Genomic DNA, 143,133 nt, shown 5'->3' on the forward strand with positions numbered 1-143,133 from the left:
AAGAGGCATATAGGGAGAGAAAGATAGAGAAAAACAAATAGGTACAAGTAGAAAGAAAGAAACAAAAAGAAGCAGAGAGAGAAAGAGTGAAATAAAAACACAGAGAGAAAACAATAGAGACAGAGAAAGAGAAGAGAAAAAAACTGAGCGAGAGAGATGGATAAAGGGAGAAAATAAAGAGAGAGAAAGAAATAAATAAAGTGAGAGCAATATAAACACAAAAAGAAAGAAGAAATAAAAAAAAAGAGAGTGAGAAAGAGAGATGAAGAGAATGCTAAAGAGGGAAAAAAAGATCAAGAGAAAAAAAAGAGAGAAAGGAATCAATTTCCAGCTGCATTGTAAGTGCCCCCTGGCTTTGGCCACCTCCGGCGAACATGGTTCAAACTGCAAGTCATTTTTCCTCTTGTGCTTCTCTCAGCGTTGTCTCACGGGCCAGATTATGACTCTTGGCGGGCCCGATCTGGCCCCTGTGCCGCACGATCGACACCCCTGTTCTGAGCTAAGATTATATACAAAAAGAGATCCCTAAATTCTCCATAAAAAAAAGAAAAAAAAATAATCAAAAAATGACACTTCAATTCAAAGTTTCTCCCTTTGTTTAAAACCAAAAGGAATCCTACGTCTATACATAAGTGCATTTTTTTCTTTTATATTTGCATTTTCTTTTATTCGTCAATTCTGTTGATTATTTTGGATTGGCCACTAGAGGGCATCTTCAGCTCCCCACAAATTGTGATTCTATGGCCAGGGGCCTCAAACTCAAGCTGGGGTCAAAATTGGATTTCTTTTACATAGTGGGATCCCAAACCTGAAATCGCCGCCATGTTTGTCCGGCGACATGCTGCTACGCTGTGCTCTGCGGCACTTGTTTTCATTCACGTCAGAAACAACGGTGGTTCAATATTACAGAGTGGTTAGGAATCAAGCCAAAACCTCAGCCCCAGAAGAAAGATTCAAAAGAAGCTGACCAAATTGATGACGCTACGAAACGTAAACGTACATGATTAAAAATATCGTGGAAAGAGGAGTGTGCCTTGTGACGTCACACCGACGCCCAAGCACAGTAATTGTTTGTGGCGGGAAACGATCCAATCGGTGTGCCTGTGCGGTCTAGCGACCTTTCATTCGGGTTTCCTTTTAACGGTGATGCAACAGCACCGCCCGGTGGTGTCCCGCGGGATTGTCCCAGCATATCAAGTACCCCATACTTTCCTAGAGCTTCAGTAGATGAACTCACCAGGAACCTCCTTCAAGACCCCGAACGGTTCCCCGAACTTGAACCGTTTGGAGTCGGCCTTCTTCTCGGCCACTAGGGCGTCCTTCTCCGAGACGGACGACTGGCGGCACTGACCCAAAGCGTAGGCGGGCACCAACACCGGCTCCTCGGTTCCCGGGACCCGGTTTTCCTCCTCCTCGGCCTCGGCGGAGTGAGGAGGAGCGGAACTTTCCAGGGCTGTGTCAGGAACGCTGCCCCTGCTGGATGTCTCCGGAAGTTCGTCCACGGGTTCCATCGGATCTTCCGGGCGAAGCCACGGGTGCTGGAGGCACTGCTCGGCTGTGGCTCGCATCCTAAAATCAAACATTATGTAAAGTCAAATATATGTCAAATATGTGTGAAACTGGAGTGTCATGCCCAATTTCGTTGTCACAATATGTTAACCCATTTTGTAACAATGACAATAAAGGTATATTCTATTCTATTCTATTCTCTACTAAATATACTTGTTCTAAAATCTGACTTCAGTGTTTGAGGGCAAACTATGAGAGAAGGTTTGTCGTGAACTGCACTTTGCCTTGGAATTCGCCTTTTCTTCCTTTTTGTGTAGATAACAATGACTTAACCACCTCACCTGGGGGCAAGGGCGATGACCTATCACCCTTCTCCCAATGCTTCAAAGGACGATTGGGAAAATTGTATCAACACGGCGCGGACCAATCAGCCAGAGGCTTGATCATGGGGCGTGGACAGTTCAGCCCTTGTGGCATAAAAGTGGGCAACCCGGAAGCCCCCGACGTCTCCTGCACACGATTGTAATTGGCACAGACAGAGACCTGATTTGTTCAACTCTTTGATTCAGCTAAATAAATTAATATGTGGACTATACTCGGCTCAAGAACTTCTCCAGCTTCTGGACATGCTCCAATTTTCAGAGTTAAACGGCAAACATTGGCTAGCACCGGCACTCGAATGAGTTAATCAAGTGTGTTATTGGTGATTTTGTCATTTTCATAGATTTAGAGAACGGAATTATTTTCATAACAGGCGATAAAACCAAAAAATGGTACTGACTGTGGCTGTTTACGGAGCAGAGTCTGGATAAAATCCACGGCCAGGTCGGAATCCCGCAGTTCCTCCTCCTCGTAGCTGACGTTCATCTGGGAGATGTTGAGGAAGGTCTCCTGCTTGTCCTTCCCCAGAAAAGGAGACGATCCCGTCACCATCACGTACGTCAGGACCCCGATGCTCCTGGAGAACACCGGCGAGATATCAAAGACGCCGTCCATTTTTCAGATCTTTCCTCGGACTTACCACATATCGGTTGCCGTGGAGATGGGCTCATAATTTAGGATCTCTGGAGCTGTCGACCGATAGAAAAGAGCATATATTGACATGAAGAAACATTTAAAACAAACCACCTGTAGAGGGCGACACCGCCTTACAAAAAGCAAAAAAATGATAACCGTGGAAACAAAGCTTGCTATTATCAAGGAATGCGAAAAAGGTAAACAAAAATGGATACCCTCACTATTATATATAATTAATATAGGCTCCAAGGCTTGCAGTGATGCTAAAGGGAGAAGCAAGAAACGATAACCAAAGAAACTAAGCTTGCTATTATCAAGAAATATGAAAAATCTACAAAAATGGATACCCTCACTATTATATATAATTACTATAGGCTCCAAGGCTTGCAGTGATGCTAAAGGGAGAAGCAAAAAACGATAACCAAAGAAACAAAGCTTGCTATTATCAAGAAATACGAAATATTTTACTTAGATATAAGTAATAGATATAAGTACTAGATAGATAGATATAAGTACTAGATATAAATACTAGATAGATATAAGTGCTAGATAGATAGATATAAGTACTAGATAACTATTAGATAGATAGATATAAGCACTAGATATAAGTACTAGATAGATAGATATAAGTAATAGATATAAGTACTAGATAGATATAAGTACTAGATATAAGTACTAGATATAAGTACTAGATAGATAAATATAAGTACTAGATATAAGTACTAGATAGATATAAGTACTAGATAAGTACTAGATAGATAGGTATAGGTACTAGATATAAGTACTAGATAAATATAAGTACTAGATAGATAGGTATAAGTACTAGATAAGTACTAGATAGATAGATATAAGTACTAAATATAAGTACTAGAGAGATAGATATAAGTACTAGATATAAGTACTAGATCTAAGTAATAGATATAAGTACTAGATATGTATATATAAGTACTAGATAAGTACTAGATAGATAGATAAAAGTACTAGATATAAGTACTAGATACATAGATATAAGTACTAGATAGATATAACTATTAGATATAAGTACTAGATATAAATACTAGGTAGATAGATATAAGTACTAGATAGATAGATATAAGTACTAGATATAAGTACTAGATACATAGATATAAGTACTAGATAGATATAACTATTAGATATAAGTACTAGATATAAGTACTAGATAGATAGATATAAGTACTAGATAGATAGATATAAGTACTAGACATAAGTACTAGATAGATAATTATAACTACTAGATATAAGTACTAGATATAAGTACTAGATGTAAGTACTAGATAGAGATAGATGGATAGAGAATTTATTCATCCCCGTCGGGAAATTCACACTTTCCAAAATAACGTTTTACTATAGAGTATTTAAGTAGTGCTACAGAAAATACACACTGTAATAAAAATAGGGTAATATAAAAATGTGTAGGTGGGGTTTCATGTGGGCTTTTACTCCCCCGGGTGGAGTTGAAGAGCCTCATGGCATGAGGACGAAACGATCTCCTCAGTCTGTCCTGCTCATGTTTGTCTCTAAAGCACTGGGGGTCCAAAGACATTCGCTAATCCCCTGCTGTATGAGAATTTCACATTGCGATCCCTTCCTCAAAAGGAATTAATGCCGTACCCCGGGGTGCTACTCGTTTTGATCATCGTTGACTCACCGACATACTCAGGAGTCCCCATAATCTCTCGAAGCTCCTGGTGGCTGCTGATGATCCGTGACAGACCAAAGTCCACGATCTTGATGTCACCCAGCGGGGAGTTGCTCGTCAGGAGGATGTTCTGAGGCTGAAGAAGGACGGGAACAGTCAGAAACACGGACTTTGGTTCCGGTAGAGATCTTAGGAACCTTGAGGTCCAGGTGGACCAGGTTCCTCCGATGTAAGAAGGCCACTCCTTGCAAGATCTGCCTCAAGAGCCGTTTCACGTCCTTCTCGCCGAAGGACTCGTCCTCTTGTTCCGACACGCACCGCTCGAAGATTTCGCCCCCGGCCGCGCTGAGGACAGGAACGGAACCACATTAGAAAACCAAGTAGGCGGTCCATCGGTATTGAAGGATTTTATACATTTGACTATAAAGGATTTTATACAATTTTATACAAATTACAGTTATTGAATGCAAAAAATGGTTGAGAATTGAAATGAGGACACATGAATCCAGAATAGAACCAAGAATCCCCTTAGGGCATACGTGTCAAACAGTCGGCCCGCGGGCCGAACTAGGCCCGCTGAGGATTTTAATCCGACCCGGTAGATAACACTGAGCAAAGTGCAAGAGAAAAATGAGCTGTAGTATGAATAGCAAAGCATCTGTAGTAGTATTTCTCTCTAATTTTTTTTTATTGTTTTTCTTTCTCTTTCTTGCCCTCTTTTTCTCTTCCTTGCTTTCTCTTTTTTTCTCTTTCCTTCTCACACTCTCTCACTCTTTTTCTTCTCTCTCTCGTTCTCTCATTTTTTTTCTCTATTGTTTTCCTTATCTGTCTTGCTGTCTTTTTCTCTTTCTCTCTAACTTTCTCTCTTTTTTTTCTTTCCTTCTCACACTCTCTTTTTCATTCTTTTTTTTCTCTCTCTCTCGTTCTCTCATTTTTTTCTCTATTGTGTTCCTTATCTGTCTTGCTGTCTTTTTTTTCTCTTTCTCTCTAACTTTCTCTCTTTTTCTCTCTTTTTTTTCTTTCCTTCTCACACTCTCTTTTTCATTCTTTTTCTTCTCTCTCTCTCGTTCTCTCATTTTTTTCTCTATTGTGTTCCTTATCTGTCTTGCTGTCTTTTTTTTCTCTTTCTCTCTAACTTTCTCTCTTTCTTTCTCTTTTTTTTCTTTCCTTCTCACACTCTCTTTTTCATTCTTTTTCTTCTCTCTCTCTCGTTCTCTCATTTTTTTCTCTATTGTGTTCCTTATCTGTCTTGCTGTCTTTTTTTTCTCTTTCTCTCTAACTTTCTCTCTTTCTTTCTCTTTTTTTCTCTTTCCATCTCACTCTGTCTCTCTCTTTTTCACATTTTTCATATTTCTCTGTTTTGCTCTTCCCTTCTTTTTTCTCACTTTGTCTAACTCTTCCTCACTCTTGTTCTTTCTTTTTCTGACTATCGTTTTCTCCTTTCTTATTCTTTTGATCTTTCTCTTTCTTTCTTTAATTTTCTTTTTCGGTCTCTTTTGACTCTTTTTTTCTCTCTGTTTCTCTCTATCGTGTTCTCTCTCTGTATTTCTCTCACTTTTTCTTCATGTTTCTGTCTCTCCCACCTTCTCTGTCTCTTACGCCGCCTCCCATGTTCTCTCTCTCTCTCTTTATCTTTCTCTCTTTCCTTTTCTCTCTTCTTTCCCTCTCTTCTTTCCCTCACTCTTTTTCTTAAACCTACTATTCTGGCACCAGTGGGATTTTTCTTTTTAGCATGTGGCCCTCAGCTCAATTGCCTTAGGGAGAGGCGGAAATAGGTTATATTTCAGACCTCATTAATTATCTCGCTGTCAGAACAGCCAAAACGTGCAAGGTGCTGACTTTTTTTCCGCAAAAACGCTGAACCCGGAATTTACAATGATTATGACGAGTGGACAATGAGTGAGCGACGGGAGAACAACAAAGGCAACGAAACGCTGAGTGGCCGGCTACCCCGGCGAGGTCACGTTCCATTATTCAGGGCGGCTTGTTTGCGACGGAAGAAGAAAAAACAAAAGCTGCAAAAAATTGGGTCATGTGGGCCTTCTAGTGACCTAGATCCTGCACCCTTCACCCTCCAGGGCATGCCCTTCCTTTTGTGACACGATACATTATTTGGACGCGTGCTAACTTAGCCAATCTGAAATATTTTTGGACTTGCAACCACTATCTATACCTAAATTGTTTTTCATTTATTCATTGCCTTCCGTCCCTTAAGACTGTATAAGTCCTAAAAGTGCTTATAAAGAAAAATAACACAACTTTTATACATATACATTGACATAACATTTCAAAGTGTATATTTATGCCTCTGTCACCTGTTGTCAGTCCGTATGTGAACCTCAGTTAACACTAGGCAAGCCTTTTTCGACCCTGACTCCCACCAGTTTTTTGCTCCCCTCTGTCCCCCGGCTTCGACCCGTTTTTTGATTCCGACCACGTCTACTCTCCCGTCCCGGGTTTCGACCTCTTTTGTCCCCGACCGCGTCTACTCTCCTTTCCTGGCTTTCGACTGGCTTCCGACCTCGACTCCTGTCCCGGCTATTGACCCATTTTTCCGTTCCCGACATCGCCATCGCTCGCCACAGAAGATCCACTACGATTAAATCTCAAAATTAAAAATCATTCGAATATAATCAATTCTGGATGTTTTGTAGGCTTTTTCTTATCTTGAATTCCTTGGTGTTAAGGTTTTTGGGTGCTTCTGGACACACCTTACTCCAGTTCTACAATTTCTAGAAATTTCGGGAACCTTTTTGAGCCAAGGAGCCATCAAAACAAACAAATACGAGAGAAAGAGCGAGAGAGAGAGGTAGAGAGAGAAAGAAAGAGAGAGAGAGAGAGAGAGAGAGAGAAAGAGAGAGCGAGAGAAAGAGAGAGACAAAGAGAGAGACAAAGAGAGAGAGAAAGAAAGAGAAAGAAAGATGGAAAGAGAGAGAGAAAGAAACAGAGAGCGAGAAAGAAAGAAAGAGAGAGAAAGAAAGAGAGAAAGAGAGAGCGAAAGAGAGAGAGAAAGAAAGAGAGAGAAAGAAACATGGAAAGAGAGAGAAAGAAACAGAGAGTGAGAAAGAAAGAGAGAGAGAGAGAAAGAAAGAGAGAGCGAGAGAGAAAGAGAGAGAGAAAGATAGCGAGAAAGAAAGAGAGAAAGAAAGAGAGAGAACGAGATAGAGAGAAAGAGAGAAAGAAAGATGGAAAGAGAGAGAAACAGAGCGTGAGAAAGAGAGAAAGAGAGAGAGAGAAAGAAAGAGAGAGCGAGAGAGAAAGAGAGAGAGAAAAAGAGCAAGAAAGAAAGAGAAAGAAAAAGAGAGAGAGAGAAGGAGACAAAGAGAGAGAGAAAGAGAGAGAAAGAGAGAGAGAGTGAAAGAGAAAAACACCATATATTTCAAGACAAAATTCAACAAAACCGGCACACCTGCTCTCCAGACAAAAGCAACGGTAATTCTTCAGTATATTTTATTTCACGTTCTGATGTTTAAAGATTCGATGAAACCTATGAAATAATAATAATAATAATGCCAGAGCCTGTTCCGGTTCTTGACACAAACCTTTTCGACGGACGGTCTGCCTCGGAACTTTTTTATAAATAAAAGTGTAAGGGTTGAAAAACACTGATCTAATGAGTTGCCGACGCTTTTAATCACCGATACGAATCGTTGTTATCGATGAGTTGTTGCAGCCCTCGAAAATATATCTAGGTCTCGGGACACGGCGTTCAACGGGATACAGTTGAACAGAGGTCAGTGGAAAACGTTATTGACGTGTGAAACTATGAGGTCGCCGTTTTCCCCCCTCACGTGCCCTCTTTCTTTCTTGTAGCGGGCAATGGGCCAAATTATTTGAGGGGCCACGTTTTTGCCCGTCACATGCACTCGTCTGCCTCAGCTGTTCTAATGAGCGGATCTCAACCTCACGCCTATGACATGCTGGATTGACGTCTTTCTTCAAGCCTGCCAAATAGTGTCATCGTTTTTTTTCACGAAAAAATCTCACGATTGGCTACACTGAAATCAAGAGTCATTTTTCTATTTATCCCCCGGGTCATCCCTGTTCCACCCTCCTCCTAAAATACCCGACAATTGCCCATGAGCGCCACACAAAGAATCAACACTACTTCCCCCACAAAGGGAAACACCAATGAAAAATAGGACATGAGATCATTCAGTGCTTGTCACAAGTGGTCTGTTGCGCTGATTGTGATGATATTAAAGGTAATCCCAAATTTTTAAACATGTAAAATGTGAGGAAATAGGATATAGTTTTTGCATAAAATCTATATTTCATTAATATTTTCCGAGATAATGCATTTTGAAGACAGCCAGTCTTTAAAATCCTGAGCTGTGACATCATAAGAGTAACACCAGGGACATACTAAATGGTCTGCATTTCTATAGCTTTTTCAAGTCAACGAAGACCTCCCGAAGCGCTTTACAATGTGCTTCACACTTACCCATTCACACACACACTCACACACCATAGGGAGTCCACCTCCAAACGTTTTGAGGATTATCAAGATGCTAAATGGTAAATGGTAAATGGTCTGCATTTCTATAGCGCTTTTTCAAGTCAACGAAGACCTCCCAAAGCGCTTTACAATGTGCTTCACACTTACCCATTCACACACACACACTCACACACCAATAGGGAGTCAGCCATGCAAGGCGCCGACCTGCTTTTTGGGGGCATTAGGGATTCAGTGTCTTGACCAAGGACACTTCTAAATATAACACGGAGGAGCCGGGAATCGAACCTGTGGCCTCTTGATCCCAAGGCGAGTGCTCTACCTCCTAAACACAAGTGGAGCGTACAACTTACAAAACAACCACTTTCTCCTCCCCAAATTTTTTTGTTTTTATTTTTTTCATTTATCTTTCAAATCATATAGCTGTAGCTATATTTTAATTTCAAAATCTTCGTTCGGTTTGGAAATTTCGGAATTTCCGTTCGCTTGGCATTTTGCATACTCGGCAGCCAATCAGAAGCCTGCATCGAATAACTTGCTTCTCTCCATAGTGTTATAAGGTTGTGCATTTGCATATCGTACCAATGTTGTCAGAAAGATTATTTTTAAAACATAAGAAATAGAAATTCTCCTGAGTAGAGGTTTTTGGAAAGAACGTCAATGGGCGTTGCCCCAAAAATACGCAGAGAGGAGATATGGCGAAAAGGGAACCTGCTTTATTGAAATTAGGGACCTGTTCAAAGTTCCAGACGTTCGACATTGGCTTTTATAGTCTATAAAGTTAAGCTATCTGGTGAAGGTCGTCTGCCCCGGCAACAACCTCATCCCAAGACCTTCACCAGATGCCTACATACGTATTTGTCACGAGGAGACCGGACCGGAACGGAGGCAGGAAGGGAGAACTCAATTGCGTTGACGATCAAAACTTTTATTTAGCAAAATAAAAGTCGTCCAAAACTCAGGGACAAGACCGAACAAACAGGCTTTAACTAAAAACGTGCAAACACAGGTTTCTTCCGACTCAAACGAAACAGGACAGAGCAAAACAGAACGGGAGATGCAGACAGAAAATGCAATGAGCCCGCACCCCCAAAACCCCCCTTAAGAAGCAAACGCGCAAATTAGGCGATCTGCTTCAGCTGTTGCCCAGGGGGCGGGGTCAGCCGGTTGCCACGGCGACCATGCCGGACACGACACTTATTAGTTATTATCCACATTCCACAACAAAGTTCTTGGATTAAAAGATACCACGGTATTGTGACCGTCACTAGTAAGCGCACGGAAAAAATGGTGTCGAAGCACTTGAGGGCTAATTAACCGCTCCCATCGACCTGAAATAGATCTTCTGTGACCTCGTTCGCATGACATTACCTCGTGGAAAGCTCTCGATGATATTCCCAAACAGGAACAGAACGTGTCAGGTTTCTCCACCCAATTATGAAAATATGTTGGAAAATATTCCACCTGCCAGAAATTTAGTTGACATGCCAGGCTGTTTATGTGAATGAAGGAACACAACAGCGTTCAAAATGGCGAATCCCATTAACACGACATGTGAGGCAAGCTCCGGAATGGACAGTGATTCTAGTGAACTTCAGTTCTTCTGACTTCAATTTTATGGTTGATGATGACGAAAGAATGTCCCTGAAAGATATGTCGAAAGCAAGGGTCTTCTATGTGGTGCGCACAGGCATCAGGGTGCCCCCTATGGACAACCTCGGGTGCCGACCTGTTCTGAAAATTACCCCCAGTCAGTGTTCCCTCTAAGCAATAATAATAATAATAATCGCGCACTGCTCGCACATTCTCGGCGCACAAGAAAATCTAGCCGGCGCACAAAAATCAGGGCTCCAAATTACTAATTAAGAAGCGACTTAAGTCAAAGTTACAGTGCATGAAGGTCAAAATACACAAGTTCCCCTGACGCGGTATTTTGAAGTCGAGTCGAAGTCGAACGAAGTTGAGTAAAGTTAGTAGAGTTTGTCGAGAACCGGCTTCTTCGGCTCGGCTCACTAACAGGAACCGGCTCTTTTGGGTCCTAAACGGCTCTTCAGGTTGTTTTTGCTTCTTTTATCCCAACATGACCAAATATGATGTAAAATTATGCACAGAATGACTTAAAGGAAGGGGGAAATAGAACAACAAAGAAAAAAAACACCAAAATGAAAAAGTAGTGAAAAGCTGAGAAAAAAAGAAACAAAAGGAAGAGAAAAAAAGGAGAAAATTTTTGAAAAAAGCCCGAAAAAAAGAAAAGAAAGAAATGTAGGAAAAAAGTAAATAGAGAACAAAAAGAATAAGTAACAGCTCGGAAAAAATAAGAATTAAGAAAAAAAAGAAGGAAAAATTTAGAAAAAAAAGCCCAAAAAAAAGAAAAATAAATGTAGGAAAAAAGTAAATAGAGAAAAGAAAAAAGTAACAGCTCGGAAAAAAAGAAACACAATGAGATTTTTTTAAAGGAATTTTTTAAAAAGTAGAAAAAAAAACACGTAAAAAAAGAAGAAAACGTTTGTTTTGCATTCAAATAATTTCCAATGATATCAAGTGAATCTTGTTGCCAACATTGTACTTCCACTAAAAAATGTGATTAAATACAGTTCTGTATCTTCTCATCTCATCTCATCTCATCAGCTGCACCGCGTATCCTCATTAGGGTCGCGGGGGTGCTGGAGCCCATCCCAGCCATCATCGGGCAGTAGGCAGGGGACACCCTGAACTGATTGCCAGCCAATCGCAGGGCCCACAGGGACAGACAACTCGCTCATTCACACCTAGGGACAATTTGGAGCGGCCAATTCACCTGAAATGCATGTTTTTGGAACGTGGGAGGAAACCGGAGTGCCCGGAGGAAACCCACGCAAGCACAGGGAGAACATACAAACTCCGCACAGGAAGTCCGGGAGCTGGATTTGAACCCACGCAGTAGTTGACTGAGTCATCTTAACCCAGTGCTACTCCATTATTTTCTGTTTCTGTAGATCAGGGGTGTCAAACTCATTTTACCTTGAGGGCCACACGATAGAACAAACATTCTCTCAGGGGCCGGTCTAGTCGATTGAGGACAAAGAAACAAGAGAGAAAGAAATAAGAGAAAGAGAGGGAGAGAAAAAGAGAGAGTGTGGGACAAGGAAAGAAAAAGGGAGAAAGAGAGAGAGAAAGAAAAAAAGACAGAGAGAGAACATAAGAAATAAACCAGATAAAAAGAGAACTAGTGAGAGTGGGGGCAAGAAAGAAAAGAAATCTAAAAAGAAATAGAAAGAGAGAAGGAGAGAAAAGAGAAGGAGAGAAATAGAGAAGAGGAAAACAAGAGAGAAAGAGAAAAAAGAGAGGGAAGAGGAAAAAAAGGAACGAGGATGAATAAAGTATCTATCTATCTATCCATCTATCTCTTCATATGAGAAGCAGGTCAGGCATGACGTTGCCATGTCCAGTGGGATGAGATCATTGACAACTGGTATGTTACTGGGCAAGAAGCAGATGCGGTGTGTGTGTGTGTGTGTTAATGGCTGGACACGGGCCAGTCGCATCGTTGGAATAGCTGGTGTTCGCTGGCCCATTCAAATTGAACCCTGGCGGCCATTGTTTCGATTTCTGAAAGCGAAACGAGTCTCTGTCTCAATTTCAATGATGGCGTCCTGTTTAAAAAGCATGTATTGTTTCTTAAGTAGGACAGATTTGTGTTGACTTTTGTGCTGATGAGACGGAGTTTACTCTCACTCTTCCTTTGTCAGTCCGTCAACGAACCTCTGCCCCGCAAGACGTGGGTTCTGACTCGGTCCTGTTTTCTGTCCGGTATTGTTCCCTTTTATTTTTGTCCTGTTTAATATCAGTTTCCAGTTTCGTTCCGGTCTGTTTTTGTGCTGTTTATTATTCTCTCCAGTTTTCGTTCCCGTCTAGTTTGTCCTGTTTATTTTCGATATCCTGTTTCATTATGATCCTGTCTGTCCCGTCATGTCCAGTATCGACCCCATCTGTCTGATATGAACTCAGGCAATTGTAATCGATCTCGTCGACCTATGGCTTCCTATCATTTCATGCCAGACTGCTGCAGAACGTGCAAGACTCCCCATTTCCCGTTAAATAAAAGGCTTGTGTGAGAAACGTCACACGTTTGGGTCCTGATCCTGTGCTCTCACTCTTCCTTTGTCAGGCCGTATTATTTTCTCCAGTTTTTGTTCCCGTCTAGTTTGTCCTGTTTAATTTTGATATCCTGTTTTTTGTTATCAATCCTGTCTGTCCCGTCCTGTCCTGTATCAACCCCATCTGTCCGATATCAACTCGGGCAATTGGTATCGATCTGCCTCTGGCTTCCAATCATTTCACGCCAGACTGCTGCCTAACGTGCATGACTCCCCATTTCCCGTAAAATAAAGGCTTGTGTGAGTAACGTCACGCGTTTGGGTCCTGATCCTGTTCTGGTTCATGACAGCTGACCATTGAAACTAAGCTTGCGATTTTCTCTTTCTTCCATCTCTCTCTTTCACTCTTTGTCCTTCTCTTTCTCCATCTCTCTCTTAAACTTTCCTTTTCTCTTTCTCCATTTTCACTCCATCTTTCTCTTTCTCTATATCTTTCGTAATCTTTCTCTCATTTTTTTCTTTCTCCATTTTCTCTCTATCTCTCTTTCACTCCCTCTATTACACTCTTTCTCTTTCTCAGAATCCCTCTCCCCTTTTCTTTTTCTCCATTTTCTCTATCTCTCTTTCACTCGGTCTTTTACTTTCTCTTTCTCTCTCTGTATCTTTCTCTCCTTTTCTCTTTCTCCATTTTCTCTCCATCTCTTTTCTTTCATTCTCTCTCTTTCACTCAGTCCTTCTCCTCTCCTTTTCTCTTTCTCCCTTTTATTTCTGTCACACTTTCTCTGCGTCTTTCTTTTTCTCATTCTTTTTTCTCTCATTTTTTTTCTTTTTCGATCTATTTTTCTATACATGAGTTGACTCTTCATTCTAGTTGCAGTAGTTAACTTGATAATAACATAGTAATAACATAGTAAGTGGTACAAGATAAGGCAAAGTGAAAAAGGGTTGGAGGCCCCCGTTTTAATGTTTTTATCCAGGGTACCAGGGGGCTCGGAACCCATTAGCCAATGACGCGATCCCCACCTGAGAGAAGGACGGGTACTGTACTTACTACTCGAGGACCAAGACCATCTCGGAGGCCATTTCGTAGACCTGGTGCAGGCCCACCACCCTGGGGCTCTGGGTGGCCAGCTCCAGGACGGCGATCTCGTGGATGATCTCGGAACGGCAGTCGCGTCCTTTCCGTCTTTTCCTCATGAACTTGGCGGCGTATTCCCGACCCGTCCGCGTCTTCACGCACTTCCGCACCACGGCAAATTTGCCCCTGAACAAACCGTAAAGACCAAATAGGACGTTTAGATTTGTCTTGTTTTTATACAGCACTTTGAGTGGCAATTATTGTGCTATACAGATTGGCTTTCCGTCTATTTAAGCTCAGTGCTCTCACTCTTTCTTTGTCAGTCCGTCAACGAACCTCTGCCCCGCAAGACGTGGGTTTTGACTCGGTCCTGTTCACTGTTGGTATTACCTGTTCCCCTTTATTTTTGCCCTGTTTAATATCAGTTTCCAGTTTCGTTCACGTCTAGTTTGTCCCGTTTAATTTCGATATCCTGTTTTTGTTCCCGTTTAAATTGTCCTGTTTAATATCGGTTTCCAGTTTCGCTCCCGTCTGGTTTGTCCTGTTTAATTTTGATATCCTGTTTTGATAACAATCCTGTCCCTCCCGTTGTTTAATATCGGTTTCCAGTTTTGTTCCTGTCTAGTTTGTCCTGTTTATCTTCAATATCCTGTTTTGATAACAATCCTGTCCGTCCCGTTGTTTAATATCAGTTTCCAGTTGCGTTCCCGTCCAGTTTTACTGTGTAATTTCGATATTCTGTTTTGATATCAATCCTGTCCGTCCCGTTGTTTAATATTGGTTTCCAGTTTTGTTCCCGTGTAGTTTGTCCTGTTTATTTTCGGTATCCTGTTTTAATATCAATCCCGCCTGTCCTGTTGTTTACTATCGGTTTCCAGTTTCGTCCCCGTCTAGTTTGTCCTGTTTAATTTCGATATTCTGTTTTGATATCAATCCTGTCCGTCCCGTTGTTTAATATTGGTTTCCAGTTTTGTTCCTGTGTAGTTTGTCCTGTTTATTTTCGGTATCCTGTTTTAATATCAATCCCGCCTGTCCTGTTGTTTACTATCGGTTTCCAGTTTCGTCCCCGTCTAGTTTGTCCTGTTTAATTTCGATATCCTGTTTTGATAACAATCCTGTCCGTCCCGTTGTTTAATATCAGTTTCCAGTTGCGTTCCCGTCTAGTTTGTCCTGTTTAATTCCGATATCCTGTTTCGATATCAATCCTGTCTGTCCCGTTGTTTAATATAGGTTTCCAGTTTTGTTCCCGTCTAGTTTGTCCTGTTTATTTTCGATATAATTTACACATGTATATAAGTACATCTATTCCAATCAGATGCAATCTGCATACTTGTTTCTCCATGGCTCTAGCTAACGCTAAAATAAAAGTCAAAAGCTTTGCCACAGCAATTTTTATGTTACGGTTACAAATAGAAGCATCGGATCCATCGCAACTGGGTGGTTTGGGACAGCGCCTGGGAAAGCGCACCACAACCCGAGTCATCACTTTTGCAAACCAGCTGCGAGCTGAAAAAACTGGCACTCGCACATCTGTTTTTGCCAAGCTGGTATAAAAAGATTAGTGGTGGATGCAGAGGTTGACATTTGTACTTCAGGGAGTGTATTTAAAACCCTATACAGTGGGCTTGCCAAACTATTTACCTTTCACACATCCAGCTTTAAAACACCTGCTTGGTATGTCACGCTGCCCCTTTAAAGGGGCGGGGCTTGGGCTGCACAGTGGCTCAGAAGGACTCAGAGAAATGTACGTACTTACGTGGAGGGGTTTTAAGTAACGGCTTCGATGTAGCCGAAAATAAGAGTATTGTTTCTTCTTCACAAATCTACCTAAGTAAAAGTGTAAAGTACAGTGGCTTGCGAAACTATTCGACCCCCTTGAATTTTGTGACCTTTTGCCACATTTCAGACTTCAAACATCAAGATGTAAAACGGTCATTTCTTGCAAAGCAGGACAACAATAAGTGGGACACAATCATGAAGTGGAACACACTATATAGGACAATTGAAACTTTTTTAACAAATAAAAAAAACGAAAAAGTGGGTGTGCAAAATCATTCAGCCCCTTCACTTACAGTGCAGCAAACTCTGTCCAGAAGTTCAGTGAGGATCTCTGAATGATTCAATGTTGATCTAAATGACTAATGATGATAAATGGAATCGACCTGTGCGTAATCAAGTCTCTGTATAAATGCACCTGCACTGTGAACGTCTCAGAGGTCTGTTTAAAGCGCTGTTTAAAGAGAGTATCATGGAGAACGAGGAACACACCAGGCAGGTCCGGGAGTTTCTCGATGTGCAAAACTGATAGAGACATACCCCGAGCGACTTGCAGCTGTCATTGTAGCAAAAGGTGGCGCTACAAAGTATGAACTCAAGAAGAAAAAGAAGAAACAATATTTTAGGCTACATCGAAGCCGTTACTTAAAACCCGTAAGTACGCACATTTCTCTGAGTCCTTCTCTTTTTTTTTTCCTCTGGTGAGTGTGCCCCCGTGTGAAAATGTCGGCTGTTCTTGTCGATCTTTTCCATCAAGAAACGAACGCGCATAAATTGTCGGGTGAATGTGGGTGGTGTTTGGTTAATGGAGTCAGATAACTCATTCGAACAATTTGGTAAACTTTACATTTTAATATTAATTCCTCACAATGGAATGACTACAAAACGGAAAATAGTTCCACTACTACTCTAGTTCTGTCTCTCACAGTTTCATTTCTCAATCTATCCAATCTTGTCACTCCTAACATACGCCTCAAATGGTCCATTTTGCAAAGCTGATTCTAGACGGGAGCAATCACTCAAAGGCTTAGAGCTAATACCAGCCCCCTCTTGTCACGGAGAGCTTTGTGTCCTCTTAACCATATGGAACTACGTTTGCGGACCCTGCGCGAGAGGCTTGGACGCCGGCCATCTGGGATGCCCCTTGCAGGGGCGTACGGTATTGAGAGCATTAGCTTAAACGACGTCCTCGGACCCCCCGAGCCATCTGGTTGCGGACGGAAAGATTTTCTCTTACTTGAGTCCAAAGTTTAGTTTGACTAATGGAAAAGCAGACTCGCCTTATCTGAATTGACATGACTGTGAGGCGCGCCGAAAAACCCCAATTTGGCCAGAAAACATAAAGTGCCCAATATACTAGGACTGAAAGACTAAAATGGTAAATGGTCTGCATTTCTATTGGGCTTTTCAAGTCAATGAAGACCTCCCAAAGCGCCTTACAATATGCTTCACACTTACCTATTCACACACACACACACACACACACACACACACACACACACACACACACACACACACACACACACACACACACACACACACACACACACCAATAGCGGCCATGCAAAATAATGTTTCTAATTGAGATTTTTACGATCTGAATTGAAATTTCAACAATGTTAAGAGTAGCTAACTTTCTATACTAGTTTTGTTTGTGGGGAGAGGTTAAATATGGTGACATGCATACTTACCTCGAAACAACAATGTGACCGACTGAGAGTATACAACTGCAACAAAATAATAACCATATATATCGACAAATAAAAACAGAATTGCACTTGAACAAGTGGTTTTGATTGTTATTATCCAAAAGTACAATGAAATTGGAGGGCTTCCGCTTTTATTGCCAGCAAGCGATTTAGAGAGCGGCTGGCTAGCTGCATGCTAGCATCAGGTGTTATCGAATTGAAGGCGCGACGCTACTTTGCGGATTTTTACTTTTCGCGGGTGGTTCTGGTCAGAGGTGGGTAGTAACAGAGTACATTTGCTCTGTTACTTTTACTTGAGTAAGTTTTGAAATCCTTTGTTCCCTATACTTTTACTCGAGTAAATTTGTATAGAAAAAAAAACGGTACTTTTACTCCGCTACGTCAGGCAACATTGAAGTCGTTACTTGGTTAGCTAATAAATCCCCTCCGCGTAAGTAGGTGTCTGTCTGTTTCCGCTAAGGCACATTCAATTTGACTGAGAACTCTGCCAGGCTCTACCATGTTTAACTAATCGAACGTAGCAGCCTCGTCACGTGACCATAATCAGCAATACAGATTATGAAAACACAGAAATGAATTTATTTTTCTTTCTTTCTTTCTTTCTGTTTCCTTTCTAACAATTTCTTTTTCTTTTTCCTTTCTATCAATTTCTTTTTCTTTTCATTTCTCTCTCCTTTTTCTTTCTATCAATTTATTTTTATTTTCTATCAATTTATTTTTCTTTCTCTCTCTCTCTCTCTCTTTTTCCTTTCTATCAATTTATCTTTCTTTCCTTCTCTCTTTCTTTTTCCTTTCTATCAGTTTCTTTTCCTTTCTTTCCTTCTCTCTTTCTTTTTCCTTTTTATCAATTTGTTTTTCTTTTTCTTTCCTTCTCTCTTTTTCCTTTCTATCAATTTGTTTTTCTTTTTCTCTCTTTCTTTTTCCTTTGCATCAATGTAGTTTTCTTTCTTTCTCTCTCTCTTTTTCCTTTCTATCAATTTATTTTTCTTCCTCTCTTTCTTTTTTCTTTCTATCAATTTCTTTTTCTATTTCTTTCTTTCCTTCTCTCTTTCTTTTTCCTTTCTATCAATTTATTTTTCTTTCTTTCTCTCTTTTGTTTTCCTTACTATCAATTTATTTATGTTTTTCTTCCTTCCGTTCTCTCTTTCTTTGTATCAATTTATTTTTCTTCCTTCCTTCCTTTCTTTCTATGAATTTATTGTTATTTTTTTCATTCCTTCCTTTCTTTCTTTCTCTCAATGTATTTTCCTTTTTCTTTCTTTCTCTCCCTTTATCCTTTTGATCAATTTCTTTTTCTTTCTTTCTTTCTCTCTTTTTCATTTCTATGAATGTATCATGCTTTTTCTTCCTTCCTTTCTTTCTTTCTCTCCCTTTCTCTTTACTTTTTCCTTTCTTTGTCTTTCTTTCCAGTGAACATATTCAGCAATACAGACTATGAAAACACAGAAGAGAAGGAGCATCCCTGGCCTCACCTCAAAAGCATGTTGCCCTTAAAAGGAGTGCCAAACACCCGCTACAATATCCATTGTCTCCTTTGTTCGAGTTGATGGGTTAGCTTGTTGTTCTGCTTGCAGAGCCTGTTAAGTTCTAAATGTTCTTCTAGGTGTTCTTCATTTATTTCTTTGATTTATATTATTTTTGTTCTTTTTTTTACTTTTACTCAAGTAAATATTTGGATGACGACTTTTACGTCTACTCGAGTCCTATTATTCTGAAGTAACAGTACTTTTACTCGAGTAACATTTTGGGATACCTCTGATTCTGGTCCCTGTCCACTGCAAAAACGGTCTGTAGTTCAAAAATGATCGGAATTTGTCCTTTTATCGGTTTAGGTTTGGGCCGCCTCAAATATGAACATGTGAACTGGCGTCAGATGACTTGCTACTACGCGGCATGCCACGCGGTATGGCGGCGCAGATGAATTTAACCTTCAGGGCTGAGTCACGACGTCGGGTTATAAAAGACGCATAGGTGCAAGTCAAGTCAAGTCCTGTTTATTTGTTTGGCCCTTAATCACAAAGAGTCTCAAAGGCCTGCACGGATCAAAGACTATTGCAAACCACAGACTATTATGACACCATCCCCTCATCTAAAACCTACATGAGGGCAAGGAAAAACTCAAAAACTTCAAGTCAAGTCATGTTTATTTGTTTGGCCCTTTATCCCAAGGAGTCTCAAAGGGCTGCACAGATCAAAGACTATTGCAAACAAAAGACTATCATGACACCATCCCCTGATCCAAAACCTACATGAGGACAAGGAAAAACTCAAAAACCTCAAGTCATATTTATTTGTGACACCCTTAATCACAAAGAGTCTCAAAGGGCTGCACAGACCACAGACTATTGCAAACTACAGACTATCATGACACCATCCGCTGATCCAAAACCTACATGAGGACAAGGAAAAACTCAAAAACCTCAAGTCACGTTTATTTGAGACGGCATTAATCACAATGAGTCTCAAAGGGCTGCACGGACCACAGATAATTCTAAAGACTACAGACTATTATTACACCATCATCTCATCATCAGCTACACCACTTATCCTCAGTAGGGTCGCGGGGTACTGGAGCCCATCCCAGCAATCATCGGGCAGTGGGCAGGGGACACCCTGAACTGGTTGCCAGCCAATCGCAGGGCATTATTACACCATCCACTGATCTAAAACATACATGAGCGAAAGGAAAAACTCAAAAACCTTAAGTCAAAGCAGTCATGTTTATCTGTGACGCCCTTAATCACAAAGAGTCTCAAAGGGCTGCACAGACTATTGCAAACCACAGACTATTATTATACCATCCCCCGATTTCAAACCTACATGAGGGCAAGGGAAAAACTCAAAAACATCAAGTCGAGTCCTGTTTATTTATGACGCCCTTAATCACAAGGAGTCTCAAAGGGCTGCACAGATCAAAGACGATTGCAAACTACAGACTATTATGACACTCACTCACCCTCCGTCAACAAACCTTTGTACCTGCAAGACGTGGGTTTTGACTCTGTCCTGTATTCCGTTTGTGGATCCTGTCCGATATCGATCCCGTCTATCTCATCCTGTTTGATATCTGACTCCAGTCTCCAGTGTCTGGTATCATATCCGTCATTTTCGTCCTGTCCGATATCAGTCTCCAGTCTCCTATATCTGTTATCAATCCTTTCAATCCGGTATCGACATCATCTGTCCGGTATCGGCTCGTGTCACAGGTATCGTTCTCGTTGTTCTCTTGCTTTCTGTTGTTCCACGTCAGACTTCTGTCTTTCTTCTTTTCGCCCGGCGATCGCCGAATCACTGGCGTTTTGTGTTCATGACCACCCCATTTCCCGTAAAATAAAACCTTGTGCGAGAAACGTCACGCATTTGGGTTCTCCTCCAGATCCGGTTCTTGACACAAACTTCCGGTGTGCCTCTGAATTTTGTATAAATAAAAGTGTACCTTGGTTCAAAAAGGCTTGAAAAACACTGCACTACAGTAAAGCTTACTTACACATTTTTGGAGAGAGAAGGAAACCGAAACCAAAAACCATGGAATCATACAGATCAGATAAAAATGTTTTGCTCACTAAGGGCTGACATGTCTTTTTCCAGTCCTGCTTGTACAGCTGTTGCGTTTGTGGGACTGAGGCATGAATGCGTCACAAAATGCTAGCTATAAAAAAAAGGAAATATAAATAACAAGACTCCGTATCACAGCTGTTATAAGGATCCAAACCTTGCACTTTGGTAGCATCTGTTTAAAATTCATAGCGTGTATAAAATATATTTTTAATGCAATGTAAGGTATCTCTGTCCCTATTTTAGCCCACTCCTATCTGTCCCCTTTTGTCAGTCCGTCTGTGAACCTCAGTGAACACTAGGCAAGCCTTTTTCGACCCTGACTCACACCTGTTTTTTGCTCCTGTCTGTTCCCCAGCATCGACCCGTTTTTTGATCCTGACCATGTCTACTCTCCCGTCCCGGCTTTCGACCTCTTTTGTTCTCAATCACGTCTACTCTCCTTTCCTGGCTTACGACTCGCTTCTGACCCTGACCACGTTTTTGCTCTCCCGTTCTGGCTTTCGACCTCTTTTTGTCCTCGACCACGTCTACTCTCCTTTCCTGGCTTACGACTCGCTTCCGACTACGTTTTTGCTCTCCTGTCCCGGCTACTGATCCGTTTTCCCGTTCCCGACACCGCTCGCGACGGAAGATCCACTTCCGCGTTCAGAGTGACCTGCTTTCCGCGCCTAGCGAACTCTTTCCTTTAATAAAACTTGTGAGAAACGTAACGCAATTGGGTCCTGTCTCCGTTCTGGTCCTGACAGTTTTAATTGACTATAGGAAAACGGCCATAATAGTTAAGGGATCCCCGGAATATGATGGCAGAAATACTACAAAATACAACTACAGTAATCTTACAAAAAACTACAGATATACTGCAAACATTTTACCATAGAAATATTATAAAATAATATAAAATACTACTGTGGAAATACTACAAGAATAAAACTACAGTAGACCGGGTGGCACCATTATCTGTGGTGTGTCTTGGGGGCACCCATCCCACTCCAGGCCAACATCAATATGACGACAGAAATACTACAAAATACAACTACAGTAATTTTACAAAAATACTTCAGATGTACTACGAAAAAATAAACAAAAATAATCCAGTACTGTGGAGTATTACTCTAAAGTAGACCGGGTGGCACAGTTTTCTGTGGTGCGTCTTGGGCCAGTACAGCCTGTCGGCGCCCATCCCTCTCCATGGCCAACACCAATATGATGACAGAAATACTACAAAATACAACTACAGTCATTTTACAAAAATACTACAGATGTACTACAAACATTCTACCAGGGAAATGTTAAAAAATAAACAAAAATAATCCAGTACTGTGGAGTATTACACTACAGTAGACCGGGTGGCACAGTTTCCTGTGGTACGTCTTGGGCCAGTACAGCCTGTCGGCGCCCATCCCTCTCCATGGCCAACACCAATATGACGACCGAAATACTACAAAATACAATTACAGTAATTTTACAAAAATATTTCAGATATACTACTAAGATTCTACCATGGAAATGTTAAAAAAATAAACAAAAATACTCCAGTACTGTGGATATACTACCAATATGACACTACAGTAGACCGGGTGGTGCGTCTTGGGCCAGTACAGCCTGTCGGCGCCCATCCCTCTCTATTGCCAACACCAATATGACAACAGAAATACTACAAAATACAACTACAGTAATTTTACAAAAATACTCCAGTACTGTGGAAATACTACAAATATGACACTACAGTAGACTGGGTGGTGCATCTTGGGCCAGTACAGCCTGTCTGCGCCCATCCCTCTCCATGGCCAACATCAATATGATGTTAGAAATACTCCAAAATACAACTACAGTCATTTTACAAAAATACTCCAGTACTGTGGAAATACTACATAGATTACGTACACTACAGTAGATCGGGTGAGTACAGCCTGTCGGCGCCCATCCCTCTCCATGGCCAACATCAATATGACGACAGAAACACTACAAAATACAACTACAGACATTTTACAAATATACTCCAGTACTGTGGAAATACTACAAATATGACACTACAGTAGACTGGGTGGTGCATCTTGGGCCAGTACAGCCTGTCGGCGCCCATCCCTCTCCATGGCCAACATCAATATGATGTCAGAAATACTCCAAAATACAATTACAGTCATTTTACAAAAATACTCCAGTACTGTGGAAATACTACAAAGATTACACTACAGTAGATCGGGTGAGTACAGCCTGTCGGCGCCCAGCCCTCTCCATGGCCAACATCAATATGACAACAGAAATACTCCAAAATACAACTACAGTCATTTTACAAAAATACTCCAGTACTGTGGAAATACTACAAATATGACACTACAGTAGACCGGGTGGTGAGTCCTGGGCCAGTACAGCCTGTCGGAGCCCATCCCTCTCCATAGCAAACATCAATATGACGACAGAAATACTACAAAATACAACTACAGTAATTTTACAAAAATACTCCAGTACTGTGGAAATACTACAAATATGACACTACAGTAGACCGGGTGGTGCGTCTTGGGCCAGTACAGCCTGTCGGAGCCCATCCCTCTCCATGGCCAACACCAATATGATGACAGAAATACGACAAAATACAACTACAGTCATTTTACAAAAATACTCCAGTACTGCGGAAATACTATAAAGATTACACTACAGTAGACCGGGTGGTGCGTCTTGGGCCAGTACAGCCTGTCGGCACCCATCCCTCTCCCCATGGTGCCCAGGGTCAGGGTCGCCTACCTTCCCAGCTCTTTCCCGGGGACGACGGTGTAATGGTCGGCAAAGGCTTCCTTCCGGATGACGGTGGTGATCTCGCTGAGCAAGCCGCCGACGACGCTCGTCTGCTGGGGTTCGGCGGGTGACCCGAGTCGGCATTTGCTCCGGTCCTCCGCCTCGACGGGACCGGGACTTGGAGGTATCATGGCGTCCCCCCTGTCTTTTTTTTCGAAAAGAAAGAAAGAAGTTTCCTTTTTAAGTCTTCTTGGACGAAAGTCGAGTTTAAATAATAAAGAATGAGTTTTAGAAAAGGAGTTAGAAAAGCGTGTGGTGAGTCGCTTGGGAGTCAGCAGTTTTGCTCGTGTCTGGCTGCAAATCATGGAGAGCTTGTGGTCACCATGGTAACAACGTGATTGACAGCTTGACCAACCAATCGGGCGAGGAAAGGACGCTTGTGAGCCATTGATCACTGAGTGTCTTTTTTTCTTCTTTTTTTCTCATTTTTTCTTCCTTTTGCTCGGTTTCTTTCTTTCTTTTTAGTTTTTCTTTCTTTCTTTTTCTCGCTTTGTTATTTTCTCTGTCTTTCTTTGCCTTTCTTTCTTTCTTTCTTTCTTTTTTCTTTCTCTTTCTCTCTTGTTTTCCTTTTCTTTCTTTCTTTCTTTGGCTTTATTTCTTTCTCCTTTCCGGGCCAACATCAATATTTATTTTTCTTTCTTTCTCTCTTTCTTATACCTTTCTATCAATTTCTTTTTCTTTCTTTCTCTCTTTCACTTTCCTTTCTATTAATTTATTTTTCTTTCTTTTTTCTCTTTCTTTTTCCTTTCTATTAGTTTATTTTTCTTTCTTTTTTTCCTTTCTATTAATTTATTTATCTTTCTTTTTTTCTTTTTCCTTTCTATCATTTTCTTTCTTTTTTTCTCTTTTTCCTTTCCATTCAAATTATTTTTCTTTCTTTTTTTCTCTTTTTCCTTTCTATCAATTTATTTTTCTTTCCCTCTTTCTTTTTCCTTTCTATCAATTTCTTTTTCTTTTTTTTCTCTTTCTTTTTCCTTTCTATCAATTTCTTTTTCTTATTTTCTCTCTTTTTCCTTTCTATCAATTTATTTTTGTTTCTTTCTCTTTTTCCTTTCTATCAATTTATTTTTCTTTCTTTCCCTCTTTCTTTTTCATTTCTATTAATATATTTTTCTTTCTTTCTTTCTTTTATCAATTTCTTTCTTTCTTGATATCAACTTATTTTTCTTTCTCTCTTTCTCGCGCTCTTTCTTTCTTTCTCTTTGATCTACACAAGAGTTTGACAACCCTGCGATAGACATCCCCGATAAGCAGGTGAGAAAATCATAATAGTTTGGAGGCTAGGAGGGGTGGTACCGTAAATATCTGCTAGTTGTTGGGGAGGTAACGTTTTCAGTGTCTGTTTGACACATTACCCAAAATGTATTAAACGCGTGTTGCTGTGCTAATAGCACCATCTTGTGGATTTACTTGTCATTGCATGCCAACGGTCCAAAATTAGATGAGAATAGTATTTATCGCTGTTGGTAACAACACAATTGCTTGAAACGAGATTGGACGCAGCACTCCAGGATAGACAATAAAACAAAAAAAGAAAAGAAAATATATTAAAGTAGACAATATTATAACTATCTATCTATATGGGTGTTTCTGTTTTTCTCCTTTTTTTCTTCCTTTTGCTCGGTTTTTTTTTCTGTCTTTCTCTCACTTTCTTTTTCTCACTTTTTTAACTTTGTCTTCATTTCTTTCTTTCCATCTTTCTTTCCTCCTCTGGCTTTCTTGTTTTCTTTCTCTTTCGCTTTCTTTCCTTCTTTCTTTATAAATAAATTATAGTAAAATAGACTATATTATAACTATCTATCTATATGGGTGTTTCCCTTAAGCACACGGGTCGTTGGGGCACAATTCCCTGCGGTTTGTTTTGGGCAAGTACAGCCTGGTGGTGCCCATCTCTCTCCAGGCCTTATGTGTTTCCACCCGGTCTCGAACCGGAGACCTTTCGCGTGTTAGGCGAGTGGCCAACCACTGCAATTTCGAGCGTGTCTAAGAAACGAAGGCAAAACATGTGGTACTCTGCTGCCATCTACTGGCTTTAAGTCATGATTGCAGGTTTAAATTTTCAATTCATGCATCCTATATTTAGGTACCGTATTTTCACGAATATAAGACGCACATAGAATTCTCTGACTGTCTTCAAATTGTGCAGCGCACCCAATGTGAGATAGTACACATTTCCGACTAAAGATGACTTCTATGCATCTCCTGTGTGAACGCCATCATACCCCTTTGTGCATAATAATAATAATAATAATAATAATTTCCTTGTATTGTCATTCTGTGTAACAATGTACACAGAACGAAATGTCGATTGCACCTGACCCGTTGTAGCGAGCCGATGCAGCCGCAGCCAACAGAGGGCGCCGCCGACCACTTTTTAAGTCTTAGGAATGACTCGGCCGGGGCGCGAACCACCGACCTCCCAGTCTCAAAGCGGGCGCCTTACCATCTAGGCTACTGAGCTGGTATGCATAAGAGAACGAGTGACACCACACACAATGCCTTGTTTGCGGAATCACTCATGGATGCTAACATAGCAGCGGGTCAGGCTATTTAAAATCTATTGTGCTAACGGAGGCTGAACAGAGTTGTCTCCCCAAATATTAATGAAATCCAAAAATTTAACTTTCCTCTGGTTTCTGTGTTTTCGTCCGCCATGGTAAAAATATGGTAAGTACTTGTCTTCTTTTCTTAGTGTTGGAATATGACCAAAGTATAAAACTTAAAAGTCACCTTTCCCCAGAAGACGCACCTGAGTCCAATCTCGAGACACCTAAACCTATTTAGACACAGACTTTATGTTGACTGCTGCAGGATTTTATACATTTGACTATAAAGGATTTTGTACGATCAAATACAAATTACATTTAAATGCAAAAGATATTCACTGGCTGAGCTGTGGGGCGAGGTCAATGCAACCTAGTGAAGAATGATGATAAGATAATCAGCACTTCTCGACGCAGACGGCCCTGGTGCAAAGAAACGCTCTGGGATGTTTTGATCATTTCAGACATCGAGGCGAGGGGGCTTTCCTGGCACGCCCATGGGAGGAGCCGGCACACCAGCTTGTGGAAAAAACGTGGGCAGAGGAAGAAAGGCAGAAGATAGAGAGAGAGAAGGCTTGACGGAGACTCAAGCGACACGAATTCGGCTAATTCGATGGAGTTCACTTAGTTCAATTATTTAAGAAATTAAATCTGCCCCCGTGTGGAAATGCCGGTCTCTTGTCCATCTTTTCCCATCAAGAAATGAGCGCGCATTGTTAGGAGAATGTAGGTTGTGTTTGGTTAATGGAGTCAGATAACTCATTCGAACAATTTGGTGAACGCTACATTTTAATTTAATTCCTAACACTGCACAGACAGCACCCTGCGTCAGGTCACTGCTTTTCCATTTCGGTCTCTGTTCCTGTTATGGATATTGTGGAGTTTTATTTTGTTCGGACATGTTATTAGTTTTGTGAGCAGTTGTTTCTTACTTTGTTCCTTGCGTCTCCATTTCCATTTTGGTGGTAGTATTTGGTTGGAAATGCAAATTTAACAGAAGAGCGCTAATAAAGAAATTCAAATTTATTTCTTGAAAACAAATCTGAGTTTTACTAAACATGACACACAAGTAGAACTGTTTAGAACTGTTCACTTTATTTAAATAGATTTAAAGGGGCAGTGTGAGTTTGTGATCTCTAGATGCCGCAGTATCGTGTAGTGCAACAGAATACGAGTGGTAAAAAGAACAAAGAATACAAACTACGGAGACTCAACTTGACCCGACAGCATCATTTGCATGTTTGTATGATAGTTTATGTCGTTTTTTTCTTCATTTTTAATAGTATTTTGTTTTTTTATCAGTGGGAGATGCTAAATAATACACACTGTCCCTTTAAATAAACAACTGGCACTGGCAACATTTGGAATAGGCATGTCAAACATACGGCCCAAGGGCCTGCTACAGCCCGGTTCGTCATCAATTTCTTAGTATTTCGCAATAGAAAGCGGGTCTCTAGGTCATTTCTATCAAAAGTTGTGATTCTTTTTAAATAAATGCAAACCAAATTTCTGTCACTCTCCCTCCTAGTCTCTCTCTCTCTCTCTCTCTCTCCTAGTATCTCTGTCTCTCTGCTAGTCTCTCTCTCTCTCACCTAGCCTCTCTCTCTACAACTCTCTCTCACCTAGCCTCTCTCCTTCTCTCTCTCACCTAACCTCTCTCCCTTTCTCACATAGCCTCTCTCTCTCTCTCTCCTATCCTCTCTCGCCTATTATCTCTCACTCTCTCACCTAGTCTCTCTCTCTCTTACCTAATCTCTCTGTCTCTTTCACCTAGCCTATCCCCCTCTCACCTAGCCTCTCTCTCTCTCTCTCTCTCTCTCTCGCCTAGCCTCTTTTTCTCTCACCTAATCTCTCTCTCTCTCTCACCTAGCCTCTCTCTCTCTCATCTAACCTCTCTCTAACCTAGCCTCTCCCTCTCACCTAGCCTCTCTCCTTCTCTCTCTCACCTAACCTCTCTCTCTTTCTTTCTCTCTCCTGGTGTTTCTCTCTCTCTCTCTTACCTAATCTCTCTCTCTCTCTCTCTCACCTAGCCTCTCCCCCTCTCACCTAGCCTCTCTCTCTCTCTCTCTCGCCTAGCCTCTCTTTCTCTCACCTAATCTCTCTCTCTTTCACCTAGCCTCTTTCTCTCTCTCACTTAGCCTCTCCCTCTCTCACCTAGACTCACTCTCTCTCTCTTGCCTAGCCGCTCTCTCTCACCTATTATCTCTCTCTCTCTTCGTCTCTCTCTCTCTCTCTCTCACCTAGCCTCTCTCCCTCTCACCTGGCCTCTCTCCCTCTCACCTAGCCTCTCATTCTCTCTCTCTCACCTAGACTCTCTCTCACAAAGCCTCTCTCTCTCTCTCACCTAGCCTCCCTCTCTCTCACCTAGCCTCTCTCTCTCTCTTTCTCTCATCTAGTCTCTCCCTCTCTCATCTAGTGTCTCTCGCTCTCTCACTCTCTCAAGGGCAGTGTTGAGTTTGTCTAGCACGGTGACTTGGTTTAGGTGTCAAACGACATTTAATCAACTGTCAAAATAAAGTAGTGACCACATTCAGAAGGGATCCCTTGTCATCCATGATTAGATTATGTAGGGTTACTAACATAGGCTGAATGCTAAAAGCATAACACTCAAAAACAAAGCTTAAACATTTAACATCCTTTCGTTGATCTGACCTGCATAAACACAGAATGTCTGTCAGCTTTTGGTCTCCAGAAGTCGTCTATAAAATGTGTTGAGCCAGTAGTCTTGCATAGTGCTCCGGGTAGTGCTTCTGAAGGTACACCGACATTTTGCCTTCTGCTGCCTTATCCCCGCTTAAGCCTGCGAAGGAAGACGCCAAGAAGAACCGATGGTAGACATTTTTGAAGACAATTGAGCAAGAAGAAGAAGAATATAGAAGGGAGAAAGAGAAAGAAGGGAGGATAAAAAAGAGGGATTGAAAGAAATAGAAAGAAAGGTAGATAGAGAAAAAAAGAAATAAAAAGAATAAGAACAAAAGAGAAAGAAAGAGAGAGAGAGAGAGAGAAATAAATAAATAAAAAGAATAAGAACAAGGGAAAGAGAAAGAGAGAAAGAAAAAGAATAAGAACAAGATAGAGAGAGAGAGAGGCAGAGAGAAAGAGAAAGAAAAAGAATAAGAACAAGAGAAAGAGAGAGAGAGAGAAAGAGAAAAAGAATAAGAATAAGAGAAAGAGCAAGAGAGAGAGAAAAAGAGAAAGAGATAGAAGGAGAGAAAGAAAGAGAGGAACAAGTATTGAAGACCGTTAAGCAAATACAAAAATTCGGGGCGGAAACGTGTATAAGGGAGCAAGAGAAGAAGAGAGAGAGAAGAGAAAGCAAAATATGACAGTGAGAAAGACAAAAAAAGGAGAAATAGAAAGAGAGACACAAAAAGTGAGAGAGCAAAAAAGAGAGAATAAAATTAGAGAGAAGAGAGAGAAAATAGAGAGAGTAAAAGACAGAAAAAAAAGAGAGAAAGAGAAAAGGTAGTAGTTGGCAACACCTCCAATTGACCATAACATATGAACAAATTCATCCTGCAGAGAGCAACAAGCTGCAACCAAAAATGGAAACATCTTACTGTTCCTGAACAAAATCTGAAAATCCATTCCATCCAGAGCCAATGAGAGACAACTGACACTTAAGTTGCATTACTGACATTTTCAGGATGAGAATGAACATATTTAAAGACGACATCGACGTAAAATATGAACTGTTTATGGACAAAAACGGTTTTGGAGTCTTGCTCTCTCAGTTCTCCATATATTGTTAACTGTTTTTCACCACGAACAGACGTTTTGACAATCAAAACTAATAAAGTAATGTTCAATGGATTCAATTGTTTTTTTGTTTTAATTGGTTACAGATGAACAAAAAATGCTTTAAAAATGCATTACTTATAATGCCTCATGTGTATCATTTCTTGCCTGTGATTGGTCCTTTGCCACACGTGGATGCCATTATGGGAAGCTGCTGCCACCTTGTGGGTGTTGTGCAGTATTTCTGAAATTTGTTTTTTGTTTGTTTGTAATAATTGTCCCGCAGTTACGGTAATTTAAATAGAGCTTGTCAAATATTCCCTTTTTCATCATTTTTTCCCCCTTTTGTTTCTATTTTCCTAGCTTTTTAATTATTTTTTTATCATTTGTTCTTTAGTAATTTATTTTTCTTTAGGCGTTTCTTCCTTTACCTTTTTTTCAGCCTTTTACTTCTTTTCTTGCTTTTTCCTAGTTTTCTTGATTTTTTTTCACCCCTATTTTTTTTCTTTTCCGTTTTTTCTTTTCTTTTTGTTTCTTCTTTCTTGCTTTTTTTATTCTTTTGTTCTCTAGTTTCTTTTTTTTTCTTCATTTCTCTAACCCGAGCCCTGTTTTTTAGCATTTTACTTCTTTTCTTGCTTTTTCCTCACTTCTTGATTTTCTTCCTACTTTTTTCTTTTCCCGTTTTTCTTCTCCTTTTGGTTATTTTTTCCTAGCTTTTTTGTTTGTTTTTTTCTCTTTAGTTTGTTTTCTCTTTTTTTCTTTTTTCTCTTTTTTTTAGAATTTAACTTGTTTTCTTGCTATTTCCTCTTTTTCTTATTTTTTCCCACTTTTTTATTTCTCTCTTACCATTTTTTTCCTTCTATTGTTTCTCTATTTTTTTAGCATTTTACTTCTTTATCATTTGAGCTTTTTTTTGCTTTGTTTTCTCCTCTCTTTTTTGTTGTAAAGTAATTTTGTGCATAATGATACATAATAATTCTTAACGGACGAACCCAGCAAAACCGATCTGAAGAGCTGTTTGGGAGCCGAAAGTGCCCTTTTTTAAGTGAGCCGAGCTGAAAGAGCCGCTTCTCAAAAAACTTAACTGACTTGACACAACTTTGACATTGAGTTGAAAATAGAATATTGAAAACACGCCGTTGCCAAGGCAACCCGTATCTTGGCCCAAATTTGCTACTGAATTCCCAATTGGAAGCCCTGATTTTGATGCGCCGGATAGATTTTCTTCCAGTTTTCAAAGTTTAGAGGGAACAACGCCCGTTAACAGCCATCTTAGATATCACCTCTCTTCTCACCAAGCTTCTCTGCGGTTCTTTCAATCTTCTCCAGGGCATCCCGGGGATCTCCTCCCTCGGGAATGAGGACCTCGATCTCTCCCACGGCGTATCCGAAGTCGGCTTGGTCCAGATCTACACGGACGCCCTCCTCCTCTAAAGCGAATGTGCGCCTCACTGTGGTAAACTCGGCGTAGCACACCAAATTCATTGCGCCGGTCCACTGGTCTGGCAGACTGTCGACTTCTGGATCAGGTAATGCCAGAGAGCACAGCTCAGAACGGCCGTCTTTGAGGACATCCTTCAGTTTCAGGTGAATGTCGGCCATGTTGGTGATCTCGCGGTAACAAGAAGACAGCGCGGCTCCTTTCGAGGCCCCCTGGACTTTGGTTGTCGGGCACTTGAGTTCCCAGCATCCTTGGCGTTGCCGCAGCCATAAGTCTTTTAAAGTCAGGTTGAATTGAGGCGTGTCATAGTACCGGTCTTGGAACTGGTACTGACCGGTAAGAACTGAAAAATTAAAGGAATATACATAAAAATAGAATAAATTGTCCCGTTTTTGTCCTACATTATAGAAGGATTGTTGAATACACATCAAACATTTTTCTGTTTACAGCAATTTCTTAAATATTTTTTGTAGGAGAGATTCTTCTTCAAATGTAATCTTTATATTACTTGTTTTAGTGTTCTTAATAACAGAAGTTCACCGTTCGTTTTTCATGGCCAAAATCAAGCACTTTTTAACAACTTTCATAGCCAAAGTACCATGAGAAAAAGACATCAAGCGCTGATCAAAAAAAACAAGGCCTAAAGTTTAGTGTCAAACCCCAAATCAAGCCCAAACCTTATTTTGGAACCCTAAAATTCGTTTATAACCAATGTCCCCTGTAGTTTTCCAGGGGTCTGAGCGTTCACACAAAGTGGGTGAGCAACGCTTGAAACAACAGTGAGCAACAGCAATCCCAAGTGTGGCAACTAAATCATTATCAAACATGTCCAAAACTTGACATCAAGTTACATTTTGCTGAGTTTCCGGCAATGCAAAAACATTTTTCACTTTTGAATGAATTGACTCATGTACGATTGCCTACAAACGTCCTTTGTTTTTACAATTCTTTCACAAGATATCCATTTCTTTTTATTTCCTGATATATTTTGTCGCATAATATTATCATTTTTGGGGGCTTATTGAGTCGGTTGTTAGATACAAAACTGTACTTAATCACATTTTTGAGTGGAAGTACAATGTTGGCAACAAGATTGACTTGATATAATTGGAAACTATTTGAATGCAACACAAACTTTTTATTCTTTTTCACGTGTTTTTTTTCTACTTTTTAAAAAAATTCCTTTAAAAAAAAATCTCATTGTGTTTATTTTTTCCGAGCTGTTACTTTTTTCTTTTTGTTCTCTGTTTACTTTTTTCCTACATTTCTTTCTTTTCTTTTTTTCTGTCTTTTTTTCAAAAATTTTCCTTCTTTTTTTCTCTTCCTTTTGTTTCTTTTTTTCTCAGCTTTTCACTACTTTTTCATTTTGGTATTTTTTTCTTTTTTGTTTAATTCCCCCCTTCTTTTAAGTCATTTTGTGCATAGTTTTACATCATATTTGGTCATGTTGTGATGAAAGAAGCAAAAACAACTTGAAGAGCCGTTTAGGACCCGAAAGAGCCGGTTCCTTTTAGTGAGCCGAGCCGAAGAAGCCGGTTCTCGACCAACTCTACTAACTTTACTCAACTTTGTTGTACTCTGACTCGACTTCAAAATACCGCATTTAGGACACAACGTCAGGGGAACCCGTGTATTTGTACCTTCATGCACTGTAACTTTGACTTAAGTCGCTTCTTAATTAGTCATTTTGAGCCCTCATTTTTGTGCGCCGGCTAGATTTTCTCGTGCGCACAGAATGTGCGAGCAGTTCGCAATTGCGCACGTGCGCAACTTAGAGGGAACACTGTTTGTAACCCTAACTTGCAGCCTAAACCCTAGCTCTAAATCTAACCCTAGCTGTAACCCTAGCCCTAAGCCTGTTATAAATTGTAACCCTAGCTCTCAACCTATTTTGGAACCCTCCATTCAGTTTAGAACATGAAGCTCAAACCCAAGTTCCTAATCCTAGTCCTACACCTAACCCTAGCTGTGACCCTAGTTTTAAACCTATTCTGAAAGCCTACATTCAGTTTAGAACTGTATCATGGAGCTCAAACCCTTGTTCCTAACCCTAGTCCTACACATTAACCTAGCATTAGCTGTAACCAGGGTTGGGTAGGGTTACTTTAACTTGATTACTTTCAATGACTTTTGGATGACTCCAATACCAAATATGCTAATAAAAGACAAAAGAAACTCAATAGGAATAAAATGATGACTCACAACACGTGGTAAGCTTTCTCTCCTGGCTTTGATCTCTTTGATCTCCGGCAAAACGAACATAAAATGCGACAGAAACAAAATGAAAATAAATCCAAACAGCTTTTTGCCGTTCCATGTATTCCGTTACTCCCTAAGCCTGCACAAAATTGAGTCATTTTATTCCTATTTACTTTCTTTTGTCTTTTATGAGCATATTTGGTATTGGAGTCATCCAAAAGTCATTGAAAGTAATCCAGTTAAAGTAACCCTAACCAACTCTGGCTGTAACCCTAGGCCTAAGCCGCTTTCAAATTGTAACCCTAGTCCGATGCAGGCTTCTGATTGGCTGCAGAGTATGCAGATTGCCAAACGAACCGAAATTCCGAAATTTCCAAACCGAACGAAGATTTCAAAATCGGAATAAAGCAAACGCTTGATTTGAAAAAAAAAAAAGTTTTTTAGTATTTGCTGCAGCCAATAATACGTAGATCTGCAGTAGGTCAGGCACCCTAGAATGTGAATACAGTACTATATATCAGAAAATCCCGGTATAACTAAACAAGCTTTAAAAAAAAAAGAAAATGTTTGTTTCTTTTAAGTAAAGAAAACGACAAAAAAAACACATACCTCCAATTTGTTCCAAGGTTTTCAAACACTTGGCATCGCACACAAATTTTCTCTCCACTTCGATACTCATCTGAAATGAAATAGATTCACATTAAAAATAATTGCATGAGTTATCAATATTAATGTAAATATTGTCTTCTTCTTGTCCTACTCCTTAGTATTCACCTACAGTACGTCCCAAAACAACCATAGACTGGTGTTAAACTGTAGGGCTGCAACTCATGATTATTCTAATCATCAATTAAAACAGCTTCCAGTTTCTTCACCTTTTCACAGCGTTTGTTTCCAGTTAGCTTTTTGTAGTCGGCGTGTTTTCTCGTCTCAATAAACTGGCGAGGAAAACGAGCTCTGTTGTGGGCACAGAGCTCGACAGCCTGACAACAGTAGCTGAGAGACGGGCACTGAAAAAGCTGTGGTCAATTATGGACAATTCATCACATCCACTACACAGCATTATATCCAGACAGAAGAGCAGCTTCATTGACAGACTGCTGTCACTGTCTTGTACCACGGACAGACTAAAGAGATCTTTTCTTTCTCATGCCATGAGGCTCTTTAACTCCACCCGGCGGAGTAAAGGCCCACACTAAACCACACCTCCTACATTGCATATTACCGTACTTTTATTGCAGTGTGTATTTTATGTAGCACTATTTAAATACTCTATACAACACGTCACATTGGGTATTTGTACATTGTATTCCTTTTGCTTTATTATTGTATTGTTCTCAGCGAAGGGATGCTGCTGGAAATGTGAATTTCCCTGCGGGGATGAATAAAGTATCTATCTATCTTGATATGATATTCTTTGAAAACAGCCACAGTCTCTTTGAAAATTGGGCGGACACAGAAGCGGCAGCCCTCACAGTCAACTTTCCTTTTTTTAATTTACAGCGGCCATGTCGGAAAGGGGGTGGGATAAAATTCACACAGAAAGCCAAAGGGCTACTGCGGGCCACATATTAAAAAAATGTTGAAAAATGCCGGTGGTCGTGCATGACATAGCGGAATCACGACTTAGAGGTCGCTGCCATGTCTGTCCGGGATCTTGCTTGTTTGCATTAGGTCAAATATTCCACACGGGAGCTTTAACTACAGGATTATATAAACTGGAAGTTATATAATGTCAGCTTCACCACCGATCCTTTTCAGTCAACTATCTCTTATTTGTTGCTGGGCCTCATTCCATCACGCCTGAGCTGGAGCCTATCCCATTTGTTTTTAGGTGTAAGGCAGGGGTGGCATACTCGTTTTAGCACAGGGGCCACACGGTGGATTAAAGAAGGAAAGAAAGGAGAGAGGAAGAAAAAGCAGGAGAGGGAGAGAGACAGAAAGAGGGAAAGAAGTTGGGGGAGAAAAAAAAAAGAGAGTGAGAAAGAGAGAAGGAAGGGGAAAGGGAGACAAACAGGAGAGTGAGAGAAAATGAGATGGAGAGACAAAGAGAAAGTGAAGAAGAAAAAAGAGAGAAAGAGCAAAAAAGAGAAGAGAGAGAGAGAAGGAGAAAAAAATAAAGAAACACGGAAATAGAAATATCAACTCTGATAAGAGTAAGATATAGGCATGTTGGATTTTTAATTCACAAAGGCTCTTTGAACTCAGTTGGGCTTTGTTGCCATATACTTAATAGAGAAAGTATTCTGATCCTCTTGAAGTTTGTGATTTCTATATCTATCATGATTATTTTGGTTTCTCTCTGTGCACAATTCAGACATGGAACTCAGAAGGCTATCGAACCTGCAACATCTCTGTCCCAAGACGAGGGCTCTACCTCCTAAAGGAACTGCCGCCCTCTATTGATTATAATACGTAGCAGTGTATTATTTTTTTTAATCCCTGGACAAAAATTCTTACATAATTTAAATGATCTTTATCATCTCTTTATCCTGAAACACCAGTTTAAATAGGACACAATTTATTATAGGTGTCACACCTACAGACACCATTGTGGCTGAAAATATTCCTGTATAGGTAAGCTCATTAAAAAATGTTGATTGATTAAACACTTCATGATGAAAAGCCACAGAACAAACTGTAACCCAAAACAAATGTTTTACGCAGAAGCTCTAGCAAAGCACCTGAAGCAATTTGATTGGGTGAGCAGTAGGGACATGGGGAGCAATACACAGGCGCACTCTCTCCTTTGCCCAGTGCCGTCTGCACTGAAGGCAAGTATCCTCGTTTGTAATATGTTGTGACATTTTCACAAAAGAACTTTGCTTGCCCCTTGTTAGACATGGACAAAGCCTTTATAGAGAAAAAGAGAAAACAACTTTTTTGATAAATAGGTAAACCTGCTTACAAAGTAGTGCCTGGAGACTGACCTGCAATAAAAAAAGAAGTGCAATAACATATAGCAGCAACAAAAATCACCAAATAGGTCGCAGGTCATATATATTTTCAGTTTTGTGTGCACGTTTAGGGTTGTGATGGCCCTGGGGAAGAGGTTGACTCTAAGCTTATGTAACCGCGGGTACCTGTCCCACCAAAGATCCACATTCACGCTGGACTGGATGATGAGGTTTTTATTACAGTTGCTGCAAATGAATGAGTCACAACACAACACGTGGTAAGCTTCTCTGCTGGCTTTGATCTTGTTGGCAGCTCGTTGTAGACTGCCCAAAACATATCAAAGAGCTTTCTTTTCAGTTTACATAAAATACATTTTAGAATATCAACCATCACGATACATTTTTACATCCATTTAACAAGATACTTTTAACAAGAGATCGTATAGTGGTTTTTTTTAACGTTTACAATGAATTCAACATATTTTTATTTAGTCTGAATTTCAACCAACATCATCCTTTTTATATATATGAAAGAATAGAAATAATAACAATAACGAGTAAAAAAACGGGTACAATTTACCTGCAAATGAATGAGTCACACACAACACGTGGTTAGCTCCTCTGCTGGCTTTCAACACTATAAGGGGAATTAGCATTTTAGCACAACATGCAACGTCCGGCAAAACTAACATAAAAGGCGACGGAAACAAAACGAAAATAAATCCAAACAGCTTGACACTTTTAATCACATTACTGTGCATGTTGAGAGATTTGTCAGCTGTGGTTTTAATGTTTAAAATTAGCACCAAAAGATCGTGTCTTACCGTTGGCAGCTCGTTTGTACACTGCCAAAAAACCCCACCTTCCTGTCGCAAAGTCAAAAGCCAAACCAAACCTTACCCCATACCAGCAGGTGGCACTGTTGGACTCATCATTGCAGGACACTTACACAGAAACTATACAAAATATTTCAGCAGGAATTTCAATAAAACAAAAGTTATTATTACACCCGTTACACTTATTTATCCTATGTTCAATGGTCAAATCTTACATTTCTCCCCGTATTTTATACATTTTTCCCCATTTCAAATTGTGCACGCCATAAAAACTTTTTAGTACGGTATTTCTTTTTTTTCTATAAAAACACCGCTACGTCTTAAAAACAACACTGAATTGACTGCAAGTGAGGAAAGAACTAAGAAATATCATGAAATAATTGTTTCTGTTGTTAATTTGGTCAATAAAATAAATGTTTTTAACGATTTTACAGTCTGTCTTGCTGTGAGTAAATAGGTGCCTCGTTGTGTTTGTAAGGTACGCTTAATAAGGGAATTGACAATATTTAATAACGGGAGCATTTGACTGAGCTCGACTGGTATTTCATCCCCATTATGATAGTTTAAATAGAAATTCGCACACACCTTGTCAAAGTGTAAAAACCTTCAATCTCCTCAGAAAATCGTCATCAAAACAGAGTGACTCCATTTCCGGATGTCCTCCCTACGTCACCGGGACAATTGTGTACAGGCGCTAATACGGACACCTATAACAGCTTTCAGGACCATCACTTCCTGTCCCAGTACAGCTGCAGTAATCAGACTGCAAGTTTTTTTTAATATAGGTGATCGGTGTCATTTATTCTATTTAAATACATGTTTACTGTGTACAAATATACGTTTTTAAAACATACGATAACTCAACACCTACGTGGCATGATTATAGGTGTGTACTATATAATTAATTAACTTTCCTTGGAACTATTTGAACTGGCAGAATGAGGGCATCTCTTTTTTATTTTTTTTAAATCCATTTTTTAAAAGCCATGATTGTAACACTATTGCTTAACTGAGATATGTAAAACGGCTATAACATCAATAGTCACCACTGCAGTTTTGTTTTTCGTATGAAAATAGTTGTACAGTATATTCTATTCTATCGTCATATCTAAGGTATTCCTAATGGAGTTGATAGCTGCGCGCCCCCGTGTGCGCTTAACGTGGGCGGACCGATACGACTATCGATATAATCGATACCACTCAGGACTTGTATTGGACTAATACTATGCTTTTGGGATCAACACTTTTTCCAATTTTACTGTAGTTTTGTTAGTGGGTAGTGAGATTATACATGCATTATAATGATCAAATTGTGTTTATACTTATTTGCAGGACTGACTTTTATTTTGAAAATATTGTGCAATTGAATCTATTTCAGTTGTATTGTTGATTTTGTGGTACTTTTATTTGTTTTTTCAGATTTTTTTTGTTTCTCTCTATTGACCTGTGTTATGAAACAGTTGTTGTAGTATATGTATTTTATTATCGATAGTGTTTTTAATGTATTTGTAGAGCAATTTTTTTTTTGCCGTTCAAAATGCTGTATAAAAATAAAATAAAATAAAAAATAATCTCCTTTTCTCCACCCGCATCAACCCCAAAGTACAAAGAAACCCACGAAGGTTCAAATGAATTGAACAAATAATAAAACAAACACAATTATGAAATAAATACTGCCACGGTTGCCATGGCGCCCAATTGGTCCCGCTCGTGTGGCGCCAGCTGCGGCTCGTTGACAGATTGGCTTTCCGTCTATCTAAGCTCAGTGCTCTCACTCCTCCTTTGTCAGTCCTTCAACAAACCTCTGCCCCGAAAGACGTGGGTTTTGACTCGGTCCTCTTTCCTGTTGGTATTTCCTGTCCGATATTGTTCTTGTGTATTTTGTCCTGTTTAATATCGGTTTCCAGTTTCGTTCCTGTCTAGTTTGTTTAATTTCGATATCCTGTTTTGATATCAATCTGCTCAGTCCCGTTGTTTAATACCGGTTCCAGTTTCGTTCCCGTCTAATTTGTCCTGTTAATTTTCAATATCCTGTTTTGATATCAATCCTGTCTGTCCCGTCCTGTCCGGTATTGACCCCATCTGTCCGATATCTGCTCGGGCAATTGGTATCGACCTCGTCGGCCTCTGGTTTTCCATTATTCCACTCCAGACTGCTGCCTAACGTGCATGATTCCCCATTTCCTGTAAAATAAAAGGCTTGCGTGAGAAACGTCACGCATTTGGGTCCTGATCCTGTTCTGGTTCATGACAAAATACACTTTTGACAAGACACTCACTTAACCACGTGAGGAAGGGACTTGTTGGCTTCATAGTTATTTTGTAAAAGATCAACCTTTGATTTTTTAGTGCGTTGTGTTTCTGGTAAATACACTTCCTCTGAGAAGGTTTTGTCATATTGACACATTTCAGGCTTCGAACGCTCGAAAGCTGAAAATATTTTCCAAGAATCAACATCATGTGAGACACGATCACAAAGAGGAACCGAATTATCATGACATTTAATATCATATTGACAACGACGAAATATTACCCCCCTGTTCGCTCAGCTGAGCCAACTGGGCTTTGAAATTCCCTTTTGACTTCTAAATGATCCAATGTTGACCTAAATGACTTACAATGACAAAAAGAGTGTGCATGTGTGTCAATAATTTTTAGTTGGAATGCACCTGCTCTGTGATGGGTGCTGAAGTCTGTGAAAGAAGACACTGGAGAGCAGACAAAATTATGGAGACCAAAGCGAACAACCAACTGAGCTCTGAAATTCCCTGGTGACTTATAAATGATCCAATGTTGACCTAAATGACTAACAATGACAAAAATATTGTGCATGTGTGTCAATAAGTCTTAGTTGGAATGCACCTGCTCTGTGATGGGCGCTGAAGTCTGTGAAAGAAGACACTGGAGAGCAGACAATATTATGGAGACCAAAGCGAACACACCAGGCAGTTCTGGGATGAAGTTGTGGAAAATTTTATAACCGGAATGGTTGAAAAGGGAGAATATTAGAAAGAAAGACCAAAATTGAAAAAAAAAATGTTTTTAAACAAAAACATCCAATTGATAGAAACGTTTTAAAGCCTTTAAAATAAAAAGCCTTTAGCAAAATATTTTAATTAATATGTTATCATTATTGAATTGCACATACGATATCACTTTAAGTGAAATTTAAAAAAAAATGTTTTTTACCAGCCAGACACTCTAGGTCAGGTGTTTCAAACGTGTGGCCCGGGGGCTGGTTATGGGTCTTGGGGTGATAGTTTGAGGCCCCGGCATTAATAAGAGACTTTAAAGGGACAGTGGGTGTTAATAGTCGCCTCCTAGTGGTAAAAATAAGTATTATTTCAATTGGGTCCAATCCAGTACTTGTGTCAAATTTCACCCAATTTTTTGAGGTATTTCATACAAAGTCACACCCAATTGTTTTAAACCAGGTATCTAAAACTTGCGGTCTGAGGGCCGATTGCAACCCACGAAATGATCATTTGAGGCCCTGCCTCAATATGAAAGATAAAAGGGGCAGTGTGTATGATTAGGCAGCGCCTAGCAGTATAAAACAATAATAATAATTGACCCAATTTTCTGGTTTGTTTACACAAAACAACTCAAATGTTTTTAACTGGGTGTCAGGACCAGAACAGGAAACAGGACCCACTCGCGTAACGTTACTCACAGTTTTATTGGGGAGAAGGGAGAGGAGCGCACACACGATCCGGAGATCGCTAGTTGCGGGGTGTGGGTGCTCAGATGCGGACTTCCGTAGCGAACAATGGCGGTGTCGGGAACGGGAAAAAGTCGAAAACCAGAAGCGGAGAGTAGACGTGGTTGAGGTAAAAAACGGATCGTTGTTCGGGGCGGGAGAACAGACGTGGTCGAGATCAAAACAGGTCGTCATTCAGGACGGGACAGCAGATGTGGTTGGGATCAAACAGATCGTAGCGGGAGAAAAACAGGAGCAAAAAAACGGGACAGGTGAAAAAGGGCTTGCCGTGTAAAAACGGAGATTCGCAGACGGACCGACAAAAGGGGACTGACTGGACAGAATTTAAATACTTACAGGGAGCCAATCTGTCTACAAGCTCCAGCTGGCGCCACCCGGGCTGGGCCGATTGGGCGCCATGGCAACTGTGACACCAGGTATCTTAAAGTCACGGCTCAGAGGCTGATGAGGCCAGTGTTTTGTTTTATTGATGTTTTTTTCATATCTAGATATTATTTCATGTATCAAATTTTTAAAAATATATATTTAAGGACACGAATATTTAAGCACGGCAGATGAGTGGTTAGCGCGTGTGCGGGGGTCATGAGATCGAACCTCCTGTGTGGAGTTTGCATGTTCTCCCCGTGCTTGCGTAGGTTTCCTCCGGGCACTCCGGTTTCCTCCCACATTTCAAAAACATGTATTTCAGGTTAATTGGCCGGTCCAAATTGTCCCTAGGTGTGAATAAGCGAGTGTGTTGTCTGTCCCTGTGTCCCCTGCCCACTGACCGAAGATAGCTGGGATGGGCTCCAGCACCCCTGCGGACCTACTGAGGATAAGTGGTGCAGATAATGGATGGATGGATATATTTTAGAACGGGCAGCACGGTGGTGCAGTGGTTAGCGCGTGTGCAGCATAGTTTTGATGTCATGAGATCGAACCTCCTGTGTGGAGTTTGCATGTTCTCCCTGTGCTTGCATGGGTTTCCTTCGGGCACCTCCCACGTTCCAAAAACATGCATGTCAGGTTAATTGGCCGAAACAAAGTGTACCTAGGTGTGACTGAGCGAGCAAAATGTCTGTTCCTGTGTGCCCTGCAATTGGCTGGCAACCAGTTGAGGGTGTCCCCTGCCCACTGCCCGAGGATAGCTGGAATGGGCTCCAGCACCCAAGCGACCCTACTGAGGATAAGCGGTGCAGATAATGGATGGATGGATATATTTTAGAACAGGCAGCACAATGGCGCAGTGGTTAGCGCATGTGCGGCACAGTTCTGAGGTCATGAGATCGAACCTCCTGTGTGGAGTTTGCATGTTCTCCCCGTGCTTGCGTGGGTTTCCTCCCGTTGGTTCTGTGCTAGGCCGGTTTCCTCTAAAATCATACATGTTAGGTTAATTGGCCTAACCTAATTAATAATAATAATTGTACCTAGGTGTGAATGCGCGGGCAAATTATCTGTCCCTGTGTGCCCTGCGATTGGCTGGCAACCAGTTCAGGGTGTCCCCTGCCCACTGCCCGAAGTAAGTTGGGATGGGCTCCAGCACCCCTGCAACCCTACTGAGGATAAGCAGTGCAGATAATGGATGGATATTTTAGAACAGTGGAAAGTTTTTGTTTTATCAGAGCCTTTCATGTGGCAAACCTGATCCACCCCCCCAATTAAATTGAGTTTGAGACCCCTCCTCTAGGTCGTCAGCACCCCCTGCTCCACTCGATCGACCGATATCGAACCGATACCAAAACGCCAAGTATCCTCTTCTCCTCGCGTGCGCTCGCCCATTCCGAATGTCAGCAATCAGCCTTGGGGGGAGCTGTGGTGTGTTTACTAGGGGAAAGAGAAGAGGACGAATGGAGGGAGGGGGGAGACCCACACACCGCAAGAGAGAAGTCAAGAAGGATACGCCAGCGAGAAAACTTTTCACTTGTGAGTGTCGGAGCTGCGACCATGCAGGTAAAAACAAACAAGCATGAGCTCATGGCTGCAGCCAACTTCATTAAAACCCCTCTTGCGATCGCTGGGTGGGGGGTTGCTTAGTATCTGGCCTCCTTCGGAGAAAACATCCAGCCACACTTACTCACCCCAACTCCCCTTTTTTCAAACATTAAACCCCAAACTTTTTTCCTCCTCTTTTATCTCCTCGATCGCTTTTCGCTTAGCACCACCCCCCATCGTCGACGATCGGGACTCACTCTCTCCAAGTCTTCTTTTTTTTCTTCTTCTTTTCCAATCTCGTCAAACGTTTGATTTCTCCTACCGTGGATCGGAAATGTCACCCTAGGACGAGCACGCGTTGAGGGATTAACGCGAAGAGAGAGGGGGGTTTCGTCGAAAGGTAGGAGGGGAAGCACATCTGTTAACCGAGAACGTTTTCGTTAATTAAATGGCGTTGGTTCGGTGCTAGGCCGCAATTTGCGCTCATGAGCAAGGCGCAGGAGGTGCTCGGGGGTTGCCTGGTAGATCGCGACGAATAGGGAGAGGGTCTTCATGAAGTATCTGCAGTTTTGGGACACCTGGATCATCCGGAGATCGTAAAAAAGAAGGGAGGTAGAGAGAGCTTGAAAAAGGAGAGAGAGAAAGAGAGAGAGAGATAGAGAGACTCGCCCTGTAAGCTTAATTATCTCGCCTTGCTAACAGCTAGCTTAGCCGAGTGACACCATTCGAACCACCCGTGTGTTTATCTCCATTCCCCCGCACACTTCAATTGGACTCTCCCCGAAGCCCCGCGTCTCCCTCGCGGAACAACTTTATCGCCTGTTACGTTGGAATTCGTGAGTAAAGTCAACCGAGTTGAGACGGTAAGCGAGGGGAGGCTGCTAGCTTGCTAGCTAATTGGTTTGCTTCTCCGGTTAATTAGCCGTCTTTATGGATAGTCAACTGTCAACGTGGAATTCTCCGTTAAAGTCTGCTTTTTGAGATTTCGTAACAAACTAAACCATTTGTGTTGGATGGTATTTCAAGTCTCCGAGTGTTTTCTGGTTTTATACCCTTGCTAGCTTGCTAATTGGCATGAGGAGGAAGTGGGGGATTGTAGGCAGCAGTTGTCGCATGGGTCCATTTTTCGCTTGCATTTTCTTCCTATGTTTGCTTAAATCTCGGAAAACTTTCTCCAAAAATCGATCCAAACCACTTCGTTTGGATTTGAGGGTCTACTGCAAATTGGATGGACATTAAACAGCACTGGGGACATTCCTGGCAGTTAGACGTTTGACACATCAAAGTCAGTACAAATGCTAATTTGTACTCAAATATTTAGTCTTTTCAACATGCAGCAAAAAGGTTGAAATAATCAAACGTGTGGTCTGCTACTATGCATTTTTTACATGGATCCACAAAGAAATATTCCTAAGAAACGGTTTTAGTTGTATGGTACGGTCTGCATATAGCGCTTTTCAAGCCAATAATCCATTGCCAGTAGGAGATCATTTCTTACCTTGATCAGAGCTGTCTCAGTAGAGTGGTTAGCCCTGAATCCTGATTGCATAGATTCAAAAAGGTTATTCCTGGATATGAAATCATTCATGCTGCTTTGCCACTACTTTTTCAAGTACTTTAGAAAGGAAAGGTAGGTTTGACACAGATTCAGATTCAGATCTACTTTCTTGTCATTCTAGTACACGTGTATACAGAACGAAATGTCGATACATCTGACCCGCACAGTTTCCTTGAATGTACAGATATAAATAAAATGTTGTATTGAGTTGGAGTATTGAGTACTAATAATATACTAAATAATTATGGCTATGTATAATATTTTACAGTAGCGCAAATAGTGCAAGAGGAGCAGCTAACCAGATGTGCAAAATGGGCAGTCAGGTAAACAGTAACAATAACACTGTAACAATAACGCTGTAAGTACAATAGTGCAGAGAAACAGATGTGCAAGGAGTGGCTAGCTCTAAAGAACTGCCAGTAGTGCAAAAAGTCAAACAAAACCAACAGATGTACAGATTAGCAGCAGTTAGATTTACTATGTGTTTGATTGACCGTTTAACAGTCTAATGGCCAGGGGGACAAGACTAATGTGGAACCTGGTGGTACTGCACCGCACACTGCAGTACCTCTTCCGAGAGGCTAGCAGAGTGAACAGTCCATGATGGGGGTGAGAGGGGTCCCTGATAATGTTCTTAGCTTGGGATAGGCAGCGCTTCTGGCCAATGTCCTGAATGGAGGGGAGAGAAGTTCCGATGATTTTCTCTGCTGTCCTCGTCACCCTCCTCACACTATAATTACTTAAGATTTCTGGATCAAGGTTGGGTCGTTTCAGTGTGGGTTTAATAACGGCAGACTTAAAAGCTGCTGGAACTACACCTGGGGAGAGTGATATGTTTATAATATTTAGAACTGAAGGTCCAAGGACGCCAAAAAGACTTTTAATAAGTGAACCTGGGAGCGGGTCGAACTGGCAAGTTGTCGGTTTGGCCGCATTCACCACCTGTTTGAGATCATCAAGTGACAGTTCACTAAAACTGGACAATTTCCCTGGACAGCCACCCTGTAGTGCATCTGTAGATAATAATCTGTGAAGCCCTTTGAGACTCTTCGTGATTTTAGGGCTATACAAATAAAAATGACTTGACTAATAAAGACCTCTCAAAGCGCTTTACAATGTGCCCATTCACTCACACTCGCATGCCGATAGCAGCGTCAGACGATTAAATAAATAAATGTGGTTATTTTATTGAGTTCCTTTAGTAATTTGAGGGTGATCTTTAAGGTCGCCTGTCATGTTGACGGGTTCTCTTCAGGTTGAAATTCAATTGCTCCCCTAACCACAGCAGCAATATTTGCTTAATGAAATAAAATGAAATGATCTGCATTTATAAAGCGCTTTTCAAGTCAAGACTTCCCAAAGCGCTTTACAGTGCGCTTCACATTTCCCAATAGCGGCCGTGCAGCCGTGTAAGGATACGAGAGATTGGAAATACTGTGTTTACAACTATTGTTAACCTCGTTGTTATTGTTACTGTTACTATCTCATAACTTACTATTGCTATTGTCATTATCATTGGTGTCACAATATTTAGTGACTAGTAGCATTATAACTTTAAAAGATGGGTACTACGATGATTAGTGTATAAAATATGTGACTGTTGTTATTATAATTATTGATATCTGACCTATGTAATATGTATATCCGTGAGATTTGTTATATTGGATATTAAATGTATTTAATATGGAAGATGAAGGGGTGGAGAAAATAAGCCATTTTCTTCATCTCTGTATTCTGCCAGTAATGCTTTTTTTTGTATTTATATTTGAACACGTGAATAGTTGGACATTTTTTGATCTGGTCTTGTAAATTGTTCCAAAGTTTGACTCCACACACAGACACACACATACTTTTCATGGTAGTTCTCGCCTTTGGGATTTTGAATTTACTACAGCCCCTTAAGTTATAACTTCCCTCTTTCCGAGGGAATCTTTTTGGATGTTTTCTGGCACGGTGTTTTTGTTGATCTTCAATAAGTTGTGAAGAAAAATATAAATCGTCCAATTTTAATAATTTGGACTGCAGGAATAAAATATTGTACTAGTGGTAATGAAGTTTACTCAAGGTTTAGGTATCAGTATTTGCATGACCTAATCTCCATTTTTTTTTGTTGCATCAAATCATTATTTTGAAAAGCTAAAAAAAGGAATGAAGAGTACCTGAATAGAAATGCTCATCTCTAGTGCCGGGGTTGCCCAACGTGGGGCCCTCTGATGACAGCTGAGGTGCCTGCAGACCTGTTCTGAAAATAGCTCACCGGTGCTAGGTTATTGTGATTTCCCGGTGAACCATAGTAGAAAATTATTAATAAAAAGTTGTTATTTTAGAAATGAACACCAAAGTGTGCCTTTCGCGCCAATAAGTAACAAAAAGTAGCTCTCTGCTTGAAAAAGGTAGGAAACGCCTGCTCTAGTGGCTACATTTTACTGCTAATGTATGGCACTTTTCAAGCAATGCTGTCAAGTGCAAAAAAATAAATTAAATGGGACAAACCGCTTTATGTAAATTAGTCTTTGAAAGTGCAAATAAAATCAAGTTCTTCCACTGGTGGACAATGGTGCCATTGCAGTGCCCGTAAAACGTGTGTTTTTATAAGACTAACAAATTGATGGGTAACACTTTTTTTAAAGAGCATGTTCTTGCCTTATGCTATTTCAGGCCAAAACGTTTATAATTTGCAAAAACAAAAAAACAAAAGTGGAGATAATTTGCAGTTAGCGTAATACAGGCAAAAACTCATTGGGTGTTCTCACAAAAATCCTGCAGCTAGACAAATCTAACCCTTGAGTCTTAAATTTTGACAGATGTATTCTCAACAATTTAGCTATCTTGAGGCATGTTGCAGTCAGACATGATGGCGTATCATCATTAACTGGGGGGTGCTCATTTCAGCGTATTGTGTCAATTGGTGCTGGAATGTCCCACAACAGTCTTCAGGGAGTGACTCATCAGGTTTTAAAACCTATAATACTCAGAATTGACAGACAATTAAAGCAAAACATGACTTTGATACGGTTGCAAAAGTCATTTATTTTCCGTTTGGGTAGTAATAGATGGTTGAATGTTACAATTACTCCAATTACATGAAATTCTACTCTATTTTGCCAACATTCAATGAGCTAATTCAAGGCAGTGTTGCAATTTTAACCAGTTACTGTGACTTTCCTGTACATTTGACTATCTATGACACAACATTGCATGGCATACTTTGGCCAACCTAATATTCAATTCCCATTTCTAGATTGATTCATGCCGAAATGTCGTGTTAACAAGTAATGCAATGGCTCGTTGGGCTGTGATCCATGTGAATTAAGTGTCCCTGCTAAGCGTGCTGTTCATGCCATTTTCCAAAAGAAGACCTCACTACTTATGCTTTGTTGTAAATGGAAGTGCACTGTTACTTGTGTTATCTTTTCTTCCGGCGCCGTCACGAATGGCAGCCACTCCAGCAGCTCCCGTGTTATTTTCGATTGTTCTCGATTGTTCTCAGCTCAGGGATGCTGCTGGAAATGTGAATTTCCCTTCGGGGATGAACAAAGTATCTATCTATCTATCTATCTATCTATTTAAACTTCACTGCATGTGGTCGAGCATCATCGCATCTGAAGCCGGCTAGTCCATCACTGTGAAGATAAAGCAAATGTTTCTGGCTTTAGGACCGAAACAAAATATGGTGTCCAGTGAGCCTTGAGATGCATCAAATGCTAGCAGGTCCATTCATTTTTGCAACTTTATAAAATTGAATGAAAAATGTAAAGCAACTTAAATTGAATTTATAAAGATTTAAACTGTTTATTACATTTTATTTCAAGTTTGACTTCCTCTCGAATAAAATCTCCCCAAATAAACCTCAATGTGGCTCACCTATTGCTGACAACAGTTGCTGTTAAATATGACACTTATTTTACGCCATTTACCAACAACCGACAGATTTGGATAAGACATAGTGATGAGCGCACATTTAGCACCGCCTATTTGCATGGAATTGTCTTTATTGTCAGTGATAATGAGGTAAAACATTGTACGCAACAGAATTAGACATGGCACTTCAGCTGGGGTATACATGTGATAAAGACTATCAAGGGAAAAATAAGATAAAAGAGAGTCGGGATAAATTGGCACAGATGTTTACAATGGAGTGCTTACAGCCTGCTCGAAGTTGCAATAAGAGCTCTATGAAATGATTTGAAACACTCATTAAAGGATCCAATACAGTTAACCCAGCAAGATTGTATTTGAAGTGAAATGATTTAATAAGCAATTGTAGTCATCATGAATCTAGGCCCGTTTGATAATGGATTTATGCTTTTTTGATATATTTATAATTCTCTTTTTAGTCTGTTTTTTCCCTCCAAAGTCAAGAATTGGGGAATTTGAGCTATTCCAACTTGACAACAACACATATCAACAACCTGATTAAGTACGAATATGAAAACAGTTTAGCCCAGTAAGTAATGTTAAGAATGACAATATAAGACAAAAATCCGTATCAAAGAAATAGGGGAGATGCTTTATCACAGTTTGATGTGTACAAAGTTTCAAGTCAAAAATTGTGTTGCAAAAAAAGAATGCTCAAGGATTTGATCTGATCATTATATTTTACGTCAGTTTGATGGTAAAATGGTCTGCATTTCTACAGCGCTTTTTAAGTTACCGAAGACCTCCCAAAGAGCTTTACAATGGGTTTCACACTTACCCTTTCACACACACTCTCACACACCATGCTTATCAGGGGCATAAGGACTTCAGTGTCTTGCCCTAGGACACGTCCACATTTAATTCCGCGGAGTCTGTAATCGAACCTGCGACCTCTCACTCCCAAGACGAGTACTTTACCTCCTGAGCTTCTTCATGACAAAACTGAAAGTTAAAACCTGAAAATAATTAGGCGTTTAGGGTTAGGTTAGTGTCCAAACATGGTTAACCTAAATTGGCAAAATCGGAACTTCTTGAGTTTTGGGAAGGACCTCTCGTACATATTTTAAATCGACAAATAATAACACTAATAATTTGATTTAAGTTTGTGATTTTTATCAGTTTTTTTTAATAAAAGTCCTGATTTTTTCTTGCCTTTGCTAAGTTTCTCTCTGTGCACACTTCAGATTCTCCTGTGTGCATGCATAGGTCTTTTTAACATACTCTGATTGTTTATTCAGTTTCGTTGAAGACTTTTAAATATTGATAAGAGTTTGGTAATGGTCTCTTTTTCTTGCCTAGTTTGATCAGTTCAGGGTAGGACTGTGCAGTCCGACAAAGGTACCATAGTAACTTGTGCTGTTCTGACATATTAATAGTCTCAAATTCAGTACCATTATTGAAAACGATAGTTTTAACAACTTAGACATTGTATTTCAAGGCATTAATCTCATTATAGTCCATGTAATTAAAAAAACAAACATTTTTTTAGCATTTGTCACATTTTCTCATTTGTGTTGGTGTGCTTCTCACCCATCAAGCTGTTATGTGCATAAAAAGACTAAATTCAGCCACAGTGCTGTTTTTCCGTTTCAATTTTTTCCCAATCATTTCAATTTTACTTTCCGACTTCGAATGAGTATCAATGCAAATGTGTAGTAAAAAGCACATCTTAACTGTAAATGCATCTCTGCCACCATCTTACGGTACTGCGCCCATCTTTGTTTTCTTCATTAGGAGGAGTCGGGGGAGAAATCGAGCAGTTACAGCAATGGCACAGCAGCGTGGTTGTGCCCCCTGTGCCAAAAAAGTCAAGAAGACCAAGCCTCCCTGTCTCGACACCTCACTGAGCAACACAGCGTAGTTCCGACCTGTGTCGACAAACTGTTGGACATAGTAAGTGTAATTGTGCAAGACCGCCGGAGGTTTCTGTTTCTTCGAGGTCTTTTTCTTTCCAGGACCTCTTCAAAGGTTTCATTGTTTTCTTTTAGATGCCACTTCCACCGAAGTGCTCTGGAAACACTTCTCATTCGGGGGTTACAGGATAGTAGGGCTGCAACAATCACTCGACGTTTTTCATAGAAATAGTCGGCGATGGAAAGTTTATTGTGGACTATTGTCGCCGGACAAGTTTTTCCAACAGAATGAGGCATCGCTACGTGAATATAATTACTGCCGAGAGCCCTTCAGGCGCAATCGTGTCTCTGTCTCTTGCGGTAACATAGAATACAGATATGGAATCGTCAATATTAAGTACGCTTACCAACATTTCTAAAGTTTGGGAACATTTTAACCAGAGTACGGCGAATACAGAGACTACTTCAGGGTTCCTGCGGATCCTGGAAAAGCCTTAAAAGGCATTCCTTTTTCTAGAAATTAGACCTTCATTGGCATTAAAATGTCTTAAATCCGATTCTCGAGCATCTAAAAAATGTCAACACATAATACTTTTTCTATTTGTTTGATCTAAAAAGATGAAGTAACATTTTATTGATTGTATTTTTTTAATAAATCACCGATTTACGGAGCTATCGAAACGGCGATGTGGTTTCAGCCGGGCATTTCAGAACAGTTTCATGTCTTAGGTCTACCCACTTTGCACAAAGCAACTTGGTTTACTTTGGACATATGCCTGTAAAGTGCATATTTCATGAGAAATGGCTGTCTGACAAACATTTTTCGCCATGGCTAAAAGATTTGCCTGGTCAAATGTACAAGGCATGATGTATTCCGTGCAATAAACATTTTTCTTTTGTTGTTTTGTTTGTTTCAACAGTTTTTGGTTTTTTTTTTTTGTCGACTTGGTCTTAAACTTGATTTCAAAAGGCATTAATAAGTCCTCAAAAAGTCTTGAATTTAACTTGCCTTAAGCTGCAGGAACCCGTACTTGCAGACTAGATTGAACTGTAGCGTATATGTTGCTATAAAAGAGAGCCGGAGCGTTAGGGCAGACTGCGCCTAACTAACGTATTTGAAATAAAATGTATGCAGTCCAAAGAACGTCAGTTGTTAAAACGGTTTGATATCAAACTGTTGAGAATCCTTAAGTTTTTTGGTTGCAGACTTTGCAGTTAGCCACTGAATGTACTTCACAAAATGCACACATTTGTTTTATTTACTGTTTAACGGCTGCTAAACGTCATTTAAATGTGTTTTTTATCTGCTTGTTTATAAACAAAATTGACAGAGGTTTATTTACGGATTTGTCCACTGACCGAGCCTTATTGGTTTTAGATTTCTATTCAATTTTTGTACGAGTATGTTTAAAACCTCGCTCGGTGTGTAATATTCGACCACTAGATGGCACTGTGCTGTCGAGTGCGAGCGAGGGTCACTGGCACGGCGGCGGCGCAAGTGTGGATTCCACTTTGTAAAATCAATGTTTTTTTTTTTAAATTTATTTACATTTTTTATTAAGTTTTTGTACCATTAGGAGACACACTAAGTATTACTCTCTCTCCCTTTATTATGTATTTTTCGTTGTACCAATTTTTCTTTCCTTTTCCTTATAAACTTTATGCTAAATTTAAGAGAAAAAATTATCTTATGATTCGATTCATTGTTTCAATCGTCGGTCAACTACTAAAATAGTCGTTGTTTGCAGCCCTACAGGATAGTCTCAAATATTTTGTCAACAGTGTTTAAACATTTTCTGATGGTTAACAAAATGAACAGTTTTTTTTTTTTTTCAAGTTCAGTCCAATAATTGAAACGGTATACCTTTCAATTATTAGCGTATTTCTGTTGAAAGAGTTTTGTGTTCTCTAAAACTGGTGGATGAAAACATGAGCTATATATGTGCCTTTGGGCTAATTGGAAAATTAGAGGCATTCCATAGCTGTTATGTGTAATCAAGCCGCACAGAAACGGGTCACACCCAAGTGTTGCGGGATTGAAAACACATCAGAAGCGGTGTCGGGTTTTTGTTTTTTTTTCCTGACTATGTTCTCTGATTTTCTTTTAGTCTGTTTTAAAACGGGATGCCAGAGAAGAAGAGGATGAAGGTGCGCTAATATCGTCAGGTAATTGCCAGAACACGATTTCCTCTTTTCATTTAAATTTACATGTAAGCAGTCTGAAGCAAAAACGTGTCTGTATGATGTCACTGGTCACTGAAAAGAGTCTCGTCACATATCATTGGAAAACTTACATTCTTGGGATTCGAGATATGCTATTTTGAAATGTACTCATCCCAGAAAATCATTATAACTCACCCAAAAAGTGCCCTAGTATTCCAATGATGAAACGATTCTCTAGAAACATGATTGTGTTACATTCAAAATAGTCCATTGAATCCAAAACATACGATAATGCCGACAGATTAAAAAAAATGCACCTGAAAGCATTTCTGCACGTCTGTTTTTTCTCAAAATTCTCTTTTACAAGAAAACAAACGCCTTTGATTTTTTTTCCCATATGGCTGTGGGCTTAGACTGTTCGATTGACACCACTTTCCACCAATTGCAAGCTTCTCTTCAAGGTCCACAGCCTGCAATAGCCAATGAGGGCCTATATATGCCTTATTTTGGCTCCAAATAACTTGACTGATTCAGATGATGATTGACACATCGGTTAGCAATGTGTTAGCCAATGAAATTTTGAAAAGTACTATATGCAAATGTACGGAGTGTATTCAAATTAGACACTAGAATAAACTGCAAGTCCCCTCACTATCCAGCGTTGCACACATTTATCACGTGTGCACAATCTGCAATAGAGACATGGAAAGATCACCAGTTTTTGTAATTTTTGCACGAATTTAATGATTTTTTATTGTTTTATATATGCTAAGGCAGGCCGGCAGAATGTGGTGTCAATCTAAATGTCATAAGCTAACGACCATATTGGGAATAATTTCACGAGTCTTTATTTTTAAAGGGGAGTTTCGGAGCGAAATGATCCGATTACAACAAGGAACGTCCAATGAAGTAGAAATGCTTTTAGGTGGATTTTTTTATTTCTGCATTATCGTGCGTTATGGAGTAAATATTTTAAACGCTTGGATTCACTGGACGGTTCTGGAAGTAGAGACTTCATATTTTCGCACATTCAACTCATTTAATGTCTGCGAGGGGACGTAATTGGTGAGCTTCACTGGATTTATAGTTTTCCGGTATCTTATTTCAGAATAATTGTGATGTTTTTCTGATGAGTATATTTTAAACTATCGCATCTTGAATCCCAAGAATTTAAGCTTTTCAAATGATACATGGTATTTCAGTGACTGGTGACATCTAAAGACAAGTATTTGTTTATCAACTGAACGTTAAGGGGTTGAGAAAATAAATAACTTTTTATGGACACCTCAAATGACACAGCCCACCTTTAAAAAGGCGCTAAATTACAAATAATCAGATAAATGCCCCCAAAATTGAGAGGTTAGAGAAATGGCTTTGGCGATGTGTTACTTTGGTACTAGTTACATACAAAACCTAGATTGAGCGGTGGTACATCATCTCGCCGTTTCAAACCATTGTGTGCTTTTTTTGTAGTGTTAGCGCAATAGATAAGCCCCTGAGCACGACACCGATTCGCACTTTAGCTCGCTTGTGAGAGGTGGGCCAGAGCATGGTATGATTTCCTTCCCACGCGCACATTTACTAGAGTAAATACTGTACATGCGTGGATACAAATTGTCATACATACATACCCCGGGTGTTGAATGTGTCTGAAGAATTTAAGTTCAAAGTCCACCATGGCCAATTAAAATGGTCTAAAAATCATTACAATTCTGCCTGGACAATTACAATTATATTTATATTTGGCTTTTTATCTGTTCTCTCAGCCGCAGTTTGTACACAAGTGAGGCCAACTGAACCTATCAACTCTGAACCCTGCCAGTCTTCTTTAGACAACCCCCACTGCGAGAAGAAGATGGACGAAGACAGGATGTTGGAATGGGATAGAAGCGAAGCTGAAGCGGAGCGAGAGTCCGAGGCAAATGAAATCGCAGGAGCCAAACAAACTGCGGTCGAAATTGAAAACGTAGCAGATGGCAGTCAAAACTCGACTGGTAAAAAATGCCCGTCTGCTGAAAATAACACTCATTTTAAATGCACCGCTTGCCAGGAAGCATTTCCCAACAGAACTGCCCTGAGTGTTCATTACTATTCTGCAGCCCACATTCAGAAAATGACAAGGACTCAAGGCGGGGAAATCGACCCTCCGCCCCCTTCAACTCCTGTTCTTTCTCGGCCATACGTATCAAACAAACCCTACCAGTGCGCTGTATGCCGAGTCTCGTATAATCATTCCATCACCCTCGAGAGCCATATGAAATCGGTCTTGCACCAGACGCGCACTAGAAATGCTGCGAGCAGCGCAGGTACCCTTCGCAGTTGTGCAGGCAGCAATGCCAACACTCCCAAAACCGCTGTGAGTACTTCTTCAAGTGTACCCAGGGAGTTGTCGACCACCGCCAAATGTGCAACCACCGAAGGCCCGTTGGTGACTACAGCAAGAGACGCCGAGCACATCCAAATGTCGCAAGTGGCTCCCTCTGCCCCCGTCGCGCCCCCTGTGGCTTCTGCTCAGGCGGTCTCGGCCTTTCTCACCCTCCTCACGTCCAGCCCCAGCACTCTCCCGCACCCCCTACTCCCTTCTCTGTTTGCAGCCGGCCACCCTACCGGCGCCGACGCAGCTCAGATTGTGCCTCAGCCTCACATGGTCATGCCCTTGCTTTTCAACGGGCTTCAAGCCCAGCAAACCCAGCAGTCTCCAGAGAACCAGCAAGGACAGCTCCTTACCCAGTGTGTGCCATTTGTAGGTCTTAACCAAGCGCAACAAGCCCTCCTGACCCAAAGACTTAGTTTGTTACAGATGCAGCAGGGGCCCCTCGCACTTCCAACACCAGCAGTTGCGGAGAACGTGAAGCGTGAGAGTATGGAAAAGCCCTTGGATCAGATAAAGGTCGGGGATTGCATAAAAACAGAAGAACCCGGAGAAGAAATTTGTCCCGATGGAGGAAGCAAACCGCAAGTTGAAAGTAAGGAAGACGAGGCTCCCAAAGACAGCAGAACATTGACCCGTCAGATGGATTTGGAAAATGACAAATCGGCAAGTCTAAGTTCCTCCGTAGTTGCTGCAGAAAAATGCCCCCGCAATAATAACCAATCCCCAACCCTATCAATAACGAGCTACCCAAGTTCAAGCCCCGTACAATCGAATCTCACTCCGAGCCTCGATTCCACACCGCAAAAATCCCAACGAGCGACTAGTCCTTGTGGATTTATCGGTACTTCCAAATCCAGCACGGTTTCAAATGCCTTAATCAACCGACATCTGCCAGATTGCCACGCAATTGAGACAAATAATCCCGAATCTCTAGTGTTGTCTGAGTTTCAGTCCGAAGTACTCAAGGCTTTCTTAGAGTCGCGAAGTGAGGCCGACGCGGTGAGCCCTTCACGTGAGGACTGTGCGGCCCTAGGAAGAGAGGTCGGTCTTTCAGAAGAAGAGGTTCGAAAGTGGCTTTGTCGAGCAAATGACGCCAAACAGAGAGCGAGATACTCTGAGCTCACACGTCACGGCTCATCGGGATTTGAAATGCACACACAAAGCAGTGATGACTTTGATTACGAAGAAAGCTCTCTGATCATAGCGGAGGAGGAAAATGATGAGGAGTCCGGTAGTCAGGCAATTGATCTGTCTCATACGAGAGGGCAGCGCAGGCCGCAAGATGATGAAAGAGAGGGTCAGGGAGATTCCTGTCTGACGTCCGACTCCGAGAACGAGGTTTACACCTCCGTGATCGTGACTGACGAGGAAAGTCAGAACGGAAGTTTTCGGGAAGCCCCGCACAGCCCCTCCAAAGATGAAGTGCAACGTGAGGTTCATTGCGATCAAAGTTCAATCGGAGGTAAAGTGTTACGTTCCGCAACTGTGTTTCTGTCTGACGCGGAGGACGAATATGAAGACGATGACGAGGGCGCAAGTAGGTTTGGCAAGAAGAAAAGGAAAGGAGAGTTTGAACATGAGCTGGAAGGGAAAAGGGAGAGACTGGATCCTGAATTGGATCTCGAGTTGGAAGCCCAGGGGGATCCCCCGAGTTCACTGCCCTGTTCCCTCGACCAGATTCCCAGTGGAGCTTTACACTCGCTTCCCCTTTCCATCGCCCCGTTTTCGGCTCAACTGCTCAGCCCCTATGTGCTCTCGCTAGCGCCGTCATTGGTTGGAGTCGGCAGCAAAGTCTTTTCAAGCCCACCTTCCATTTCACGCTTCCCCACTTCTATGCTTTCCCAATCCTCGTCTCCCTCCAGCCAATCCTCTCAGTTCTTGTCCGACGGGGGCGGCGACTGTGAGACCGCGCTCGACCTCAGTATGGGAAAAAACAATTCCTCCTCCTCCTTAGTTGAGAAAATTTCACCGCAAAAAGGTCAGCTACTGGATGGACTGGGCCTCAGGCCTACGTCTCAAGGTCTTGTTGTTGTTCAGCTGAAACCCGAATCTCTTACGACCATGTCTTCAAACAGTCGCGTGAATCTAGTTAACAGCAATAATATGGCAAAGATGAGTATTTACACAAGGCCAGAAGAGAAAAGGAACAGCGCCCTGGACGATGACCGCAAAGACATGGAAAAGGACGGGGAGCAAGTCCAACAGCAGAGGAAGGTCAAAGGGAAAAGGTATCACGATATGCGGCGTTCCAGGACCATCATACAAGGGGCCCAACTGGATATTCTCTACGGTTGCTATTTCAAAGATCCTAACCCCGGAAAACACGAATTTGAACAAATCTCCGAATGGGTTCACCTTCCCAAAAAAGTGGTGCAGATATGGTTCCAGAACATGCGGGCGAGGGAGAGGAAAGGCGAAGTCCGATTTATCAGCGACGGCACCTTGGCGGCGGTCGGCAAACCCCTCATCAAATTCACCTGGCCGCTTTCCAAACCTATTTTCTCAAACAAACCTGCCGCCGAGCAAACGGGCCGCACCACGCCCGCTCCGCCCGTGCCGCCCCGCGTCAAGACGGAGAATAAACCCGTCCCGGTGAAGAAAAACGTTCCCGTTCCGATCAAGCCCAAGGAAATGGTTTCGGCCGCACCCGCGGCGAGCGGCGGTGCCTCTGCGATGCCAAAAACCGCCCCGGAATCCCCCGGCAACGTCACCGTGGCCAACGTTGCCCCCAAAACGGTCGCAAGCGTTTTGTCGTCTCCCAAGGATCCGACCGCCGTCCGCCCTCGTCCGACTCTGCAGATTAAACGAGAGGAGAGCGAAGACGAGAAAACGGACGAGGACGTCGATGACGAAAACGAGACGGCGCCTCGGATCACCAACCGCATGGTGCCCAAGATGCCCACCGTGCCCATCGATAACAGACCTCCTCCCGCCGCGCCGCCCCCGAAAGCCAACGGCTTTAACTACTGGAACCCGAAATCCTCCATCAGGATCAACACTCTGTCGCGAGAGCAACTGGCTCATCCCCCTCACACGCCCCCTCGCGCCATCCAGCCCCCTCCCACTCCCAACATCGCGCCAGTCAGCCCCACCGCCCCCAACTCGGCAAAGATGGCCGTCTCTCCCGCGCCCCTCACCGGTAGATCCGGCGCCACGGAAAACCTCTTCCTGGCCCAATCTTCCAGCCGCAGGCCGAGAACGCACCTGTCCTGCCTGCAGCTCTCCATTTTGCAATCCTGCTACGAGACCTGCGCCCACCCCAACGCCATGGAGTGCGACAGCGTCGGAGCGGAACTCAGCCTGCCCCTCAAAGTGGTGCAGATTTGGTTCCAGAACACCAGAGCCAAGGAGAAGCGCTGGAGATTGCAGCAAGAGAAGTTGGTAAGTTGCCGTTTGTTTCTGTATTTGTCTTTTTGTTGTTTAGGTATTTAATTCCTTAAGGCCCCAGGGTGCAATATTTGACCACTAGATGGCACCGTTGTCCAATGCGAATGAAAACCGGTGCCACAGCGAGCAATAAAACGTCAGTTAAACATGGCAGCAATTTCAGTTAAATATATCATATAAGCGGACAAACATAGTGATATCTGAGAAGTGAAATTAAGTTCATAGGATTTAATTGTGCAATAATTAGTTCAACAAAAGTAGGCAGTTGCATCAATTTGGGCACCCTTGTTTTATTATTGATTTGAATAACTGTAGCACTAATTATTGGAACACAAAATTTGTTTGGTAAGTTTATTGACCCATGATCTACATACACAGGTGAAGCCAGTCATGAAAAGGGTATTTAAGGCGGCCAGTTGCAAGTTGTTCTCCTCTTTCCAGCTTCTCTGGCAACATGGGAGTGTCAGAACAACTGTCAAATGACCTTAAAACAAATATTGTTCTGTTAAGGGGAAGGATACAAAAAGCTAGCTCAGAGATTTCAGCTGTCAGTTTCCACTTTGAGGGACATAGTGAGGAAATGGAATCCACAGGCATGATTCAAGTCAAGGCCCAGAGTGGCAGGCCAAGAAAAATATCTGAAGCAGAGGTGAAGGATGGTGAGAATAGTCAAACTCAACCTACAGACCAGCTCCAAAGACCAGTAGATGGCACTGTTGTCCAATGCGAATGAAAACCGGTGCCACAGCGAGCAATAAAACGTCAGTTAAACATGGCAGCAAATTAGGTGACAATCCCTTTATGGGGAAAAAAATACAAATATCTTACCATTTGATTTTTATAAAAATTCATTCAGTACTCATGTTTATTATGTTTTACTTGATGGTTTATTTTGTTCCACCAAATATTACTATCTGTCCCTTTATTAGAGAAAATATTTAACTTTCAAAGTACGTTGCCGTGGTAATTGTTTTTGAAGTAAAATAACACCAGGCCGGGTTTCCTCAATGTTCTGGAGCCACATATGAGTCTTTAGCACTCCCCGGTGCTTTTTCGAAAATGTTTAATAATGGAAAAATATATGGTTTCTGTAGGACAAAACTGTATGAATTAACATTTTCCAATGAATGGAGATACAGTATTTGTTTTCTTAATTCTTTGTGGCATCAGACATATTTTCTTTTTTCTTTGGTCCAACATGGTTTTGGGGTTGCTGTCTCAAAGGTAAATGCAGCTTTTCATAATGTCCATAGGATGGCATTAGTCTCATGTAAAATAAGGTGGATCATGTTCTTAATAAGGTTGGGTATAAAACAAATTAGAATTTGACAGAGAAGTTTTTTTGTAGAAGGAATAACTAAGTTCAGTACTTTTATTAGATACTTGAGCTGTAATTTGGGTTCGTTCTCAAATATTTGATAAAGGAAGGTTTCTACTTAGTGGGTTTTGAATATCGTTGGACATTTTTGGAACGCAACCCCTGGGAAATCAGAAGGCTTGGATCAATGGTTTTATTGTCATCATACAATAGTAAAATGAAATTGGAGGCCTTCTCCTTTCAGAGTAAATGAAAGCAATTTAGAGAGCGGCTGGCTTTATTTCACTATGTGACGTTAGATGATTTGATCAAATTTATAAAATGAGAATAATGTATGGCACTTTAAAGTCGTCTCCCTCCCGCTAGCAATTACTTAAGGTCAAAATAAGCCTCGATGATCTTCATTTTTACTCATAAATCACGGTTTCAAAATAAGGTGCAAGCAGGGTTCTCTTGTAAAAATGTCACAAAATACTGCAAACGAGAATACGGAGGTATTACCTTTGGTGCAGACGGTGCTGGGCAGCGCTTACTGTGTGATCTCTGTAGACCCCAAATAACCTCCTGCTGACATCCACCGCTTTGAAATCTCACCCCAGGGTCCTCAAGCCGGCGGGGCCGTGTTCCTGAGCGCTGGGAGTTACCTGCAGTACAATGCTCTCAAGGCCAACCGTCCCATCCTGCCCAAACCCGTTCAGCTCAACATCCCGGAATCCACCGCTTCCCCGGAGAGCAGGCGGGCGGCGGACAACGAGACCCTGAGCGGTTCCTGCCAGGTCTGCAAGGTCTCCTTCGAGTCGCGGGTGGCGGTCCGGGCCCACGTCTTCTCCTCGTCTCACCTGGCCAAACTGCGCACCACTAACTTCGGCCAGCCCGCCGCTCTGGTCAACAAGAACGGGACCGGAAACGCCGCTTCGCGCAACCTGAGCCTGCAGGTGTCCCAGTCGCCCGTGGGACCCGGCTCACTTGTCGTCATCGGGTTGCCTCCGGCGGCGGCGGCTAACAGCAACAGTTAAAGAAAAGGCGTACGGAATGGGACGACTCCTCGGAGGACTCTCTTTGGACCCGAGCGCTATTCCTCCGCCTTGGATTTGGAGTTTGCTTTTCCCGGATTTCCTTTTTAGAGCTCTCACCAAATGACACCGAACGGTTTTCGCGCTGCTGCAAGTGATGGATTACGCTCGCCTTTTTTTTTTCATTTGAAGAGAAACTTAAAGGGATGCGACTTCCCAGGACCGGAACTGATCGGCGTCAATACACCGTGATCTCTCCCTATGTGCTCCTGTGGAATATTTTGGGGGAACGCTCTCGGCTCGCGGACGAACGAACGTACGTCGATTCGGAAAAGACGCGGTAGAGCAGGGATGTCAAACTCGTTTCGGCCCCGGGGCCCGAATGAATTCGCGGTCGACTCTGAAATTGTCTTGGAAGCGTTCTTATCTAAAAACAATAGTGAATTTCACCACTGTATACAGACTAAACACTGGCCTCTAGTGGCCGGAGGGAGCCTCTGCTTCGCATTTTGATAGAATTGACCTAAAGCAGGGGTCTCCAACATAATGCCCGCAGGCACCCGGATGTCCTCTAAGGACAGCCGAGGTGCCATTGGTCATTGTGATTTTCTAGTCCAAAGAGGTTTTTATCGGTTGACTGGGTCTATTGAAGGCCATTTTAAATCATTACCATGGTCATAAAATGATTTTAGAAATTCAAATAAATTGCACTTCATGGATTGTAAAAACCATTCATGTATGAAATGAAAGTTTTTCCATCTTTTTAATCAATTTTATGAAAAATATAACATGAAATTCCAATTTATGGGTTTTAGAAAACGAATGAGCTAGCTCGCTATCCCACGACTCTCCGGCGACATGTTTTTGCTTGCTCTCTAGCAAACATTTTCATTTTTATGAGTTATAAAACTGAATTCTGGCCCGTTTTCTAGCTAGCTCGCTTTATTTTTAGCTTTTTACTCTTTACCTGTTAACCTTTCTAGCTAAATGTCGAGCTACCTTTTAGCGATTTAGCAAGGCATCTCGCTCATTTTCTACTTTCGAGATTCGTATCAAAGTGAATGCCCTTTGCGCTAATTAGTAACAAAGAGTCGCGGGGGTTGAACAAGGCCCGAGACCCCCGGTCTAGAGACTCGCTTCTCTGCCCCTGTAGGCCATATGTTTGACATCCCTGCAGTAGCAAGAGGGCAAGAATAGGGCTTTCGACACCCCCCCCCCCCCCCCCACACACACACACACCTATCCTCCATCCCGATTCCCGCGTTTAGTTTTCACGACAATCCAGTCGGGGAGCGGATTCTCTGAATCTTGGCATACCGCACTTTGAGACATATTACATGGAGATGTTGGGAAGCATTCGAATGCCGGTGTCTTTGATGGAAAGATGCATTCGTGCATGTTGGATGCCTTAATATATATATATATATCTTTTTTTTTTTCTTTTGTGCTTGTCATTTGAATCTCGCTAAAAGCGGAGGCATCGTTTTGTGCGAGGGAAGACGACCCAGCAACACGAATTCCGGCCCGCTTGTTTTTCGACCGAATGATAGAAATGGCGCTCGTTGTCACGTTTTTCCGAGTCAAAGGCCGATTTTAAAGGACGTCGGGGTGAAAAAACTCAGTTAGGGGGGTCTCACCCCGTTACAAATTCAGTTTTGCTCAACTTTGAACTGCAAATCTTTCTGAAATACAGTGCCATGCAAATATTTTGCCCCCCCCCCCTCTGATTTTTTTTCATGCTTTTAACGAATAACTATTTTCTAAGAACCCACAACATGTGAGACACAATCGTGAAAAGAAACCGGATCTTTTCAACATATTGTATTAAAAATCGAAAATTGAGAAGCAGGCTTTGCAAAGATATTGGCCCCCTCTAAGTTAATATTGATATTGACCCTATCAGTTTTGCACACCCCGAAACAAATATGTTCCCCTTTTTCCTGACAAAACAGCTTAAGGTTTGAGGGTGATCAGTTGTTTGCAGCATTTTACAGGTCTTTCCACAAATACTCTATAGGATTGAGGTCTGGGTTTAGGCTTGGCCTTGCTGATGTTAGTTTTAAACTATTATTATAGAAAAGGGCCCTGTTGAAAGTTGAACCTGTGCCCCATCCTTAAGTCTCTTGGAGAGAGTCAACAGATTTCTGCTAGAATCGCCCCGAATTTGGCTCTGTACTCCTTCCCATCTAAGAATTATCCTAAGCAACCATCAGAGCATGACGCTGCCACCACCATGTTGGACAGTGAAGAGTGTTTTCAGGGTGATGTGCAGTGTTACTCCTACGCCAAGCGTAATGGTTTGCACTCTGCTTTGGGCTCATCTGACCAGAGCACCTCGTTTCACATGTCATTTGTGTCTCCCATGCGGATTCTTGCAAATGCCAAACGGGTCTTTTTATGGTGTTCTTTAAGAATAGGCTTTTTTCTTGACACTTTTCCATAAAGAGCAGATTTATGCAAAGTACGACTTTTAGTTATCTTATGCACATATTGTCCAACCTAAGCGGTGTATGCCTGCAGGTCATCCAATGTGATCATGGCCCTCTTGGTTGCTTCCCTGATTAGTTTTCTCCTTGTTTGGGAGGAACATTTAGTGATACAGCCAAGTCCCAGTAAGTTTGCAGTGGTTTTATGCATCCATTTTGATAGTTTTGCTCGCACAGTTCTTCGGGAGATGTGTAAATGTTGGGAAATTCTCTTGTATTCCATTCCTGCTTTGAACTTTTCCACAACTGAATCCTGAAACCCGCCGGCGTGTTTTTGGGTCTTTGTATGCTGTCTGTTGTCCTTTTACCAACTTCTAAAGCCCATCACAGAGCAGGTGCCTTTAAACTGAGAGTTGATGACTGTTTGTCATTTTTAGTCATTTAGGTTGACATTGGATCATTCAGTCGCCTTTAGGGAACCTCTGGAGTCAGTTGGCAAAGCTGATATATGTTCACGATGGTGTCTCATTGTTATTGATTCTCTGAAAATAATTTGAGGGTTTCGTTTGAAGCCTGAAATGTGGCTCAATGACAAAGTTCTCAGTCATGGTGGGAAATATTTTATCATGGGCGCTGTATTTCAGATTTTTTTGTGACTTCTTCGTCAAGATGGCCTTAAAGCTTTTGAAAAATGTCCGCAGAGACGAGCGCTCGGTCAAAGGTCCCGGTCGGGCAAATTATATGAACTATGTGCGGCCCAAGCGAGAGTAAACGGGTGCGCCCCAAATGTTCAAAATGGTGAATTTTTTTGTTTTGTTTTGACTGAGAGCTAATAAGACGGTGCTGTGTCGGGGACGGGAGGGGGACACGCAGGTCTCACTCACCCCTTCCCTTTGTATATTAAATGTGATGCTTTTGACTAAAATGCAAAACTAAAATGATCTTTTTGTAAAAGGATATATATTCAGAAAAAGATATTCCAAAGTAATCCTTTCTTTGTTTTTTTTCCTTCCCCGTCTTTTCAAACCAACCAAAAAGCAATCAAGAGGTGTTCGCTCATGCAACGTGTAAAAAAAAAAAGGACATCCCGCAGCTGGACTCTTGCACTAGTTCACCAGATTTGCACAAAAAAAAGTTTTGACATTTCAAGAACTCGACACCGTCCCGGATGCAACGCGAGGGACGGCAGTGTCCTGTCACGCGTGTTTCTCAACCCGTGGGTCGGGGGCCTTGGCTTTGGCTGTCCCAACTGTTTGAGAGGGACCACGTCTCATTGGATTGTGATTTTGTCGGTTTTATTACCTTTTTCCAGGTTCAAAATTCTATCGCTCGCTTTCCCTGGGAAATCGTGCCTATGTTGTTATTAAAGCCTCTGTGTGAAATATTTGACCACTAGATGGCACTGTGTGTTCTAATCCAAACGAAAACCAATGCCACGGAGTGCAGCATAGCAGCAAGCTGCTAGACAAACAGGGCGGCAACTTTTACTTTGTGAAATAAAAATTTCTGATATTTTTTTTAAAGAAAATTAACATTGGTATAAGTTAATGTAATTTTTCTTAGCATTTAAATCAGGTTTTTTTGTACCCTTAGGCGGCATTACATATCACACACTGCCCCTTTAACATAAGTGAGTTTTATAATTCAAACATTCATTCTACAATAAAAATCCACTTACATTTTTAGTTTTATTTTTTCCTCCATATTTACTTCCTTGTTCTTTCCTTTTACCACTATTTCCTTATTTTCTAGGTTCTTCTCATTTTTTTCAATATGTTTCCGTTTACCCCTTTTCATTTTTTCGCAAAAATTTCTACAACAATATCATGTATCGGCCGCTTTGAGTCTCCGTAGTTTGTATTTTTCCTTGTGCTTTTCGGCATTCGATTGCACCGCAACATACCTATATAGTGGTCTAATATTACACGCTGTACCTTTAAAGAGCGTCACCACTTGAACGCTCTCGGTGTTATTTTGCCGAGAAGGCCCGCGACCCACCTGTTGAGAAACACCGACTTTGAGGAAATAGAGGGGATCACCCCGGATGTGAAGCGCTCGGACGGCAAGACTGGGATACGACACACATACTAATGCGGTGTTGCACTGTCCAAATGTAATACTTTTTATGGAGATCTTGATTTTATTCTCTTTACATTTCATCGTCAGTTTGATTATCATTATTACTAGTACTACTAAGTACTACTACTTATTCAATGTACTACTCATGCTCTTTTTGAGTTTTTTTTTGATTCCTTGTCGTTTTTGATGCCACCTCTGCTCAGACTGAGAACGGTATTCCTCGGAATATCGAACAATAATAGTGGCGGTGTTATGTATCGTTTGATCCCCAGCTTCCCTTTTCCTACTCACTGTACCTTTAATATGTTTGGTCTCCATTATGCTTTCTTTGATATACTGAAAAATAAAATTTGGTTGAACACATTTTTGGAGTTTTTTTTTTTTTTTTTAATCTTTTCAGAATGAGGGCGAAATATTTTATATTGGGTTCAGGTTTTTAGCACTCTTGTAGTATTTTATCTTGGAAATATTACCGCATATTCGTTCTTGTATTTGTGTAGTCATTTTGTAGTATCACAGCAGTGGTATGTTAAATATTTGTCTAGTATATTTTTTTTCCCCAAAATAAAAGCAAATATCCCTTTTTTTAAACTCTAAATTTAATAGTTTTGTAGTATTTTCTGTATTGTTTCCGCAGTATTTCTTTTTACTATTTCTGTAGTATTTTATGCAACTGTAGTAGTATTTACGTATTATATCACTGTAATAGTTTTTGTAGTATGTTTTCAGAATGAAAGGAAATATGAGGTCCCTTTTTTTAAAATATGAATTTGATAGTTTTGTAGTATTTTTGTATTGTTACCGCAGTATTTCTTTTTTCTATTTCTGTAGTATTTTGTGCAACTGTAGTAGTATTTACGTATTGTATTACTAAGTCTTTGTAGTATGTTTTCAGAATGAAAGCAAAGATTAGGTCCCTTTTTTAAAATATGAATTTGATATGCAGTATTTCTTTTTACTATTTCAGTAGTATTTTGTGCAACTGTAGTAGTATTTATGCATTATATCACTAAGTTTTTGTAGTATGTTTTCAGAATGGAAGCAAATATTAGGTCCCTTTTTTAAAATATGAATTTGATAGTTTTGTAGTATTTCTGTATTGTTTCCGCAGTATTTTTTTTACAATTTCTGTAGTATTTTGTGCAACTGTAGTAGTATTTACGTATTATATCACTAATAGTTTTTTGTGGTATGTTTTCAGAATGAAAGCAAAATATTACTGCATGTGCTGGTTTTGAGCACTAAATTTTTTAGGTTTTGTAGTATCATTGTAGTACAACTTTTGTAGTATTACTGTTAATGCCTTTTGTGTTTTAGTATCCCTGAAGTAGTGACTTTGTGACATATTTGTAGTTCTTTTCAGAATGAAGGCAAAATATTTTATATTGGGTTCAGTTTTTTAGCACTCATGTAGTATTTTATCTTGGAAATATTACTGTATACCCGTTCTTGTATTTGTGTAGTCATTTTGTAGTATCACAGCAGTGGTATGTTTAGTATTTGTCTAGTATTTTTTTCCCCCAAAATGAAAGGTGACATTTTGTAGTCAAATAACACACGCTGTCCCTTTAAGTCAAACATTTTAAAAAGGCACATACCGGAAACATTATTTCTCCTAGTGAAAAAGTCAAAGGAGCGTAAAATAGCTGGCGCGCTGCAAGCGGAGGACCTCGTTTCCCCAACTGGTCCAACCTTCTTGGAGGTTTCGGGCGAAGAGCTCCAGAAATTCTCCGTCCGATTTCACCAAAGGCTTCAAAACCTCTGGGGAGCAAACGCGAGACGTTCGAGGACGTCCGAAATTCTACAACTCGCAAAACGTGAGGAAAATGGGACGTGCCTACCCCCTAGTGGCGGTTTGTGGGAGTGAAGAGTCGACGGGACGCTGACAATCAAGCGCCGGTCGGGCACAGGGTGGGCGGAACAAGCGCACCTCTCCGAAATGCTTTTCACAAATCGACAGGTTAAAGTGAGTTAGCGTTCTCTTTTTAACTTTTGGCAGCTTACGTCTAAATCGACCTGGAATTGAAACGAGGGCGATATCGTCCGAGGATCAGGATCTCGTACGGCTTCTTGTGCGGCGAATCGAGCTGGAAGACAAACTGGCCATTTTTGGTGACCTGCAAAGAAATCAAATAAAAAAATAAGAGTGTTAACTTTGTACTATAGTGGAAAAAACGATATTACAAATGTAGCGTTGACCAAATTGTTCGAATGAGTTATCTGACTCCCTTAACCAAACACAAACTTCATTCTCCTAACAATGCATGCTCTTTTCTTAATGGGAAAATGAACAAAGATAGCCGGCATTTTCACACGGGGGCAGATTTATTTTCTTAAAGTATTTAACGAAGTGAATTCAGCCAAATTATTGTCGAATTAATCTAATTAGTCTTCGCCGAGCCTCCCTCTCACGATCTCCTATCTCTCCTTCCGTCTTTTCACACGTCGAGGCATCGGCCACCCCCCATGGGCGGGCCAGGAACTCCCCACTTGGCCCCCACCTCGTCTGACCGGTGCGTCACGAAGGCCCCCTCCCATGGGGCGGGTCAGGTGCCAGCTTCACCACCTCCTCGCCGAAAGGCGCCGCCACGTCTAAAGGAAACTCATATCAGCTCAAGCGTTTGTCAAAACAAGGCCTAAGGTCCTTCTTTAGCGCCCCGTTATCAAAATTCCCCAGCCAAAACACTCCACACTTAGAACGGCGCGACCTGTCCTTGAACTTAAGCCTCCTCTGTGAAAAATCTTCATTGCATTCAATAACTTCAATCTGTAAAATCCTTTATAGTCAATTAAATAAAATTAAAAAATCCTTCAACTTCAAGATTTGAACTCTGCAATTATCATGATTACCCTATTTATTCACGTATATGTGGCGCAACAAGGGTTGCTGAGTACTTAAAATGATATATTTTGGGATTTTTATGTTGTGTAATCCCTATTGGACTGTTAGGGGAAGTGTATTATTATTTTTCAGGGTATCGAGTTTTGTGTAGCACAGGGGTGTGAAACAGGCGGCCCGCGGGCCAGATCAGGCCCGCTAAGGGATCGAATACGGCCCGTGAGACAACGCTCAGAGAAGCGCAAGAGAAAAATGATCTGCAGGTTGAATTACGTCCACTTGACGTTGCCAAAGCCAGGTGCCTCTCACAAACACTGAACTTGTATTTCTTTCTTTCTCTCTCTCTCTCTCTCTCTCGTCTTCCCTTTTTATCTCACTCTCTATCTCACTTTTTCTCTTTCTTTGTATCTTTCTCTCTGTATCTTTTTGCCTTTGTTTGCTTTCTCTTCCTTTTCTCTAACTTGCTTTCCCCTTCTCTCTTCTCCCCTTCTCAATTCTCCCCTTCTCTCTCTCTTTCTATTTCTTTCTTTCTCTCTCTTACTATTTCTCTTTCTATCTCTTGATTCTCATACTCTTGCTCTTTTCTCTCTCTCTCTCTCTCTCTCTCTTTCTTTGTCCCACCCTCTTATTTACTCTCCCTCTCTTTCTCTTACTTTCTCTCTAATCTACCAATTTGGCCCCAGAGAGAATGTTTGTTCTATCGTGTGGCCCCTGAATTAAAATGAGTTTGACACCCCTGGTGTAGCAGAAAGGGTAAGAGAAGTACCAGTATATCACCACTAGATGGCAGAGTCTCACAGAAGGGTGCTTGGGCCAAGTCTCACGGGACCTCACGTGATTTTGTGAGACTTGCTCAAAAAATGATCCTTAATGCCAAATATTAAATGGTGTCGTGTGAGACTGACATTTATCATCTAGTGTCCTGCCGCATGCTCAATTCAACTTTCGGGGTTACGCCGAGAATTTGGTATCAAGGAACAGAAGCTGAAGAGAGCGGTTCCTTTGATGACTTTATTACAATGAAACAAAAAGAGAAATAAACCGAATCTTCTGGACTCGTCAACAGAACAAAGTCCTCCCCAACAAGCTCCGGCAAAATGGCTGACCATAGGATGTTGTGATAATAGTCTGCAATAGTCTTTGATCTGTGCAGCCCTTTGAGACTCTTTGTGATTAAGGGCCAAACAAATAAACAGGACTTGACTTAAATATAACCCGCAATTTTTAGTTTCTCTTTTTCTAAACTTAAGAGGTTGGATCAGGCCTACAAAATCCATCCCGACCCAGGCCTGCGGGTATTCAAGCCCGAACCAACCCAATCCAGACTAATTAACCTGATTTGACCCAAAACAGAAGCCGGCTCTTCTCAGTGAGCCGAGCCAAAAGAGCTGTTTTTCTAAATAGAGCTGTTCTCTTGGGTTCAACCAGTAGGGGCAGTGACGCTTCACATGACAACCATATCAAAAACTTCACCCAAAATTCAAGCATTTTCCTGATCTTGAAAACATATTCAAATTCCATTCTTTCCAAGGACTCCAAGCACTTGTAAGAACCCTGTACGAAAACAAAAAGTGTCTGTTACCTTCACAGGCCACAAGACACGAGGTTTTCTTGCCTCTCTTAACCCAAAACCGGAACCGGCTCTTCTCAGTGAGCCGAGCCAAAAGAGCTGGTTTTCTAAATAGAGCTGTTCCCTTGGGTGCAACCAGTAGGGGGCGGTGATGCTTCACATGACAACCATATCAAAAACGTCACCCAAAATTCAAGCATGTTCCTGATCTCGAAAACATTAAAATTCCATTCTTTCCAAGGACTCCAAGCACTTGTAAGAACCCTGTACACAAACAAAAACGGTACAGGCCACAAGACATGAGGTTTTCTGGCCTACCTTAACCCAAAACCACTGGGCCAGGACTTCCACACCCCAGTGCGGGTAGAGTTGTTGGCGGACAAAGCGCCAATGACTGGGCCGGTTGGTCACCCAGGTGACCACCAGGCAATCCGGGGACGCCAAGTCTGCCACGGGGAGTTTCTTGAGTTGAGATGAAGGGAGGCAAGAATATCTTCCGGGAAAGAAAAAATGGAGGACACAATCAAAAAACTCAAGCTGGACTATGAGATTTAGCAGTCGGGACTAGAACTTAGGTATGCAACCTGGTCCTCGAAGGTCCCATGTCCCGCTCGTTTCGGGAGCTTTCTCTTCTTCAACTCGGGTCTTGCATGGCTGACTGAGCTGTGGGTGTGTGAATGGGTTAAGTGTGAAGTATGTTGTAAAGAGCTTTGGAGGTCCTCATCAACTAGCAAAGTGCTATATAAACGCAGTCCGTCTACCAGGATTGTTCACAAGCTCCTACCAGCTAGCTAACAAGCTAACACACTGCTAGCAGCTTATAGTCCGAATTACACAGTATATATACAAATACAGACCATTCGATTTTTTTTTTAAGTATTCCTGGTGAAGGATTTTATACATTTTACTATAAAGGATTTTATACAAGTTACATTTATTGAATGCAATGAAGATTTTTCACAGAGAAGGCTTAAGTTCGATGACAGGTCGCGCCGTTCCGAATGCGAATGTTTTGTTTAGTCCTGTTGATAACGAAGGACGTAAGAATTGTTTTGATAAACGCTTGGTTCTTCAGATATTGTTGCGACGAGGCGGAGTCCACGTGGGGAGTCTCTGGCCCGCCCCATGGGAGGAGCCGGCACGCCCATGGGAGGAGTCGGCCCGCCCCATGGGAGGAACCGACACCCCAGCTTGTAAAAAGAACATCAGAAAACGGAAGATTGAAGATCCATCGAGAGGAACAATCGAAAAGGAGGCTCGATGAAGCCTCGGGCGACAATAATTCGGCTAATTCGATGGAATTCACTTAGTTAAATACTTTAAGAAAATAAATCTGCCCCCGTGTGAAAATGTCGGCTATTCTTGTCTATATTTTCCCAGAAAAAAACGAGAATAAAGTTTGTGTTTGGTTAATGGAGTCAGATAACTCATTCGAACAATTTGGTAAACGATACATTTTTAATAGAGGTTCGTGTTAAACTTAAAGCTAAAATAATTAAAGATATTCTAAGAATCAACAACATGTGAAAAAGAATTGCGAAAATAAAACGATTGTATCCAACAATTTATCTTATGTTTATCACCCAAAAAAACTGCAAAAATATTAGCCTTTTTTGTTCTCCCAGCTCAACCAACTAACCCCAGAAGTTCCCTGATAATTTCTGAGTGATCCAATGTCAATCTAAATGACTAGCTATGACACACAGGTGCACTCTTAAGTCTCGGTTCAAATGCACCTGCTCTGTGATGGGCTCATGGGTCTGTGAAAGGAAACACTGGAGAGCAGACAGCATTGTGAAGACAAAAGAACACAGGTCCAGGATAAAGTTGTGGAGAAGTTCAAACCAGAAATTGGATACTAAAAGATTTCCCAACATTTACACATCTCTTGGAGCACTGTGCAAGCAATAATTTTAAAATGGAAAGAGTATTAAAACACTGCAAACCTACCAAGACTTTCAAATGTTCCTACTAAACAAGGAGAAAACTAATCAGGGAAGCAACCAAGAGGCCCATGATCACATTGGATGACCTGCAGGCATACACAGCTGAGGTTGGACAATATGTGCATAAGACAACTACAGTAATAGTAATACAGTGGGACCGCTTTACTTCACGGTTCCACGTTCGCGGGTTCAGAGCTTCTCGGGTCTAAAAAATAATAAAATAAAATAATTAAAAAATAATAATAATTTTAAAAATATATATTTTTTTTAAGCATTTTTGAAGGGGCGTTGCTACTTCGCGGATTTTCACTTTTCGCGGCTGGTTTTGGTCCCCATTAACCGCGATAACCGAGGGATTACTGTACTCAGCACAAATCTGCCTTTTATGGAAGAGTGTCAAGAAGAAATCCTTTTCTGGAAGAAACAATAAAAGGCCTGTTTGCTGTTCGTAAGAAGTCAAGTCCAGAAAAGTAAACAAAAAAAGACAAGAGAACGGTAATAAATAGAAAATTAGCTGAAGAGCTGTAAGCCGCTGCGTCCATGCGCGCCGCCATCCTCATCAAAGATAGAAGTCACATGGGGGCCACAAATAACATGTGCAAAAGGGTGCTCTGGTCAGATGAGACCAAAAGTGAACTTTCTGGGCTAAATGCAAAGTGTTTGGCATATATTTAACACTGTGCGTCACTTTGAAAACTACACTGTTAAACATGGTGTTGGCAGCATCATGCTCTGGGGTTGCTTTTCTTTAGGATGGACTGGTCCAAATAGATTATTGCATCACCCAAGTTGAAGAAAGAGGTCTGAAAACAGTCAGGATCTGCTGCCCTTGAGGACCAGGTTCCCAACCTGGGGCCTAGGGCTTAAAACGAGGCCCGTACCTTTTACTCCTCTTCACGGACTTGTTTTCCCACGGTGGATCCAGAACGATGGCGTCATACTTGCGTCCATCTGTACCAGGTCACAACGAAGAGAGGTTAAGGGAAGGGGGTGTCCAATTTTTCTACGCTCACAAATAAGGGCTAGTCGGTTGAAGAGAGAGAAGAAGGAGAGAAAGAAAGAGAGAGAAAGAAATAGAAAGAGAGAGCGAGATTAAGAGTGAAAGGGAGAGAAAAGAGAGAAGGAAAAAGACAAACACTTGGCCCGCAGGCCGGATCAGGACCACCAAGAGAAAACAATGAGAGAAGCGCAAGAAAAAAATGAGCTGCAGTTTGAAATATGTCCACTTGATGTTGCCCAGGCCAGGCACCACTTGCAAAGAAACTGTTCTTGTATATTTTTTCTTTCTTTTCTTCTTTCTCTCATCTTATCTCCTTTCTTTTCTCACTCACACATTTTCTTTTTCTTTATCAATTTCTCAGTTTTCTTTCTCTCTCGCCAACTCTTTACATTTCTCATTATTCTTTCTTTCTCCCTTTCATTCTTTTTTCCCTCACTTTCTCAATCTTTAACATTCCCCTTCTTGGTTTCACTCTCTCTTAAATCTCCTTTTCTCTTTCTCTCTTGAGCTAACCACCTCTAACTCATTCCTTCTCTCTGCTCCCTGTTTCCTTTTTTTCCATTTCTCCTTCCTCTTTTTTTCTCATTTATCTTTCTATCTCATGCTCACTGTCCTCATTTTTTTAAATCTTTCTTCCTCTCTCTCTTTATTTCTTTCTCGTTCAGTCTCATTTTCTTTCTTTCTGGATTGTGCGCTCTCTATTTCTCACCCTCTGTCTCTCATTTTTCTGTTTCTCTTTTCTCTCTTAATGTCTCTTTTTCATGCTCACTTTCTCTTTTGTCCTCATTTTTTAAATCTTTCTTCCTCTCTTTTCTTTCTCGTTCAGTCTCATTTTCTATCTTTCTGGATTGTGCTCTCTCTATTTCTCAACCTCTGTCTCCCTCTTTTCTCTCTCAATATCTTTCTCATACTCACTTTCTCTTTTATCCTCATTTTTTTAATCTTTCTTCCTTTCTCGTTCAGTCTCATTCTTTTTCTTTCTGGATTGTGCTCTCTCTATTTCTCACCCTCTGTCTCATTTTTTCCTGCTTCTCTTTTCTCTTTTAATATCTCTTTCTCATACTCACTTTCTCTTTTATCCTCATTTCTTTAATCTTTCTTCCTCTCTCTCTTTATTTCTTTCTCGTCCAGTCTCATTTTTTTCTTTCTGGATTGCGCTCTCTCTATTTCTCACCTTCTTTCTCTCTTTTTTCTATTTCTCTTTTCTCTCTTAATATCTCTTTCTCATACTCACTTTCTCTTTTATCCTCACTTTTTAAATCTTTCTTCCTCTCTCTATTTCTTTCTTTCTCGTTCGGTCTCATTTTCTTTCTTTCTGGATTGTGCTCTCTCTATTTCTCATTCTCTGTCTTTTTTCTATTTCTCTTTTCTCTCTTAATATCTCTTTCTCGTGCTCACTTTCTTCCTCTCTCTATTTCTTTCTGGATTGTGCTCTCTCTATTTCTCACCCTCTGTTTCCTTTTTTCCTATTCCTCTGTTTTTTCTTAATATCTCTTTCTCATGCTCACTTTCTCTTTTGTCCTGGTATTTTTAAATATTTCTTCCTCTCTCTCTTTCTCGTTCATTCTCATTTTCTTTCTTTCTGGATTGTACTCTCTCTATTTCTCACCCTCTGTCTCTCTTTTTTCTATTCCTCTTTTTTTTCTTAATATCTCTTTCTCATGCTCACTATCTCTTTTATCCTCATTTTTTAAAATCTCTCTTCATTTCTTTCTTGTTCAGTCTCATTTTCTTTCTTTCTGGATTGTGCGCTCGCTCTCTCCCCCCCCCCCCCCCCCCCCCCCCCCCCCCCCCCCCTCCCCCCCTCTCTCTCTCTCCTCACCCTCCTCACCTCTCTCCTCTCTCTCTTCTCTCTCTCTCTCTCTCTCTCTCTCTCTCTCTCTCTCTCTCTCTCTCTCTCTCTCTCTCTCTCTCTCTCTCTCTCTCTCTCTCTCTCTCTCTCTCTCTTCTCTCTCTCTCTCTCTCTCTCTCTCTCTCTCTCTCTCTCTCTCTCTCTCTCTCTCTCTAACCTCCTAGTCCTGCCCTGTGAGAGTCTTTTTCTATTGCCCTTATTAAGAGATTGTTTTTTCAGATCTTAAGTGTATAGTAAATATTTTGTTTTTAGAGACCATTTTCTTCAAGTACGGATAAAAGTTACAGTAACATGTAACATACATTTTCAGTTACAGGAAGTTCTTCCCATTATAATTTATCACTGAGAAACACTAGCTTCATTTTTGAAGAAATCCTAGCACTAATACATATTTCCTAGTACCCTGTTTAGATGTAGCATGCACCAGTCCTGTAGGGGGCGATATCACTTCATACCAAACCGGATCTTCCCGTTTTAAAGAATTGCCTGGCATTGAATGAGTTAAAAATGGCGGGGAAGGAGGCGACTCACATCGGAGCAGCGGGCCCATCCGGTGAAAATCCGATAGCAGGAAGGCCGATCGGGGAGGGACCAGGTATTCCTCCCCCATCAGGGTGACCACCAGCGCCCGTTCTCCCGGGTTCTCCGTCATTCTGGAGAACAAGTCCAGATGGGAGGTGCGGCCACTGGCGTCCAGACGCTGGACGCAGTTGCTTTGGTCCTCCTCGTCACCAGGGGGAGCTCTTTGGCCATGTCGCACAAACTGGCCAAGTTGCAATCGGGCTCCTTCGAAACATCGCCCCCTTTAGGTAGGTCTCCACCAGGTGTGACAGATTCCACCAGAGACTTAGTTCCTTCCAGGATGACACTTCTGACCTACGAGGGCGTTACATGTTTATGAAATAAGCCGTGAAGGATTTTACACATTTGACTATAAAGAATTTTATACGATTGAATACAAGGTACATTTATTGAGTTTAATGCAAGATATTCACTGACAGGTCACGCGGTCCCGAATGCAGAAGATTTTGTCTAGTTCTGTTGATAACGGGACTCTGACGGAGGACGGCAGGCATTGTTTTGAGAAACGCTCTCCGTTGTTTTGAGGAACCACAGACATCGGGACGCTCGTCTCTGAGATTGTGAAGCTCACGTTGGGCTTCGTTGGCACGCCCATGGGAGGAGCCGGCACACCATCTTGCGGAAAGACGTGGGCCAGGAGGAAAAAGCTAGAGAAGGCTTCACACAGACTAATTCGGTCGTATTCGATGGAGTTTACTTAGTTCAATTGTTAATGAAATTAAATCTGCCCCTGTGTGAAAATGTCGGCTTTTCTTGTTCATCTTTTCCATCAAGAAACGAGCGCGCATTGTTGGGTGAATGTAGGTTGTGTTTGGTTAATGGAGTCAGATAACTCATTCGAACAATTTGGTAAACGCTACATTTTAATATTTAATCCTCAACAGCCACAAAATCAATAACAGTAGAATTTGGAAAGCTGTTCAGTGTTTGACTCCTACAGGATTACCCCGCCCTTTACCAGTGTTGGGATTTGCACGTTACACACAATTTAATACCTGCCCTCAAGAGCTACACAGATCTTAATAGCACGAGGATAGCATTAGCATGACTAGCAACCAACCAATACAGTCTTCCTCCTGACGTATTCACACATCTAACCGATCGCAGAGTCTGCCTGATTTCAGTCCACACGAGATGTACCACTATATTGTAAAAGGAGTATCCCCATACACCCGTGCTGATCGAAAAGCTTATAAAAGTCTGGGTGCTTACAGTTTTTTGGTTGGGTTACCAGTACGTGTTGCTTACTGCAACGGGGAGGCACCTTACTGTTGCAAAAGTAAGACACTAACGTTACTAATGTTAGCTGTGTATGCTAATATGTTCTATCGAATCGTCTGTACCTGAAATCCGCTCAAACTATAATTTTTACTATAGCTACGTTGAGTGTATTTGGCACGACTCGTTGTGGCTAATTTCCAATTTTTTGTTTTAATTACGCCAATCAATACATTCTACAGGAGATCCTGATCCTGTTTCTGTCGGAAACGCAGTGATGAGAAGCATAGGGAAAAACGAGTGCGCTTTCATGTCAAGGGGAGTGAGATTCTTAGGCAGGCGAGTTGAAGTTAGCCACAACACTCGTACACACTCACAATAAAATTGATTGGAAATACACTAAACGTACCTTGTTAAAATGCTCACTGCAAATCCTGGATTCATCAAAAGGGATAACATTCCAAATCGTGCTTAGAACCTTGCTGGTTGGCACAGCAATAAATCACCGTAGTAAAAAGTGGTTATGTTCTTTGGTCTTAGGTATTTATATTCGTTCCAATTCCATTCGGTTAGGGCGGCATTAGCACAGGAGGTAGAGCGCTCGTCTTGGGATCAAGAGGTTGCAGGTTCGATTCCAGGCTCCTCCATGTTATATGTCGTAGTGTCCTTGGGCAAGACAATCAATCCCGAATGCCCCAATCGGCAGCCTTGCATGGCTGACACTGCTATCGGTGTGTGAGTGTGTGTGAATGGGTAAGTGTGAAGCACATTGTAAAGCGCTTTGGGAGGTCTTCATTGACTTGAAAAGCGCTATAGCAATGCAGACCATTTACCATTTTATTCTTGCCTTACATCATGTCTCTCATTCTACCAGGGAAAGCAATGTGACAATATACAACTGTGCTGTATTCAGCTCTGCTCCAAGTTGTTTACGTCACGTTTTTCCAGATCACGTGACCGTTTAAAATCGAGACTTCCACAGAGTCGAATAGCAATTGCGAAGACAAGCACAAGTGGTGTGATATAAATGATATAGTCAACTCCAATAAATGTGTGCTGTCGCTTTAAGAAAGAGCGCCACTGCTGGTTTGCGGTAGTGAAGACAACTGTCAAAATATGCTGTTGAAATCCTGTTTGGTGTTAACATGTTAGTTATTCCCCGAGCTAATTATTATAAACTAAGTCATCTTCTTTGAATCATTGAATTTGTGACGACGCATATTTACTTCTGCGCCGAAATAAAAAGCGAATGAAATGTGAGCCCGATATTTGACAGCGCCAGTGCTGTTGTCATTGGTGATTTGCTTGTCATCGTTCCCTGAGGATTAAAGGAAACTCCGGTCAAAGGTGTGCACGGGGCTTCATTTTGTTGTTTTTTTTTTTGTTCCAAAACCAAGACCTTTGTGTGTCCTCTAATATGTTTAAAAAAATGATTTACCTCTTCGTGAAATGCCTTGGAATCCAGTTCTCCGTGATTGAGCTCGCAGTGCTTTCGTTTTCGCTTCCTTTTCTGAAAACAACATTTGAATGTTCAATAAAAAGGACTGCTATACTCGCTAGATATTCACATAATAATAATAATAATAATAATTTCCTTGTATTGTCATTCTGTGTAACAATGTACACAGAACGAAATGTCGATTGCACCTGACCCGTTGTAGCGAGCCGATGCAGCCGCAGCCAACAGAGGGCGCCGCCGACCACTTTTTAAGTCTTAGGAATGACTCGGCCGGGGCGCGAACCCGAACCTCCCAGTCTCAATACGGACTTAAATAAGTTAAAAGGACACTGTGTAATATTTGACCACTAAATCTCACTGCATGGTTAGCGCGTGTTCTGAGGTCATGAGATCTAACCTCCTGTGTGGAGTTTGCATGATCCCCTCAGGTTAATTGGCTGGTCCAAATTGTCCCTAGGTGTGAATGAGCGTGTGAATTGTCTGTCCCTGTGTGCCCTGCGATTGGCTGGCAAGCAGTTCAGGGTGTCCCCTGCCCACTGTCCAAAGATAGCTGGGATGGGCTCCAGCACCCCCGCGGCCCTACTGAGGATAAGCGGTGCAGATAATGGATGGATGGATGTCACTGCGTTGTGTATCGCAAGCACAAACGAGTGTTACACAGCACAAGGAAGAAACTCGTACATGCTAAATTTTTGATGACTTTGCATAGTTAATTTACCTCTAAGGACATGAACAACACTACACAACTTCTAAAAGTCACAATAAATTTCAGTAACATTTCCTAAACATTTTCTACTTTACTTAGCTTTCAACATTTTATCTTCTGGTGTCATCTTTTCAAAATATTTTCACTTCTTGTGCGGTCATGTCGACGTTACAATATGAGCTCCAGGGTTATTTACACCTTTTTCATGGCTAAATTCAAGCACTTTTCTAGCACTTTGAGGGCCATTTTGTTATTTTTTCCCAGTACCTATAAAGGAAGAAATCCAGCAGCGTTCAAAAGAATGTTTTTTTTGCATGGCTATTTTGAGCTGTTCCTATTTATGATAGTTTGGCTGCTATAAACTAAGACGAATTCTGCCATTCTGCTTCAGCGATGCACGCACAGCTTCAATACGTCACATTTGTTTACAAAAAGGCTGTTGGGTAATAATGGAGTTCAATACGGATGACAACAAAAGAAAGTGCTGTCCGTATAAAATCAGAAAAATGAGCCCAATTTGGGCTCATTTGAATGATATTGATTGCTCCGAAGCAGAGTGCATTCAATTTTTTGGTTCCACTTCTTTTAATTTATATTTTTTGGTGTGTTTTTCAAAAGATTTGTATTAAATAAAATCAAATAGAATCGTAAATAGTTTTTTTTGTTCATTTTATCATTTATTTAGAGCACAGAGAGAGAGAGAGACACACACATATACAAGAGAGAGAATGAGAGACATATATACGAGAGAGAGAGAGAGAGAGAGAGAGAGAGAGAGAGAGAGAGAGAGAGAGAGAGAGAGAGAGAGAGAGAGAGAGAGAGAGAGAGACATCTAGACGAGAGAGAGAATGAGAGAGACACATATATACGAGAGAGAAAAACATAAATATGAGATAGAGAGAGAGACCTAAATACGAGAGAGAGACACATAAATACGAGAGAGAGACATAAATACGAGATTGAAAGAGAGAGAGAGACAGACATAAATACGAGACAGAGAGAGAGAGACAGACATAAATACGAGACAGAGAGAGAAAGAGAGACATAAATACATGAGAGAAACACACATAAATACGAGAGAGAGAGAGAGAGAGAGAGAGAGACACACACATAAATACGAGAGAGAGAGACACACACATAAATACGAGAGAGAGAGAGAGAGAGAGTGGGACACACACACACAAATACGAGAGAGAGAGACACACACAGTGACACACACATAAATACAAGAGAGAGAGAGAGAGAGAGAGAGAGACACACACATAAATACGAGAGAGAGAGAGAGACATAAATACGAGAGAGCGAGAGACACACACACACATAAATACAAGAGAGAGAGAGAGAGACACACACACATAAATACGAGAAAGAGAGAGAGACAGAGAGAGAAAGACAGAGACATATATATGAGCGAAAAAGAGAGACAGAGAGACATAAACGAGAGAGAGACACAGACAGACAGAGATGTTGTCTCGCGGGCCGGATTACAACCCTTGGTGGGCCTGATCCGGCCCGCGGGCGCCATGGTTTACAGCAGTGCCATACAGCATCACCTAGTGGTCAAAAAATACACATTGCCTCTCCAAAAACGACCCTACCTTCGGATGTCTCTCCTGTACCAGCGAGACGTCTTGTTTTTCCGCCAGCGCATTTAAAGGAGACATTTTTGGACGATTTTCGTGAGGCTCCAAAGTGTCGAAATATTGTCTTTTAAAGCGTGCCACCATTTCTGCCTCGGACTCGTCATGTAGTCGAAAACAGCGAACGTACGCCCGGTCGATGAAAGAGCAGGTGTCCAGCAGCCACCCGTGGGCGTCTTCAACCACTACCGACATGTTTTTCAGAGTTTTAGAACTTCATAAAACAGCAACGTCTTGGTACACATTCGTAGCCGCCATTGAATCAAAACAACATATATTTCTTCTTCTTCGAATTTAATGGCGGTCGGCACTATCACTTTACTGCATGACCGCCCCCTATTGTCACAAATTATCCTCTCGGTCAAACTGCTCTAATTCCACTAAACAGTCGCGTACTCCTCAAAAATTGCAAAATAATCCGTAGAAGGGGCCGCAAAAATGTTCAATATTCTTCAAACTTTATAAACCGCTAAGCTTCAGCACACAATTGAAGTCGCCATTAGCTCGAAACATAAACACTCGTGGGTAAGGTTCGTGAACAAAACGGCTTTATAATCCAGCTCTTGGAAGTGACTGTCGGGAGCCGGTTCTCCAACAATCAGGAGCCAGTTTCCTTCATGGATAATGGATAATATTATATAATACTTGGTAATATTCACATCCTTTCTTCTACACTCTGCTATTTACATAAAAATGCAACAAAAACAATCTGAAGAGCCAATTGGCTGGCAAAAGAGTTGGCAGTTTTAGTGAGCCGAGCCGAAAATGTCGGTTCTCGAAAAAGAGCCGGAATTCCCCAAACATTGGCATAGTGTGTTTCCCAAGAATTGTAAATCAGGAAAATCTTGACTTTCAAGCAATTATTTTAAAGAAACCTCTCTCTTATTTTTTCCTGCTGTAATACACATCTATTCAAATTGGTTATCTGAAGAAAATGAGTATATTTTTGTCTACTTTCCATACTTTTATATGTATGAATGCTTTAGATTACAGCGTTGCCTATATTAATGCAATGAAGCATTGGTACCAAGCAATCTGATTGGCAATTTTCTTTTCTACATTTTGCTTTTTTTTTTCATTTATCATTACATCATTACAACCAAAAGTCAAACATGTCATATTTTTTTTTCTTTTACTATAATTGTTTATTTGCATTACCCCCTGGACAAAACAAGGTGACGCCCTGGACCTTCTTTTGAATGGACTTCCAATAAGTGAAGCCAGAGAGCAGCCATTTTACATTGCCACTGAAGTTATATACTATTTTCTACACTGTTTTATCTTACGTAAAGTCAAATATACTTGTTCTAAAATCTGACTTCAGTGTTTGAGGGCAAACTATGAGAGAAGGATGTTGTAAAACGCCTGTTTTCTTTGATTTACTCATCACTGGGGGGGTCAGAATGTGTGTGTCGTGCCCCATTCTGTCCGGAGGGCGATGACCTATCACCCTCCTCCTATTCTTCAACTATGGTTGGGAAATTTGCATCAACGATGGCGCGGACCAATCAGCCAGAGGCTTGGTCATGGGGCGTGAATATTTCATCTGCATGAATCATAACAGAGGAGCCCCCAGAACCAATTCGCTCTCTTTCTTCACACGATTATAATTGGCAAGGAAGAAAGATCCGATGTGTTTAACCCTTTCATTTGGCCAAATAAATTAATATGTGGACTATACTCGGCTCAATAACTTCTCCGACTTTTGGGCATGCTCCAACTGTAAGGGTTTGGACAAGACGCGTGAAAAGCTTTTGGAGTCAGATTTCAGTTCAAGAAATGTTAAAACCACGTACAGCTTCCATGTGCTTTTCTGTGAAAACGCCTGGTTAATATGACGAAACACGACCGTGCAACGTTTCTTATTCCACCTTAACAGGTAAGGAGTAATTAACAACGAATGATAATGGTTATTCATATGCGATAAAACATTTCTCAGCAGTGCGTGTTGTAGAAAATAAACTTGCATTTGTAGAATAGAATTGCATACATTTAGAAAGAAATGTAGAAAGACTTGCTTACAGTTGGGAGAAATGTTGTTTACATCTCGCGAAGGTCTCTGCGGACGAATTAGTATAAACAATCCTCTTCAAGGGAGGACAACAGATAACGGCAAAGGGCAAGGTGACATAAACTGGCATAAACTTAAGAACACTTCCAAATAAGGACGGAACCCTGGGCATGTACGCCTTCAGGCGTGAAAATGGACGGGGCCAAACCGGGTACACGTGCTATGTTGAAAACTATAAAGACACATGCATATCTTTGATTCGCTGAGTCTTTTGTTGAAATTGTGTATCAATAAAAAGAACTCCCTCTTACGTCATTTTGATTGCTGCATTTCTTTGAACACGTACGAGACGATTCAACAAATTGGTCTTATCTTCATCATGCGGGGACTAACGCAATTAATTTGTGTTGGCATAGACAATCCTTGACCCGTCGCATATTCAAAAAAGGGCTGAAGATATCATTTCAGTTCAAGACTTTAATCACAAAGCTACAAAATAAGATAAAACAGAGTATACTCCAGGACCAGTAAACAGGAAACAGTCATTCCCCCAAAAGGCATCGAAAAATGTCTCGCCCATCTCTCATAGGAAAAAGGCGTGGATATTAAAGGATTTTATACATTTGACTACAAAGGATTTTATACGATTGACTACAAGTTACATGTATTCAGTTTAATGCAATAAAGATATTAACTGACTGTGCTTTAGTTTGAAGGTCAGGGCAGGCTGTGTGGAATGCATAAATGGCAGTTGTTCTGTCTAGGACATTTCTGATAACAGGATGCCCGGGTGTGCTGTCGCAGGACGACCAGAGATTGTTGGGCACAAAACAACTGCCTTGGGAGGAACTGAAACGCCATCATGCAGGGAGAAGATAACCAATAAGAGAAAGCTAAAGTTAGATGCAGATGACACATAGCCAATAGGGGAATAGTAGGATGTCTTTGCTTTGTTTGTTGAAATGTATAAATGATCCTGGGGGCCGTCTCCTGTGGGATACAATTAGATTTGCTGTTAGGAATAATATCCGCCCCCGTGTGGTCATTTTCTCTCAAAAAACGAGCGCGCATAATTTTTGGATGAATGTAGGTCGTGTTTGGTTAATGGAGTCAGATAACTAATTCCAACAATTTGGTAAACGCTACATTTGGATAGTTAAATCCTAACAATATGAAAGAAATAGACCAGGGAACGTACATTGGTTTTAATTTTCCAGGAAAGTACACCATCACTGGAAACCTTTGTTAAAACTTAACACAACTGGATTTTGAAGGTAGAATGATAAGATATGGGCTGACTCCTCAGACGACCGTTACTGGGAAAGTACTGATATGAAAGGATCCATTCAAACATCAAATGAATAGAGCAAATAAATACTTCATTCAAACATATGGATAAACGATAGTGGATTTATAACTATTAAAAGAGTAATGTGATTATGAAAGTAATAACGTTATGATTAAATGATACAACTAATAGAGCTGGAAAACTCAACTGTCGTTACAACATGGCGCATTACATATTAAAAGGAAATCATGAATAAGTCGCCTGGTTTGATTCCTTTTTTGCCTTCCAGTCCTTATAGGTATGTGATTGTTGACTTTTTTTATGTATTTGGCCAAGCGTATTGCATTTAATATAATATTGTCCAGATGGCTCCCCCGTAAGTTTGCAGTTCCCGAAGGTTTCCAGGGTTAGCCTTGTTAGCAGTCGGCTAGCGGGTTAGCCTGCCGTGCTATTTGTTTTTGTTCCCTGGCTGGGTTGGTGTTTGTTGCCGTGATCAGTTATCCTGGCTGCTTTTTGCTTGTTTTGGGTCAGCCATACGCCCGTTTTTTTCTGGGTCCCAGTTCATCCTCTATAGCACAGGTGTCAAACGGGCAGCCCACAGGCCAGATCAGGCCCGCTAAGAGATTGAATCCGGCCGGCGAGACAACACTCAGAGAAGCGCAAGAGAAAAACAAGCTGCAGGTTGAAATATGTCAACTTGATGTTGCCAAAGCCAGGTGCCTCCAACAAAGACACTGTACTTGTATTTATTTCTCTCTGTCTCTCACGCTCTCTCCCTCTCTTTTCCACCCTTTTTCTCCCAGTCTCTGTCCCTGTCTCTTTCACTCTCTGTCTCACTTTTTCTCTTCCCTTGTTGCTCTTTGTCTCTTTCTCTCGCTGTGTCTTTTAACCTCTTTTGCTCTAACTCCCTTTTTTCCTTTTCTCTCTTTTCCTTTTCTCTCTTCCTACCCTTTGCGCTTTCTTTTCTCTTTTCTCTCCTTCTGTCTTTCTATTTCTCTTTGGATTTCTTTCTTTCTCTCCCTTTCTTTCCCCCTCTCTCACGACTTCTCTTTTTATCTCTTTTGTTTCTCACGCTTTCTCCCTCTTTCTCTTTCTTTGTCCTGCCCTCTCTCATTTTCCCTCCCTCTTTCTCTTATTTCTTTATCACTCTTTTTCTTTCTCTTTAATCTACAAGTCCGGCCCACGACAGCATGTTTGTTCTATCGTGTGGCCCCCGAGTTAAAATTAGTTTGACACCCCTGCTCTATAGCATCCGGCTAGCCTGCCGTGATCATTTGGTATATTTAAGACTGGGTTCGTGTTCCTTGGAGTTGGCTCGCGGTTATTCTGGCTGCTTACTGGATGTTTTCGGTCAGCCAGCCTCTCGTTTTCCGGTTAGCCTGCCGTGTCCTGGCTGGTTTAGCCCCTGTTAGCTCTCTGTGTGTTATTTTTCCAGTTTTTGTACCATTGCTGCACCCAACTGCCAAGGCATTCTCCTCAAAACCTTCCGAAACTTTGCCTAAAACACTCCAAACCTTGATGACCAATTGCAGAGTATACCGACATGGTGACCGGCTTGCTAGGGTGGTGCTGGACTTCTTCACGCTACGTCACAGCTCAGGAAGTCAAAGACGAGACATTTCTTACAATCGTTTATTATACTATCGGTGATACATGCAAAGAAAACGCAAACTACTCATACAAAGTGCATTCAAGTGAAAACCAAAAAATTCATAATTCAATGTGTTCCAGTATCATTTCTGTATAAAGGAATGATACGTGCAGTAGTAAATTATTGCAGAAAAGAAGAAAGGATACGCAGTGTGACATTCGCAGCTCCCTTTAAGGTAGGGTGCATAGTTTGGGGTCTTCTTCTGTTTTTATCATAATTAGCTTAAAGGGTAGGGTTTCGATTCTTCAATGATCATGAGATTTCCAAAAGAAAAGTATCGGAATCAATTGATACTACGCTGGATTTAATTGGATCAGATCGATACCAAAAACCACATCTCATTTTATTGTGATTCTGTTGGTTTTATTTCCGTTTTTCTCAATGTTCCCTGGTTGATTAAAGGTCATCAGCAAATACAGCTTTGGGAGTGGCACTAAGCTTTGGTGACATCTAGTGGACATATTTAGAACTGTCAGTCATTGTCTCACTGTATTTTTGTACTATTCCTGGAGTAATTTTTTAGTATTTGTGTTGTATTGACTGTTTTGTATTTAAGTTGTATTTCCATTGTCAATTTTTTGTAATATTACCCGAGTAATTTTGTAGTATTTTTGTTGAATTTCCACAGAAGACTGTAGTATTTGTGTAGTATTACTGTCATTGTATTTCAGTAGTATTTCCCTAGTAGTATTAGTGTACTATTCCTGTAGTAATTCTTTAGTATTTGTTTTGTATTGACTGTTTTAAGTTTATCTGGAGTATTTTTGTAGTATTTTTTATTCTATGTTACTAGGAATATTTTGTACTATTAGTGTAGTATTTGTGTTGTATTTCCATAGTAGAATGTTTTTGGTATATCTGTAGTATTTCTGTGGTATTACTGTAGTTGTATTTTAGTAGTATTTCCCTAGTAGCAATTTTGAACTATTACTGTCGTCATTAGGAAATTTTCTTTTGTATTTCTATAGTAGAATGTTTTTAGTACAGTATGTTTGTAGCATTTTTCTAGTATTACTGTAGTAGTATTTTTATAGTCATATTTTTGTGCTTTTACTGTCGTAATTCTGTAATATTTTTGTTGTATTTCTGTAGTAGAATGTTTAAGTATATTTATAATATTTTTGGTAGTATTATTGTAGTTGTATTTTAGTAGTATTTCTATAGTAACATTTTTGTACTATTACTGTAGTAAAGCTGTCCCATTTCGTAGTATTGCTGTTGTTGTATTTAAGTCGTATTTCCATTGTTGAATTTTTGAAAGATTATTAGAGTAATTCTGTAGTATTTTTGTTTTATTTCCACAGAAGACTGTTTTAAGTAAATTTGTAGTATTTGTGTAGTATTACTGTCATTGTATTTTACTAGTATTTCCCTAGTATTTTTGCACTATTCCTGTAGTAATTCTTTAGTATTTGTGTTGTATTGACTGTTTTAAATTTATCCGAAGTATTTTTGTAGTATTTTTGTAGTATTATTGTAGTTGTATTTTCGTAGTATTTCCATAGTAGTAACTATTACTGTAGTCATTAGGAAATATTTTTTGGTATTTCTATAGTAGAATGTTTTTAGTATGTTTGTAGCATTTTTCTAGTATTACTGTAGTAGTATTTTTATAGTCATATTTTTGTGCTTTTACTGTCGTAATTCTGTAATATTTTTGTTGTATTAAGCTGTATTTCCATTGTAGAATTTTGGAATTTTACTCTAGTAATTCTGTAGTATTTGTGTTGTATTTCCACGGAAGACTGTTTTAAGTAAAATTGTTGTATTTGTGTAGTATTACTGTCATTGTATTTTAGTAGTATTTCCCTAGTAGTTTTTTGTACCATTCCTGTAGTAATTCATTAGTATTTGTGTTGTATTGATTGTTTTAAGTTTATCTGAAGTATTTTTGTAGTATTATTGTAGTTGTATTCTCGTAGTATTTCCCTAGTAGTGATTTTGAACTATTACTTTAGTCATTAGGAAATATTTTTTGTATTTCTATAGTAGAATGTATTTGGTATATCTGTAGTATTTTTCTAGTATTACTGTAGTAGTATTTTTATCGTCATATTTTTGTGCTTTTACTAAGTAATTCTGTAATATTTTTGTTGTATTTCTATAGAATGTTTTAGTATGTCTATAATATTTTTTGTAGTATTATTGTAGTTGTATTTTAGTAGTATTTCTATAGTAACGTTTTTGTACTATTACTGTAGTATAGCTGTAGCATTTTGTCGTATTGCTGTAGTTGTATTTAAGTCATATAATTTTTGTAATATTACTCTAGTGATTTTGTTGTATTTCCACAGAAGACTGTTTTAAGTTAATTTGTAGTATTTGTGTAGTATTATTGTTGTTGTTTTTTAGTAGTATTTCCCTAGTGTTTTTTTTGTACTATTCCTGTAGTTATTCTTTAGTATTTGTGTTGTATTGACTGTTTTACGTTCATCTGAGGTATTTTTGTAGGATTATTGTGGTTGTATTTTCGTAGTATTTCCCTAGTAGTAATTTCAAACTATTACTGTAGTCATTAGGAAATATTGTTTTGTATTTCTATAGTAGAATGTTTTTGGTATATCTGTAGTATTTTTCTAGTATTACTGTAGTAGTATTTTTATAGTCATATTTTTGTGCTTTTATGGTAGTAATTCTGTAATATTTTTGTTGTATTTCTATAGTAGAATGTTTTAGTATATGTATAATATTTTTGTAGTTTATTATTATTGTAGTGCAAGTTTTTTTTCCTGGATTTCAGACAATGTCGTCACGGCGACCGACGTCCGACGACTCTGCAAAAAGAGGGGAAAGATCGGAGCGAAATATTGTTTGGGATCCGTACGCTCTTCTTACCTTTCTTGGTCGGAGGGATCGCTGTTCAGATTTGGTCCTGCGTAGTATTTGCAGCGAATACTACGTCGCCGAGGGTCAAGTACGCGGTCCCGCCCGGAAGGGGTAATCCCTCCAGTACTTCCAACTGAAGCGGGAAGCAACATTTGCTAAATATGCTTGAAATCCATGTCAAAGTGCTTGGATTGAGAGGGAAGGGCTTGGGAATGCTGGAAATTGTTGCCTTGTTTTCTAAACAACTTTGCTTAAAAATAATGGCGACATTGCTCTCTGGTTGGCTTCACTTTGTCACGTGAAGTTTCTTTTATATATTTGACTTTTGTTCCATTTTCACGAACTTTTTATTCCTTTTTCACTTCATATTTGTATTTTTTTCATGATTTCTTAGGTTTTTAGTTCTTTTTTTACTCATTTTCTCACGTTTTTCTCTTATTTCCATGTTTGTTTCCTTTTTCTTGGCTTTTTACTTCTTACTTTTTTCTCTTTTTTCATTTTTTTTATTTTTAAGTTTTTTTCTTGCTTTTTTTCTTTTATTTATTTCTACTTTTGATTCTTTCGAGCTTTTCACTTCTCGATTGTTACTTCTCTCTCACTCTCTCTTTTCTTTACCTTAATTCCTTTTATTTTTCTCTTATTTTCTTTTTCCTCTAGCTCTTACTCTTTTTTGTTGCTTTTTATCTTCATTTCACTCTTTTTTCTTCTCCTTTTTTCTTCTTTTGTACATTTTCTTCCTAGTTTTTTGTATGTCTTTTGCTGCTTATTTGCTTCTATTTTCCTCTTTTTTGTCTTTTTTTATTTGACTTTTTCACCCCCAGCTTTTTACTTTGTTTTCTTTTTTTTCTTCTTTTGTTTTTTTTTCCCTTTGTCATTGCATTATTCTTCTCTTATGATTAACAGCAGCTGGCATTAGTTTGTATGGCATTGTCTTATGAAGCCTCATCACCCCCTTTCATTAAGGGCCATGCACAAAATGAAGGTAGCATTTCCGAACGGTAAATTGTAATAGGAAGAACTTCCTGCAACTGAAAATGTAAGCTGCATATTACCGTAATTTCTTCCATAGCCTTTCATTGTTTTTCAATTGTTTTTTTTTTCTCTTTTGAGAGAGGGAAATGGGGGTGATGGAAGATAATGAGAAAGAGTGGGAGAAATGGAAAGAGATTAAGAGGGTGAGATAAGCAATAGAAAATAGAGAAAGAGAGGGGGAAAAAGAAACTGAGAAAGAAGAAAAAAGAGAAAGTGAGTGCATTAGAAAGAGAGAGAATTACAGAAATACAGTAAGACCTCGGTTATCGCGGTTAATGGGGACCAAAACCACCCGCAAAAAGTGAAAATCTGCAAAGTAGCGACGACCCTTCAAAAAAAAAAAAAAGAAATTTTGTTTTATTTTTTTTTCAATTTTTTTTTATTTATTTATTTTTAATTATTATTTTTTTAGACCCGGTTAATAGGGAGCAAAACCACCCGCTAAAAGTGAAAATCTGCGAAGTAGCGACGCCTCTTCAATAAAAAAAAAATAATAATAATTTTTTATTTTTTTTAACCATTACAGACCGCGAAGCTTTGAAGCTGCGAACGTCGAACCGCGAAGTAGCGAGGTCCCACTGTACAGCCTCAGTTGCTCTGTGAGTGGCGCCCAGCTTTGGCGACATCCAGTGGACATATTTCAAACTGCAAGTTATTTTTCTCTCGGCGTTGTCTGGCCAGATGGATTAAAACCCTGATCCGGCCGGCGGGCCTTAGGTTCGACAACCCCCGGTCTCCAAACTCTCCGTGCTGGTGGATGTAGTCTCAAGATATTAGATGAAGGAGTGAAGGGTGCAAACGGTGAACAGGTGCAGACAAAATGCAGATGGATTAAAAGGGGAGACAGTTTTTTGTTGTTTTAATTCTCAGGAGTGACATCACAAGACACAAAAAAACAGGAAAAGGAGGGAGGAACGAGCGCCACAATTCAGGAGAACAACACTGCCATCTGGTGGAAACGTGATGGTGTTTGACGCCATTTTGCTACAAAAATCAGCAGTCACTCTCACAGGGGCCAAATTAGTAGATTGAAGGGAGAGAGGGAAGGGGGGAAGGACAGAAATAGGGTGAGAGGGAGAGAGAGAAAAATAAATTGAAAGACCATGCAAGAAACGAACAAAAGAGAACGAGAAAGAGAGAAAGGAAGGCAGAAAGAAAAACAGAAGGAAAGAAGTGAGAGACAGTGAAAAGGAGCAAAAGCGAGAGAGAAGAAAAAAAAGAAAAGAGAGAGAGGGAGAGAAATAAAGAGAGTGAGCGAGAGAGGGAAAGAGGAATGGAGGGAGCAAGAAAGAGCAAGCAAAAGAGAGAAATGCCGAACTAGCGGGAACCAGAATGAGAGAAAGGAAGGGAGAAAGAAAAACAAAAGGAAAGAAGTGAGAGACAGTGAAAAAGAGCGAAAGCGAGAGAGAAGAAAAAAAAAGAAAAGAGAGAGAGGGAGAGAAATAAAGAGAGTGAGCGAGAGAGGGAAAGAGGAATGGAGGGAGCAAGAAAGAGCAAGCAAAAGGGAGAAATACAGAACTAGCGGGAACCAGAAAGAGAGAAAGGAAGGCAGAAAGAAAAACAGAAGGAAAGAAGTGAGAGACAGTCAAAAAGAGCGAAAGCGAGGGAGAAGAAAAAAAGAAAAGAGAGAGAGGGAGAGAAATAAGGAGAGAGAGGGAGAAAGGGAAAGAGGAATGGAGGGAGCAAGAAAGAGCAAGCAAAAGAGAGAAATACCGAACTAGCGGGAACCAGAATGAGAGAAAGGAAGGGAGAAAGAAAAACAGAAGGAAAGAACTGAGAGACAGTGAAAAGGAGCGAAAGTGAGAGAGAAGAAAAAAAAGAAAAGAGAGAGAGGGAGAGAAATAAAGAGAGTGAGCGAGAGAGGGAAAGAGGAATGGAGGGAGCAAGAAAGAGCAAGCAAAAGGGAGAAATACAGAACTAGCGGGAACCAGAAAGAGAGAAAGTAAGGCAGAAAGAAAAACAAAAGGAAAGAAGTGAGAGACAGTCAAAAAGAGCGAAAGCGAGAGAGAAGAAAAAAAAAGAAAAGAGAGAGAGGGAGAGAAATAAAGAGAGTGAGCGAGAGAGGGAAAGAGGAATGGAGGGAGCAAGAAAGAGCAAGCAAAAGGGAGAAATACAGAACTAGCGGGAACCAGAAAGAGAGAAAGTAAGGCAGAAAGAAAAACAAAAGGAAAGAAGTGAGAGACAGTCAAAAAGAGCGAAAGCGAGAGAGAAGAAAAAAAAAAGAAAAGAGAGAGAGGGAGAGAAATAAAGAGAGTGAGCGAGAGAGGGAAAGAGGAATGGAGGGAGCAAGAAAGAGCAAGCAAAAGGGAGAAATACAGAACTAGCGGGAACCAGAAAGAGAGAAAGGAAGGCAGAAAGAAAAACAAAAGGAAAGAAGTGAGAGACAGTCAAAAAGAGCGAAAGCGAGAGAGAAGAAAAAAAAAGAAAAGAGAGAGAGGGAGAGAAATAAAGAGAGTGAGCGAGAGAGGGAAAGAGGAATGGAGGGAGCAAGAAAGAGCAAGCAAAAGAGAGAAATACCGAACTAGCGGGAACCAGAATGAGAGAAAGGAAGGGAGAAAGAAAAACAGAAGGAAAGAAGTGAGAGACAGTGAAAAGGAGCGAAAGTGAGAGAGAAGAAAAAAAAAGAAAAGAGAGAGAGAGGGAGAGAAATAAAGAGAGAGAGAAAGTGATAGAGAGTGAGAGAAGAATAAAATAAGGCCCAATCTTTGAGAACTATTAATCTCGGTCAGGCGTTTCTAACATTTTTAAAGCTGAGAGTTACTTTTCCCTTTAGCACACAGGTGGTAGGGGCACCATTTTTGGTGCGTCTTGGGCAAGTACAGCCTGGTGGCACCCATCCCTCTCCAGCCAACACATGGTTCCATTCGGTCTACTGCACTTTAAATTTTGTTGTATTTTGTAGTATTTTTGACGTCATATTGAGGTTGAGAGGGATGGACGCCGCCAGGCTGTACTTGCCCAAAACACACCACAGGAAATGGTGCCACCTGGTGTACTCTTGTGTAATATTTGTAGTATTTCCACAGTATTGTAATATTTTGGCTTATTTTTTTAACATTTACATGGTAGAATCTTCGTAGTACATCTGTAGTACATTTGTAAAATTACCGTAGTTGTATTTTGTAGTACAGTATATCTGTCGTCATATTGATGCTGGCCCGGATAGGGATGGGCGCCGCCAGGCTGTACTTGCCCAAGACACACCACAGGAAATGGTGCCACTACCACCCTAGTGGTCAAGGGATACAACCAACCATTCTTATAGTATTACTGTAGTGGTATTTCTGTAGTATTTATGTCGTATTTCTGTAGTGTTTCCATCGTAGTATTTTGTAATATTACTGTGGTTGTATTTTAGTGGTTTTTTTCCAATATTATTGCGTAGTATAACTTTTGTATTACTGTAGTAATATTTTAATAAAAATGTAATTTATATTTTTGTTGTATTTTGGTGTTATTTCAATAAGTGGTATTTTTGTAATACTTCTTAAGTATTATTGTAATATTATGCAGTTGTATTTTAGTGGTATCATAGTATGTAGTATAACTTTTGTATTAGAGTATTACTGTAGTAATATTTCAATAAAAATGTAAATTATATTTTTGTCGTATTTTTGTGGTATTTCAATAAGTAGTATTTTGTAATATTTCTTAAGTATTATTGTAATATTATGTAGTTGTATTTTAGTGGTATCATTGTATGTAGTATAACTTTTGTATTAGAGTATTACTGTAGTAATATTTCAATAAAAATGTAAATTATGTTTTTGTCATATTTTTGTGGTATTTCAATAAGTAGTATTTTGTAATATTTCTTAAGTATTATTGTAATATTATGTAGTTGTAATTTTGTAATATTTCTGGATTTGTATGCCCTTACAACGTAATGGGGCATAATGGGAAATAGTTCTGCCAAAACACTGTGATAAAATCGAATGCCTTTTCCTATGTTATCTCTATCCGAAGGGGTCTCACGTTCGCACAGAGGATTAAAAGCAACGATTTGAAATTGAGAGCACGATTCAGAGCGGGCGTTTCTCAACCGGTGGTCGGCGAACCCAAAAGTGGGCCGGGGAACAGTTTTCAGACTGGGGAAACGGAATTCGAACGGAAAAGAAGCGAGGGCGAATCACGCGGCGGGGGGGCTTATTTGCGGACCTCCTGGGGGACGAAGACACTCACGGTGAAATCGGCGCTCTCGGTGCCGTACTTGTTCTTGACCAGGATGCTGTACTTGCCCGCGTCCTCCGTCCCCACCGCCGTGACGGTGAAGCCGGCCGTCTTGGCCGACTCGCTCTGCAGGACGAGACGGTGGTCCGAGGTCAGTTCCTTGCCGTTCTTCAGCCAGGTGACTTGCGGTTGAGGATCGCCCGAGATGTTGCAGGTCAGGTTGAGAGCCTGGCGGGCGGAACGGAACCCGAAGGGGTTTTACAGTTAGCTTGAAAGGTGGACGGCGGCTAACGGTTAGCGTGACTCACCTTGCCCTCCTGGATGGTGACCACGTCGGGGAGACCCCCCGCCACCCGGGCGCGGTCTGGACACCCACAAGGGACTCGGTCAGTGACAAAAAAGTACCCATAATTCCAGACTACTGATTAAAGGTATTCCCGAACGGAAATTTTGTATTCAATCACCCACAAAATGGTGTTCCTGCAGTTATGTTCAAAAAGGTCAGAGAAATTTAGAATCGAACCAAACGCATCATTTGTCTGTCCATATATTTTATTAATATTGAACTGCAAAATCAATTTTATTCAAAATTAAAATACAACCTAGAGAGTATGACTGCCCCCTAATGTACTGGAGGTTCAATTGCACTTTATTCTTGGACAGTAAAACGAAACCAGGTTCCCGATTTCAAATGCGACCCCCATTAGCAGGGCCTCGCCCCAATATTTGAGAACGATTGGACCGTTTTCAAGCCAAGAGTTACCGATTAGCGCAGTTTGATATAGATTTCTAAAACAGCATTTGAGCTAAATGATAGATAGCTAAACAGGTAAACAATTAAAAACTAAAAACTAAACTACATAGCTAGCTAAAAGAGTAAAAAGCCATCTAAACAGCCGGATAGAAAGCTAGAAAGGAGGCCAACGTTTAGCCGGAAACCCCTGGTTGAGAGTATTGCTTCTTTCACGATAAACGATACGAGAGACAAAAAGAGGCTATCCCCATTGTCAAACATGGGGGTTGTAGCATCATGCTCTGTGGTTGCATTTCTTCAGCATAGATTGAGACATTGATAGAGTCGACGGTAAGGTGGATAGATTTTAATCCGGGGCAATTCTGGCAGAACGTCAATTTCATGGAAAACAAAACACTGGATCGCTTGCTAATACTCTTACTAATTTCTTGGGGCTAAGGTCTTTGCGATTAAGGGCTATACAAAAACTCGTGAGCACCCCCTGCTGGCTGAATCGATAACCACCGATTTAAATCTCAAACCAAATTAATAGAATTGTAAGGCGGAATGCTTACTTTTTTCTGTGATGGCGGCAGCTCTGAAAAAGAAGGCGAAATTAGGTTACGTGTTCCGATGCTACATAGCTATCACGATCTGATGCGCTAGCTTACCCCAGAGTTCCCGGATCGGGTTTGGATTCGGGCACTGATTTGTTTTTGTTTGTTTGTTCCTGTTTTTTGGTAATAAACATTTGTTGAGCACACCTGCTTCTGGCTGCTCCGCATTTGGGTCCGCCTTCGACATTGTGATCGGATCATTTTTCGGGGCGAGAAAGCAAGATAAGATTTGTGGTTGACGACGTCATCATAGGTGGAGGGATTCCGTTCCGTTCTGCCGGAACCACTGTGGGACTGGAAATTCTCGCCGGTTCCTCCTTGATTTCCCGGAGTCATCCCCTCGTTCCTGACCAGACGGGATTCTGGTGTTCCACCCACCTCGTGACATTGTCCTTCAGAGAAGCCACTGATTGCTCCTGCTGCGACAGTCTCTTAGCCTGGGTCTTGAGGACGTTCCGTACATCATCCATGTCTCCTGTTTCCATACCGCCCAGTTTGTTCTGTCATGATGTCGAAGGTGGACCCAAATGCGGAGAGGCCGGAGGCAGGTGTGCTTAGAACAACTTGAAAAGTCTACTAATGAGAAAACCAAACCTGACATAGTGACTGAAGAAGGATGGAAGTAGCATGAAAATGACAATGACCCAACAATCGAGAGCTGTCCCAATAGTCTGTCATGATTACCGGTGCGAGGCACCTGTGTCCAACTGCCTCGGATGCTGATTGGCTCTGTCACTTTTTAAAACCCCGCCTTTCTGTCACCGGTTGTCAGTCCGTCTGCAAACCTCAGCTTACACTAAGCAAGCTTTTCCACCCTGACTCTCTCCTGTTCTGGTTCTTGTCTGTTTCCCTGACCCTTTTTCCGATCTCGACCACGATTTTTGCTCCCCCGTCCCGGCTACTGACCTGTTTTTTCCGTACTTGACACCGCCACTTCCGCGTCAGAGGAAAAGCGAGTAAATAGACGAGTTAGACACATAAGTGAGTAATTCACCAACGGACCTTCTCAGAGAAAATACTACAGCAAGCGGTCCAAAAAGTAGTTCAGAGACCCCTCGCTACTTTGGTTGTTGCTAGTTCACCGCATGGCCGATTTTGAATTGAATCGTCTTTATTCTTATTGATTTTGACGTATGGTGCATTGTGGCCTGAGCAGACAGCACACAGCAAATTCTATCGCAGGTAAGGATCGACCCGTATGGTTTCTCAGGGCCGATTCTGTTTATTAGCGTTAAATAAAAGGTCAACTACTGCTGTTTATGTTAAGGCGGGTTTTGCATGGTGTTGGGCGTGACTTTGTGCCCGACTGTCACGGCTACAGCTGAGCTAGTATTTTAGCGGCCCTTACATCAAAAAGAATATCAGCAATTAAATTGGACTCTGAGAAAAAGGGTGATCATCATCATCATCATCGCCTGAGCAACCTGCTTCCCGTGACCAGCGATCTTCGGATCGTGTGTACTATGCTTTCCCTTCTTCCCAAAAAACTAAGAGAAACGCACGCATGTGGGTCCTGTCTCCGTTCTGGTCCTGACATAGTCAATATGAAGGCTAGGATAAGTAGGGACAGGTGTGTCCAGATCCTGTGCCCAATTCCAAACATGATAATGGCCCTCCGGGGGAAGGCAGAGCATCAGATCGTGACAATACCACACAGTAAACTTGGCACCCAACTCACTTTAGTCGTTTGAACTCAGCCAGAGCGTCTTCGTATGCTAAGAAAGGGGAAAAGGAAGCCATGAGAGGAGCAACAACCACCAGGAGGCGCTCCAACCCCTCCCCAAAAAGCAGAAGAAGAAGAAACCTTGACCCGAGAGCTCCACGCTTCTCCTAAGGCCGCCTTTCCCATCGTTGATGTTGAACTCGATGGCGTATTTGCCCAGGTCCTTCTCGGTGGGTTCGCTGATCTGCAGCCACAACTGGTCGCCCACCACGCCGCTCTTCAGGCGATCTGAGAACGCGATTGCAGAGTCCCTGAAGCGTCCCGGGGGCCCCGGAAGAAAGAAACGAAGCAGGAATTGGAATGGAGAACATTTTCAGCATTTTAGGACCAAGTCTCACTGTATCTCCGATCTACCGCTTGTTTAACCCTCCTCCTGTGTTAGGGTTGCTAACAACCCGTTTTGGATTTTAAATGCATAGAAAAACCACATACTCTGTCACGGTTGCCATGGCGCCCAATTGGCCCCGCCCATGGACACTATCGTGGAGCACCCCGAGCAATATGCCCCAAAATTTGTAAAACAAGATGCAGGGAGTCTTGGCATGAGAGGGAGAACTTGTTTAATTATATTCATCTGTGTACAAAATAGAGGTCTCATTTGTCTTTAGAGACAATTGGCTTTTTATATCCTAATACAACATTTCGTAATACTTTCGCCCATCCCCCTCGCGATGACGCACGTGTTTATCTCAAAATGCACGCTACCAGACAGAATGTTTTGTCCTCTTTCGATTTTCCCAATTACCCAATTTCCAAGAACTGTTGGGGTCGGCTTGACCGCATGTTCCCCGCCAAGAAGAACTTGGCAAAGAAGAATGTTATTCCTTGGCACCCCAAGGCCATTTTTAATAACATTCGCTGACATTTACACTCGGGAGAAACAAGCCTGGAATTTCCCATTTTAAACTAATGCGTTCTCCTTATGTCAGCTCGACTCCAATAATCCACAACAACACCAGCTGAAACTTGTGGACAGATTGCTCCCTGTGACTACTTAAACGCTTTCCTGTGAGTCGCCTTTTGTCGGAGCGTCTGCTAAACTCTGTTTTGACACGTCAAGCCCTGTGAATCCCGGTTTTTGCCCGTGTTTTGCTCCCGTTTTGTACTCGCCCCAATCTGTTTGATTTTGACCACTTCCTCGTTTCGAGCAATCTCCTTACGCAACCAACGATCCCCGGATCGAGTGTGCGCTCATTCTTCTTCTCCCCTATAAACTGTGAGTAACGTTACGCGAGTGGGTTCTGCTTCCTGCTTCCTGTCCTGGTTCTGACATACATTTCTCTATTGCGTCCAACTTTCTTGATTTTGTAATGAATGGCAAAAAATTATCAATACATTATAAAATGTTCTAACCGAAAATTGTTACATCTGTATTGTTAGGGTCAGTTTTGATCAGGTTATAAAAACAAGATAATAAAACACTTAACTACCGTAAAGTTTGGACTATAAGGCGCACCTGATTGTAAGCCGCACCTACCAAATTTCTAATGGAAAAAGCATTGTGTGTCATGATTACCGATGTGATGTACCTGTGCCCGCTCCTTTGGCGCCAACTGCTTTGGACTCTGATTGGCTCCCTCTCACTAATTAAACCCACTCCTATCTGTCACCTGTTGTCAGTCCGTCTGCGAACCTCAGTTTACACTAGGCAAGCCTTTTTTTTCGACCCTGACTCCATATATAATATACAACATGGATATACATTGAAATAGTATAACTGACCAATTTATCTTCCACTATTTTTGTTCATCAAAAACTAAAAAAATGACTGTGAGCAACATGTGGAAAGACCTGTAGACATCCATGACTTCAACTATTCTTCATCAACAATGAACTACAATCAAAATCAAGTGATATGGACAGCTATGAAATCTTATTTTAGAAACTATCAAAACTTGAAACACACACACACATACACCTTTAATATATTCGCCATCAGTAAATGGTTTTCCATGCTTTGCCATGCAGTGAGCAATGAGATAGCTTGCTTCAGTGGTGGCGTTTGTAGCAGTGACAAATGTTTTCAGGGTCTGTGTTTGTTTGCCGTACCTGGACACAACGTGTTTTAATGTCTCCGCCTTCATGTTTCGTCTCGTAACGACGCTTAACACTTGACGTGCGAAGTACAACGCTCTCGAGGCATAATGCACTAATAGCACGGTCATTTTTCGCACAAAGCCTCAGTCATCCGTCCACGCTGGCTGAAAAGAACGCTATTTTTGTCATGTCCAGCATGGTCGCCGTGGGTTTTGCGGGTGCTGGCTCATTGCATTTTCTGTCTGCATTTCCCGTTCTGTTTTGCTCTGTCCTGTTTTGTTTGTTTTGTTTAAAGCCTGTTTGTTCTGTCTTGTCCCTGAGTTTTGGACGACTTTTATTTTGGTAAATAAAAGTTTTGATCGTCAACCCAATTGAGTTCTCCCTTCCTACCTCCTGCCTCCGTTCTGGTCCGGTCCACCTCGTGACAATTTTTTTGCTGGAGGAGCTGTTGTGATTCGTTCATTTAACGCACGCCGGTGTTCCTGTGGGTGGGTTAAAACACGATCTTTCCTCCTCTGCGAGGCGCGGCGCAGACACGCTCACACACGGAGCAGAGGAGGAGGGACGCTACCGTAAAGCCACTAAATAACACAGCGCGCAACTGAAAATGTCTACATGCTCATGAAAAAAAAACCATTATTATTTTGCCGTGCGCTCGCGTACCACTGGTAAACCCCTCGTGCCATAGGTTGCCGACCCCTGATTTAAAAAACAGTTGTGCTTTGCTTCGGGTAAGGTCATGTCGAGGCAACCCACTTGTAATGCCAGGTGACCGGCAGTAGGTCGTTGTAGTAGCTGACGAAAGTGTAGAGGCGGATGCCTTGATCCGTGCTGGTGATCTTCAGCGGCGTGGAAGAGTTAGCTGTCGGAATCCAAAAAATACTCAATTTAAACGTTTGAGGCGGAAGCAAAGGGACAGGGCGGCTTTTCACCTCACCGATGTAGTTGAAGACTTGGTTCATCAGGTCTTTGAAACCTGCAAAATATCAAGTTTCCCTTTCATTAAGCTGTTAGGTTTAAGTCCCCAACATTTTTAATAAAACGCTCTGAAATAAAAGAAGACATAGAGAATCGGTCATTGAGAATTGGTTATTTTATTAATCATTATAATGAGAGCGGCGGAGACCAGGCTGTTACAAATCTCCTCCTCACTCTGAAGACTCTCCGAACCCTCCCTTCTAATATTAAGGTTCTTGGTGAAAAACAACTTGAGTTATGGCATGCACAGGTCAGGGTGCACCCACTGGAATGTGAAACAGACAGAAACAAAAAACAACTCATGGCCTTGAAGAACAGCTTACGGCTGAAAACTATACAAAAAGGGCTGAAAACACTTATAACATATTAATGTCAACTGTAGGATAAATATATGTATGTAATTCCAACATAAGCTGCTATCTAACTCATAGTCATAGCATGTAAAACGGGGCTCCGATACTGCTGCCTCTAAGTTCAACAGGCTTGGGATGGAGCATTGAAGTAAAAAACCCTCAGGATTATTTAATAACACCATAGGTGGTGTTAGATAGATAGATAGATAGATAGATAGATAGATAGATAGATAGATAGATAGATAGATAGATAGATAGATAGATAGATAGATAGATAGATAGATAGATAGATAGATAGATAGATAGATAGATAGATAGATAGATAGATAGATAGATAGATAGATAGATAGATAGATAGATAGATAGATAGATAGATAGATAGATAGATAGATAGATAGATAGATAGATAGATAGATAGATAGATAGATACTTTATTCATCCCCGTAGGGAAATTCACACTTCCAGCAGTATCCTTGTGTTGATTATTACAGATTAACAGGATGGCCTTGGGGTGCTGTGTTTATAGTTTAGCAACAGCAGAGTGGATGACGCCACACGCTAGGCCAAAAGTTCAACGTCCCTGCAGCAGATGGAAATCTTTGTGCCCAGGGTTACACCACCTCGTGTTCACGTAGATAGCGAGTCTGCCTCCTCTCCACTTCCCTCAGGCTTTTGTGCCTCTGTCTGCCCTAACTGCGTCGAAGCTGGGTAGCTCCACGTTAGCGTCCGGGATGCTAGACGTGAGCCACGTTTCCTTGCAAACTGCACTCCCTGTACGCTTTGATGTTTTTCACCAGCACAGCCAGTTCGTCAGTTTTATTTGGTAGAGAGTTTACATTTCCCATGATTACGGACGGTACCAAAGGCTTATATCGCTGCTAGCCACTTAGCCTTAGCTCAGGCTCTGCATCCACGATAGGGCCCCCTCATCACACTGGCACGAGAACTCTTCAGGGCAAGGAGTTGATTCCTCGAATAAACGCATCTTTGTGCGTTAAAACCCATGTCCATAGGATAGAAAGTCATCCAAAGTGTAGTTGTCAAACGGGAAGAAAAACACCAAAGATAGAAGCAGACAATAAAACAATAAATCACAAAAAGTGAGAGATAACAGGGGAGCTGCTGGAAAAGGCAGCCGCTCGGTGGCGGCGCCGCTTTGATCAATTGTTTGGATTGTTAGGAAATAAATATTAAAAAATGTATCTTTTGCCAAATTGTTCGAGTTTGCCAAATTGTTCGGATTAGTTATCTGACTCCATTAACAAAACACCACCTAACAATGCGCGCTCGTTTCTTTTTGGGAAAAAGAGAATAGCCGACATTTTCACACGGGGGCAGATTTATTTTCTTAAAGTACAGTAATCCCTCGGTTATCGCGGTTAATGGGGACCAAAACCACCCGCGAAAAGTGAAAATCCGCAAAGTAGCGACGCCCCTTCAAAAATGCTTAAAAAAAATATTATTATAATATTTTTATTGTTATTATTTTTCAAATGTTATTATTTTTTTTTTTAGACCGGGTTCATGGGGACCAAAACCACCCGCGAAAAGTGAAAATCCGCGAAGTAGTAGTAGTTTTATTATTTTATTTTATTATTACTATTTTTTTAGACCCGCGAAGCTCTGAACCTGCGAACGTGGAACCGCGAAGTAGCGAGGTCCCACTGTATTTAACTAAGTGAACTCCATCGAATTAGCCGAATTAGCTGAATTAGTGTCGCTCGAGTCTCCGTCAAGCCTGCGCTCGATTCTCCCTCAATCTTCTCAAAGTTCTTCCTCTTCCCACGTTTTTTCCGCGAGCTGGTGTGCCGGCTCCTCCCATGGGCGAGCCAGAGAAAAGCCCCCACGTGGCCCCACCCTCTCGGAGAAGAGCGTCGCGATGTTTGTCCTTGTGCGTCTGGCCTTCTGCGTCAGAGTCCTGTTAGCGACAGAACTAAACAAAACATTCGCATTTGGAACGGCGTGACCTGAAGCTCACTCAGTGAAAATCTTCATTGCACTCGATAAATGTAATTTGTATTTGATCGTACAAAATCCCTTATAGTCAAATGTATAAAATCCTTCACAAGTTACATATACTCTATTACATTTACTTGAGTAGAGTTTGGGACATTTTGTTCTTTTGAGGGTATTTTGAAATAATATACTTTTACTTGAGTAGATTTGTGAAGAAAGTGTACTCTTGCTCCGCAACATTAGGCTATGTTTGAGACGTTACAGAGTAGCTGGGCTCTCCCTTAGAGATAAGGTGAGAAGCTCAGTCATTCGGGAGGAACTCAGAATAGAGCCGCTGCTCCTCCGCATTGAGAAGAGCCAGTGTTGTGGTTTATTGGAGTCGAGCTTGACATAAGGAGAACACATTAGTTTATAAAACGGGAAATTCCAGGCTTGTTTCTCCCGAGTGTAAATGTCAGAGAATGTTATTATTAATCGCCTTGGGCTGCCAAGTAATAACATTCTTCTTGGCATGGAACATGCGGTCAAGCCAGGAATTTGGATGTCAGGCCGACCCCAACGAGTTTTTTGGAAATTGTGTAAAAGTTGGCTAACTCGGCCTTTCTCCAGCATCTCCACAGCCAGATCAGACTTGAGAGGATGAAAACATTCAGGGGAAAGACATTGTGTCTGGTAGCGTGCCCTTTGAGATAAACACGTGCATCATCACGAGGGGGACGTGCTAAGTAACATGAGATGTTGTGTGAGGATATAAAAATATAACTATCTCTATCTCTCTCTATCTATCTATTGTTAAATTATGTGAATCTGTGTAAAAAACAGCAATAAATTGCGTACATTGGTCAGTGAGATTTAATGTGCTGCTGTCTTTTCCGCGATCGTCTTTCAGGACCATCTCGTAGACGCCGGCGTCCTTCTTGGAAATCTGTGGAAAAAAAGCGGCATTGTGGGTAAAACGCGATCGAAAATGGTCAACCTCATCCAAAGCATAAAACAGAAACGTTACGACGAGTATCGAGTAAAATGTTTGTTGCCAATGGAAAGCCAAACAAGCTAGCAATCAAACATGGATTACTGAAAAGAAATAAGACCCAAAATGCAACGTTTGGAGGTTTTTAAGAGTCATACTTGCGGCTACATGCTAACGAGTCATGCTAACGGCTACATGCTAACAAGTAGATGCTAACGGCTATTTAAATAAAGATGTTTTCCGCTCTCCTTCAAATTTTTCGAGTTCAAGTCATTCAAGTCATTCTAACGGCTACATGTTAACAGGTAGATTCTAACGAGTCATACTAGCAGCTACATGCTAACGAGTCATGCTAACGGCTACGTGCTAACAAGTCTAAATAAAGATGTTTTCCGCTCTCCTTCAAGTTGTTCAAGTTCAAGTCATTCAAGTCATTCTAAAGGCTACATGTTAACAGGTAGATTCTAACGAGTCATACTAGCGGCTACATGCGAACGAGTCATGCTAACGGCTAAATGCTAACAAGTAGATGCTAACGGCTATTTAAATAAAGATGTTTTCCGCTCTCCTTCGAGTTGTTCAAGTTCAAGTCATTCAAGTCATTCTAACGGCTACATGTTAACAGGTAGATTCTAACGAGTCATACTAACGGCTACATGCTAACGAGTCATGCTAACGGCTACATGCTAACAAGTAGATGCTAACTGCTATTTAAATAAAGATGTTTTCCGCTCTCCTTCGAGTTGTTCAAGTTCAAGTCATTCAAGTCATTCTAACGGCTACATGTGAACAGGTAGATTCTAACGAGTCATACTAGCGGCTACATGCTAACGAGTCATGCTAACAGCTACATGCTAACAAGTAGATGCTAACGGCTATTTAAATAAAGATGTTTTCCGCTCTCCTTCAAGTTGTTCAAGTTCAAGTCATTCAAGTCATTCTAACGGCTACATGTGAACAGGTAGATTCTAACGAGTCATACTAGCAGCTACATGCTAACAGGTCATGCTAATGGCTACATGCTAACAAGTAGATGCTAACGGCTATTTGAATAAAGACCTTTTCCGGTCTCCTTCGAGTACAACATTACGTTATAAGGGAAGTTGTGGTTTAAATGGGCCTTTTATACGCTTATATTTTTTATACTCTTATACTTTTATACATTTTTATAGCATATTCAATATTTGATTTGTATGTGTCCACTAGATGTCGCTGTCAGGTGTAGTGCAACTAAAAATGAGTCTGAAGAAGACTATAAACGACGGAGGCTGGAAGTGAGCAAAACGAACCATTTTTCTTCCATCCTTACTCAAAGAACGACAAGAAGGGGAAAATACTTTTTTAAAATAAGGAATGTCATGATTACTGATGTGACTCAGCTGTGCCTGCTTATTTGGCGCCAACCTCCGCGGGTTCTGATTGGCTCCCTGTCACTATTTAAACCCAGTCTTGTCAATCCCCTGTTGTCAGTCCGTCTGCGAACCTCCGTGTATACAAGGCAAGCCTTTTGCGACCCTGACTCCCGCCTGTCCCGTTTTTGCTCCTGTTTGTCTCCGACTACAACCTATTTTGATCCCGATCACGTCTGCTCTCCTGTCCCGGCTTACGACCCCTTTTGTTCCCGACTACGTCTGCTCTCCCGTTCTGGCTTACGACTCGTTGCCGATCACGTCTTGCTCTCCCAGTCCCGGCTACCGACCAGTTTTCCGTCCCTCACACCGCCATCGCTCGCTACGGAAGATCCATTTCCGTGTTCGGATCACAATCAGAGTACGAGAGCGACTTGCTTCCCGCGTCCAGCGAACTCCGGATGGTGGACGCAGCCCTTCCTCTTTCCTTTAATAAAACTTGTGAAAAACGCAACGCAATTGGGTCCTGTTTCCGTTCTGGTCCTGACAAGGAATTTAAAAATAGGGAAGAAGAAATAGGAAAAAGACGCAAAAAAGGAAAACAGGACTAAGGAAATTAGAGGGTAATAAAATTCAAAAAAGGAAACTGGAGAAAAAGAAAGAAGGGGGAAAAAAAAACACATACATTTTGTAAATAGAATATAAAATGTCGATTTTTTTTTGGTTCCACTTCTCACATGTTGATATCTTCAGCTTTAAAGTTTGAAGCCTGAAATGTGTCAAGGGGGTCAATGCTTTCGCTAGGCACCGTCAGTAAGTTTATAGTTTGTTTTCCTCCAAAACATTTCATTTTGTTTTATTTACATATTTTAGTTTGGTTATAGAATCGATTTCATGGTTTATGCATTATGATCCAATCCGTACAAGATATAAGCGAGCTAGCGAGCATACGGAATGAAAAGCACAAGAGAAACACAAAAAACGGATCAAGTGATCCCAACATTTAGCGTTTTGGCGATGCGGATGTCTGCAGAATCCGAGGGTGGCCCGGGCTGCAATGGGAAAATAATATGAAAGCAGTTTTATTAAAAATGGGAAATGATTTTGATGAAGATGAGTGAGCATGAGGCGTTAAAAAGGAAAGAAAAATGACTTTTTATAGACTCGTACATTCATACAACACGTAAATGTCATGATTACTGATTAGTTTCACCTGTGCCCTCTTATTTGGCTTCCCGATTGGTTCCCTGTCCTTTTTAAACCCAGGCCGGTTGTCAGTCCGTCAGCTAACCTCTGTTTTTACAAGGCAAGCACTTTGACTCCTGTCGGTCCTGCTTTTTGAACCCGTTTTTTCTACCTGTCCGTTCCTGATCTCCCTGTTTGTCACCGGCTACGACCTGTTTTTCGACCCCGACCACGTTTGCTCTCCCGTCCCGGCTCACGATCCGTTTTTGATCCCGACCACGTTTTTGCTCTCCTGTCCCGGCAATCGACCTGTTTTATCCCGTTTTCGACACCACAATCACGATATCCAGCTCCAGAAGATCCACTTCCGCATTCGAATCACGGTCCGATTCTGGTAGCTGCTTGCAATAAACTTGTGAGAAACGTTACGCGATTGGGTTCACCCTTTGTGCGGGTCGTGACACTTTGGGCATATATTAGAGCAATGATTGATCAGTTGAAGAAAGTCACAGACCTAAATCGCAGTCACAGACCTAAATCGCTTTGTATGCAACGGGAATCAAACCTGAATCACAGTGGTGATAACGCTAGAACCTAACCCCTAGATGACGCACGAAAAGGTATTAGATCAGAAGCGCTCAAACATCTACTGTACGGGCTTCTCAAAAACAAACGAGCAAGAAAATGCAAAATGTCTAAATATTTGGGAAATATATTTACAGTATTTGGTTTAACTAAAACGGATTAAATAGAATAAAGATTCAGTGTCATGATGACTGATTGATGTCACCTGTGCCCACTCATTTGGCTGCTGGCTATTTGATTGGTTCCCTGTCCTTTTTAAGCCCAGTCCAGTTGTCAGTCTGTCAGCAAACATCTGTTTCTACAAGGCAAGCACTTTGACTCTGACTCCCGTCAGTCCTGCTTTTTGCACCCGTTTTTTCCACCTGTTAGTTCCTGATCTCCCCGTTTGTTTCCAGCTACGACCTGTTTTTGACCCCGACCACGTTTGCTCTCCCGTCCCGGCTTACGACCTTTTTTTGTCCTTGACCATGTCTACTTTCCTTTCCCAGCTTACGACTCGCTTCTGACCCCGACCACATTTTTCTCTCCTGTCCCAGCAATAGACCTGTTTTTCCCGTTTTTGACACCACGATATCCCGCTCCAGAAAATCCACTTCCGTATTCGGATCACGATCCGATTCTGGTAGCGGCTTGCTTCCTGCGTCCAGCAAGCACCGGATCGCGGGCGCCCTTCCGCTTTCTATCAATAAACTTGTGGTTAACGCTACGCATTTGGGTCCTGATTCCGTTCTGGTCGTGACAGTAAATGACCATTCGTAACCCATGATACTCATTCTGGTTGGTAAAAATGTGTAATCTATTTACAAAATCAGTTAATGCTTTAAGATCTGTTTGATTTTACCACTTCCTCGTTCCGATCAATCCACTCCCGCGACCAACGATCCCCGGATCGAGTGTGCGCTCATTCCTCTTCTCCCCAATCAACCGTGAGTAACGTTACGCGAGTGGGTTCTACCTCCCTTTTCCTGTCCCGGTTTGTGACACCCTACCGTAATACTTTGAAACTAAATAACAAATGAAGTCCTTAAAACACAGACCCCATATACTATTTGGCTGTAATTTGATGAAAGTAATCTATTACTCATACCTTGTTTTTGCGTCACTATAAAAAAAAACAGCTTCTTACCTGCGCAATTTCCAATTTGAGGACGCCTTCCGTGAAGGACAACTGATTCTCCGTCTTGATTTCCTTCCCGTCCTTGTACCACAACCCCGACGTCTCCTTCTTGATGTTCCCAACCTAGAAAACAAGACCAGGGTCAGATCCAAATACCGGGGCCGGTTTTCCGATAAATGCTACTACGTGTTACCTTGCACTTGAGTACTACACAACATTCCGGAGTCACCTCGTAGCCCAGATATTCGATGAAATGAGGACCTGGGATATACAAATTGGAAATTACAATTGTCTCAAGAGGAAAATGAAAAGAAAATAAGAAAAAAGTCCAGATACCTTGCTTTCTGGACCACTCTTTTCTCTGGAACTCGGATTCTTTCTGGAGATCTTTGAACACTGGAAGCACAAAAGCCCTCAACTTAAAGCAGGGGTGTCGTTTTAACTCGGGGGCCACACGATAGAACATTCTGTCGGGGGCCGAACGAGTAGATTGAAGAGAAAGAAAAAGAGAGAGAAAGAAATAAGAGAAAGAGGGAGTGAAAAAGGAGAGAGGGCGGGACAAAGAAAGAAAAAGAGAGGGAGAGAGCGTGAGAAACAAAACAAAAAAAGTCGTGAGAGAGGGGGGAAAGAAAGGGAGAGGAAGAAAGAAATCGAAAGAGAAGTAGAAAGATGGAAGGAGAGAAAAGAGAAAAGAAACCGCGAAGGGTAGGAAGAGAGAAAGAGAAAAAAAGAAAAGGAAAACAGGGAGTTCAAGCAAAAGAAGTCAAAAAGACACAGAGGGCGAAAGAGACAAAAAGCAACAAAGGAAGAGAAAAAGAGAGACTACAAGCTACCAAGTCATACTAGCAGCTACAAACGAGTAATGTGAGCGGATAAATGCCAAGGAGTAGATGCTAACGAGTCACGTTAACGGCTACATGCTAATGAGTCACGCTAAAAGCTGTATGCTCACACGTTATTCTAACAGCTACATGTTAACAGGTAGATTCTAACGAATCATACTAGCAGCTAGATGCTAACGAGTCATGCTAACGGCTACATGCTAACGAGAAGATGCTAACTGCTATTTGAATAAAGATGTCTTCCGCTCTCCTTCGAGTTGTTCAAGTTCAAGTCATTCAAGTCATCCTAATGGCTACATGTTAACAAGTAGATTCTAATGAGTCATACTAGCAGCTACATGCTAACGAGTCATGCTAACGGCTACATGCTAACGAGAAGATGCTAATTGCTATTCGAATAAAGATGTCTTCCGCTCTCCTTCGAGTTGTTCAAGTTCAAGTCATTCAAGTCATCCTAATGGCCAGACATGGGACCAAGTCACACATGTGCAAGTCTCAAGTAAGTCTCAAGTCTTCACCTTCAAGTCCCAAGTAAGTCCCAAGTATTTTTTTCTTGGGCAAGTCATGTCACAAGTCAAGTCCCGAGTCTTAGATTGCCAAGTCCAAGTCAAGTCACAAGTCATAAAAACAGCGACTCGAGTCGACTCGAGTCCAAGTCACTAAGTCTCAAGTCCCCATGTCTGCTAATGGCTACATCTTAACAGGTAGATTCTAACGAATCATACTAGCGGCTACATGCGAACGAGTCATGCTAACGGCTAAATGCTAACAAGTAGATGCTAACGGCTATTTAAATAAAGATGTTTTCCGCTCTCCTTCGAGTTGTTCAAGTTCAAGTCATTCAAGTCATCCTAATGGCTACATCTTAACAGGTAGATTCTAACGAGTCATACTGGCAGCTACATGCTAACGGCTACATGCTAACGAGAAGATGCTAACTGCTATTTGAATAAAGATGTCTTCCGCTCTCCTTCGAGTTGTTCAAGTTCAAGTCATTCAAGTCATCCTAATGGCTAAATGTTAACAGGTAGATTCTAACGAATCATACTGGCAGCTACATGCTAACGAGTCATGCTAACGGCTATTTGAATAAAAATGTCTTCCGCTCTCCTTGGAGTTGTTTACCTAATAAGGGAAATTGTGGTTTAAATGTGCCTTTTTTACGCTTAGATTTTTTTATACTCTTGTACTTTTATATATTTTTACAGTTGAGTTGGTCAAGCCGCTAGCATGCTGTGCATTGTGTGTGATACAAAAAGGGGCGGGGCTTTTGTTTGCCTCTCGTTCCGAACAAGCGCTGTCGGATCTATTAATCGAGTTTGAGACCCCGGTTTACCATGGACACGATATGTTACTTTCCCATGAATTAAATTTTATTTTTCGGGTATAGCTGTGGCATGTTTGCACCATGGGTTCTCCTACCGTCTCCTATTAGCACCAAAGATGACTCCTTGGTGGCTTTCCCGTCCTGCATTTGGAATGTAAAGGTGCCTTCGTCGTCCGGCGTCAGCGATTCCATGATCATCTCAATCAATCCGGTGTTCTTGTCAAGGTTCATCTTGTATTTCTGAAAAATATTGAGGAGACGTGAGGGACGAGAGACAAAAAGGAGTGGTCGGCAACCATATATCATCCTTTCCTTCTGCCCCCTTGGACTGTGCCCTTGAGAACTATCTTGACCAGTCTTAATGATATTCAGACATGAAAATACAGCTGTTTTTGTCTGCACCAAGTTGACAAAAGTTCTTTGTAGGGTCTGAAGTTATTTACTATTTTATACACTGTTTTATCTCAAATAAAGTCAAATATACTTGCTCTAAAATCTGACTTCAGCGTGTGAGGGCAAACTCTGAGAGAAGGCTGTCGTAAAAACGCCGGTGCTTTGGAATGTGTCTTCGGGTCCTGTTTGTATAGATAACAATGACTTACTGGGGGCAAGACCCATCACCCTTCTCCCAATGCTTCGAAGGACGATTGGGATAATTGCATCAACACGGCGTGGACCAATCAGCCAGAGGCTTGGTCATGGGGCGTAAACATTCCACCGGCATGAATTATAACAGAGGAGCCCCCGGACTCTCGTCACTCTGTCTCCTGCACACGATTGGAATTGGCACAGACAGAGACCTGATTTATTCAACTCTGTGATTCGGCTAAATAAATTGATATGTGGACTAGACTCGGCTCAATAACTTCTCCGTGCTCCAACTGTAAGGGTTTGGACAAGATACGTGAAGTGTCTTGAAGTCAGATTGTAGTTTAGGAAATGTTCCTGACAGGTCCAATGTGCTCTCTCTGATGGCGTTGCCCACTGTTTGGTTTGTCACATGGGCTAAGTAGATGATGCCTAGAAGTTTCTTGTAGCATCGCATCTCCATGGCCTGGAGTTACCTTTCCCGCTTTGCTTTGAGAGTCCATGTTTCCCAATCTTAGAGGAAAATGGGAGTAACCAGCACTTGCGTGAGCCTGATCTTTGATTTCACTGTTATGTTCTTGTCCTTCCAGATGGGTTGAAGTGTGGCAAGTGCAGCTGTGGTTTGAGCCATCTTGGCCATGATTTCTGGTTCTGACCCTTCTTCTGGTATGACAACTCCAATATATTACAGGTTGAAGCTTTTGGTGGTTGGTTGGTGATACCTTGGGGTTGTTGGTCTTTAAATTTGTTTTTCTGTGCTGCTTTCTATCCCATACCAGGTTGACTCTTCGTCCAAGGGATTGACCTGATCTCAGAGTTCCTGTTTTTCTCTTGCCAGTGCGGCAATATATGGGGTCTAAAAAGGACCACTTATGTGTGGAACGCTAGAAAATACACCAGGCATGAGACTTGTTGAGTTTTCTTTACAACTGCAGTTGGAGAAGAAGAAAGTCAGATGGAGCCAGGAATTTATCCGCTTTCAGCTCTCCAGCATAACCCCTTCTGAAAAACCTCCCCCCTGCGCTTTGTTTTATTGCAGTCACAAGAGTGGAATGTTTGAGACAAAAAGAAAATACCATCCCCCCCTGGGACAGTACCAACACTTTTAAACAAAGACAGGGAAACTCGGAGACGCCAAAAAGGGCCATACAACTGATTAGAAATACACACTTTTAAGCAAATACATTTAAGCTTACTTTACCCAATATCATAAGCTAAATGGAGGGACATTATATTCCCTAATGCTGACTGTACTTGTATGTTGGTCCACGGCTTTCGTCATGGTCTTCTCCGGGTAGATGTAAAGTTGGAGAGAGAATGCAGCCTTGTATCACACCAACAGGGCAGGTTCATGGTACAGAAGAGGTTGCCGACCAGACGAGAGCACTAGAAAGAGAAGCTCGCCTACCAACCTCTCCCTGGGCCACCACGTTGTCGTTAAAAACATAGTCCACTTTGGTGTTGGCTGATATATTTTCGGCCTGGAGCCAGAAGCGAACTCGGCCTTTCTCCAGCATCTCCACAGCCAGATCAGACTTGAGAGGAATAGCTGGTGATTAGGAAGACAAAGTCGGTAAAAGTAAGAGGAAAGAAAAATCACTTCAGTGACTTCTACCTTGCAGTGAAGTGGGCATACTCACTGGGGAACTTGTGATCGTGGCTGATCTCCAGCAACCGCTTTAACTCTGTTATGTAAAACATGAATAAAACATCTTTTAGTTTGTTCAGCTCATTAACTCAGATTATGCTAACCTGTGTTGGAACCAAAGTGTTACAAAGGACGGTGTTCCAGGAACGCAGTTACTTTTCTCGAACGAGTACGGTAACGTGTTTTTAATACTTTTGTTAATCTATGGTCCATACTACATGGTGCAGTACTACTGTACTCAAGAACCAGGGTTGGGTAGGGTTACTTTAACTTGATTACTTTCAGTTACTTTTGGATTACTCCAATACCAAATATGCTAATAAAAGACAATAGAAACTAAATATGAATAGAATGATGACTCACAACACGTGGTAAGCTTTCTCTCCTGGCTTTGATCTCTTTGATCTCCGGCAAAACTAACATAATTTCCTCAGGGGTGTGTATTTCTAACCAGATGGTATCACGTTTCTCCGTTTCAAAATTGGTACCGCCCAAAAGGTCGTTTCTTTTCTTTCTTTGTCTTTGTCTTACCCGTTGTGACTTAAATAAAATACAGTGTAGGGGGGGAGGGCGCCAGAGTGAAGGAGCGCGGCCAGAGAGACGAATGCGGGTAAATACCTCCTCTCCTGGCCCCTCCCCCTCTCCAACTGGCAGTTGTAAAGTCCAATGTCTGGTGTATCTTTTAGCGTTAGCCAACTTTTAAATAGCTCTCCCACATCTAAGGTCGATTTAGATCCCACAACCTCAGAGTGGCTGGCAAGTACTAATAGTCAGAGTCAAGACTCATGGACCAACAAGACACTGTCTCGGTGTTTCACTCGTATCGGCTCTTTACTGAACCCTGTTGCAATAGTTTAGTATTGCAGATGTGTTTAATGAAACGTGGCAATAAAGTCTTCAAGAATCAATATTAATTGTTAATAACCTTTTCTCAACCGAGGGAAGGCATCGATGCACGACTAGAATTTCACAATCCACTGTTTGTTAAGTTTTGATTATGGAAATGAGAGTAGAGAGACTTATTCTATTTCCTCTCTGAATATAAATGAATAACTTGTCAGTCCCTCTCTTCATCTCGCTCCGTCTGTGTCCATCTATTTCTTTCTGTGCCTCTCTTTCCCCGTTCCTCTCTGTCTCTCTGTCTCTGTCTGTCTGTATCTCTCTCTTTCTGTCTGTCTCTGTGTCTGTGTCATGATTGCCGATTAAAGGCACCTGTGACTGCCCAACAGCCCCGAGAGCTGATTGGTTCAGAGACTCCTTTTAAACTCCCGGCTTTCAAGAGGAAGCCGTCAGATCGTTGCGAACCGATGCTCCCAGCTAGGCAAGCTCAAACCTTTTGACATTTTCCTGCCGTTTTCTCCTACCTGATACCTGTTGCCGACCTGTTTCTGGACCCGTTTATGCCCTGTTCTGCCATCCCGACATCCGACCTGTTTTGCCCCGCTTGCTGCCTGATACCTGTTGCCGACCTCGTTTCTGAACTTTATACCGCCCTTGTTCTCCCGTCCTGGCTAATGACCAGTATCCCTGCAGTCTATGATTATCCTCACTCGACACAAGTGCCACTTCTGCGTTCCAGCCACCTGATACCCGTGTCCGTCAATCATCGGATCGTTGAAGCAAGCCCTGCTCTCCCTCTTTAACAATGAAACTGAGTAAACGAACGCTACTCGGTCCTGTCTCTGTTTCTAGTCCGTGACAGTCTGTCTTTCTGTGTTTCTGTTTCTGTCTCTCTGTGTGTGTCTTTCTCTGTCTTTCTGTGGTTCTGTTTCAGTCTCTCTGTGTTTGTCTCTCTCTATCAAATTCAAATGTATTTGTGAAGCTCTCTCTCTCTGTCCGTCTCCCAGTCTCTCAGTCACTATGTCCCCAGCGCACACTTTGAAACAAGGCTTCAATTTTCACACCCACCTTTACCCGATACCGACTTCCAAGTCGCGGGTCTTTTTGCCAATCACTACTGGTAAATAATTCCCATCGTGCCCTGCTTACTGCCAAAACTTGTCACCCTTATGAGGATAATCGAAAATAGGTGGATCATGTTGTGGTGTATTGGATTTAAGCTTGACATAAGGAGAACACATTAGTTTTAAACGGGAAATTCCAGGCTTGTTTCTCCTGAGTGTAAATGTCAGTAAATGTCAGTAAATGTTATTATCAATCGCCTTGGGCTGCCAAGTAATAACATTCTGCTTGGCATGGAACATGCGGTTAAGCCAGGAATTTGGATAACAGGCCGACCCCAACGAGTTTCTTGGAAAATCGAAAGAGGACGAAAACATTCTGAAAAAACATTGTCAATTCCCGAAAAGCATGCACATTGAGGGAAAAACAAGTGCGTCATCGCGAGGGGACGTGCTAAGTAACATGAGATGTCGTCTGAGGATATAAAAAGCTGATTGTCTCTTAGACGAATGAGAACTCTGTTTTGAACTCTGACGAAGATAAATAAACGGCTCTCCCTCTCCCGCCAAGATCTCTTTATATCTTGTTTCTATATTTCGAGGCAATAAGGTCTGCTCCGAAAATGACGATATTCCTACCTTCCGGTGAGATGCTGTAGCTGGACGACTCTCCATCGGTGTGGGTGACCATACACGAATAAATACCGATGTCTTCCTCTCCTGGTGAGGTGAATGTGAGTTTAGACCTGAACAGAAAAATGACAGGAATAATTTGTGTGATAAGCTATTTAAGGGTGTGTCCACCGGTCAACAGTGTCGTTTAAAAAGGAAGGCGCGATTGAAACTACTTTTCTCGAGAACTGTTCAGGATAATATTTTGTGACTCTACTGTCACTACAACATGGTGCGTTATTCTGCTATGTACTGAAAGCAGTTCATGGATGGCAACATCCTTTGATGGCAAATTGTTCTTCCTTCGCACACCATGTAATAGTATAACCCTCAATCCGCCATTAAAGCTTCAGAAGGTTAAGCGTCCATGTTCCCTGTAAGCTGCGCGAACTGCCCATACCTTATTTTACAGTAACTGGTAACTGTATATATTGTTTCTCAGGAACGCGGCCATCTCTGCTGGTCGACATGTGTTTTTCGTCCCGTTTGACAACGACACTTTGGATTACTTTATATCCTATGGACATGGGTTTTAACGCACAAAAATGCGTTTATTCGAGGAATCAACTCCTTGCCCTGAAGAGTTCTCGTGCCAGTGTGATGAGGGAGCCCTATCGTGGATGCAGAGCCTGAGCTAAGGCTAAGTGGCTAGCAGCGATATAAGCCTTTGGTACCGTCCGTAATCATGGGAAATGTAAACTCTCTACCAAATAAAACTGACGAACTGGCTGTGCTGGTGAAAAACATCAAAGTGTACAGGGAGTGCAGCTTGCTGGTTTTTACGGAAACGTGGCTCACGTCTAGCATCCCGGGCGCTAACGTGGAGCTACCCAGCGTCGACGCAGTTAGGGACAGAGACACAAAAGCCTGCGGGAAGCGGAGAGGAAGTGGACTCGCTATCTACGTGAACACGAGGTGGTGTAACCCTGGGCACAAAGATTTTCATCTGCTGCAGGGACGTTGAACTTTTGGCCTAGGGTGTGACGTCATCCACTCCGCTGTTGCTAAACTATAAACACAGCACCCCAAGGCCATCCTGTTAATCTGTAATAATCAACACAAGGATACTGCTGGAAGTGTGAATTTCCCTACGGGGACGAATAAAGTATCTATCTATCTATCTATCTATCTCACTTGTTCCCTTTGGTCTCCAGGTTGAAACGCGAAGAACCGTCCATGTCCTCGTAGTTCTTGGACCACACGAATTTGGAGTCCGGGCTCATGTTGGCGCATTCGAAATTAAGAGAGATGAGGCCGTCGTCGTCCACATCCACCGTGATCTCCTTGGTGCCTGCCGAAGGACGCCAGAAGGTTATGAAAGTCGCGCCGCCATCAATCATCACCTAGGTTATCACCTGGTTTGGTCACAGCTCGGACCGGTTCTGAGACTTCGGAGGATTTTCCTACTCCGGCCTGATTCTGAGCTCGAATGCGAAATTCGTAAGACTTTCCCTCCTTCAGATTCTTCACCTACAGGACGGAAAGGATGGCGATTACAAAGACGAGCACATATTTACTACTGTTCTGAAGGAAAACACGAAGGAGGGCTGTGTCGCGTAAAATGTGAGCCCAAATTTTTGGGGAGGACAGCACTAAGTTAACAATACTGTGGAGAATAATGCCAGATTGCAACTTTTGCATCTTTTTGTGTTTTTGTCGGTGGTTGCCACAATAACAGACCAAATTGCATTGACTTGTCATTGTTCCTCCATTATTAAAGGAAACCTTACATTGATACGGAAAAACAGGTGTAGCGGTTGGATAGATCATTTCCAATGCTTGTCAGTTGAGATGCAAAAACTGAGGACTTGATTTGTAAATTAAAGTGATGACATTTTGATATTTAACTTTGAGGAGCCGGGAATAAAACCTGCAACTTTTCAGTCCCAAAACAAGCGCTGTACCTCCTGAGCTACTTCTGCCCAAAGACAGATGAATGTGGTGTAAGCCCTATATTTTCTTGACTAGAGTCCCAGGACAACCATACTGTAGCGAATAGTGCCAGATTGCAACTGTTGGATGTGGACTCTTCAAATATTAAATAGAAGACTTGAGCTATGCAGTTAGGTCGCTGTACCGTAACCTTGCTTGGCGTCTTCCTATCAAAGCACTCTTATGCACATTATCCAGTTTGAAGCAACTAAGACTGCTGAGTCTCACAAAGTCTCTTTGAGGTCGCGTCATCTCTCCTGCGTGGGTTGGCGACCAAGTCAGTATAAGACTAGTCCCTGTCTTTGATAAGTCAGACTTTTTCGTGTCATGCTGAAGAAGGATCCACAGCTGTGTACTGTATTCTTCTGGCATCCAGTAAACAGTTAGAAGAGAGTTTGCTGTCGCCTTGTTCTTATCTCTAGTCGAACTAGCATCTAAGATGGAAGAACCAGGCTGAGGTTCAGGAAAACCTCTGACGATACATCCATGACAGGTCGTCTTTTGCGTTGTTATCGTTGTGGGTGGCTTCGGTAAAGGACCGTATTGCATATACTTGTCACTGTTCCTCAAAGATGAAAGGAAACTGTTGTGGAGTCGGCTTGCACAAGGAACGCATTAGGATACAAAAAGGGGAAATTCCAGTTTGTTTATCCCGAGTGCAAATGTCAGCGAATATTATTAATGATCGCCTTGGGCAGACGAAAGAATGGCGTTCGTCCTACCAAGTTTTCTTGGCAGGGAACATGCCAGGTCGAACCGACCCCAACAACAACAGTTTCTGGAAATGTGGAGCCGACCCAAAACAGTTCTTGGAAGTTACATAAATATTACAAAACGTCCTGTCTGGTGGCGTGCATGTACACGTGCAAGGGGGACGGGCAAAAGTAATACTGATGTTGTATTAGGATATAAATAGCCAATTGTCTCTGAAGAAGAACGAGACTTCGAGACTTCGAGACTTTGAGATTTCTGTTGACGAAGTTCGACAGACAAACTCTCCCTCCTACGCCAAGACTCCATCGTACCTTGTTTTTTAAGTATTGTGTTACATATTGTGGGGCAAATTGCTCGGGCTGTTTCTACAATAAAACTCCATTGACCCAACATTGACTACGATTATACGGAAAGTGAACTGAAGCGGGGCCTTAATATTTCATACAGCCACTGTCTATCCGACGGTAACTCACCTTGAAGAAGGTGTCTGGTGTGGCTGTGGTGTTGAGCCCTCTCCAGGCTTCCTCCGGTGCTTCGGACTCCTTCACGTCCACATAGAAACCGTTGACGGGATCTCGGCCCTCGTACACCGGTGGTTTCCACAACAGCACCATAGAGTCGCCTCGCACCTCTCGGAGCTGGAGATCATGAGGGGGTCCTGCGGTGCCGGCAAAAGTCCAAATTTAAGAAAATATGATTCAAAGGAATCACACTTCTCAGCCTGCCTGGTAAGGTCTATTCAGGGGTACTGGAGAGGAGGGTCCGCCAGGAGGTCGAATCTTCAGGGGGAACAGTGTGGTTTTCGTCCGGGCCGTGGAAGACTGGGCCAGCTCTACACACTCTGCAGGGTCTTTGAGGCTGCATGGGAGTTTGCCTGTCCGGTCTACATGTGTTTTGTGGACTTGGAGAAGGCATTCGACCGTGTTCCTCGGGAGGCCCTGTGGGGGGTGCTTCGGGAGTATGGGGTACCGGACAGTCTTATCCGGGCTGTGCGGTCCCTGTATGCCCGGTGCCAGAGTCTGGTCTGCATTGCCGGCAGTAAGTCGGATTCGTTCCTGGTGAGGGTTGGACTTCGCCAGGGCTGCCATTTGTCACCGATTCTGTTCATAACTTTTACGGACAGAATTTCTAGGCGCAGCCTTGGTGGGGATGGACTCCGGTTTGGGGGCCTCAGCATTGCGTCACTGCTTTTTGCAGATGACGTTGTGCTGTTGGCTTCCTCAGGCCGTGATCTTCTGCTCTTGATGGTGCGATTCGCAGCCGAGTGTGAAGTGGCCGGGATGGGGATCAGCACCTCCAAGTCCGAGACCTTGGTACTCAGTCGGAAAAGGGTGGCATGCTCCCGCCGGGTTGGGGAAGAGATTTTGCCCCAAGTGGAGGAGTTCAAATATCTTGGGGTCTTGTTCACGAGTGAGGGTAGGATGGAACGGGAGATCGACAGACGGGTCGTTGCAGTGTCTGCCGTCATTCGGACCCTGTACCGGTCCGTCGTGGTGAAGAGGCAGCTGAGCCGAAAGGCAAAGCTCTCGATCTACGTTCCTACCCTCACCTATGGTCATGAACTTTGGGTCATGACCGAAAGAACACGATCCCTGATACAAGTGGCCGAAATGAGTTTCCTCCACAGTATGGCTGGGGTCACCCTTAGAGAGAAGGTGAGAACTCTGTGTAGAGCCACTGCTCCTCCGCATTGAGAGGAGCCAGTTGAGGTGGCTCGGGCATCTGATAAGGATGCCTCCTGGACGCCTCCCTCGGGAGGTGTTCCGGGCATGTCCCACCGGCAGGAGGCCCCGGGGGCGACCCAGGACATGCTGGAGAGACTATGTCTCTCGGCTGGCTTGGGAACGTCTCGGGATCCCGTCGGATGAGCTGGAGGAGGTGGCTAGGGATAGGGATATCTGGGCTTCCCTTTTAAGGCTGCTGCCCCCGTGACCCGACCTCAGATAAGCGGAAGATAATGGATTCAAAATCACAAAGGGAACGTTCCTTTCGAACAACCCCGCCATGCCGTGTTTACAGAACAATGCCGACACGATGGGCCGTTGATTTGGTAGTTTGAAATAACACGGCCTTTTGGCTGTCCGCTGGTCATTCTGGATAAAATTCCTGGGACTTTTAGTGTTCATTTATGAGAAAGACCTCAGCCATTCTACAGTTTACCTACCACTCCTATGGAATGTAACATTCATCTTAATAGTATTCTAGCTAACTGTCAAACTTTTTAGCTATTTAGCAAGCCATTTAGCTAAGTTGCTATTTTTGAAATGCATATCAAGCTGGTTTGCGCTGATTAGTGACAAAAAGTAGCTCTCGGCTTGAAAAGGGTCGGCAACTTAGATGTTTTTGGGAGGCCATGTTCGTTTCTTATCAGGAAAATCCTCTCATTCCACGAGCATTTGAGATAAGAGCAAGACAGCGGAGCGAAGGAAACTTGGAAGTAGAGGTAGTGACCTGGAACGGCGATGGTCCACTCTCGGCACAGGAAGGTGTCACTGGGAAGGGAAGGGATGCCGACGCCGGCCATGTTGGCCGCTCGTACTTGGAACTGGTACTCTCGGTTCTCCTTCAGTTGAGCGACCTGCGCACCACAGATGGAAGGACGCTGGTGAGACCGGGAACACCTCCTTTCGGGAGACAACACCCAGAGGAGCACAAGAGAAAAATCTGCTCTGGCATACCAGTCAAGGTCTGACGGCACACTACTAAGCAGCACAGAGGTTGAGGAACAGTAGTCAGTAGTACAGTCCATTGAATTCCTAGCCTTAAGTCAATGGTTCTTGGACTCACCCTGTAGGCACGTTGGCTGACTGCCTTGATATTGGCCTCGTGCCATTTTCCAGGTACACCGTCCGCGACTTCGCGGTAATCTACAAAATATCCGGTGATGTCCGCTCCTCCGATGAAAGTGGGCTGTTTCCAGGCCAGCACCATGCTGTCCCGTACACACTCCAGCACCGTGATGCCGAAAGGGGGCGCAGGCGATGCTGACGTGACACACACAAATTCCAATCAGGACGACAACAAAATAGCCCTCTCCTGCTCTCTGTTGGTCTGTCTGTCTGTCTGTCTTTGACAATCTGTCTCTCTCGGAGAATGTATGTTTCTCTCTGACTATCTCTTTGTCTATCTCTCTCTATTTCTGTCTCTCTTTGACGGTCTGTCTTTCTCAGTGTATGTCTGTCTGTCTCTAACTGCCTCTCTTTGACGGTCTGTCTCTCTCAGTGTATGTCTTTCTGTCTGACTGCCTCTCTTTGACGGTCTGTCTTTCTTAGTGCATGTCTGTATGTCTGTCTGACAGTCTCTTTGACGGTCTGTCTCTCTCAGTGTATGTCTGTTTGTCTCTGAATGTCTCTCTTTGACGGTCTGTCTCAGTGTATGTCTGTTTGTCTGTCTGTCTGACGGTCTCTCTTTGACGGTCTGTCTCTCTCAGTGTATGTCTGTCTGTCTCTGACTGTCTCTTTTTGACAGTCTCTCTCAGTGTATGTCTGTCTGTCTCTGACTGTCTCTCTCTCTCAGTGAATGTCTGTCTGTTTCTGACTGTCTCTCTTTGACGTCTGTCTTTCTCAGTGTATGTCTGAATGTTTGTCTGTCTGACAGTCTCTCTTTGACAGTCTGTCTTTCTCAGTGTATGTCTGTATGTCTGACGGTCTCTGACTGTCTGTCTCTCTCAGTGTATGTCTGTCTGTCTGACGGTCTCTCTTTGACGGTCTGTCTTTCTCAGTGTATGTCTGTATGTCTGTCTCTCTCTGACTGTCTCTCTTTGACACTCTGTCTCAGTGTATGTATGTCTGTCTCTGACTCTCTCTCTCTCTCTCAGTGTACGTCTGTCTGTCTCTGAATGTCTCATTTGACAGTCTGTCTTTCTCAGTGTATGTCTGTCTGTCTCTGACTCTCCCTTTGACGGTCTGTCTTTCTCAGCGTATGTCTGTATGTCGGTCTGACTGACTATCTCTCTTTGACCGTCAGCCTGTTCGTACATGTGTGTACATGTGTGTGTTTATAGTATGACGATGCTCCAATTGGCCGGCAGTCTCATTTCATTGCTTTGTTTTGGGTTGGTTAGGGGTACTTGGTTGGAATTTTTTAGGAGTTGTCACAGGTGTTCAATGGTAACAAGTGATAATTTGACCTAGGTTGCGGTGCAGTTAGGTTCTGTAGGTGGGGGCAGGTGCCTAAAGTGTCTCTAGAGCATTAGGACAGTGAGCCACATGTGGCTGAGGAAATCCACTTATAATTATGGCTTCTTGGAGGTTAAAGGCCTTCAGGTGCAGTTTCACAGTGACTTACCTGCTTGAAGAATGCCATTGGACACCACCTACTAGAACATTTACTGTGATTTGAATTACAAATACCAAAGTATTCGGTAATTATACATTCTTTGTGACATTTTTAAATGACTTTGGTGTACGTGAACTCTCATTTTGGACCTAACTGTATTTTAGATTTTTATTCTGTCAATGCGTCAAATGGGGACAGTTTGGGTTAATTGTACACAGTTCTGTAGGAACTTATGGAAGTCAAAAAATGTTTAGTGGAATCTGATTTTTAAAATCACAGGCAGACGAGCTCAGTGTAAGTAAAGTATCATCGGTTAGCAGAGCTACACATTGTTTTGTTAGCATAAAAGTCAAGCTGACCCTAGTTAAGACTTGTCTATAGGAAAGACACGTTTCCCTTCTTAATGATGCGGAAGGAGTTTTCCACTTTTTGACTGTGTTGATGGCGTATGATAAGTAGACCGCATAGAATAGATCATGAAAGCACTTAAACCTGATCACAGACTCATAAAACGAGAAATAGTTTCTGAAATTCCTTCCTTACAATGCCTGGTGCTGTTAGCGATTTGTGTCTTTGAAAGCGGTGAGTACTTTAATTTCATCGTATTCGTCTCTTCCACTGCTTCCAAATACTGTTTTCTGACGTAGCTTGTGTTTTTCTGAAGGTACCTTTCCAGCACGGTAACAATGCAGTTGAAGTTGCCAACCCTTGTTTTATATCATCCGTAAAAGTTTTAGTGTTGCTGGTTTTACTTCAGGTGGGTGGGCTTGATTTGGTACGCTTAAAATGTTTGAGGGTTGACTATTTGGCCTGGCACTCTTTCAACAGTCTTTGGATAAATTCAACCTCCGTCAAAAAACGCTGCTGAGCCGTTAACACAGCCTCCATTGTTGTGGATTGACTGTAAGTCAGCAGCCTTCGAGCTGACAGTATCCCATTGTGTGAAGACATCTGGCGGGAGTCAGGAGATAAGTCATGTTGACTGAGCAAAGTCGGGGCTGTAAAAAACATCAGGAGATCTTTTTGAACACAGTATAAAGCCCAGCGTCTCTGTCGAACGTGGCTTGAAAGTTGCAGAACGAATGCAATAAAGGACGTTCCCTTTCCGTCATATCTCGTCTCTGCGTATATGTTGGGGCGATGCCCAACGACGTCCTCTCCAAAATAAGTGGCGCCCAATGAGACAGTTTGTCGACCTTACAATCAATTTTCCTTTGTTTACAGTCGCCATGCCAGAAATGGGATGGGCTAAAACTCTCACAAAAAACATGGGCAAGGTCGACAAAGAGCTACTAGCATCATCTGGTGAAATGGGGAATTATATTTTTTGGGTACAAATAATTTTATACTGGCTGGCCACATATTATTAAGTGGCCGGTAAAAAAATTGATCACGGGTCTTAACTGGCCCCCGAACCAGACTTTGGACATGTCTGTTTTACTCGATTCTAAAGAATATTGCAACTCTATTCAACGCAGGGTAGGACGCCTTGAGAGGATCAGAAGGAATTTCAGAACAGTGTAACTGTTTAATCCGTATTTTTTTTATTGAACTGTATACTTCATCGAACCTCCTGTGTGGAGTTTGCATGTTCTCCCCGTGCTTGCATGGGCACTCCGATTTCCTCCCACATTCCCAAAAACATGCATGTGAGGTTAATTGGCCTAACCAAATTGTCCCTAGGTGTGAATGAGCAAGTGAGTGGTCTGTCTCTATGCCCTGCGACTGGCTGGCAACCAGTTGAGGGTGTCCCCTGCCCACTGCCCGAGGATAGCTGGGATGGGCTCCAGCACCCCCGCGACCCTACTGAGGATAAGCAGTACAGATAATGGATGGATGGAGGTCTACTTAATGCAGGAGTACATGATCTCAACTGTGTGTTTTGCTCTTTTTGTCTCAAGCTCACCTTCACCTCGTGCATCTGGTGTCGCCACCTCTTGGTTAGTGGAAGCATCTACTGACAACCCAGATACCCGCCCGGCCCTCGGGGGCCCCTCTCCCGTTTTTTCGGCCGCCCCCTCAGCTCCGGGCGGGGCCGAGGGTGCCGCAACGTCAGTAAATGTTTCACAAATCGAGCCCCGTGCTGCCGACCCGTTAACCGCAACCGGGTCCCGGCCGCCTCGTTCCGACTTTCGGTTGTCGCTTTCCGAAAGGTCGGAACCGGCAACCTCGGACCCCCGCTTCGGGAGCTCGGGGTCTGCCGGGATTTGGCTTTTTGTGTCAGCGGGGAGCCGGACAGTTTCATGCGTGTCCGTCCGGTGTGGCCTGTGCACGGTTAGTTGGCGCTGGTTACCCCCCGGCCCAGTCTCCGGCAACACACCGTGAGGAATGCCGCCCCCTACAGGAGTTAGCAGAGAGAAGTAAGAGAAGCTGTTTTTAAACACAAGATCAAAACACAGATATAAAACTACAGTTGCAATTAAATGCCCCCTTCCCCAAAATGCAGACTAAAAGATGTTCTCATCTCTGACTGAGAAGAACACTGAAGACAAGATGGTCAACCAGTGACATGCATGTGAAGAAATGATTGAAACAAACATGTTAGGGTATTGTTAGTTTTATACTATATCCTATACTCTTATACCCAATATATACTCTTACTTTTATACTCTTATCTTTATACGTTTATATTTTTATAGTATACTCAATAAGTGTGGTTTTATGATTTTACAAACACCTTCAAGGTCAGGAGAATAACTTCTCAATGTCATGATTACTGATTGGCGCCAACAGCCACGGGACCTGATTGGCTGTCGGACTCTTTCTAAACTCCCGTCTTCCGAAAGGAAGCCGTCAGACCGTCTGCGAACCTATGCTCTCAGCTAGGCAAACTTTGGTACTCTCCAACATTATCCTGCCCGGTTTTCCTGCCTGATACCTGTTGCCGACCTTTTTCTGGACCCGTTTCTGCTTTTGCTCCTTCATCCCGGCCATCGACCCGTTTTGCCCTGTTTCCTGCCTGATACCTGTTGCCGACCTTTTTCTGGACCCGTTTCTGCTTTTGCTTCCCCGTCCCGGCCATCGACCCGTTTTGCCCTGTTTCCTGCCTGATACCTGTTGCTGACCTCTTTTCTGGACCCGTGTCTATTTGATTTTATAACTTTGTCATAAGAGAGAGATTTCATGGTGTCCCCTACCCACTGCCTAAAGATGGCCGGGAAGTGCTCCATCACCTCCGCGACCCTAATGTGGATAAGCGGTGCAGAAAATGAATGGGTGGATGTAATAAAAGTCCTCAACTGAAGGGCTCTCTTTACTTTATTTTCTCTCTGTCCGAAAACTCGGTTTCGAATCCTGAAAGTTGACACTCATTGGGAGAACTTTGCTGGGAAAGTACTGATATGAAAGGATCCATTCAAACATCATGAGAATACAGCTAGTAAATACTTCATTCATTCAGGCACAGATTGTCTACGCCACAGGTGTCAAACAGGCGGCCCGCGGGCCAGATCAGGCCCGCTAAGGGATTGAATCCGGCCCGCGAGACAACACTCAGAGAAGCGCAAGAGAAGAACAAGCTGCAGGTTGAAATATGTCAACTTGATGTTGCCAAAGCCAGGTGCCTCGAACACTGTACTTGTATTTCTTTCTCTCTCTCTCTCTCTCTCTCTCTCTCTCTCTCTCTCTCTCTCTCTCTCTCTCTCTCTTCCACCCCTTTTCTCCCACTCTCTATCTCTTTCACTCTCTGTGTCTCTTTTTTTCTCTTCCTTTGTTGCTCTTTGTCTCTTTCTCTGTGTCTTTTAACCTCTTTTGATCCAACTTCCTTTTTTCCTTTTCTCTCTTTTCTCTTTCTCTCTTCCTACCCTTTGCGCTTTCTTTTCTCTTTTCTCTCCTTCTGTCTTTCTATTTCTCTTTGGATTTCTTTCTTCCTCTTCCTTTCTTTTCCCCCTCTCTCATGACTTTTTATCTTTTGTTTCTCTCTCTCTCTCTCTCTCTCTCTCTTTCTCTTTCTTTCTCTCTTTCTTTCTCTCTCTCTCTCTCTCTTTCTCTTTCTCACTCTCTCTTTTCTACCCCTTTTCTCCCACTCTGTCTCTGTCTCTTTCTCTCTGTGTATTTCAACCTATTTTGTTCTAACTTCCTTTTTTCTTTTTCTCTCTTTTCTCTTTCTCTCTTCCTACCCTTTGCGTTTTCTTTTCTCTTTTCTCTCCTTCTGTCTTTCTATTTCTCTTTGGATTTCTTTCTTCCTCTCCCTTTCTTTTCCCCCTCTCTCATGACTTTTTATCTTTTGTTTCTCATGCTCTCTCCCTCTCTCCCTTTTTTTCTTTCTTTGTCCCGCCCTCTCTCCTTTTCCCTCCCTCTTTCTCTCATTTCTTGATCCCTCTTTTTCTTTCTCTTGAATCTACTCGTCCGGCCCCCGACAGAATGTTTGTTCTATGGTGTGGCCCCCGAGTTAAAATGAGTTTGACACCCCTGGTCTACGCCAACATATGGTAAAACTGTTCATTTTTGAGCTAATGTACTTCCCCTCGGAAAGTCTCAAAGTAAGTACATCTATGTTAGTTGATGAGCATGCCCAGTGAGGTGAGTTGCCTGGTCAGAAGGGGAATTTGTGTGCCGGTACCTTAAAGCTGGGGAGTGGGTTGCTGAGATGTCATGTGCCCGGGTGAAGGAAAGGATAAGGGGGCAGTTGGGGTGGCGTGTTTTGACTGGATGGTACTGACCCAAATGAGAGGAAGGGTGCAAGTTCTGACCTGCCTCAGGCTTTGCAGGAAGCTGGTGACTAGTTTGGTTTGGGTGGATGTAGCTGGTGCACACATCAAATGTGAAAAGGTGGCAGGGTGCAACCGCAGTGGGAGATGGCTCAAGAGAAACCAGGTGAGCAGATGTCACATCTTGTATTTGCACGTATGATCCACCAGGGGTAGGGAACCTTTTGGACCCGAAGAGCCATAATAGCAAAATATTTGGATTTTTTTTTTTGAGCGAGAGAGCCGGACCATATATTTTAGCGACGCATTGTGTTTAGAAAGTTTCACCATCCCTATTGCTCATTGATAATACTCGCACGCCATCTAGCGACCAACATTGTACAATGCATTTGAATATTTGATTCCTGTCTAAAACAAACTGTGAAACGGTTTTCCATGAAATAATCATAATAATGGCTGAACCTGTGTCCCATATCAAAAAAGATACCCCTTTAAACTTGTCTCCCTCCCACAGTTACCTAAGATCACGAAGGCCCATTTTAACCTTAATTTTTTTCTTAAATAATGGTTTCAAAACAAAGTGCAAGCAGAGTTCTATTCTAAAAGTGTCACAAAAATCTGCAAACAAAAAGTTTATGGATGTCACAGTTACCATGGCGCCCAATTGGCCCAGCTGCGGCTCGTTGAGGGATTGGCTTTCTGTCTATATTAAGCTCAGCGCTCTCACGCTTCCTTTGTCAGCCCGTCAGCGAACTCCTGCCCCACAAGACGTGAGTTTCGACTCGTTCCTGTCCCTGTTGGTATTTCCTGTACGGTATTGCACCCGTTTATTTAGTCCTGTTCATTATTTTCTCCAGTTTTCGTTCCTGTCTAGTTGGTCCTGTTTATTTTCGATATCCTGATTCATTATCTATCCCGTCTGTCCCGTCCTGTCCGGTATCGACCCCATCTGTCCGCTATCTACTCAGGCAATTGGAATCGATCTCGTCGGTCTCTGGCTTCCTGTCTTTCCACGCCAGACCGCTGCCTAACGTGCATGACTCCCCATTTCCCGTAAAATAAAAGGCTTGTGTGAGAACATCACGCGTTTGGGTCCTGATCCTGTCCGGTTTTGACAATGGATGTATGTCACTCTAGTGCAGTGGACCAGTGTGAGAGAAGGGAGCGTGCTGTGGTACATAGCTCCGCCCACCCCTACCGCTTACCCAATCAAATTGCTTCGTGTTCTTGCCTGCCGTTTATGGGTGTTTACACTTTGTTCTGTGGCTTTTCATCATAAAGTCTCTCAACAGTGAAAATACATTATTTAATGAGCTTCCATATAATCACAATTAGTTTCATTAGAGTAACTTTGGCTATGTATGCACCTAATCCAACGATGAGCTTACCATAAGGAATTTGCACAAGAAGCATAAGTACTCAAGTAAAGAGCCGTTTTAGCTCGCGAGCCTTAGGTTCCCGACCCCTGTGATACCCCATAAACATCTAAGAGAGCCCCCTCTATTTTTTAGATGGTTTCTCTTACCAATGGCCGCCTTGACTTCCACCGGCTCCGATTCTTCTGAGAACTGACTGAGTCCCGCAGCATTCACCGCCCTGACCCGGAACACGCACTTCTCTCCCGTCGTCAGACCGTGACAGATAAACCTAAAAGTTGAGCGGGATGTTACAGTTCCTGAACAAAATCATCGAAATCTGAGTAAAAATAGACATTCATCAATAGTTGGAGGTTATGAAAATGCAGCGGTGGGCCGCGAGGGCCTGCAAGCTCGTCTCTGCTGGCCTAAACAAATCTTTAAATCTTATATTTTGTCCATCGATACTTATTAAGTCATTCCAAAATGTCAGTTTTTCTTCCTTTCACTATTTCTCCCCCGGTTTCGCAGTTTCCAGGTGTGTTCTTTCATATTTAAGCATTTCACCAGCTCAGTAGCCTAGATGGTAAGGCGCCCGCTTTGAGACTGGGAGGTCGGTGGTTCCTGCCCCGGCCGAGTCATTCCTAAGACTTAAAAAAAAAAGTGGTCGGCGGCGCCCTCTGTTGGCTGCGGCTGCATCGGCTCGCTACAACGGGTCAGGTGTAATCGACATTTATTTTACCAGCTCAGTAGCCTAGATGGTAAGGCGCCCGCTTTGAGACTGGGAGGTCGGTGGTTCGCGCCATGGCCGAGTCATTCCTAAGACTTAAAAAGTGGTCGGCGGCGCCCTCTGTTGGCTGCGGCTGCATCGGCTCGCTACAACGGGTCAGGTGCAATCGACATTTCGTTCTGTGTACATTGTTACACAGAATGACAATACAAGGAAATTATTATTATTATTACATTTCGGCTATTAGCTCATCTGAAATCCAGCTCGAGGTCTTCACTAAAAAGTCCTGAAGGTTGTGTCCTGTATAATCAGTTTTTGAGTCTCAGAGAGCCTGCTAGCAGGCGTTGACAAACGTGACTGGTTTTACAAACTAGAATTGGCTAGGGCAGGCATGTCCAAAGTTCAGCCCAGGGGCCAGTTACGGTCTGTGATCAAAATTTTACGATTATAAAATTAATAATAAGTGGCCTTCCAGTAAAGTTGACCGCAGCATGAAATAAATTTGTCCCAAAAAACGTAAAAACCAAACCCCATTTCACCTTTTGGCCACCTTGCCCCCCTTGGCTTTCTGTGTGAACTGTATCCCACCCCATTTCTGACATGGCCAGTATTAAAAAATAAAAATAAAAAGGAAAGTTGACTGTGAGGGCCACCGCTTCCAGCACAAACGGAAATTAGAGTATTTTTTTTCCAAAACAGCTGCGTCCGGCTAATTTGCCAGAAGACTGTGGTTGTTTTCAAAGAATATAATATCAGGAGGCAATCCCAGTCCAAACATGCTGACTACAAAAAGGGCTTCCCTCTTGCTGACTTTCGATGGACCCAGTGAACTGGGCGAAGGGCCAGGGTCGGCCAATATCACCTCTCCTCTACCAAAGTCCTCACAAATAAAATAACGAATATCACTTCCAAGAGCCGGCTCATAGAGCTGGTTCGATGACTGGAGCTGAAGGCCTAGGTGTAAAATCCACACCCCGCCACAATTAAAAGGATATTTCTCTGCATTTTTTTAAAATATTGAACATGGACTGCTCTCAACTTTCTCCTGAACCCAGCAAAGTCATCTTGTCTGTGTCAGGATCAGGCACCTCATTCCCCCCCTAGTGGGCAAAGAATGGGGGAGTGGCTGGAGAGCGCCCGCATGTACCTCTTTATCCAGTACATTGTATTGACTTGCTCTGACAACAGATGTTCTTGAACTGTTTTTTGCACTCTCACCTGGTGCTTTCTTCCTGTCTCCCTGGATATTGCCTTCAACCAGCTTCTCGTGGGTCGCTTGGAACCCTGCCAGCTGTGAATTTTCCAAACTGCACTCTTACCTAGGATTTTGGGAGTCATGAGTTTTCTTGACTGGAATTTTGTTGGTCGTTTTTTCCCCTCTTGTTAGAGAGGGCCTTTTCGTATTCTTATTTCCTATTAAACTCGTGTTTTTTTACCTCTGCCAAGTCTGCATTTGGGTCCGCATCCCTGACTTAAAGCCTGTAATTCATACAACAGGGTCATCCATTCATCTAGCATCTACCACTCATCTGAAATCGACTTGCAAGTGGGGTAGAAAAGGAATCAAGTACAGTAACTTCCTCAAGATCCTCTGGCAGAATCCAGAACATAGTCAGTTCACCATATCCGGGACCATCCCTGGGTCCTCCTGCAATTGGTACATACTCAAAACCATCCCTCTGGGTTGGCGTCCATGAGGCATCAAAACCAGGAGTTTGAGTTATCTCCTATCATCTAGTTAGTGCTGGAGTTCCGATCAGTTGATCGAAGTTCTCTAAAAGAGAAGACACACTATGGAATGATTTAGTTTTTTTACATCTAGGTCTTGATCAAATCTGAGGGTGTTGTAGAATAATAAAGCCGGAGCTTATCGGCATAATGAGGACACATTTGTTTCGACAGGAAATTCCAGGCTTGTTTCTCCCGAGTTTAAATGTCAGCGAAATAAGAACATTCGGCTTGGTTTAGAACAAGCTGTCAGGAACTTGGCTGGGTCACGGCAACTTGATGAATAACATGCGGAGATTGCAAAAACACTGTCAATTCCTGGAAACATGCACTTTGAGAAAAACAAATAAGTCATCGGGAGGGGACGCGCTAAGCAACGTGTGATATTTCTGACGTGATGTTTTTGCTCTGGAGGGTATAAGAACGCTGATTGTCTCTTAGACGAATGAGAACGTTGTTTGGACACTGATGAACATCAATAAACAGCTTCTCCCTCTCCTGTCAAGATTCCTCTGCTCTTTGTGCATATTTCTGGGGCATATTTCACAGGCTGCTCTGAAAAGGGTGTGGAATGTAGATCAACTGGTAGATAGAGAGCTTCGTGGTTCTCCAAAACAGACTGCTTTTGAATCTGCTTCACCGCAGTGTAGCGATCTGTCTGTCAATCTCCAGGCTATCATCCTTCACTTGTGAACAAAACCCTTGTGGCAGGATCTACTAGCAGACCAGTCAAGGAGGGACTATGGTCTCAAACAAAGTCAAGGTTTACCTGGTCACGTTGACTGGTTTGTTGTTGCACGGCTCCCAGACGTTGCTGCCAACGATGCTCGTCTCGATATAGTAGCCCACCAATTCCTTGGCGTCGCGAGAAGCTTCCCAGGATACGACTACCGATGTGTCTGTGTTCCTGGTAGGGACGACTTTGCTCGGAGCGGACGGAGTGTCTGGGGAATGAGAGATTTTCCGTCACAGGACCGAATCAAAGACGGGGAAAGGACCGGAGCAAAAAACAGGTGGGAGCTAATAGGACATGCGCAAGACCGGGGCACTCCAGACCAAGTTTGTCGCTGACAGTGGTGGCCTCGGTAGGGTCAGAAGGCTCTCCGACGCCGGCGGCGTTGCAACAGCGGACACGGAAGCGGTAGGAGTTCCCCTCGGCCAAGTCGAACAACGCAAAACGAGGAGACTTCACTGGGATCTCGGTGTTCACCCTTTGCCAACTGTCGTTTCCTGAGACACACTGAGAAGACAGAAGAAGTCAATGACAATCTAAGCAGCTTCACTGGCAGTAGACCTAATGATAGTCTTCAACCACTTTTCAGTGTTCCACATCTGCAATTGGTCCTGCATTGGATTCTCTCGGTAGGTTATTGATAGGTTCTGTTTCACCTCTTTGATACAGACTCTGTCCTTTTATGGAGTGTATAGTTGAAAGAGTAATGGATAAGTGAGCACATTCGGTTATTTCATTGAATGTCTGTAATAGGATAAAATTGCACTAGATGAACACATGAAGAACTTTCATTTTGTTTCCGGTTACCTTGTTTGGATGTTTGACTTGTCTATGGAGAATGTTTGTTATTCATTATTATAAATATCTTATCAGTGGAAGGATTCAAGAAGAGTGGTTTACACAGCCTCATTCCAACACACCTTGCGGGTGAGGGGCTAGGCCACTTCAAATCATGGTTGTCATGGTTTCCATGGTGCCCAATTGGCCACGCCCGTGTGTGTCACGGCTGCCGTGGTGCCCAATCGGCCCCGCCCGTGTGGTTCCAGCTGCGGCTCGTTGAGAGATTGACTTTCTGTTTATATAAAGTTCAGCGCTCTCTTACTTCGGTTGTCAGCACGTCAAACGAACTTCTGCCCCACAAGACGTGGGTTCTGACTTGGTCCTGTTTCCCTGTGATATCTCCGGTCCAGTATTGTTCCTGTTTATTGTTCTCCTGTTTAATTTCAGGTTCCAGTTTAGTTTCCATCTGTTTTTGTCCTGTTTATTATTTTCTCCAGTTTTCGTTCCCGTCTAGTTTCTCCTGTTAATTTTCGATATCCCGATCAGTTTCCTATCCTGTCTGTTACTTCCTGTCCGGTATCGACCCCATCCGTCCGATATCAACTCGGGCAATTGGAATCGGTATCGTCGGTATCTGGCTTCTGGTCTTTCCATGCCAGACCAGATGCCTAAGGTGCATGACTTCCCATTTCCCATAAAATAAAGGCTTGTGTGAGAACGTCACGCGATTGGGTCCTGTACCTGTTCTGGTTCTGACAACCCTGAGTCATTTGGGACCCGTAACATCAACACAGGTCTACACAGTTCAAGCAATGTGTCACACAGACACTGGGACCTCATCTGCCCATGCCTGACCAGAAGTCGTTGGTAGTGTTAACATACATAAGTTACTGCTGATCCCCTGTGACCCCATTTACCGAAGGCTCCCCCCAGTGGGCAGAAAAACTAGATCGGTTTAGCGTGGTCAGAAAAAACAGAATTGTAAAGTTAACCCAAACAGTCAAAGCTGGACTGATTCACCTAATCAAAATATGGCTTAGGTCTTCTATCAGTCCTTAGCTTTTTATATTACCTTCTCCACATAGTACATGACACCTTCCAGGCCTTTCTCGCCAGGTGGCTTCCAGCTGAGGACTAAGTAGTTCTTAGTAGCTTCTGTTACTTGCAGTTCTTGAGGTCTACCGGGAACAATACCCTCTGCCAAATCATTAGTAAGAAAAATAAACCAACATCTTGACTTGGAACATGATTCATTTTGATCTTTCAAACCTGCTGGTTCCTCCTCCGTGACAATGATCTGGCCAGTCCAAGGAGCAGAGGTACCTAAGAAGGACAGGGTTGGGATTCCGTCAAGAGGTTGTGATTCGAACCTCCGATTTGGTACCTCGCATGCGGGCGCGATCAGAAGGGTCCATGGCAGCCACAGGCTCAGAAGCCCGGGACGGACGGCTCATGCCGGTGTTGTTGACGGCCCGCACACGGAACGTATAGGAACGGCCCTCAACCAATCCCGTGACTGGGAAACGGGCAAACTTAATGGGGGTGTCGTTGCACCGAATCCATTGGGTTGTTCCGACCTCACACCTGGAAGTATCAAAAGAGTAAGGTAGGGTTTGGAACTGGGCTAAGATCAGGTTCGGCGTCAGTCTTCAGGCTAAGACCAGAAGTTAGGTTTGCTAACCTGTCCACGAAATATCCCAGGATGGGGTCGCCGCCGTCGACTGCAGGCTGCTTCCAGGAAACGATGATGTAGTCTTTGTTGGCATCCAGGCAGCACACATCCAGTGGGGCCCCTGGGGCACCCTCGATTTCAGCTTCAGCATCTTCAACATAGGAGAAAGGTCTTCAAGCATCAAGCCTTTTTCGTTTTAGGTCAGGGGGTTATAGTCTGTAGCAGGGGTGGCTAACCCAATCCGGGAGAGTCGTACATCCTGCATGTTTTGAAGGTTTCTCTGCTCCAACACAATTTTCAGCTTGTTAGCAAGCTTTGTGAGAGGTTGATAACCATCTAGGTGATTGGAATCACCTGTATTGGAGCAGAAAAACATCCAAAAGATGCAGAACATGCAGCTCTCCAGGACTGGGTGAGCTACCCCTGGTCTGTAGTCTGTAATAGTCTGTGGTCTGCGCAGCCCTTCAAGACTTCTTCATCAGTGTCGTGGTTGCCATGCTGCCCAACTGGTCCCCGCCGTGTGGCGCCAGGTTATGTCACGGTTGCCAAGGCGTGCAATTGGCCCCGCCCATGAACACCAGACAGATTGCTCCCTGACTACTTAAACACTGTCTTGTGAGTCGCCTGAGGTCGGAGCGTCTGCCAAACTCCTGCTAAACTCTGTTGTGATATGTCAAGCCCTGTGAATCCCCGTTTTGCCTGTGTTTTGCTCCTGTTTTGTTCTCGCCCCGATCTATTTGATTTTGACCACTTCCTCGTTCAGATCAATCCACTCTCGTGACCAACGATCCCCGGATCGAGCGTGCGCTCATTTCTCTTCTCCCCAATAAATTGTGAGTAACGTTACACAAGTGGGTTCTGCTCCCTTTTCCTGTCCTGGTCCTGACACATAAGGGCCAAACAAATAAACACAATCTGAATTTTCTCCCTTTTGAGCCTAATTTCCAGATGATGGTCTCATCTCCTTCCACAGTGTCCTATTTTTGCTCACTTAGTCCAAGTGAAGGACAGAAGATTGGCTGCTAAGTGCTTTAGCATTCCTAGCATACACCAACCGGGACGGATTGGAAATGTCAGATGGTTTCTAAAGGGCGGGGGCCCCTAGATAAGCTTCGGCTCTCTTTCCATGTTGTCTTGACTCTGCCCCCACGGACGTTACTTAGACCAGGAACTCAGTCGAAACAGGAATGAGCAAGATCATGTTGCTACCCGGGTACTCTTGGGCAAACTGCTTTTGCACAAGATTAGTAAAAGGGCCATAAAAACAATGTCGAATTTTTAGCATTTTCCCACCATTGTAAAAAGACAATTGCAGTATTCCCTTGCTGTATTACGGTCTACAGTAGTAGACTGTCAAGAAGCGAAACTGGAGGAGAACCCAAATGCGTAACGTTTCTCACACAAGCTTTTTATTTTACGGGAAATGGGGAGTCGTGCACGTTAGGCAGCAGTCTGGCAAGGAATGATAGGAAGCCAGAGGCCGACGAGATCGATACCTATTGCCCGAGCAGATATCGGAGAGATGGGGTCGATACTGGACAGGACGGGACAGACAGGATTGATATCAAAACAGGATATCGGAATTAAACAGGACAAACTAGACTAGAATGCAACTGGAAACCGATATTAAACAACGGGACGGACAAAATTGATATTAAAACAGGATATCAAAATTAAACAGAACAAAATAGACGGGAATGAAACTGGAAACCAATTTTAAACAACGGGAAAGACAGGATTGATATCAAGACGGGATATCAAAATTAAGCAGGAAAAGCTAGACGGGAATGTAACTGGAAACCAATTTCAAACAACGGGACAGACAGGATTGATATCAAGACGGGATATCAAAATTAAGCAGGAAAAACTAGACAGGAACAAAACTGGAAACCGATATTAAACAACGGGACAGACAAAATTGATATTAAAACAGGATATCAAAATTAAACAGGAAAACTAGACGGGAACGAAACTTGAAACCGACATTAAACAACGGGACGGACAGTATTGGTATCAAAACAGGATATCAAAATTAAACAGGACAAACTAGACGGGAATGAAACTGGAAAACAATTTTAAACAAAGGGAAAGACGGGATTGATATCAAAACAGGATATTGAAAATAAACAGGACAAACTAGATGGGAACGAAACTGGAAACCGTTATTAAACAACAGGACAGACAGGATTGATATCAAAACAGGATATCAAAAATAAACAGGACAAACTAGACAGGAACGAAACTGGAGATCAATAATAAACAGGACAAAAATAGACGGGAACAATACCAGACAGGAAACACAGGCAGTAAACCGGACAGAGTCAAAACCCACGTCTTGCGGGTCAGAGGTTCGTCGACGGACTGACAAAGGAAGAATGAGAGCACTAAGCTTAAATAGAAAGAAAGCCAATCCGTCAACGAGCCGCAGCAGGTGCCACACGGGTGGGGCCAATTGGGCACTATGGCAACCGTGACATAGACTAAACAAATATAGGTACACATTTAAATAATCATCGCTCATGTGCACGTTTTTGTAATATTTGTATACATAGATGTAGAATAGAATAGAATAGAATAGAATCTACCTTTATTTCATTGTTACAACATGGGTTGAACATATTGTGACGACAAAATTGGACCTGGCACTCCAGTTTCACATTTAACAGTAAAAGAAAACAAATAAGATAAAGATATCCATCTATCCATGTGTTTTCCTCGCTAGGGGGTGCTGGAACCCACCCCTGGGATATTTGGGCAGTGGGCAAGGGACATCCTTAACGGGTTGCCAGCCAGTCACAGGGACAGAAAACCATTTGGGCGCGGGGACAATTTGGACAGGACAATTCACCTGAAATGCATGTTTTTGGTATCAAACTCATCGTGGGGGTTGCGAGTTTGACACCCCCGCTTTAAGGTGTCCCTTTAAATCCGTCGGCTCGGAGGCCTTAAGGTTGGGTGCCTGCCTCGGGACCGGGAGGTCACAGGTTCAAGCCTTGGCCGAGTCATACCTAAGACTTGCAACTTCAGTACCCTGCTTGGCATTGGGGGCTGGAATTGGGGGTCTTGGCCCCCTAGTGGGGAAAACTGCCCCCCAAAAGAAGAATGCAGGTCAGAGTTAGGGTCTCACCCCTCACAAAGACGTAGGAAGAGTGGGACTGGTATCCGGACTTGGTGGCGATCCACAGAGTGTAGAGTCCCTCGTCCTCTTTGTTCAAGTGAGTGAGGGTCAGCGTGGCCCGGTCTCCGCTCCACTGCATCCCGTTCCACTCGGACGGGGACAGGAGAACACCTGCGCCAAAACCCAGACCCTTAAACCGGGAAACCACAGAACGATAGAATGATAGATAGAACGATAGACAGAACGATGGAACAATAGATAGAGAGAGAGAGAGAGAGAGAGAGAGAGAGAGAGAGAGAAAGAGATAGATAGATATAGATGGATAGAGATAGAAAGATAGAGTGTGATAGATGGATAGAACAATAGACAGAACAATAGACAGAACAATAGATAGATAGATAGATAGATAGATAGATAGATAGATAGATAGATAGATAGATAGATAGATAGATAGATAGATAGATAGATAGATAGATAGATAGATAGATAGATAGATAGATAGATAGATAGATAGATAGATAGATAGATAGATAGATAGATAGATAGATAGATAGATAGATAGATAGATAGATAGATAGATAGATAGATAGATAGATAGATAGATAGAACGATAGATAGAACAATAGAAAGAATGATAGATAGATAGATGCCTAGATAGACGTCTAGATGTCAAGATAGGTAGATGGATAGATAGATAGATGTCTAGATGTCTAGATGTCTAGATAGATGTCTAGATAGATGTCTAGATAGATAGATAGATAGATAGATAGATAGATAGATAGATAGATAGATAGATAGATAGATAGATAGATAGATAGATAGATAGATAGATAGATAGATAGATAGATAGATGTCTAGATAGACGTCTAGATGTCAAGATAGATAGATGGATAGATAGATAGATGTCTAGATGTCTAGATAGATAGATAGATAGATAGATAGATAGATAGATAGATAGATAGATAGATAGATAGATAGATAGATAGATAGATAGATAGATAGATAGATAGATAGATCGATGTCTAGATAGATGTCTAGATAGATATCTGTCTAGATAGATAGATGTCTTGATGTCTAGATAGATAGATAGATAGATAGATAGATAGATAGATAGATAGATAGATAGGCTTACCGTCTCTGTACCACTGCACCAGGGGCTGGTAGCGGCCGAGGGTCGGCTGGATGATGACGGTGCATCCCAGGCTGAGGGTCTCGCCCTCCCTGCCGAAGGACACGCCGAAGGTGTCCACCAGGTGGGTCCGGAAGGTGATGCCGTACTCGCACGGGGGGGCGTCTGAGGGGAGAAGGGGCTTCAATGATTTGAGCTGGAAACTGAGGCTGAAGATCGAGAGGGAGATGAAATCGGGAGGTGGTCGGGGACAAAGCAGGGGCGGGGGGGGGGTCTCCGACCCGGAGGTACTTATTAACGCACAGGGCCCACAGCTTTAATGATGCTTTGGTGTTACCAGGTAAATGAATTGAAAGTAGAGAGAAAAACAAGAGAAAAAAAAGAAAGAAAGAAAGAAAGAAAGAAAGAAAGAAAGAAAGAAAGAAAGAAAGAAAGAAAGAAAGAAAGAAAGAAAGAAAGAAAGGAGAAAGAAAGAAAGAAAGAGGGAAAAAGGAAAGATAAAATGAAAGGGTAGAGGAAAGAGAAAAATAGAGAGGGAAAGAGAGAGTTAGCAAAAGGTAAAAAGAGGAAGATATAAAGAAAGAGAGAGAAAGAGAAAGAAAGGGAGAAGGAAAAAAAGAGAGAAATAGAAAAAAAAACCAAAAAGAAGATAGGAAAGAAAGAGAACAGGTAAAGGGGAAGAAGGAAAAAAGCAAAAAAAGGAAAAAAAGGAAAGAAAGAGAAAAAGAAAGAACACGGAGAAATGGAAAAAGGAAAGGAAAGGGAAAAATGAAAGAAAAAAGAAAAGAAAGAAAAGGATAGGGAAAAAATGGAAAGCAGTAAAGAAGGACAAAAGGAAAGAAGGAAAAGAATGAAAGAGAAGGGAGATAAAGTAAAAGAAAATAAAAGAAGGAAGAAAAAAAAGAGTCAAGGAGAGGGAGAAAGAGAGAAAGATAGAGGAAGAAAGACAAATAAAAAGGAAAGAAACACAGAGAGAAAGAGAGAAAGAAATAAAGAAAGAAAGAGAGAAAGAAAGAAAGAAAGAAAGAAAGAAAGAAAGAAAAAAGAAAAGAAAAGAAAAGAAAAGAAAAGAAAGGAAAAGAAAGAAATAGAGAAAGAAAGAAAGAAAGAAAGAGGGAAAAAGGAAAGAGATAAGATGAAAGGGCAGAGGAAAAAGAAAAAGAGAGTTAGCGAGAGGTAAAAAGAGGAAGATATAAAGAAAGAGACATAAAACATTTAACTCAAAAAATCCCAATCCCCAAGCATTAATAATGAGCTATTATCAGAACAGCTCCGCGGGCACCTGGGCCGTCCTCAGGGGGCCCCCCGGGTGCCCGCGGGCGCCAGGTCGGAGACCCCCGCGCTCAACTAGTGAGGCGGCATGAAGGGAGTGATGACCGATGACCGAGATTTCCCATCCCACCCACCGGGGTACTGGTTAATACCAAAACTGGTTAACTACTCGGGATCTCAGAAACCAGTGAAGAGTGAAAATGGATATCGGCGGTGTTATTTCTTTTTACCTTTGAGAGCGCCCCCTGGTGGCACACAAGAGAACAACACATCATCAAGAAAAATCCATCGCCATCGTTTCAAGTTGGGTGTTTAAGGGAGGTTCGATACTTGGAAAATACTGCAATCGTATTACACAAATACTACTATGAAACGAGTTCGATATAGTACTCGTATATCACGACAGTAACACGAAAACGGAAAAATACTACTTCATAAATATTACCACCGAAATACTCAATCAAAATACTACAGAAGTACGACAGAGATGCTAAAAACTACAGTATTTTCACAAAAATGTTACAGAAATACTTTTAAACACGTCTGTATAGATACTACATAAACACAAATCGAAAAATTAAAAGGCTACAGAACTAAATAGGAGGAAGACGGAGAGAGAGAGGAAGAAATAAAGAGAGAAAGAAAGAAAGAAAGAAAGAAAGAAAAAAAGAAAGAAAAAAAGAAAGAAAGAAAGAAAGAAAGAAAGAAAGAAAAAAGAAAGTAGAGGGAGCAAACAAGAAAAAAGAGAAGGGGGATAGGAAAAACAAAAAGAGAATGAGGGACACAGAGAATAAAAGAGAGAGAAAAGAAAGAGAAAAGACAGAGAAAGAAAGAACAAATAGATAGAGAGAAACAAAGAAAGAAAAAAAGAAAGATAGAGAGAATGAAAAGAGAAAGAGAGGAGAGAGAAAGAGAGACAGAGAGAAAGAAAGGTAAAGAAAGAGAGGAAAAAGTCACAGAAAAAGAAAATAAAGAGAGAAGAGAACAAGAGAGAGAGAGAGAGAGAGGGGGGTGGGAGAAAGAGAAAGAGTGAGGAAGAAAGACATTTGTCCTATGACCTTTGAAAGAAAGAAAAATAGAGATAGAACAAATCAGAATGAGAGAAAGCAAGGGAGACTAAAAGAAAGAAAAAAAGAGAGGTAGAGAGAGCAAATGTGAAAAAGAGGCGGAGATAGAGATATGATAAAGAAAAAGAAAAGAGGGACACAGAGTATAAAAGAGAGAAAAGAAAAAGAAAGGACAAAGAAAGAAAGAAAAAATAGATAGATAAAAACAAAGAAACGAACAAAGAAAGATAGAGAGAAAAAAGGTGAAGAGACACAGAAAGAAAGACAAAGAGAGAGAGAAAGAGAGAGAGAGAGAGAGAGAGAGAGAGAGAGAGAGGGAAAGAAAGAAAAAAAGACAGACAAAGAAAATAAAGAGAGAAGAGAACATGAGAGAGAGAGAGAGAGGGAAAGAAAGAAAAAAAGACAGACAAAGAAAATAAAGAGAGAAGAGAACATGAGAGAGAGAGAGAGAGAGAGAGAGGAGTGGGAGAAAGAGAAAGAGTAAGGAAGAAAGACATTTGTCCTTTGACCTTTGAAAGAAAGAAAAATAGAGATAGAACAAAACAGAATAAAGAAAGCATGGGAGACTAAAAGAAAGAAAAAAAGAGCGGTAGAGAGAGCAAATGTGAAAAAAGATGGTGGGGAGGGATAGGAACTACAAAAAGAAAAAGAGGGACACAGAGAATAAAAGAGAAGAAAGACAATGAAAAGAAAGAAAAAAGATAGACAAAAACAAAGGAAGAAACAAAGAAAGATAGAGAGAAAAAAAGAAGAGAAACAGTGAAAGAGAGGAGAGAGAAAGTGAGAGAAATCCAGCTCCCGTTTCTTTTGTGAGTGGCTTTGGCGACATCAAGTGGACATAGTGAAGACTGCAGCTCATTTTTCTCTTGTGCCTCTCTCTGCCTTGTCTCACGGGCCTGATTCCCACCCATGGCGGGCCTGACGCGGCCCGCGGTCCTCATGTTTACCATGCCCAATTCACAGTTGATTTACTACAAATACGTCTCTACAATTGAGTCAAGTATCTCCGTAAGGGCCTGCAAGGCCTTCTCTGCTGGCCTGGAAATTTCCTTATCTTCTTGTGATCTGCTCGACCCCTAGTGGACTAATGGTGCATTCCTTCTAACAATGGAGTGTCTCTTTTCCGATCCCGTGACCGAGCTGTCATAAAAAGGGGAGTGGTCGGGTGAGAATCAGGCCCTCTTCTGGTTATATCTCCTCATGAGCTGAAACTCCTACTGTGTGTTTTATTCCCAGACGCGAGGCGATAGAAACCCGGGACCCAGGAAGGAATCGTCCAAAGTCAAGTCAAGTGGTATTTATTGGTAAATCTCAAAGACACACCATGACAGCATCCCCTGATCTGAAAGCCATCGAGGGTGGGGAAAACACAAAGACGAAAAAAAACCTTGAGAAGAGGAGGTCATCCCCCACTCGGGCTGTATGTTGCAACAATACAATGCAAAAGAGTTGACATTAGAAAGGGAAATCATGCAAAAAACGCGACGGCAAACACAAAAATCCCAACCAATATTTTTTTTACTTGCTTTTTTCCTCCTTTTCCCCCTTTTATTTTTTTTCCTAGCTTTAAACATGATGGTTTAACAAAATAAAGAAAAAAGAGGGAGAAAAAAAAGAAAGACAAAGGGAAACAGAGAGGAAGACATTAAGAAAGAAAGAAAGAAAGAAAGAAAGAAAGAAAGAAAGAAAGAAAGAAAGAAAGAAAGAAAGAAAGAAAGAAAAAAAGAAAGAGAAAGAACAAGAGAAAGAGGAAAAGAGACACAGAAAATGAGTGATAAAGAGAGAAAGGGAGATGAGGAAGAGAGAGAGAGAAAGATAGGAGAGAGTGAAAAAGAGAGGGCAAAGGGTGAGAAAAAGAGAGGAAAGAGAGAGTGTAAGAGGGAGGGAAAAGGAGAAAAAGTAAGACATTTGAGAGCCAGAGATAGATAGAGAGAGATAAATAGAAAAAGAGAGTTAGAGAAAGAACCAGAGAAAGAGGAGAGACATAAAAACAAATGAGAGAAAAGAGAGACAGCGGGAAAAAGAAAAAAGGCAAAGAGTGAGAGAGCAAGAGAGTGAAAAAGACCTTTGTCCTTTGAAAGAAAAAGAGAGAGAGAGAAAGAATTAGAAACAGAGAAAACAAAGGAAAAAGAAAACAAAGATGGAGAGATAGTGAGAGAAAGAAGAGAAAGACACAGAGAATAAAATAGAAAGAAAGTGTGGAAGAGACAAATAAAGAGAGAAAAAGGAGAAAAAGAAAGAGGGATGAAGAAAGAAAGAGAGAAAGAAATGAAGAGAAAAAAAGAAAGAGCGAGACAAAGAAAAAAAAGACCCATCCATTTTTTTCCTTTTGTTCTTGTTTTTTTTTTCTTTTTTCTCTCTTTTTTCTTCTTTTGTTTCATCTTTTTTTAATTATTGTTTTTTTTTATTTTTTGTGTTTTATTTCCTTTTTTCTTTATTTTTCCACACATCATTTTTTGCATATGTTCCACAACAATTGTTGGCTTCAAGCAATAAAAACAATGTAAAGAGCCATTTGGGAGCCAAAAGAGTGAGCTAAGCCGAAAGAGCCGGTATTCCTAGTTCACATTAACTCTACAATTGCCGGATGGCTAAGCCCCGCCCTCGAACCTGACGAGCCAAATTAAAGTAAACTACACTTGTCTCTAAATATTGGAATGCCTCAGTGATAAAAAAAAAAAAAAAGCCAATTCTTCTATAACCCCTCTCTTTCTCTCTCTCTCTCTCTCTCTCTCTCTCTCTCTCTCTCTCTCTCTCTCGTAAAAACTTGAGCTCAAATGAACACTTGCTTTCATTTACTCGATCTCGCGCTGACATAGACTTCAAAATACCGCGCTTAAAACACGGCAAAGGGGACCGCGCAGGAAAGATGATGTCGTGCTCTACAAAGGTCCGGCCAGAGTACGCGTTTCACCGATTGTTAGCTTGCCTCTAGTCATCGTAACTTTCTGAGCTTAGCTTCTTAAACTTACCCGTAAATCACGAATATCACCATCGTTGGCAACGTTCTGCCGAACGATTCGAAGATTCTCGTTTTGTTGCACTCGAATTATTTAGCACGTTCCTGTCGGTTTTGCAAAGTTTTTGGACATTTGGTTGTGTTTTTGTGATCAGGCACCCGAGGGCTGCCGCGGGGTCTTGACGGTGAGAGCACGGGTAGATCCAATGAGAGACGAATGAAATTGAGTTACAAACAACGCACACCAGTTTAGAATTAGACGAGCTGGAGTTTTTCATCGACCTTCTTAACAAAAATCGTGAATTGGCGAATTTGAATAGAATGGTCTTTATTGTCATTGATATCGACGTATTGTGCGTTGTGTTCTGAGGGGGAAGCACATTGCAAATGCTATCGCGAGGGGCAGGTTGTAGGTGTTGTTGGTTGACTGTGATAGGCTGGTGTGAGCTGCCAATCAAACAGCCAGGGTGGGCATGGGCAGTCTTTGAATGAAAACAAGACGGGAAGGGCCGCTAGCTTTTAGCAGTTCGTTACATATAATAGAAAATTAATTAAATCAGACTCTAAGGAAATGCTGATCACCGGCAGGTGCTCCGTGGATTATTATCGGGTTCCAGAAGTGACTCGAACGGCGTCTGGGAGACCAGCCGACTGCTAACAGCTAGGCTAACAATTCTCCCAAAACATTGCTAGCCAGGTCCATTAGCCGTGAGATGGATGACTTTTGAGCCATCAACCTTCAGGAAACCACTAAATTAAAGGCAGTCTTATTTTAATCATCGCAATGACCTGGCTCAATCCAAGGACACCTGATGCTAGCGCACAGCTAGCCGGCCACCATGTGTCACGGTTGCCATTGCGCCCAATTGGTCCCGCCCGTGTGGCGCCAGCTGCAGCTTGTTGTCAGATTGGCTCCCTGTCAGTATTTAAACTCGGTCCTGCCAGTCCCCTTTTGTCGGTCCGTCTGCGAATCTCTGTTTTTACACGGCGAGCCCTTTTTCGGCTGCCCCATTTTATGCTCCTGTTTTTCTCCTATTACGATCTGTTTTGATCTCGACCACGTCTGCTCTCCCGTCCCGAATGACGACCTGTTTTGATCTCGGCCTCGTCTGTTCTGCCGCCCCGTATAACAATCTGTTTTTTATCTCTACTATCCTCTCCTGGCTTTTGACTCGTTTCCGATCTTGATCACATTTTTGCTCTTCTATCCCGGCTACTGACCCGTTTTTTTCTGTTCCCCGCGACCAGCGATCACGGGATTGTGTGTACAATCCTTTCCCTTTTTCCCAATAAAACTGTGAGAAACGTTACGCGAGTGGGTCCTGTTTCCGTTCTGGTCCTGACACATACTTGAAGCTGCGTGTGGTTTTGATAGATGTCCTCCATTTTGTAGAGTGACAATACACCTATTCATTCGACTTAAATTCTGTTTCTAGTTGTAGGTCTAAAGTTGTTATTTTGTCCGAGTGCTATACTCTCAGTCGGTTTGTCGTCATCTGGAGGTAAGTTTAACCCTTTGGGGGCTTTTATAAAGATTTGCGGTTTATCACTTTTGGCATGGGGTCCCGGTCCCTAGGGATCTCTGTATAACCCTCCAATGCATAGTTGAGGCCCTTTAGGTGACTTTGAGATGCTTTGC

General features: G+C 42.1%; 5 protein-coding genes across 8 annotated transcripts in view; 1 reads left to right on the forward strand and 4 right to left on the reverse strand.

The window, feature by feature from the left end:
- Nucleotides 1–1,027: 1,027 nt before the first annotated feature.
- Nucleotides 1,028–23,892, reverse strand: stk17a (serine/threonine kinase 17a). Its single transcript, XM_088322137.1, has 7 exons — nt 23,582–23,892; nt 13,770–13,982; nt 4,384–4,531; nt 4,196–4,322; nt 2,531–2,579; nt 2,291–2,467; nt 1,028–1,569 (listed from the first exon to the last, which is right to left on the reverse strand). Exons 1-7 carry the CDS (start codon nt 23,761–23,763, stop codon nt 1,221–1,223), a joined length of 1,245 nt encoding a protein of 414 aa, XP_088178263.1. The 5' UTR covers nt 23,764–23,892; the 3' UTR covers nt 1,028–1,220.
- A 3,359-nt stretch (nt 23,893–27,251) lies between these two features.
- On the reverse strand, nt 27,252–37,959 carry thtpa (thiamine triphosphatase). 4 transcript variants are annotated; one of them, XR_015847723.1, is made up of 5 exons: nt 37,872–37,959; nt 34,163–34,232; nt 31,209–31,697; nt 28,540–28,975; nt 27,252–28,415 (listed from the first exon to the last, which is right to left on the reverse strand). XR_015847723.1 is itself a non-coding variant. In XM_088322753.1 (5 exons), exons 3-5 carry the CDS (start codon nt 34,230–34,232, stop codon nt 28,875–28,877), a joined length of 660 nt encoding a protein of 219 aa, XP_088178879.1. In that variant the 5' UTR covers nt 37,031–37,087; nt 37,872–37,940; the 3' UTR covers nt 27,252–28,874. The 4 variants fall into 4 exon arrangements, 3 of the variants coding, with proteins under 3 accessions (XP_088178879.1, XP_088178878.1, XP_088178880.1); XM_088322753.1 differs by adding an exon at nt 37,031–37,087 and having other exon boundaries at nt 27,252–28,975; nt 37,872–37,940; XM_088322752.1 differs by having other exon boundaries at nt 27,252–28,975.
- A 4,876-nt stretch (nt 37,960–42,835) lies between these two features.
- Nucleotides 42,836–65,370, forward strand: zfhx2 (zinc finger homeobox 2). Its single transcript, XM_088322126.1, has 5 exons — nt 42,836–42,936; nt 50,129–50,287; nt 52,356–52,413; nt 54,177–58,165; nt 60,089–65,370. The coding sequence occupies exons 1-5, from the start codon at nt 42,931–42,933 to the stop codon at nt 60,503–60,505; spliced, it is 4,629 nt and encodes a 1,542-aa protein (XP_088178252.1). The 5' UTR covers nt 42,836–42,930; the 3' UTR covers nt 60,506–65,370.
- Nucleotides 65,371–66,574: 1,204 nt separating this feature from the next.
- Nucleotides 66,575–80,085, reverse strand: mettl4 (methyltransferase 4, N6-adenosine). Its single transcript, XM_088322454.1, is given in 9 exon segments — nt 66,575–66,768; nt 66,849–66,949; nt 67,024–67,124; nt 69,735–69,909; nt 72,244–72,313; nt 74,746–74,943; nt 74,946–75,090; nt 77,453–77,524; nt 79,778–80,085. Coding segments are annotated over 9 exon segments (1,233 nt in total). The 5' UTR covers nt 80,015–80,085; the 3' UTR covers nt 66,575–66,634.
- Nucleotides 80,086–87,505: 7,420 nt separating this feature from the next.
- The window catches only part of myom1b (myomesin 1b), a 72,447-nt gene continuing 16,819 nt past the window's right edge, over nt 87,506–143,133 (reverse strand). Inside the window, 33 exon segments of the mRNA XM_088322870.1 lie at nt 87,506–87,543; nt 87,605–87,728; nt 92,810–93,025; nt 93,106–93,161; nt 94,106–94,128; nt 95,826–95,862; nt 95,952–96,121; nt 98,664–98,769; nt 98,845–98,883; nt 102,032–102,119; nt 106,410–106,523; nt 106,594–106,661; nt 106,737–106,796; nt 108,665–108,809; nt 110,570–110,706; nt 110,798–110,842; nt 113,346–113,452; nt 114,513–114,669; nt 114,734–114,848; nt 116,498–116,682; nt 118,476–118,602; nt 118,812–119,008; nt 122,623–122,640; nt 126,477–126,598; nt 129,534–129,708; nt 129,821–130,004; nt 131,350–131,474; nt 131,547–131,600; nt 131,662–131,861; nt 131,959–132,100; nt 135,077–135,238; nt 136,200–136,361; nt 137,699–137,713. Coding sequence (XP_088178996.1) covers nt 87,506–87,543; nt 87,605–87,728; nt 92,810–93,025; nt 93,106–93,161; nt 94,106–94,128; nt 95,826–95,862; nt 95,952–96,121; nt 98,664–98,769; nt 98,845–98,883; nt 102,032–102,119; nt 106,410–106,523; nt 106,594–106,661; nt 106,737–106,796; nt 108,665–108,809; nt 110,570–110,706; nt 110,798–110,842; nt 113,346–113,452; nt 114,513–114,669; nt 114,734–114,848; nt 116,498–116,682; nt 118,476–118,602; nt 118,812–119,008; nt 122,623–122,640; nt 126,477–126,598; nt 129,534–129,708; nt 129,821–130,004; nt 131,350–131,474; nt 131,547–131,600; nt 131,662–131,861; nt 131,959–132,100; nt 135,077–135,238; nt 136,200–136,361; nt 137,699–137,713 — 3,713 coding nt within the window.

The sequence above is a fragment of the Urocampus carinirostris genome, chromosome 18, assembly GCF_059441175.1.
Source record: "Urocampus carinirostris isolate Australia breed hairy pipefish chromosome 18, RoL_Ucar_1.0, whole genome shotgun sequence".
NCBI classification, from domain to species: Eukaryota; Metazoa; Chordata; class Actinopteri; order Syngnathiformes; family Syngnathidae; genus Urocampus; species Urocampus carinirostris.

Coding starts and splice junctions, on each gene's coding strand:
- stk17a (XM_088322137.1), bottom strand. CDS start 23,763: ATGATACCTCCAAGTCCCGGTCCCGTCGAGGCGGAGGACCGGAGCAAA. Junction 4,323..4,383: donor TGGTCCACCTGGACCTCAAG/GTTCCTAAGATC, acceptor GTCCTTCTTCAG/CCTCAGAACATCCTCCTGAC. Junction 2,580..4,195: donor GGGGACTCCTGAGTATGTCG/GTGAGTCAACGA, acceptor ATCGGTCGACAG/CTCCAGAGATCCTAAATTAT.
- thtpa (XM_088322752.1), bottom strand. CDS start 34,232: ATGAGTATCGAAGTGGAGAGAAAATTTGTGTGCGATGCCAAGTGTTTG. Junction 31,698..34,162: donor AACCTTGGAACAAATTGGAG/GTATGTGTTTTT, acceptor TTAATTTTTCAG/TTCTTACCGGTCAGTACCAG. Junction 28,976..31,208: donor AAGAACCGCAGAGAAGCTTG/GTGAGAAGAGAG, acceptor CTTCCTTCGCAG/GCTTAAGCGGGGATAAGGCA.
- zfhx2 (XM_088322126.1), top strand. Junction 52,414..54,176: donor AGGTGCGCTAATATCGTCAG/GTAATTGCCAGA, acceptor CTGTTCTCTCAG/CCGCAGTTTGTACACAAGTG. Junction 58,166..60,088: donor GATTGCAGCAAGAGAAGTTG/GTAAGTTGCCGT, acceptor ATCTCACCCCAG/GGTCCTCAAGCCGGCGGGGC.